This window comes from Myodes glareolus, chromosome 7 (genome assembly GCF_982192425.1).
Source record: "Myodes glareolus chromosome 7, mMyoGla1.1, whole genome shotgun sequence".
NCBI classification, from domain to species: domain Eukaryota; kingdom Metazoa; phylum Chordata; class Mammalia; order Rodentia; family Cricetidae; genus Myodes; species Myodes glareolus.
Window position 1 is genome coordinate 60272241 of NC_142032.1, and position 118415 is coordinate 60390655.

Consider the following 118415-nt stretch of genomic DNA (forward strand, 5'->3'; position numbering starts at 1 on the left):
TTCCAGAGGATCCTCACGTTCTTTTCCGGTCTCAGTGGGCACTGCATGCACATAGGGCATAGATAGATAAACATCCAGGCAAGCACTCATATGCAGAAAAATAAAAATAAATAAATATTTGAGAAGGAATTTCTGCATGAGTCACAGTAAAGTCAAGCTAATGAATTTATTGAATGTCTAGACAGAAAAAAACGATAGTGCATACACCCACATGGGTGCAGGCTTCTTGAAAGAACCCTGCTTAGTGTGATTACAAAGGCTATTCTAGGTGTTCCTATGTCTTTCTGTGTCTTATCCCTCTAAGGATGCAATTTACAAGGTTTAAAGATTAAGATAAGCTTAAAGTAAAATTTTAATATTAAGTAAAAACATATGCACTGGCCTTTTTATTTTTCCTAAAGATTCATAAATGGGATTGCAAGCATCAAACTAAAGGTTAGAAGTATCCTGGCTGGAGGCAAGCATCTGTTGTTTTGAGCACCCTTGTCGGAGTTGGTTTTAGGAAAACATACATTATTCTGCAGGCAGTTTTGCCTTGGTCAGCTGGGTTCTCATGCCATGACTCAAGCAGCAGGAAAGGCAGGCTGGTCCTGGAACGAAGGGCTTCCTCCCTTCCCATGTCTTCTCCACTTCTATCCTGCCTCAGCTCCAGGAAAGCAGCTAGCTACCCAGACAGCAGCATGGCAGGTGGTGGGATCCACTGCAGGGTTAAAGACAAGGACAGATGGGAGGTCTCTGCGGTAAGGGCCCCTAAAGTCATAGCTGTCCTGTGACCTTTCACCGGGCATGCAGTTAGTTCATGGACCCTTGCTGAGACAAGCTATTGTCTTCTGCTGACTTCAGAGGGAGGACAAGGCATGGGGTGCCAGGATTGTGAAGTTGCTGAACCTAACTGTGTTCTTAGAATGTTCTCCTGCCCCAAAAAGTGTGATGAAGGCACCAGACGGCCCAGGCATCACCCCGCTGACACTATGCTTGTAGGTCATGCCTGTCTTTCTGCTTTGCTCTCTTTTTTCCCACCCTCCAACTTGCCCCCAACCCACCTCTAAGCAGTCGGTGGCATGAAGGCTCTTGAAAATACAGAGTGTGGTTGTTAATATTGTCAACTGGAAAAGATCTAGAACCCATGAAGACAAACCTCTGAGCATGTCCCCTGGGAAATTTTCTAGATTAGGTTAACTGAGGACTGGGGTGAGAAGACCCACATGGAATGTGAGCAGTACCATCCTTTGGGCTGCTGAAGAGAAAGGGCTCAAGTGATGGCTCAACAGGTAAGAATACTTGCTGCTCTTCCAGAGGACCCCGGTTCACTTCCTAGTAGGTAAATGGTAGATCACAACTGTTACTCCAGTTCCATGGGATTCAATGCCCTCTTCTGACCTCCTCAGGTACTGTATGCAGACATGGTGTATAACATGAAGAAAAACACCCATGCCCATAAAAAAAATGGTTTGTTGTGTCTATGTTGTGTTAGTTATGTGGGGTAAACAGATATGTTTATGCTTACATCTCGCCAGAAAAGAGCCACATACTAGAAGACCAGACCAATAGATGTCTGAGCAGCACCTAGGGAAGGGAGAAGAAGTCAGAGCCTGTGCCATGACCATGCTGACAGTGGCTGAAGAGTTGGGTCCTCAAAGTCCCAAGAGTCCACCTTGCAACTCTTAGGAGGGCACCAAGAGTCACTGCCTTCCCACAGCCACGTCCCTCCCACTTGGTCTCTAATGTCCCAAACGGCTTCCTGGTAAGACCTAAGAGGGGAGGGCTGGGATCTCCAGCTCCGGCATGATCAGAATGCTTCACACTTAGCGGGTGTGCAGTGAGGTTGATGTAAGGGTGCATACTACTGACTGAGGGGCAATTCCATAGGTTCTGCAGAGAACCCTAGTCTATCTAGCACACCCCAGTGTAATGGAGCTGCCTCTGCCTGAGGACACCTAATGTGATAATTGGTTCTGATTGTCACCTTGACAGTTTTACCTGGAAAGACAATCTCAGTGAGGGGTTGTCAAGATCAGGCTGGACTGTGGGCCTGTCTCTGGGAGACGGTCTTTGTTGTGTTAATTGACATGGGTTTGGGTCCTGAACTATGCAAAAGTGAGGGTGGTAACTGAGACTTATGCAGTTCTATTCCCACTCTTGGTGGATGTCATGTGACCAGCTGCTTTTAGGGCCAGCCACCTCGATTTTCCTGCAGTGATGGACTTTAACCCAGAGCTGTAAGTCAAACAAACCCTTCTCCATGTTGCTTTTGTCAGGGTACTTTATCACAGCAGCCTAGACCACCAAGGGCCCCACGACAATGGTAGGGTGCAAGCTTGGGCCTGGGATGGAATGGGATGGGATGAGGGCTCAGGTCCAGTTCTCAGCTTCCAGTATATCTTCCTTCATGTCCTTGAGTCTCTGACCTTGGACATTTGTCAAGGACAGGCTCTCTCCTAGCCCCATCCCTCTTTAAATGCCAAACCTGAGCCTTGCCCTCCTTATCTCCCTCTGCCCCTCCTTCAAGGCAGGCTTACCATCCAGGGGCATGGATTGGCAAGCTGAGAGGTGATCCCTGCCGTGCCCACCACGGTGCTTCTGAGACCTTCTTCAGCCTTGCCTTCAGGGCAGAGTAGTACCTGGCAACTAGTATTAGGGTGACATCTACTGGTCAGCTCTAGAATTGAGGTGTTCTAGCCCAAACTGGCAACTAGGATTTATAATCTAGGTTTTTCAAGGTGCAGAGGCTCTGGGAACTAAACTTTGGGGTCTTGGTTCCTCCCCAGAAGCACCGAATCAGGTCAAGGTATTTCTAACAAGTCCATGGGCGATCCGATGCTGCAAGTCTGAGAGCCCCAGTGGCACAGAGCCCATCTCTGCAGAGATGTAAATATTTATGGGGAGAACGAGGCGTAGGTCAGAACACCCAGAGTGTGGCAAGGGAGCACATAGACAGCGTCCTGCTTCTGGGACTCGGGGTTCAGTAGGAAGGTCTGCTGGTGTGTGTTGCCAGTGACGTTCCCCTAATGGGTGATGTCACAGTTCTGTCAGACAGCTCCCACCTGATGTTTGGCAGTGTTGGTCCTGAGCTCCACAGAAAGTGTAAGTTTGGGGCCCAGTCATTGAAATTTGTACTCTGTGGACCGTACCCAGACACCCAGAGCCAGGCAGAACCACTGTGGAGTGTGAACTCTCAAGGCAGGACTGTAGTCCCCCTTATGACTTTCAGAAACGGCTTGTGGAGGAACAAGCAACAAGGGGCTCCCTAACAGTACAATCAAGATTCAAGGGGCCTCTGTGTCAGTCAAAAGGGTGTGTGTTTATCTAGGTTAGGGGATGTCTGACTGTTGTCAAGGTTACAGGCATCTGATGAGCAGGTGTTATTAGTAGGTAGCTGTTTATTTGTTTACTGAAGACTCAGGAAGGCAGGTGTCCCTTTGATAACACAGCGCAGACAGACCAGTGGCCATCACCTCTTCAAGTCTCTAAACTGTCAGACTCACTGACGTCTACCAACAAGTCCGCCTTAGAAGCCCCTGCAGTCTCAAGTGGAATCACCACTGTGCAGGAGCTGCAATGGGGCCAAGTTTCCCATGGCCTCATGATACAACATGAGAGCCTCAGGCGGACTCAGCCACACTCTGGGCAGCCACTCTGTTGGCCCCTGTTTTAGAGATGCTTCTATGTCCTGGTGACCACCTTGTGGTCCCTGCTCTCAGATCCCACGGTGGATCACTTCACAGTAAGAAACTCAAGGACTCAGAGAGAGAGTGGAGAAGTCTATTTTTTATTTTTTATAACTTTCTTCTTATTCTTTGTGTCTTTCACATGACGCATCGTCATCCGTTCACTTCCTGCCCCTTCATATCCACCCTCTGCTCTTGCAACCTCTCCCCACAAAATAAAGTAAAATTTAAGAGAAAAAAAAGGAAAAGTTAATCTCGTCATGAAAGCTGTGATGCGTGTGACACAATGAGTCACGCAGTAAACCCTTGGTCTGACGCCTCTGGTTTCTGTTACACTCTCGATGCTGGGCGCTCACGGGAACTCCTCTTGGTTATCCTGCTGTTGCCGTGTCATGGAGGTCCTGCAGTTCTGGGTCTGCTGGACCAGTCCCTTCCCGTGCTCCAGCAGACCAAAGATGGGGTGGATGTTGGGGTGGATTAACTCATAATTCTGGTTTGGGGCCTAGGTAATTGCAGGGTTGGTCAGCCTGCCAGCTTTCCCTTGTCCTCACCACCAGGGTGCGCTCTCCTGTATTGCCCTAGCTAATTCACCGCTGGTGATCATGAGCAAGAGGCAGGGCAAGCTCTTCTGCTTTCAGTTTCTCAGGGTCGGCTCTCTCCCACACTTACAGCTCTACTGTGACTGTGTGCTCAGGCATGGTGCAGGGGCTGCTCTCCCGAGTGCTGCAGCTGGTGAGGGGCAGGGACAGCTCTCCTGCTCTTATGACCTCAGGGCCAGCTCGCCCACCTGCCTCAGGAGTTGATGGACAGGGGATTGGGGTGGTGGAGGGCATCTCTCCCCACCCATGCCACCACATGACAGATGAGTAATGAGGACAGCTTTCGCAGGCTCATTAACTTCCGTGCTAGCTCACCCACACCTCCACCAATAGAAATGGCTTTATTGTGCTGCCCAGGAGAGCTGCAGGGTCCACTTTCCTGAGTGCCGCAGCTGGTAAGGGGGAGAATTAGCTCCTTCACTCACCACAGGTGGCAGGGTCAGGTAGGGGGAACATCTTTCCCTCGTCCTCACCACCCATGGCAGACAAGGGGCAGGAGGGATGTGGCCGGCTACCCCACTCTGACACCCTCAGGGCAACTAGGCCAGCAGAGTCAGCTCTACTGTGCAGCCCAGGGAAAGGGTCTGCTTTCCTGAGAGCTGCAGTTGGTAAGCGGGAGGGATAGCTCCTTTATCTGTGGCAGGCAGTGGGGGGAGGGGTAAGAAGTCTCCCCACACACACACACCCGACCCACATAAGAAACAAGATACAGCATAGAGCAGTTTTTTTTTTTTTAGCCTTGCAGTATCAGCGTAGAGAAAAGGTACAAAAAGCTGGTGTGCTGCTGTTAGCACAAAATGGTTTTAAATTCCTAATCGCGCTTTTCTGCACCCTAAATTCCCCACTGGCTGAGTTTTTCAGGGAGTCACAGTCACCATCCTGTTGGTTCAGGACACAGAGTTTTTAGCTAAATTAAGTCCTGGGACTCAAGATTCTCCCCTTTTTTATCCGTGGATCCAGTCACACATCTCACAGTGAAACTGGACCGGAATGATTTGTGTCTTACAGCCTGGGGTTGCCTTCCTTTATGTATCTTCTTATGTATTCCGTTTTCAGTCCCCAGTGCTCCCACTCACTCATTCCAAGACCTCATGCTGACCTTAATGTTGACCTTTACGGCCTGATCTAGTCAACCTTGGCTGCAGTTCCTGCCTCTAAAGTGAGACCTGATGAAACAGACCTCACAGCAATCCCATGAAGACCACATCCCCGGAAGGACTGGGGCTCCTTGTGCAGTGTGCACTGTCCCTCCCAGCCCCTGTGCCACCTAACTCTGCTCCTTCCTGTCCTCTTGGGGCTGGGGTGGGGCTTCATGTGACTTGTGTCTATTAATATACACCCCCACATCCTCTGATTGCCAGGGAGACCCAGCAGACAACTCCTAAGTTCAGTCACTAGTATTTGGATGTCCCAAATCTATATGTTAATGGTATTTGGAGGCTTTGCAAGGTGACTGGGGTTAAATGAAGTCATAAGAATAGGACCTCTTGGTGGCATTAATGACTTTTTAAGAGGAAGAGATGCAAACTTGCATGTTGCTGTCTCCGCCCACAATGTTCTGCACTGTGTTTTAATGAGGCACAAGACCGTCATAGAGGCTGGTGTCATGTTCCTGAACCTGTGAGCTAAATAAACCCCTGTTGTTTATAAATTACCAGGTATCAGATATTTTGTTATAGCAATGGAAAATGTATTAAAAACTTGCAATGAGTGACAAGCTAAAAATGGTATCTGCTTTACCAGAAGGTCCCAAGTGAGGGTGATGACCCCTACTTTAGGATGCAGGCAGCAGGGTGATGGACAAACCACACTTTGTGGCATTGGGAGCTGGGGATGCCTATTATGCAGCATCACTGGGTTATCCTGACCAAAACACAGGAAGAACCAGCACCTGCTCCTATTACACCCCAATTCTGAAACCTGAATTACCACCATGAGACCAAAAACAAAGAGCCTTGTTTCACAAGTTGACTTGGGTCCCTCTATCCAAGCGGCGGCAGCTTCAGTAGCAGTAATGACCATCACAGCAGCAACAGGAACAGGGCAGGAGAGGCCCAGCGCAGCAGAAAACAGGGGTTTATAGAGGTGCAAAGGCTTGGGGAATTCCAAGCCTCAGGGCTTGTGATTGGCTGCCCCCTGGTGGCGTGAAGGGGAATTCTAGACTTCCAGACTTGGGATTGGCTGCCCTGTGATGAAGTAAGGGGCCTTTCCAGGCCTGAGGGTAATACCCATCTGCCAGTCACTGCCTGAGGCTCTGATTGGTCTGTTTTCCCTGCTCAGGGATTGGCTGGTTTTGAGTCAAGGGCAAGAATGGCTCTGTTTCTGGGACCAAACTGTGCTTTGTTTTGTTTTGTTTTGTTTTGTTTTGTTTTCTGGTTCTTTCTACGTTTTTAACTCCAGTTTGGGGGCCAAGGCAAATATCTTTGGTATGTCCTGAATCTAGGGACTTAGTGTGTTCTTTTGGTCCTAGTTTAGGGTCTGGGGGGGCTTTTCTCTGGCTCTAGGTTTGGAGACAAAATGTTTCTTCCCCTGGCTCTGGTCCTGTTTTCAGGTTGTTTATTTCCCTGGGTCAAGGCTTGGAGCCCAGCCATTCAGGGCCTGTGTGGGTGCTGCCGATCAGAGGTTTTTCTGGTGCTTGGGTCTCTCACTGCAGTGGGATTCTACAGGAGCCACCCAGGCACCAGGCAGAGTCAGCCCTGTTGCATGCTTTTATTGTCTTCCAGGAGAAAGGGGGCCTTGCTGTAAGCTTGTTCTAACTGTGGTCCGCTCAGGAAGGCCGAGGCTCAGCCTGGGCATGGTGATGTTGGTCCAGATGATTCAACCTGAAAGCCACTGGTCAGAGGTTTCTTCTACACATGATGGAAGGGCCAATTTCCCTATACTCATGACTTGTGACCCACATGTTCTTGAACATAGGGAGAGAGCACAAGATGGAGGCACCTACCCAGGCACCATACTTGGCATATGGAGAGGTGGCCACCTAGAGGGAGAAGAAGGAAATCCACATCCAACACCTCTCTAGACTGATCAGAACGCGATTCAGTAAACACACCTGCCCTAAGACTGACAATTTCAGTTCAATCCCTGGGACCTGCATGGTAGAAAACAGATTCCTTCGAGGGCACTCGGACCTCCACAAATGAGCTGTAGCATGTGCGCACACATATATGCACACACACGCACGCACACATAATAAATAAGGATAAAAAAACTACTCTTGGGCCTGGAGGATGGTTCAGTGGATAAAGATCATCCCACCAAGTCTGTACCTTGTTTCAGATCCTGGGATCCACACACTAGGAGAAAAAAAATGGCTTCCACCGGTAGTTCTCTGACCTCAGCAAACACTCTGTGACATGTGCGCACACAGAGACACAAGGAGACAATAAGAGCAATTAAAACTTCCTGTTTAGAAAACATTCCCTCGGAGGCTAGAACAATGGCTGAGTGGTTAAAAGCACCTGCCGCTTTTCCAGAGGCCCTGGTTCGGTTCCCAGCACCCACATGGCAACTCACAACCGTCTCCAACTCCAGGTCCAGGGATCCGACACCCTTTCCTGGCCTCCATGGGCATTGCATGCACACGGTGCACATACACACATGAAGGCAGACACTCCTACACATAAAATAAAAACAAACCTTTTAAAAAGATAGTCACCGAAAAAAAATTAACTGCTCTGATTGGGACCCATAATGTCCACAACTGGAAGAATCTTGTGGCAGTCCTCTCTCCCCAGTGAAAAGACAATTTTTTAATTGGGAGGTGTTGAAGTTTTGGTGGCACACCTTGCGATCCCAGCACTCAGGTGGCAGAGGCAGGAGGATCTAGAACAGGCTGGTCTACACAGCAAGTTCCAGGCCAGCCAGGACTGCACGGTGAGATCTGTTCCAGAAGAAAGACTGGGGGGATGGACTCAGGCATGAGAACCTGAGTTCAGATCTTCAGAACCCATGTATAGCGTGGACAAGGCCTCTGTGTCCTCATGCATACACACATGAATTCATATAAAAGACAAAAGGAAGCTACATGTTCTTCCTGGCTTCCTAGAGCGCCCCCAACCCCTCTGGAGTATCCACTCTGATGCCACCTTCTGAGAGATGACCTGTGTTCCACACCCCAGCCCTGTCACTCTCCACCCTACAGACTACAGCCCCTCCCCATCTGCCCCTCCTGCTGTACTAGCTTAGCTTGTTGTCATTGGCCCCCTACACACACAAGGATGCAAATCTAGGTTTTGCTATTGGTGCATCCTCAAATAGAGAGAACAGAACCTGGAGACTCTAGAACTGCGCATGGGTCAATCCCTGAGGCTGCTGGTGAGGTTTGGGCCAGTACCTTCACACACACGTCTGGAGAGACCAGCTTTGATATCTCTCTCTGCAGTCGGAGTCGTAGACCTGAGAAGGCACCAGTGCCACCAGACAGCATGATATGACCAAAAAGAGTCTTCCAGTGGGAGTGGTCGCAGGACGTGATGCTCTGCTGGGCCTGCATGTGAATGCCCGGGTTGTTTCTCCCTGGTGGACAATGCACAAGAGGGCTTTGGGATCAAAGGTTCCCATTTTTAGTATTGTGGGGAGGGATACTTCCCAGGTTCTGGATGGCTCCAAGTGCCACTGAGCACCTCAAGGACTTCAAGCAGGTCACAAACCTGGCCTGCCAGCATCATCATTGATAAGAGTTGACATCCCGTGCCTCAGATGAGGCTGGCATCACCTGTTTTGTGGGTGTCTGTGGGGCAGTGTCCCAACTCAGTTAGCCTTGGAAAGTGCCACCAAGTAATTGCTTTTACTTGTCATTTGTTGCAAAACCAAGTAACTAACACCAGCCTTGAATGATGGATGTGAAGAACTATCACAGTGGAGTGGCTCCGGTGTGCCTGGAAGAAGGCTCTGCTGCCATCAGGAGCCTGAGGCTGCATTCTGCCCTGGGACCCACCTGGCCTCTGTGGAGTACTTTAATGACTTCCCCACACTGGCATGTACTATGCCTTTCAGACTGTGTGCTCTACCATGCCTACAATCCCACATCTTGAGAAACCGAGGCAGGAGGGTTGCCGCACGTTTCAGACAAGCCTGGGCTACATAATGAGTTCTAGACTAGCCTGGACTACAGAGCAAAAAAAAATCTGTCTCAAAAAGCAAAAGCAGAGAAAGGCTGCATGTTTGCACTGTATGGCGGGGAAGAGAGAGCTAAGCTCTGCCGGTTACAGTGTGTGTCCTGTGGGGAAGGGGCAGATGAACTTAAGCCTTTATCTTAAGAAATGTTGACTTTCCATGTTGTCCCTGAACTCTCATTTTCCCTTTCCATGGAGATTTCATAGTCCATCACTTTCCTGTTTGTAGAAACTGACTCACTGTATGGCCCAGGCTGACTATGAACTCATGGCCATCTTCCTGCTTCTGCATCCCAGTGCTAGGTGACAAGTGTGTACCATGAGAGAGAAGGTGATACTGAGAGTTAATACTGAAGGACCTAGAACCCCCATGGAGACAGGCATCTGGGTGGGTCTGAGGGAGTTTCTAGATTGGGTTAACTGAGGTGGGAAGACCCACTCTGAATGTGGGCGGCACCATCCCATAGGCTGGGGTCCTGTGTGATAGAAAGAAGAAAGAGAGCTGAGCACCAGTGTTCTCTAAGTGGAGATTGCACGCTGGTTTCCCGGACACTCTGACCTGAATAATCACACAAAAACTATAATTACAACACTGTTTGGACAATGGCTCAGGCATATTCCTAGTTAGCTCTTACATCTTAAATAACCCATTTCTATGAAACCACGTGTCACCACGATGCTGTGGCCTACAGGTAAGTTTCCAGCATCTTTCTCCTTTGGCAGCTACATGGCATCTCTTTGATTCCACCTACTTTCTCTCTATATCTCTGTTCAGATTTCCCGTCTGGCTTTATTCTGCCCTGCTAAAGGCCAAAGCGGCTTCTTTATTGACCAATGGTAATGGCATACAGAGGGGAATCCCACATCAATGTTCCTCTTTCTACATCCTGTCTGTAGATGTAGTGTGACCAGCTGCTTCATGCTCCTGATAGACAGTAACCTTGAACTGTAGGAGTCAAAATTCTTTTCTTAAGCTGCTTTTGCCAGGAATATTTTTCACAGCAGCGAGAAAACCAACTTACACAGTAGTCAACCCAACACTCATTAAAAATCCTCTGGAGCCAGGTGGTGGTGGTGCACACCTTTAATCCCAGCACTCGGAAGACAGAGGCAGGTGGATCTCTGTGAGTTCCAGGCCAGCCTGGTCTACAGTGTGAATCTCAGAACAGCCAGGGCTACACAGTCTATGAATCATCATCATCATCATCATCATCATCATCATCAAAAACCCTCTGGCATTTAGATGTTTACAGCTCTCACAAACTGCGATTGCTTCTGCCTCTGCCTCCACTGTCTTCACCGTTCCGTTTCAAAGTTATAAGTAGCACGCTGCTGAAGAGAGTGGCTCTCTGCTGCTCTCCGGCTCATCTGCGATTGGGCTAGGAACTCTGGGTGGAGTCGAAGGGTCAGCAGAGTGACAGAAGCATAGGAGGCAGCTGAGTGAGTGGCAGCCAGGACCAGGGAAGCTTTCCAGCAGGAAGCATATTGCTCCTGAAGCAGAGTGTTCCGCCACCACCCTTCCCACGCCTTTCTTCCCTCGGCATTCTGTGTGAGTGTCCACTGGCCCGCTGCCCCCGATCCTGGACTCACCGATGAGGCTGGTGTTGAAGAGCGCCTCTGAGCACGTGAGTGCCTCCTGATCCAGGTTGACTTCCTTGCCATCGGGCAACTGGAATTTCTTCTGTTGGGAGGGTACTATGTTTTTTGACACTTCCAAGTCATAGTCCAGGGCCACATAGCAGTGTTTCTCTTTCAGGTCTCGGATGTACTCACGGTCGGCTGCAGGGTAAGGAGGACATATAGAGCACTACTCATGAGAGTGGGCATAGGAGGGTGGACTCACTCCTAGACGGCCACTGTGTTCATGCAACCCTGTGAGCAGGGTCTTGGCCAGGCTGTGGGCCAGGCTTTAAAGGGGCAGGCATGAGGAAGTAACCTTCCCTTCACAGGAGGCACTGAGCTGGGTCTCTTCAGCTACCATGTATGGTGTTTGTGGGGCCTAGAAAATCCAATTCACAGTTATTACCTGGGCATTTTGGACACCACCACCCTTCACACCTGCTGGGCATCTGGAGGGCTGGCCGTGACCGGTGAGGCCGCTTGCCTGGAAGACCTGGCAATGGATGCCCCTTTCCTTCCTAGGTTTCTGACAACAGGTTTGAAGCCCAGATATGCCTTTTGATTAGGCTTTTGTGTGTTATCTGCCATTGTCCTTGAGCTTTGACTAAAAGGGACTTCCCTCACTGCTTACCCAGAGAGCTCACCTGGTCTTCGGCTTGCAGACTGCCAGCTGCTGCTTCCGCCGGAATCACCCTCCACCATCTCCTTCTCCTCCAACTCTTCCTCCATCTCTTCCTCCAACTCACCCATCATCTTCCTCCTCTACTTCATCTTCTTCAGCTCCCCTTCCTCTTCCAACCCTCCTCCATCTTCTCCAAGTCTTCCAGCTCCTCCCTTTCTCCCTCCAGCTTCTCCGTGGTCTCCTCCTCTAACTCCTGCTCCAACTCTTCCTCCCCTCCTGATTTCATTCCTCCTTATTCCTTCTCCTCCTCCCTCCTCTTCCTCTTGCTCTTCTTCCCCTCCCCCCTTCTCCCTCCTCCTTTCATTCCAATTGTCCACTCCTCCTCTCCACTTCCTCCTTCTTCCTCTTCTTCTGAAACTGAATCTCATGGAGCCCAGGCTATCCTCTAACATACTTGTAGCCGAAGATGTCCTTAAACTCCTAATCCTCCTGTCTCTGCCTCCCAGCGCTATGATTACACGTGTGTGCTGCCACTCCTGGCCTAAGCCAGCCTCCTTGCCCATGTCTCCTCCACCCTCCTTCCAGAGCCTGGAGGCCCCTCTGCTCCTCCCCTCCAGCAAATGGTGCTGTCTGCTGCTCCCTTCTCTGTCCCTGGCTTCTGGGCTCTGCTGCATCCCAATGTTTCCCTCCTTTGCCTGATCTAGGTTTGGGTGAGACAACTGAGACAATTCTGGATCACATCCCACCTCTGTCATTTACTTGACTAGCTAATTAATTATACTTAGGCAAATTAATTATTCTTTTTTATTTTGTCTTTTTGTGTTTTTTCCTTTTATTTTTTTTTATTTTGTTGTCCTTTTTAAACTTCCACTCCCTTCATCTGCAAGGATGAGTATAATTCGCATGGAGTATGCTGGCAGGGCAGATGGACGGTGTACACATGGATCTTGCTAAGAGTGGGCAGCAGAAACATGGAAGGATTCCGGCCTGATCAGTTTAGCCATCCTTCTAACTCATGCTATCCTTTAGGGCTCCAGGGTTCAGCCTTCTACTCCTTGTCTAAGATCAGAAAGGCCAACGGCCTATTGGAAATGCATGCTGTATAAGCTAAAATTCTACCCCAGGAAGAGGGCACAAAGGGGGTCGAGCATTATCCTATCTAAGCCCTTAATCAAAGACCCAAGGTCCTTGCTGCTTACGGGGTACTGATCAACTCTCATCTGCAAATAGAATAATCATATGCACCCTCAAAGGAGAGCGCCAAGACAATGAGACCCTGTTTCAAAAGAGGTGGATGGCATTCATAAGGTTGCACCATGAGGCACACACACACACACACACACACACACACACACACTGACAATGAAGAACCTTATAAACAGAGCATTGGCTTACGCATCTGAGAGTAATTGTTTCCTACCTGTGCTCACCAACAAGCTCCCGCTGTCTGAGAGCAGCTTCAGGAGGTATGCGGTCAGGTCTTGACCAGCTATGTCCAGCTTGGTAGATGACAGTTGCAAAGGATAGCCATCGATGATAGGCACGAAGTATGTCATCCCTTCTCCAGATTCAATAGTTGTTCCTACTCAAGAGATCATTCTGCCATCAGGTGGGGTGCACAGCACCCCTTGTCAATTGTTAGTTCTGTAGGAAGGGATGGTAGAGGGAGCAATAGCAGAAGGGAGGGTGCCAAGGAGCCAGCATCTTCCTAAGGAACATTAACCAGAATGAAGGCTGACTGGCAGGTTTGAATGTAAGCCTGTAGGTTTTGTTGCTAATTGAAACATGCAATTTTACCAATAGCTGCCAAAGAGACAAGAGAGGAAGTGTTGCCTGGGCCTGGGCGGGTACTAGGACTCTCTGGGAGGTGCCCTGTGTTGGGAAAGCCTGAATACCATGCCAGAGGTGTGTGCTTTAGTTAGCAATGTCTCCAAGTGTGCTGGTTCAGAGAGGGTGTGACGTAGTAAGGTCTACTGCATGTGACACAGTAGCTTTTGGGGCAGACTGGGCTCTAGGAATTCTTGGTTCTCTCCTTTTCCTTGTTGAGCCTGAAGACCAAGAACGAACCACTTCAACTAAGCAGAGTTGTGTCCAGGGGACTTTCCCTTCCAGCTGTGACAGGGAACAGAGTTGGTCCTCTCTCGCCTGCAACAGCTGAAAATGACAGAATCTCTTCCCAAGACATCGGCCATCACACACCCACACACCATCCCCGGGAGACGGGAGAGGAACACAGTAGATCATTGTCACTCATGACCACAGACACAAGACTCCAAAGTGAAATTTGGGCAAATTTATTGCAAACCATGTGGGTTTTAAAAGAATTAAATGGCCTTTGTTCCACAGCTCAGGATCAATCCTAATTCACATGATTGCACAATAGGTACCTGCTCCAGCTTCATTTCTGTTGCTTTGATAAAAACACCCTGACAGAAACAGCTTAGGAGAAAAGGGGTTCATTTCAACTTATAATTCTAGGTAATAGTCCACCATATGAGGAAGTTAAGGCAGTGTATCCATGGTCAAAAACAGGGAAGCCAATGCTTGCATGCTGACTTCCTTGCTTGCTTGTTCTCAGTCCATTTCCCCTCTCATACTGTTCAGGATGCCCTGCCTGGAATGGTTCCGCCTGCAGTGGGCTGGGTCTTCCCACATCAGTGAACTTCTTTAAGATAATCCCCACAGACGTGGCCACAGGCAAAGCCAATGCAGACAATCCCCCTTTGGGGCTCTCTTCCCTGGCAATTCTAGGTCACAGCAAGTTATCAACTCTAACAACACTATGCACAAATTGCATTTTGACAAAATCCAGTATTGAGTCCTGATTAAAAGAAGACATTCTCAGTAAATAAGATACAAGAGAACTTACTTAAACTAGCGAAGAAAATGTGAACCCCACGGTTGATGCAGTTTAACACTGAGACTAACGATCTCGCCCTAACTGGGGGAAAGACAACGATTTGTGTCCTCACCGACTCCTCAGAACAGTGAAGCCTAGGCAGGCAGCAGAAAAGAATGAAACAAATTGAAAAACAAACAAACAAAAAAACCACCTGGCTTGGAAATAATAAAATAAATGTTATTTGTCAAAAACATATTTACTCGGCACTGGCCAGACGGCTTGGACAGGTTAAGGTACTTGCTACCAAGCCTCTACAGAATCTATGAAAAATGAGCTTAATTAGAGTATCAAGGTACAAAACCAGTGTATAAAAATCAACTGCTATCTGTGCAATAGCAATGAGCAATCACAAATGAAGAGATGACCTAGTTGGTCAGTGCCTGCAGCACATACATGAGGACCCGAGTTCAAATCCCCAGCATCCACATAAAGGTTGGGGATGGTGGCACATGGCTATAACCCTAGCTCTGGATAACTGAGGTTGGGGGATAGAGACAAGTTGGTCCCTGGGTGCAATGGCCAGTCAGTCGAGCCAATTGGGCGTCTCTAGCCTAGGTTCAGTGAGTCAAGACGCTGTTTTGTTTTTTTTAAAAAAAAAAAAGTAATAAAACGGACAGTTCTAAGGAAGGCTTTTGATGTCAACCTCTATCTTCCACATGCACATGGACAAGAACACAGACACACACTTGCATGTACGCACACAGAGCACACAGAAACATGCATGCACACACATTCACTGTGTTAGTCTTTTCATCCTTGTGATAATGACTGGAGAGAAGCCATTTAAAAGGAGGGAGGATTTTTGGCTGATGGTCTATGCATTTGGCCCCAGTGTTGAGAGACTGAACATCGTGGCAGGAGCATGGGCCAGAGGCAGATGCACTCAAGAATGGCAGACAGGAAACAGAGAAAACAAAGATGGGACAGACAGACACTGTAAGGGCCTGCTGCCACAACCTATTCTTACCAACGAGACCCTGTTCTCAGTTCCCATTGCCTCCCAATCACTGAGGAATTGTGAACCCATCAAAAGCAGAGCCCTTGGGATCAGTCACTGCCCGAAACCCACGAGCAACAGCCCCACAATAACTCAAGCCTGCAGGCAACATTTCACCCTCAAACCACAACAGATAAATCTATTTTCAACAGCATCAGAACCTGAGCGATGAAGGGCAGGCACAGTCTAGACACCGCGAGTCCTATCGCAGTGCCAAGAGGGACCGGAGACCTCTCAGACATGCCTTGGTTTCTAGATGCTGCTAAGATTCCGACTCTTTCAAAATCAATCCATGCTTTCAACACAGCCCCAAACAAAACCCAAGGACATGCGGTGCTGAGGGTTTTTTGCTTGGTTGGTTTTTGGTTTCCCTTGTTTTCAGAACTGACAACCTGATTCTAAAATCCTTGCAGGAATGCAGAAGACCTAGCAAAGACCACATCACAAATTTAAGACATTCATACAAATTACCTCATTTCAAGACTCAGTATAAACCACGGTCATCACGGCCATGTGGTATTGGCCTACATAAGGAGAAAAAAAGATGGATGGGATAGGGCCATGAACTGAAAGTCAGCTGGGGTGTTCATGGGAAAGTCTTTTTCAAACACACAGAGGTGTTGTTTCAAGGAAGGAAAAGGAATCTTGTCTCTCTTTTAGTTTACAAAATGTGATTTTTATTACTATTTTCTTAGGGTTTAATAATGGCACAAAATAACAGGTTTCACTGGGACAGCTTCATACTTGCTAGTTTGGTCACGTGGTCCATTCTCTACTTCCTCGTGGCAGCATCCTGGTCCCAAATAGGCCCCTTCTATTTTCTTTTTTAAAAAACTTATTTTTATGTTATATGTATTGGTGTTTTTGCCTCCTCTCCTCTCTCTCCTCTCTCTCTCTCTCTCTCTCTCTCTCTCTCTCTCTCTCTCTCTGTGCGTGTGCATGTGTGTGTGTGTGTGTGTGTGTATGTGTGTGTGTGTGTATGTGTGTGTGTGTGTGTGTGTGTGTGTGTATACCACATTCCTACTTGGTGCCCTTTCTTGGAGGCCAGCAGAGGGTGCCAGATCCTTAGGAACTTAAGTTACAAATGGTTATGAGCATCCATGTGGGTGCTGGGAAATGAGCCTAGGTCCTTTGACAGAGCAGCCAGTGTTCTGAACTGTTGAGCCATCTCTCCAGCCCCTACTTTCTTTTCTTAATATTTTTTTCAACATTTGAAAATGTTGTATATTGTGCAATGCTTTTTGATCATGTCTCCCTCCAACTCCCTTACTGGATCATCCCCTCTTCCTCCAACCTCATGTCCTCCACATTTTTGTTGTTGTTATTGATGCTCCTGAGTCTGGGAGTGCTGCCTGTAGGCACGTGGGTGTATGCCTGCACTGAGAGACCAGGGGCCTACTAATATCCCTGCAAATGAGAACGTCTGGAAAGAAGCTGTGCTGAAGAGAATGACTGACTAGAACTTCATTACCAACAAGAGCTTAGAATGTTGCAGGTCCGGAGACTAATTATCTTATCTCAGGTTAGCCTCTGGAACAGCCTTTCCTAGCCTGCCACTGTGGTGAAATTAAGTCCTGTGACTAATAGTTAGGAATTTTTGGAATCTATTAACTTAGAAGACCCACTGGCTTCCACCAACCCAAAAGCTAAGAATGTCGTCAGAGAACGTCTTGGGCCTATAGAAAAGGTTCCTATATCTTGCAGTAACTGCCTCTCTGCTGTAGCCACCAATGTGTTTTAACCTTGCCTTGATCTGACTTTCATTGTTCTAGAAAACAATAAAACATCATGAAGCTGCTTCCACACTGGGAGATGGAATTTGGGGCAACTTAAATCTGTGCTCCTGGGCCATTGTCACTTAAAATGGCTCCATAATAAACTACCTCTTATTCCTTTAAGGTGAGAGCTGTGGTGTATGTGTGTGTGTGTGTGTGCTGTGTGTGTGCTGTGTGTGTATGTGTGTGTGGTGTGTGGTGGTGTGTGTATGTGTGTGTGGTGAGTGGTGGTGTGTGTATGTGTGTATGTGGTGTGTGTGTATGTGTGTGTGTGTGTGTGGTGTGTGGTGGTGTGTGTATGTGTGTGTGGTGTGTGGTGGTGTGTGTATGTGTGTATGTGGTGTGTGTGTGTGTGTGTGTGTGGTGTGTGTGGTGTGTATATATATGTGTGGTGTGTGTATGTGTGTGTGTGGTGTGTGTGGTATGTGTATGTGTGTATGTGGGGGGTGTGTGTGTGTGTGTGTGTGTGTGTACACCCCAAAGGAGAGTGACCCTCCCTGCCTCAGTGCTCATCCATTGTCCACAGCTAAGAGGAATCTTTTTAACAAACCCCACAGGAGTAACAACACATTTCATTCCTATCTTACACGATACATTAAAAATCCATATTCAAAATGGACCATAGAACAGAATGTTAAACTAAAATCTATGAATGTCTAGAAGAAAGCAGAAAGCCTTTGGGTCCAGCAAATGATTTTGGGTGTGGCACCAAACATGAAAACACTGATAAACGGGACTCTCTTGAAAAGACTGTAGGAAGGTAAGTGGAACCACAAACACAGGACGGACGCTCAGGGCCCCTGCCACGGAAGTAGGAGCACACAAGGGTGTGCTTAGAGCCACCCTGTCACTGAAGGACAATGGATAGTCGACACACACAAACACAGGAGAGTATGCTCAGGGTCCTTGCTCTGAGGGGAGCATATATTAATATCAGGAGGGAACACCACAACACTTCTATGAGAATGCCCACAATAAGAAGACTGGTCATTCCAAGAGCAGGCAGGCAGGATGGTTAGTATCACCAACTTGATAGGATCTAGAATCACCAAGAAGGAGATTCCAGGTTGTATTAACTGGAGAGGGAGGACCCACCCTGAATGCTGGTGGCACCATGCCATGGGCTGGGGTCCTGGGAGGAATACAAAGAGCAATAGCTTTCTCTCTCTGTTTCTTGACTGTGGCTGCAAGGTGGCCAACTGCCTCACGCTCCTGACGCCACGCCTTCCCTGCCATGGCAGACTGTGTCCTCAAACTGTGAGACGAACCATCCCTCCCTTCCTTCAGCTGCTCTGTCAGGAACTTTGTCACTGAGGTGAGAGGGGCAGCTCAGCAGAGCCAGGGGAGAACACAAGAGTCACTATTGCTCCACACGCTGCAGGGAGATCCACTCAAAGCCGTGCAAATATTAGAGGAGTTTCACCAGAACCCCCAAACCAGAAACACCCCAAACTTCCCTCCACAGATACGTAGACAAAAGCTTGGCGCAGTCCCGATGTGGCACCACACTATCGTGGCTCAGCAAGAAGGGAAAGTGAACTATTGAGGCCAGCGAGAGCGTGAAAGAACCTCCACATAGTGAATGGAGAGAAACGGCGACTGACGGCCGCATGCTGGCTGCACAGTGCCATTCACAAAACCCAGAAAATGCAGGCGTCGTCTCAATGGGTGGGAGGGGCAGAATAGCACAATGGCATCCTTGGGTGTGGTTGCAGTGGTTTGCAAGCATACGTGTGCGTTAGAGTTCCTTAATGCTGTTAATTTTGTTTAGTAACGCCTTAGCAAATGGGTTAAGAAAAGAAAATGAGTCAGTATTCTAGAGGTGTTCTGGGGCACCAGGAGAAAGAAGGGAAGGGGTGAGAACAGGAGCCAGGTGTGCGTAAGAAATAATTTATGATGGTCCAATTTCAGAATATGATGTGTTCAGAGCTCACCAGAGGACCACAGGTAAGGATGCTTTAGGTCCCTGTTCTCCCCAGCTAGCAACTGGCAACTGCTCTTTTTTAGTTTATCTTAGGTTGAAAAGTAATAGTCTGACAGGTGACTGAGCTGAGTATCTGGGGCGGGGGGAATCTGGAGTCCCAGGAGGACAGGGATTTGGAGGAAAGGACTAGGCTGGACAAGAGGAAGACTTAATTCCCTGGAGAACCAGCTTTTGGGAAACAAGGGGCAGGGGTGCTTTTGCAATCAGGGACCATAGAGCCACTGTTTGGGGACCAGAGCTGAGATTCATCAGGTGATCCACTACTTCCTGTAGCTCCAGCTCCAGGGGCTCTGCTTCCAGTTTCTGAGGGCACGGGACACACAGACACACACACAGAGAGACACACAGACACACACACACACATTTAAAAAGTAATTCTGAAGAAATAAAAACAAAGACCAGTTTTGCACCAAATCATACCTGCAATTTTGCATTTACTCCAGGCTGATACCCAGCTGTACAAGGTCAGAAAATAAACTGCCTCGCTGTTCACTCCTCTGAGTCTCTGGTGCTCTTATTAAGAAGTGAGGGTCATTGTGAGCTTTGAAGAATGTCCTTCGCTATTTTTAATGAACACTTGTGTGTGCACCTGCACACACGTGTGTGTGTGTGTTTCCTCACATGCATGTATGTATGTGGGGGTCAGAGGACAATCCTCAGGAGTCAGTTCTCTCCTTCTACCATGATTGAACTTGGGTCATTAGGCTTGGCATCTTCACCTACTGACCCATCTTGCCAGCCTCCTCCTACCCTTTTATTTGTCTGGCAGAGGCTGTATGTTGTGGTGAGAATTCCCAGCCTCAAGAACTAGACAGTGTGTCTGGGAAGGATGGGGATCCCACAGGGTCACTCACCAGAGGTTCTGCCAGCAGCGTACATGGAGAGGACCCCTTGATTAGCCATGTACAGAGCGGGGACGTTGAAGGTTTCAAATAGGATCTGGGGAGGAAGATTGGCATGCTGGCTGACCAGGTGGCACACACTGCCCGGGTGCTCATGAGTGCCTCTTGCAACAAGCTGTGAATCCAGGAAAAACTAACCCCAGGATGGCCAACACCTACCTCCAGCTAACTCTGCTGTGAAGTGGCTGTTCTAGTTTCATTCTGCGGCTTAGATAAAAACACTCTGGTCTAAAGCAACTTAGGGGAGGAAGGGGTTTATTTGGTGAATACTTGCTGGTCATGGATCATCACTGAGGGAAGTCAATGATGCATCAGGGAAGGAACACAGGGCAGGAACCACAGAGGAACAATGCTTGCTGGCTCATTCAAAGGCTTACGCTCAAGCTAGCTTTCATATACAGCCCAGGACCACCTGCAGGAACGATGCTGTCCGTAGTGGGCTGGACTCTCCTACATCAGTTAACAATCAAGACAATCTCCCACATACATGCGCAAAGGCTAATCTGATAATGACAACTAATTGAGACTGTATTTCAGGTGGCTCTAGGCTGTGTCAAGCTGACAGTTTTAGACACTTTTTATAATGTAAAGTGAGAAGACTGGTTGGATCAGGACATAGTGGCGAGACCCACCGGGGGTCCCACCTGGCCACTGGACAGTGCCAGCATTGTGAAATGGTTAGTGTAAGATGAGGCCTATGAGTTCAGAGTGTAAGCAGGCTTTGTGGTAAATCTTCCTGTCACTGGGCACTGCAGTCTGACTCCCTAATGAGCGGCTCTTGGACATGCTCTTCCTGCTTGTGCTTGACTGCCAGTCAAATGTCTAGTCTGACTAAGCCCTTGCCTTGTACCAGCATCTGTATCTTGCAACAATTGTACAGAAGATCACTGCTGATCACCTTCATGCCAGCAGGTGCGGTCCTAGAAAGGGCTGCTTGAAACTGGTTCATGGAGCCACTTTGCTGTGACTACACCTGCAAGTATCTGTCTAGGCGAGTGCTATTGAGTCAGGGGCTGCGGAGGGCAGGTGGTTTGTCCAAGGTGGAGGAGAACCCAGGAGGGAATAGCCCCAGCCATGACAGCCAATCATCTGCTTTTCTCATCAGACTAGACTTGAACCTTCATCTCTGTGTGTCTTTGTCCTGCTGGGCTCTGCAGGGAGCACACCCACAGCTCCAGGCAGTAGAGACTGAGCTCCATTACTCAGCCCTGCCTTGGTAGTTCCTCATAGGCCTCCATCTTGGTGCACACACACACACTCTCGCTCCGTGGTCTACTATAGTTGAGGAGTGGACAGGCAGTTGGGTTGGGTCAGTCTCATCCCTCTCTTGTCCCACTCTAGTTTGCTGAAACCCTCATGGCCTTTAGATGCTTTTGGGGGGGGGAAGCTAATTACACCCAGTCCTCAGGGGGCGTCAGCTGTGGCCATTTCCATGATCTGACTGTCCACACTGGGGTGGGGGTCAGTGACCAGTTTGGGGCTTGTTGGATATGAGCTCACACATGGGTCTAGGTAGCCTCTGAGATATGCACACGATGCCTTGGCCTTGGGCCTGCATATGGGGGCCTACTCACTGCAGGAGATCCCACTGAGCTCCAGGGATGCCAGCCAGATGCTTGGCCGCCTGTTTAATTAGCTTTCCTGTGTTCTCTATAGAAGCTGAGCCTTAGGAGGAGAACTCTGGCAGCTGGGGAGGGGGACAACTTCCTGCCGTGACTGCACCTAGCCCCACTGCAGCCTGAGGAGGACTCCGCCGTCCATGCTTGGCTGGAGCACTCACAGACAGTGATCCACCCTTAAACTCCATCAGTCCACCACTAACTCCATCATGGCAGGAAGGACCAGGACGAGGCCAGAGGCAGGGAACTTTTAAGTCAGGACAGAACAGCAGCCTCCCTTCCTGCCTCACCTGGCCCCAGACCCCATTACCTGAGTCATTCTACATTTAACGTCTGTGCTGTTTAGCGGTGGCTCTGTTATCATTATAGGGTGCTGCTCGGGGGCGACGTGGAGCACCTGGTAGAAGGAGTGATGCCAAATCTGCAGAGAGAGGACAGAAGGCGGGTTGTTTGCTGTCCAGAAACACGCTGGCTGTTATCTATCATTCATATATTGATCTATGTATCAGATAAATCTATTACCTATCTAAATCATCTTTCTGTCTTCTGTTTACCAACTAGTCTCTCTATAGATATTGTCTACTATCGGCAAATCAATCCCACACCAGTTATGTTTTAAGGGGTTATTTATTTTGGGGGGTAAAACTTACATACACCATAAACCGTCAGGAAGGGAGCCTAGTCGCTGGAGCAGGAGCCGGGAGCAGGAGCCTGGAGCAGGAGCCGGGAGCAAGCACCGGAACCAAGAGAGCCTGATCCGGATCTGCTTCTCTTTTTAAAAGAGAAATATACCACGCCCCAGTGGACTGGTATTTCAGCAGCTATTGGCTGACGGAGCGGAAGTCGCTCCCCGCTGCACTGTGGGCTCATATTTCAGCGACTATTGGTTGAGGCAGCGGAAGTTACTCCCACAACAGTCTACACCTATCTGTTCATCTCACTACCTGTTCATTGTCTATTATCTGTGTGTACCTTCTCTGTCTATTCTGCATCTGCCTGTGTCTGTGTCTGATGTGGGATTCCCCTCTGCATGCTATGAATATGTTTTATTGCCATTGGTTAATAAAGAAGCTGCTTTCAGTCAGTGGCTTAACAGATTATAGCAAGGTTGGAAGAGAGAGAGAGAGAGAGAGAGAGAGAGTAGGTAGAGTCAGAGAGAAGTCATGTAGTCAGAAACAGACGCCGGACACTGGATGGAACCTTACCAGTAGGTCACAACCACACGGCGATACACAGATTAGTAGATATGGATCTGGGGGCCAGGAAATGAACGAGCAGTCTCCGACTACATGTGTCCATCATCAGTCTATCGATCTACCCTCTCTGTCATCTATCATCTATCTACCTACCAATCACTTATCTAACACAGTGGTTATCAACTTTCCTAATGCTGCAACCCTTTACTATAATACCTCATATTCCAGTGACCACCCAACCACAAAATTACTTGGCTGATACATTATAAATGCAATTCTGTTACTATTATGAATCCTAATGTAAATATATGATAGGCAGGATATCTGATATGTAACTCCAAAGGGGTCATGACCCACGGGTTGAGAACCGCTGGCCTAACATCCATCTATCCATGCCTACCATTTACTACTTAGCTACCATCCATCATCCCTATTATCTATCTATTCTATTCCTGCATCCTTCTGACAAATCAGTACAGCTGAGATCCAGATCTGTAGATTTCAAATCTAAAGATTTAGTAAACTAAGAATCAAAAATGTTTGGGGAAAAACGGGGGGCATGGACTGTACCTCAGTTGGGAGAATGTTTCCCTAGCGTTCATAAGGCCCTGGGTTCCATCCCCAGCACTACTTAAACCAGGTGTGGTGGTGCACACCTGAAATCCCAGCACTCAATAGGTGGAGGCAGGAGAGTCAAAAGTTCAAGGCCATCTTCAACTGTATAACAAGTTAGAGGCCACCCTGGGCTATATGAGACCTTATCTAAAAAAAAAGAAAAAGAAAAGAAAAGAAAAGAAAAGAAAAGAAAAGAAAAGAAAAAAAGAAAAAAAAAGCTGTTACTTCCTTGTCACTGTTCTGATATTTTTGGTTGTGAGCCTAGCCTCTAACAGCTGAGCCATCTCTCCAACCCTTTGTCACTTGTTCTTTAAGCAATTCAGTGCCCGGTAATTTGTGTGGTGACACTGAGGTTTTGTAGCCCATCTAGAGATGACAGGGAGCATATGAAAGGAATGGCTGGTACCCTGCAAGTACTGCCACTGCACACAGAAATCCAGGGATCTGGGTGTCTAAAACGCTCCTGGACCAGACCCCATAATTCCAAAGGATGGTTGAATTGTAGACAGCACCATCAAAACAAGAAGAAGCAGTGTGATCCAGCCTCCAATGATACACCAGGCCTAAAGTTATGGGATGGGGTTGGCAGGGGCTGGCAGGCCCAGCACTGTCTAAGGGTCTCTTGGGTCTGATGGGTGACAGATACATTAACCAAAACTCAGGGATGAGGTGGAAGCACAGGTGGCTTGGCTGTCACAGAGCAAGCCCAGCAATGATGGAAGTTTGCTACATAAAGTGTAGCGTGTAAGCGAGTGTGAGTGTTACAGCTCTGGTGTTGCAAAGACATCCTCACTTATTGGGAAGCCAGGCTACCTAGAGCTGCAATAGGACAGCTCTGGAGGCTGGAGTCCCAGTAGGACAGCTTATTTAGCCCTGGAGGGAAAGGTGTCCTGACTTGCCGGGAAGCCAGGCTACCTGAAGTTGGTGTGCAGTGGGGGATGGTCTCCCAGCAGAATATAGCAACCCTGCTTCTCTCCTAGAGAGCCTCTACAGCTGAATTCTTCCCTGTTTCCCTAAGGGAACGTCCTAGCAGAGCTGTCTGCTTCTTCTTATTCTGTGATCCAAGATGTTACCTCTTCTGCTACACTCTGCTAAAGGCAAGCCCCTGAAGAAGTGTAGCAATTTCCTCTGGCCACAGCGAAAAGTTGTTACTTTTTTTGCCCAGCCCTTCTCAGCCCCCGCAAGGAAACTTATCAGCAAGTTTTTCTGCTCAGTCCCCTAAGAGCTATTCAAGCAACGTTCTTCTATTCTGCAACAGCAAATGAAGATCTTCCCTCAACACTCTTTTGAGAAAGAGATATATTTGGGAAGGAGGAGTCCAAGAGAGCGACTTCCCCTGCCAGAGTGGTGAAGGACAGCAGCCAACTGATCAGGCAGAGGGGCTTATTATATAGGGCTTCTTAGGGATGGAGTTTTCCCAGGGAAAAGTTTTTCTGTACAGAGATTGGTTAGTTTTCCTTGCTCAGGGATTGGTTAGTTTAGTTGGTCGGACGCAGAGACGGCTCTATTTCAGGGTCAAACTGTGTTTTCTCACTGATCCCTTTTAGCCTGTTGGCTCTAATTCTAAGGCCAGGGCGTTATTTCTTTCACTGACTTTGATTCTAGGGAAAAAATGTGTTTCTTTGGCACTGGTTTCAGAGTCAGAGCATGTTTCTTTGGTCCTGGGTTCAGGGATAAAGTGTTCCTTTCCCTGGCTCAGGTTTCAGTTTCTTTCACTGGCTCCTGGGCTTAGAGTCAGGGTGCTCAGGGATTGGTTGGTTTAACTGACTGGTTTCATATTTCAGTTGGTCAAGGGCAGGGTTGCCTTAGGTTTCAGATCCTAGGTGTGTTTCTTCCACTGTCTCTGGGTTCAGAGCCAGAGTGGGTTTCTTTTACCCTGCGACTACAGGTGCCTGCCCAGGACCATGAAGGTGACCTTAGTTAGCTCCATTGTCATCTATAAAATGGAAGAGACCACCCACCACCTCAGGGAGTGTGGGCCTCAGATGACAGCGTTGCCAGAGAGGATGGCCATTCCTTCCTGTAGTAAGGTTCTGCCCTCTGAGTCAAACTGCCACCAGCTTCATTAGATCAGCTGTGCCTGCTTGTAAAAGTCCGTCAGGTGAATCTCAAAAGGCTAAAAGACACTTAAAGAAATGCTCAACTTCCTTAGCCATCAGAGAAATGCAAATCAAAACAACTCTTGAGATTCCATCTTACACTTGTCAGAATGACCTAGGTCAAAAATACTGATGACAGTTTTTACTGGAGAGAATGTGAGGTAAGGGGAACACTCCTCCACAGCTGGTGGGAGTGCAAGCTGGTACAGCCAGCCGCTTTAGAAATCAGTGTGGCAATTTCTCAGAAAATCAGGAAACAACCTTCCTCAAGACCCGGCAATACCACTTTTGGATATATACCCAAAGGATGATCAAACATACCACAAGGACATATGCTCAACTATGTTCATAGCAGCATTGTTCATAATAGCCAGAACTTGGAAGCAACCTAGATGACTCTCAACTGAAAAATGGATAAAGAAAATGTGGTACATTTACATAATGGCATACTACACAGCAGTAAAAAAATAATGACATCTTGAAATTTGCAGGGAAATGGATAGCTTTAGAAATAATCATATTGAGGTTATGTACTTACTCATAAGTGGTTTTTAGACATAAAGCAAGGAAAAACCATCCTACAGTTCACAACCCCAGAGAACCTAGACAACAAAGAGGACCCAAAGAGAGGCGCATGGTTCTATATAGAAAGGAGAAAAAGGCAAGATCTCCTGAGTAAATTGGGAGTGTGAGGATCATGGGAGATGGTAGAAGGTAAGAGAGAAGGAAAAGAGGAGAGTGGAGAAAAATGTATAGCTCAATAAAAACAATAGAAATAAACTCTGAGCTGGGCTGTGGCAACACACACCTTTAAACCCAGCACTCGGGAGGCAGAGGCAGGTTGATCTCTGTGAGTTTGAGGCCAGTCTGGTCTACAAGAGCTAGTTCCAGGACAAAATCCAAAGCTACAGAGTGGTGTAGGAGTTCCTTCTGTCCATGTGTTGCTTTCATTGCTTAATGAATAAAGAAACTGCTTTGGGCCTGATAGGGCAGAACTTAGGTAGGCGGAGAAGACAGAACTGAATTCTGGGAGGAAGAAAGCAGAGTCAGAGGAGACGCTATGGATCCTCTGCCTGTGATGGACGCTGGTTAGAATCTTTCCCAGTAAGCCACTGCCATGTGGCGATATACAGATTACTAGAAATGGGTTAAATCAGGATGTGAGAGTTAGCCAATAAGAGGCTAGAGCAAATGGGCCAAGCAGTGTTTTAATTAATACAATTTCTGTGTGGTTATTTGGGGTCTAAGCTAGCCGGACAGTTGGGATGAACAAGTGGGCCCTCTCCTTTACAACAACAGAGAAACCCCATCTCAGAAAAAAAAAAAAAAAAAAAGTCCGTCAGAACCAGTCTGTGCACTGTTGATGCTCCCTCCTAGGAGAGGATGGGAAAGGTTATTGGATTCTCACCCAGGTATCCAGCCACTCCTTCTACCCATTTATACAACATTCTGCCCTAATTGTCTGTGATCTTGGCTAGGATGGTTTAGGGGCTCCATCCACTCAGCCATCGGTGTAATGGTTATTCTTGGTTGTCAACTTGACTATATCCGGAATTAGCTAAAACCCCAAAATGGCTGGGCACAACTGTGAGGGATTTTTGCTTAGTTATATTTGAAGTAGGAATATATATTTCTGTTCCAGATCTTTTGAGGTGGGAAAACACAGCTCTAATCTGGGTCACACCTTCTGCTGGCAGCCTACAAAAGGATGTGGAAGAAAGCAGCTTAGAGTCAGACTTTCTTTGGACTACCAGCTCCCAAATAATGACATGGAGACATTTTAATTAAAAACAAAGTTGGTCTTAGCTTGTGCTTGTTCCAAATTAGATCTTATAACTTAAATTAACCTGTCTATATTCACCTACATCCTGCCATGTGGCTAGTTACCGCTCCTCAGTATTGTATGACCAGCTTCCTCTGTGTCCTGCTGGCGAATTCTCCATTCCAGATTCTAACCCAAAGTACCTATTCTGCCTGAAAGACCTACCTATTGTCTTCCTGTCTAGCTAACAGCCATTCCTCTCTTTATTAAACTAATCAGAAGGTGCCTAGGCAGGTGAAGTAAGACAGTAATACCTCTTCACAGTCTGATCAAATGTCCTATGACAGAAGCTTTTGTACTTCCTGCTTGCCCTTGCTCTCACTGGCAATAGAGCCTACTTCAGGATTCCAGCATCGACTGAAGACCAACGGAGACATCCAACCTCAGGGACTGAACAACTCCTGGACTCTTGGACCAGTCTGTTCATGGACAGCCATGTTGGATTATCTGGACCACAGCCTTTAAGTCATTCTAATAAATCCCCTTTCTATATATATAGAGAGATTAATTGTCTAATATCTGTTACTCTAGAGAACCCTGACTAATACAGTGGGGAAGCCATCATCCATGACTGAAGACATTAAGTGTGGCTGTTTTGGGTCCCCTATATTCCTTTTAATACCCCTTCCCCTGTGTTATATAAATCAGGCCAGTAAACTCATTGGTTCCCCAGGGTGAACTTTTGTTTGTCCTTCCTTAGAACTTCGAGAGGGGTTGGGCATTCCCACCTAGGCTGCAGGTCTGAGATTGGCTGTGTCACCACTGGCGGCTCTGGAGGCTTGTCTCTTTGGCTTGCTGATGTCATCTTCTCCATCTTCTCACGTGGTCATGCTCTGTAGATCCGTGTTCTGATGTCTTCTTAGACCACAGTCACATGAATTAGGATTCACTGTAGAGGCCTCATTTTAATTTGATTACCATTTTGTTTTTATTTTGAGACAGGGCCTTGCTGTGGGATAATGCTCTTGCATGCTGTAAAAATTTGTTACTAGTATTGTTTTGATAAAATGCTGATTGGCCAGTAGCCAGGCAGGAAGTATAAGCAGGGCAACCAGACTAGAAGAATTCTGGGAAGAGGAAAGTCAGAGACACAGTCACAAGTCAGACTCAGAGGAAGCAAGATGAGAATGCCTTACTGAGAAAAGGTATCAAGCCACATGGCTAAACATAGATATGAATTATTGGTTAATTTAAGTTGTAAGAACTAGTCAGTAATAAGCCTGAGCAATAGACTAAAGAGTTTATAATTACTATAAGCCTCTGTGTGTTTATTTGGGACTGTATGGCTGCGGGATGTAGCAGGATAGAAACTTCCATTTACAGAACCTAGTAGCCTAGGCTGGTCTTGAACCCCCAACTCTCCTGCTTCTGCCACCCTGGATCTGGAATGGTAGATGAGTTCCTCCACACAGTCTAGCTTTAATGGCCTCTGTAAGGCCCTGTCTTGTGCTGGATAGCTCAGTGGGTAAGAACACTTTTGCTCTTGGAGAGAACCTGGATTCAATCCCCAGTAGCTATGTGGTGGCTCACGACCATCTATAACTCCATTTCTAGAGAATTTGATAACCTCTGCTGACCGCCACAGCCATCAGGCATAGCTGGTGCATACACAGACAAGCAAACAAAATAGTCATAAACAAAACAAATAAATGTTAAAAAATTTAAGCCTGATACTAGCTAGTTCTTTGTCAACTTGACACAAGCTAGAGTCATTAGAGGAGAGAACCTCAATTGATAGTCAATTGATAAAATGTCTGCATAAGGTCCAGCTATAGCTGAGTATTGGTGATGCACTCCTTTAATCTCAGCATTTAGGAGGCAGAGGTGGGCGGATCTCTGTGATGCTTTTCTGATAAAGTTGGAATGTAGTAACCACAGCAAGGACCCAAGAAATAGCAACCTCCCTGCGGCAGCTGTAAACTAACCAATTAACTAAAGACTGGTGCCCCCAGCTTGGAAGTACACCAATCCTGAGTCTGTTTCTATGTAGTCTATAGACCCCTAGGCCTCCCTTACTTAACCCCCAATATATACCCTGCCCCACTGCTACTGGGGGTCTCTCCTACTCCATCACTGCATCGAATGCACAAAAGACCCAGGTTTAGTTAGTTAAAAAGCTCGTTGCTTTTGCATTGGATCTTGTTTCTTGGTGATCTTTGGGTGTCCAGACTCCGGGTATAACAGTTTGAAACCAACATCAAGAGCTGTCCACCATGCTGTGTGTGCCTCCTGGCCTGGTAGAGTCAGTCACTATGCTTCATGTACCTTCAGACAGCCCAAGAGATGCTGCACAAGGGTTCCTTCTTGGACATGTCCTGCTGCTGATGGCATGGCCCTTTCTAGTGTGTGTTAGTCTCAGGCCCTCCAGATGTCTAGAAAGGAGTTCAAGCTGGATTATAGAAGGATTTCCAGCAGTTAGACTAAAACCCAGCATGCCTTGGGAACTTGTGAAACTATTCCCGTGTCATTTCCCTTGCCTCATGGCTCTCTAGTGACATGGACATATGGTGGCATACCAAAGCCCCTGCTGGCCTCCAGGTTCCCTCAGTCCCTCCTCACAAATCCTTGTTGGACATTTCAAAGCCTCCAGGATAGCATCCTGGCCCTCCTCACCTCCCAAGGCTTCCCTCCTCCCAGATACCTGTTTGTTCTCTACATAATGGCAATGTTTTTCCCCTTGCCTCTGCTCCTTCTGCTCCCTCTTGCTGTCTCACTATCTCCACTAGCTATTTGCCTCTCTCTTGTGACAGCCCTGTTGTGGAATATTATTTTAAGATGTGTTACATTTGTTTACGCTGTGGAACATTTGTTTAGTAATACAAAGATGTGTTGCATTTGTTTAACTCTGTGGAGCTCTGTTACTTTGTCTGTCTAAAGCACCTGATAAAGAGTTGAACAGTCAATAGTGAGGCAGGAGAAAGGACAGGTGGGCTGGCAGGCAGAGAGAATAAACAGAAGGAGAAATCTGGGAAGAAAGATGAAGGAATGAGAAAAGAAGGGGCCAGCCACCCAGCCAGACAAAGAATAAAAAGGAAAGAAAAGATATACAGAAATAGAGAAAGGTAAAAACCCAGAGGCAAAAGGTTATTTAAGAAAAGATAATTTAAGAAAAGTTGATTAGAAATAAGCCAAGCTAAGGCTGGGCATTTATAAGAAAGACTAAGCCTCCAGGTGCAATTTATTTGGGAGCTGGGTGGTGGACCCACAAAAGAGTGAAAACGAACAGCAACAGCCTTGGCCGTGTCCAGTGTCTCTTTCTGTCTGTTCTGGAGTCTTCCAGATGCCTCTGCACAGCTTCTCTCACTGACTCACAACAAAAGTCCTTCCCCATAACCATACCATGGAGCAGCCATTTTGGCGGTTTCTTTACTACACTGCCATCTGCTCCTTCAGGACCCAAGCTGTGCCCAGATTCCTGATCCACAGAAGCTGTGGTGGTGGAACAAGGCATCATTGTTTCAAATCTCTGGACTTGGAATGACTGGTTATGCTGGGTTCGTGCATTGCTTTATCTGAATTAGGATCCCCCAAATCCCTGTGTGGAAGCCCCGAGACCTCTGAGTGTCACCATCTCTGGAATGTTCTGCAGCGGGTGTCACTGGAGACACTGAGAGGAGCTTATACTGGAACGGTGTGTCCCTGGTCTAATTCAGGTACTACACTAATAAAATGAGGAATTCTGAACCGAACACACACAGGAGGATGCGCTGCGGAGATGGGAGCAATGGCTGAGGTAACACTCTACCAGCGAAGGAGCCCCCAAACATTGTCAGTAAGCCTTCCAGAAACCATGGAGCAGCCTGGGGCAGGCTCTCCCTCACAGCCCTCAGCCCCAGTCCTGTACCAACACTCGGACCTTGATGGTTGTGAGATTTCATTACAGCTGCCTCAAGTGTTCAGATCGTAAACGACACACCCTCAAGCGTAGGTGTCGTGGACAGCTTGTTAGGCCATTCACTGTGTGCTACTACCCTCTGAGGCTAAGGACTTCTCCATCATTCCCTACCAGCCGTGATGGCATAGGAGCAATCATATCATCTTATAGACAAGGAATCTGAGGGCCAAGAGGCCATACCACATGTCCTGGTGGCATGGGCAGTAGGCCGAGGAGGTAGTTCTGGAACAGAAGTCTCCTGACTAGGACTCCTGAGGCGTGACTGTGGAGGACTGAGAGTCTTGATCCTTCCCTCAGGGCTAAGGCAGTGGCTGGGGTTTGATGGCCCCTCCTCTAGCGGCTGTCGCTCACCTTCTCCACATTGTCCCAGTTGGTGATGGCTCCCCGGGTGATGGGGTAGTGCAGGTTCAGCTTTTCTAGGTTATTCCGGGCCTCAGCTCCAATGAACCAGTCTTTTTCTTCCACCCCTACCAGTAGGTTCTGAAAAACACAGGTGGGACAGGACAGCCCTTGGGAGTGGCAGGCTGGAGCTGGACCCACTGTACCAGGCTTTCGTTTGCGGACATGAGCCAGTGCCATGAGGCTGCTAGAAACTGGCACCAATCACTAGTCCAGATGTCAAGGAGGCTCTTCAACCAGGCACGCTTTCCAAAGGGGGCCATTTCCTGCAAGGTCCAGGGCTGCTGAGGGCCACTGTGAGGACACTCACACTGCAGGTGTGGGAACTGAGCCCAGCAGAGAAAAACTGTTGGAGAGAAGGCCTGAGGGCATAGTCTGCGCACTTGGTCTGGAAGGCCTGCGAGAAAAGGGCCTGCAGCATGAGCTGCCCCCTGGGGTTCAGGCAGACGGCCTACTTTCAAGGTGGATTGAATTTACTGTGCTGTCAGAGGAGCCGGGGCATCTACCTCAGTCCACCAAGAAAACGGACATTAGGATTAGAGCCGTGAAGATTTAGTAGGAAAATTGCCTGGTTGAATGAGAAGGGTGAGCAAGGGCAAAGATGGTGAGCCATCAAGCTAGGCTCACATCTGAGTTGGGGCACAGAAAAGAAGCAAACGGAAGGTGGGTGTTTTGGTGTACCTGGAAGGCTGGCTCAGCGAGGTCACGGAGGAATCCCCAAGCCACACTCACTCATCAGAGGAGTCCAGGGTCTTCAGGATAAGCTCAGGCTTAAGCTAGATTGGAGCAATGTACACGAGGCAGTAGTGCGACAGGGAAGAGGGACGAGCGGGTTGGGGGATATGGTACAAGTGTGACAGGACAGTCATAGACCTGGGTAGTGTTGCAAGGCTGACATGCTGCAATGCCCACGTGGGTGCATGGTGTCATCTGCTATCATGCAGCTATGTGGTGATACCACCCTGCAGTGCTATAGTGGTGCATGGTACATGATACAATGGTACCTTGCTGCAGTGGAGCAGCAGAGATGCTATAGGGCTGCATGAGTGTGCATCGTGCCAAGGTGCAACCATGCAGCTGTGTGGCCATACTATGTAGATATATAACTCACATGCTACATAGGTCTGAGTACGACCGAGCATGAAGATTCTGGACTCTCCAGAGTCCCAGGCATCCACTGGGGTTTTCAGAACACACGCACAAATGAGAGGCTCAACTGCACTGTAAATGTGTTTCCCCTCCCCCAGGGGCTGTGGGATGACTTCAGGCACAACCCACATCAAGACCTTCCACTACAAAGGGACACTGCACTTCAGCGGACAGCTGGTGGCTATCAGAATGACAGAGAAGGAGGGATCCACTACCTGTGGGGAGGGGTGTTGCCAATCAAGCTCAGAGGAGGGGTTCCTGAAGTGGGAGGAAAAGGCTGCCAGTGGACCCAGTTGGAACTAGGGGTACTAGAGATGAAGAGAAGCTTCACCCTGAGGCAGCTGCCCGTTAGGAAGGGTGTGGAAGAGTCTGTAACAGGAACGGAAGCTGCTTGTTCGTGTTCTGTAATCTGTCCCTAAGGCCACCTTCTTGAGACATCTAACACAAAGCAGTGAGTATGGAAACCAGGGCATTGGGATCTATGACGTCACGGTAACCAGAGCAGCACTAGAGGCTGGAGGATGAAGCCAGGGTGTCACTCACGTTATGTTTCAGGTTCCCGAGGATGGTGGGAAAGACAGCCCTAGGGGCCTCGGTTCCTGCAAAGCCCACCTTGCTGAAGCCAGAACCGTAGTCACAGATGAGGGGTGTGTGGTCCATCGTGCTGTGGTGACCTGGACACGCCTGCAGGGAGAGACCACATCATCCCTTGTCCCTACGGGTACTGTGCCAACAGCGAGACATGGGCTTCATGTGCCTACAACAAGGTTGGCCTGAGCAGGAGCCTCTCTGCAGGGGCTGGGGTAATTTAGGAACAGAGAGCTGGAATCAGCTGTGCAGCTATCCTGCAGACCTGCAGCCTGGAGCCAGGTTCAGATGCTCCCTCCAGAAAAATGAAGCATTCACAGAAAACTATGTTTGGAGTGCTTAGGGCACAAATCAGTCACAAGAAAACCTGGGCCTGTCTGAATGTGAATCTCTGGGTGGGTCCAGTCTGGTTTGTTCTTGTTTCAACACTAAAGAATAATCTCTAAAACCTCTACTGTGGACAAACTGGAACAGACAAACTGGACAAGGCCAGGCCTCCCTGAGCAGATCACTGTGCATTTGGGTGGGGATGGGGCAACTGGCTTCCTTCCAGCAAGGAAGGATACCACAGGAATTGCTGGGCTACAAAGCCAGGCAGACTCAGGGCTCTGAAGCTGTATATGGCGGATGTTAACAGAGATTCTATGGCAAAAGCCCGGGCCCTGGAAGCCTCAAGAAGCTGGGTTCAGCCACTTGTTTCCAGAACATCATTGTGAAAAGCAGAGAAAGATTTATTCAATGTGGCCATGTTGAGAAGAGAAACAAAGTGACCCAATTGCCCCCAAGTCCCTCTTCTGAGGCCCAGATATGTGGTTCAGGGTTAAGCAGAGGGCAGGAGGTGTGCATTCCTAATCAGTCCTGGTCAGGGTGTGGTCATGCCCGTCACTGACCCATCACTGTCAGCTCCAGGCTCTCCTGCAAGGCGGTCTGACAAGTTCTCAGAACTCTGAGATCTTTCTGGGAGACAGGTTCCCTCTCTGGCTGGCACCAGGCTTCAGTCTTTCCCTACCTCAGCATGAGACCCTTGTGGCAATTCCAATGCCTTGGTCCATTGTTTCAGGAGTCTCACAGCACAACTGATTCTAAAATATCTCCTCCTTGGGCTGAAGAGATTTCTCAGCAATTAAGAGGCTCCAAGCACCTGTACTGACAGCTCACAACCACCTGTAACTTCAGGGGGTCTGGTGCCCTCTTCTGGCCTCCACAGGTATATATGTACATGTGGTACACAGAAATTCATACAGGTGCACATACACATAAATAACCTTTAAAATAACTTCTCTCCTATCCCGAAGGCTACAAGTGGGCAAGGAATGAGGCTGCATTCCCATGTATGTAATTCCCACCTCACCCTGAACCCCAGGAGCTGGAGGGCCCACAGAAGCATCTTGGTCAGCACTGCTGGGCCTCACACAGAATCAAACCAGCTCTGTTTGAGGCTGCTGCACACTGGGTCAGTGTCTCTGTCCCCACAATAGCTGCATACCTCTTCTCTTCTCAGACACCAGGCCACCCAGAGATCCTGTGAGTCTCTAGCTCAGATTCTCACATGGGGGAGTAAAAGTTACATCAACAGGGGTCTGGAGGGATATCACGGCTACCCTTCTGCCTTCTATTTGGAAACCAGAGAACCTGCAGGCTCCCGCTGTGGAAACTCCCTCTTCCTCAGAGAGCAGTAAAAAGAGCGTTACCTGTAGGTCCTAATTTATCTCTCTCTTTAGAGTACACTGCTCTGTCTACTCACATCCTTAACGACTCTTCCAATAAATTCCTTACCCTTCGGTCCAGTTCAGTGTTCCCTGTGAGCCCACATCTGAGACTGTTCAGTCATTTGCTTATTCCCCTTCTGGAGGCCCTGCCACACAGGTGGGAGTAGCTGTATATCATTTTTCACCTTTGGATAGTATTTGTGCTCCACTGTTTAGATACAAGGACATCTCAAAGACACTAAGTTCCTCTCAAAGATATAACAGTAAATCAGAGAAAAGACAGTAATTGGCACTTTGTGGTTTTCCAGGGCTTTAGTGAACCTTTCTTTTTGCTGGTGGGGATCCTGCCTCTCGGCTGACAGTGATAACTGAGCAGGCAGCTGCTGCTGGAGGTTGGAGTGATGGTGGCAATTTCTTAAAAATAAAGACCCCACGCTGCCCAGTTCTTCCTCCATGAGCAATCTCTCCCTAGTGTGTGGCGCCGTGTGATTGCATCTTACCAAAATCAGAACATGGGCTCACTCTGTAGCCCAGGCTAGACTCAAACGAAGAGCAATCCTGACTCTGCCTCCTCCTGAGTGCTGGGATTGCAGGTATGAGCCACTATACCTGGCTAGACTCTCTTTTAAAATTCCCATGTATACCTGTGAAGCCACTGGTCTCAACAGTGTGCTGACAAGACTCAGCAGGGCATTCACAGGGCAACTGCCCCAGGCCACCTTCTCTTCTTATAAGCGCAGACAATCAGCATCATCTTCCAGGCATGCTGGGAGTCTTCTAAAAGAAAGACTACAGTATCCACTCCCACATAACTGCCACCAGCTGCGTCTGCCCTCCCTGGAGAGGCAGAGTGGACTTCAAAGCCAGACACGGCCTCTGCTCTCCATGGTGAACTGAAGTTCCCGGGGTGGGAGGAGAGAAAAAAAAGCCCACACTTGTGTTCAAGATTACACAACACTGTGTTTCTCCATATTCCAAATGCTGTGACCCTTTAATAGAGTTCCTCATGTGGTGACCCCCCAACCATAAAATTATTTTCATTGCTACTTCATCACTGTAATTTTGCTAATGTTATGAATCCTAATTTAAATATCTGCTTTGTAGGCAATCCAATGTGTAGGCCCTGTGGGGTCATGACCTCCAGGCTGAGAACCACTGGAGCAGAACTTCATGACTGTGGAAATTTAGATTGCTACAGACTCAGAGTCAAATTATCCTGGGCTATTGCGAGTCCCATAAGTAGTCATTAATAGAATAGTTATTAATGTCTGTCCTAACTTCCTCGTGACTACAAAGTGAAGGAAACCTTTGAAATACACTAACTTAGCAGATTACCACTTCCACCAACCCCCAAATTAGAATGCAGCCAGGCAGCTTTCAAGGCCTAGAGCAGAGAGTTCTCCACACTCTGTGGCAGAGCCCTTTGCCGAAGTTGCCCACTCCTGGCAGAATGAGCCAGTGAGACCCCATGACAGGAGTTAGGAGTTCCTGTCAGCCTAGGAGGAGGCTTGACTTGGTTTTCAATCATTCACTCATTTCAAATAAACGTTTGTGGCTACGTATGGAGACTCATGCCTTTAAACACCAGCACCAAGGAGGTAGAGACAAGATCTGAATTCAAGCCCAGCCTGGGCTACATAGTGAGTCATCCAGGGCTACATAGAGAGACCCTACCCTAAAATCAAACAAACGAATAAAGTCAAAAAACGAAACAAAACAAAAAGCAACCTGCTCAGGCCGGAGTCACAGGGCTTCCTGCTCTCCGACAAGAAACAAAGTCACAGAGATGATCTGCTTCCATTTCCACCCAGAAAGAAATCTTTCTTTCCCCCAGAGCAGGGTGACGCAAGTAGACAACACAAAACCAGTGACTTTCACTCAGAAAAATCCAGAAACTCGTCAGACCTGGTTCAGGATTCTGGAAACAGCAGACTGGAGGCTAAGGTCTCTTCAAGGTCTGCTTGTTCCCTGGGGATAGCCTGGGCATTTGTGGCCGATCCCAAGTGTGTTTATTCAGGATCGGCTGATCTTGCTTGCTTTCCTAATAAAAAGAAAAAAGATTCCAAGATGCTTAAGAAGTAGAGACATCCAAGCCAACCTGAGAGCCCGACACAGTGACGTAGCCATAGGCACAACCTGCCCTCCATCGGAGAGAGGTCCCACCCCTTGAACCAAACCATGAATTTAGTAGAAAATGGAACTCACCGGGAGACCACAGACTTTCCCCCCCTCCACCCTCCCTCCTGTAAGGACAAGGTCCCTAGGTATTGCAGGCCTTTCCTTGTTGCTGGAACATTTGGACATTGTGACCCAGCTGTGACCTCAGGGCCTCACCCAGGAGGGGACATCAGTCCCTGTTTGAAATGATCTTGCGAGAGAAGCTTTGCAGTTTTACACACCTGTTCCTCACTGTCTGAGTTCGTTCTTGTTTGGGGGTTGTGTGGTCCTCTAGATGTTTGTCTTGCTATAGGACCTCAGGATAAATAAACCAAGGCCTCCATCTGTGATGGCAAGGGATCCAAAAGTCAGAGAGAGACCTGAACTCCTGTAGAGGCGCTGCCCTCAGTCCTGGGCCCCAGGTTGGTGATCCAGGGCATGATGGGAGATCAAAAGGGATACTCTGCTTACAGGGGCAAAGAAGGAATGCAGGGCTTTGACAGGTCCAAGGCAATGTCGGGGAAAGGACCTGGTACATTTGTCATGTGGGGGTGCATCCCAGTATCTCATCTGGAACCACAGTAAAGAGTCCATACTCCACACACAGCATTGCCTAGCATGCTGAGGCCCTGGGTTTCACCATCAGTACCACATACTCCAGCATGGTGGTGAGTACCTGTACCCTCATTCCAGTACTTGGAAGGTAGAGGCAGGAGCTACATAGCAAGTTGGAGGCCAGCCTGGGTTATGTGATATCTCGCAAAATAACAAAAATGATGAATGCTGGGACTCGAAATTGAGCTTCCTCAGGGGCCCTTTGGTGTTGCTTTGACGAGTCAGAACATAGACACACGGGGCCACAATGGACTAGCTTTGGGGTCCAGAGATTTTATTCATGTTTAACTGGACCTGAGATGGCTCAAGGCACTTTGGAAAACACCATTATTTCTTATAGTCCCGTATGACAACGCCTGCAGCGCATCCTGTCCAAGGTTCCGGTTGAGAGAAGCCATAGACACACAGCCAGGATGTCTTGGTTGAGTAGACACCGTTGCTGGAAAACCAGAAGCCAAAGCATGGAAACAGATTGGGACAAACAGAAGGTTTTCCAACAGAACTTTCCAGACTCTGGTTCACGAGTCCCAGAGCCATTGCTAGAAGGACAGGTTATGTCTCACCTCCCCCTGCCTTTGAATCACCCTCCAGTGTAGCAAACCAAACCAACCCACAATAACCTCACCATGTATCAAATCATCTCTGAGGTGTGGGAGCCCAGAAACACTGAGCTGGGTGGTCCCAGTCTGAGCTGTCTTGTGAGGTTATGGAAGGTGGCCCTTGGAGGCTGCCATCTCATCTGAAAACAACAGGGCCAGGGAACCTGCCTCCAAGGCAGTGTTTGGCCCATTGGTGTGGCTGTGGGTGGGAGGCCTCTGCCCATCTGTTGAATGTTCTTGGGATATGATGGTGGCTCCAAGGCCACAGGCTGAAGTATCTTGACCTCCATGCAGATCTGAAAGACGGCTTCCATCTGGTGCTACTGCGGTCTACTGATTACAGGGGTCAGTGCTATTCTGGGGCAGGGGAGCCCTTTGGATCACAGGGTTGCCTCCAAGGGGGTCTTGAGGTGCCATTTTGGAGGCTGATGCAGAAGAGTCCAGAGCAAGGAGACTTAGGAAGGCCCACTGAGAGGAGAGGCTTGCCATCAGGACTGGAGTTCTAGGAACTGCAATCTGGTTACCTTCCACTGCCTGAGAGAGTAGGATAGAGATCAGGGCCTCCCACTTTCTCAAAGTTCCTTCCTGGCTGACTCCTGGCCTAGCAAGACCCTGGGAGAATTCTCAGCCAAGGTGCTGGAGCCAGGCAGCATGGTTGCAAAACAGAACTACGGCAAGAACAGCTGATGCAGGGGAGTTGGAAGGCATCAGAAACAGATATCTCAGTGCCCTAGATGTGGTATCTGTGACCTCTGGCTCACAACCTGCCTGTCTGCCAGACTGCCAGGGAAGGCAGAAGTCTGGGCTTCTCAGAAAACAAAATTATTCAAGACAAAGCCAGGAGCAAGACAGCTTCCCATTAACAAACACCTGCGGTTTGTGGAGACTGAGGGGGAAACTGGATGGAAGCTGCCATCCCTGAGCCTCTAAGGGCAAGAACAAGGGGCCTCTGTGTATGGCTTAAATCATCCTTTTTTTATGTGTGTGTGGAGGGGGCGACCACTTCAGGTATTGATCCTCACCTTCATCTTGTTTGAGACAGGGTTCCCTACTGTCTGCCCCATGCTTCTGGCTCCCATTTTGACATGAACCTAGGATTATAAATGCTCAAATTGGCTTTTTATTAATGAGGATTCAGGTCCTCAAGTTTACACAGCAAGCAGTTTGCCCACCGAACCTGGAGTTCGCCAGTTCAGCTAGGCTGGCCCGCCAGGGAGCCTCAGAACCCACTCGTCTCTCATCTTCCTGGTGGATTACCAGCTCACATTACCACACTCGGCTTTTTTAGGAGGGTTCTAAAAACCAAACTCAGTCCTCACGGCTGTATAACGAGCACTTTACCTACTGAGCCATTTCCCCAATCCTTAAATGCAATTCTTTTAAAAATATTTTAGGCCAGGGGCTGAAGAAACAGCTCAATGGTTAAGAGCACTGGCCCCTCTTTGAGAGGGCTGGAGTTCAGTTCCCAGAACCTATGTGGCAGCTCACAACTGTCTCCAGTTTCAGTGGTGGATGGATCCAGTTTCCTCTTCTGGACTCTGGGCACCATCCACTCAGTGCTCTTATGTACTGTGGTAGTAATTGGCCCCCATAATCTCATAGGGAGTGGCACCATTAGGCAGTGTGGCTTTGGTGGAATAGGTATAACCTTGCTGGAGGAAGTGTGTCACTGTGGGGGCAGGCTTTGAGGTTTCCTGTGCTCAGGATACTGCCCAGTGTCTCAGTTGATTTCCTGTTTCCCCGCACAATGTTAGCACTCTCAGCTCCAGTGCGTCTGCCTTCATGCCACCCTGCTCTCCAGCATGATGATAAGGGACTGAACCTCTGAAAATGTGAGCCACCCCAATTAAATGTTTTCTTTGTAAGAGTTGCTGTGGCCATGGTGTCTCTTCACAGCAATAAAAATCCTAAGACACATATCATGTATTGGCAAAACACTCACACACATAAAAATAATAAACCTAAAAAACACTTTTAAAAGCATTTCTAATCCAGAAGCTAGGCAAGCATGAGAGTATACACCTGTGATTTTGTGCACTCTGCCCCAAGTCTCCGGGCCCATCCCTTGCAGTGGGGCTGGAATGAAAACACCTACCGTTAAACCTGGTCTCAGCTACCAGCCAGGAACATTTTTCAGGGCAAGCTGCTTCAATCCCCTTATCCTATAGACTCATTTGAGTAACCCAATGTTGTCACAGGTCTGTGTAACCAAGAGCTCACCCAGTAACACGGGTGTGTTACTCTGCTGTGAAATTGTGTTCTGAGGGTCTGTTAGAAACAAGTCTGGAGGTGTCCTCACCCCGTCACTGGAGACAGCAGAGTAGACCCTGCTTTTATCTCAAGGGACACAGGACAAACGACCACTCCAGCCACTGTGATCAGGCTCATGGCTTTTAACACTCAACGTGTCTGGGTCTGTCGGATGCCTGATGGGGTGTGAGGAGACTGTCGGGGGGTTCCGTCCAGAGCACAGTTCAGCTGGTCCCACATTGGACGTACCATGAAAAGCCTGGTTTGAGGCCCTGCTGAGAACTGTAGCTGAGGAGTGGCAGGGGCTGACACGGCTTAGGTCCTGGGCTCTGTGGCTTCCTTGTCTTCATTTCAGAGAGGAAAGTGTGGGCTTCATCTGCTGACAGCAGGATAGGCAGGACAGACAGGTCCACAGCGGACAGTGCTCTGGGAGCAGCAGCCCACGGCCCAGCAGTCTTTAAGCACCAGATGTGAAGGCACCACGCACCAAAGCCCCAAACCACAGCTGGGCTCCCTGTACAACTAGAACCATAGTCAACTGACAAGCACTACCGACATTCGAACCCAGGCCTCCTGTCATAACAGCTTGAAACCTTTCTCCGGCAATAAGGAAGACTGAACTCTGACCTTTAGCCCACACAAATGAGGATGTTGAGGCTGCGAGAGGGTGGGTTACCTACTCAAGGCTTTAAAGCCTTCAGAAGGCAGAGCCGGAGTTCCCATGTGAACAGTGGGACCTGGTATCTAAGTTTACAGCCACCACACCCCAGCCTCCAGTTAGGACTTTGTTCAAGGGACAAATGAGAGTGCCAATGTGTGGCCAATAGAGATGCCTGAAACCCCTGTGTCCACATTCTCAGACAGGCCAGGAGAGCACCAAGTCAGCCTGGTGGGATCTCCAGCTCTCTCTCCAGGAACAGCTGCCAACGTTCAACCAGCTCTAACCGGAAGCAGACCCACTGTGCCCGGGCTGTGGGCACTACTCATCTCTACTTCTCCAGAAACAAAGGTGCAGGCTCAGCTGTGTGGCTCCCCCACTTGTTTGGAGCAGGTAACCATGCTGGCATCCTGTCACTGGCAAATGGAATGGATTCCTCACCCCAACAAGCAAATGATTCAGCAAAGTTCTGGATTGATGAGGGATTAGAGAGTATTGGGGCACAGTTCACCCCAATGTCAATGAAGCTTTGATAGTACTCTATGCACCAGCTCTAATATTTCCTGGGGTTCCATCCTATATCATATAACACCCGTACCCCCACCCCTGAACTGGTCAGACTCATTCAGGAGACAGCACAGTGTGACACATTTAAAAAGGCAGATTTAATACAAAGAATTATCCGCAAGGCAAAGAGGATCCTATCTAGTTTTACAGAATGCCCTGAGTTTGGGGGGCCAGTGTCCCTAATGAGAAAGGGTGCCCTTCCCAACACTGGAACTCCTGTTGGGGAAGGTGTGGCTGAGGCCACTGGCTGGTGATACATTCTGGGTTGTCTAATCCAAATCTGTTTACCCCTGAACCAAGTGTCTTGGGTTGAACAGAAGAACCTTCTGGAAGATGGCAGGGGGCTGAGTTGCTAGGAGGGTGGGTACTCAGGGAGTCCTGTACTAGAAACCCTGTCTTATGTCACAAAGACTTTAACAAATTAGCCAGGGACTGTGAAGTGGGCAGTGCCCCTGGATATCCCAGTCCACTGCCTGGCATTCCTGGGGTTAGGAATCAGGAACAAGAACCCAAACAGAAAGCCTTCCTCCTACAATGGCCTCTGAGCCCTCTGCTGATCAAGACTACACACGCCTACAGACAAAAATGGTCCAGGGGCCCAGCCCAGCATGGCAGAATAGAAGGGGAAGGTGGCATTATCAAAATCCTTAGATCCCACATTGTCTCCAGTTTAATAGGTCGGCCCACTCCTAGGAGACACATGGGAAGCCTAAGCCATCTGGGCAGCATAGATTGTGGGCTCCCAACATAAAGACAGACAAGAAAGGGCCACGGCTGTCTGCTGTCAAAATACTAAATAGAGAAAACAGTCAGTCTGCTGGGGGATCAGTGTGAACCCCGCTTCCTAGCTGCCACCAGACACTGCTGGGCAACAGACTCTCCATTCTCCAGATGAGCTAACTGATGCCCCTGCAGGGGAAGCCAGGATGCCAGCCCCCATGTATCCAACTCCGCACTCAATAAAACCTCCCTATGCATCCCAGGATGGTCCTCAAAAGATTCCAGGCAGCAGGCGGTAGGGCACCGCGGCCGTGTAGCGCTCCCAGTCGCGGCCATACTTGTTGGCACAGCGGTGTTCATCACGGAGGCAGCGGTGGGTGAGCAGGATCGTCATGTAGATGATGTAGAAGTAGGGGAGGAGGTGGCCGCCACCACAGGCCAGGCAGTAGGCTAGGCTGCCCATCAGGTCACCGGTATAGTTGAAGTGGCGGGCCACACCCCAGAAGCCCGACACCAACAGCTTGGTGCGGTGTTTCTGCCCATCGGCTGACGTGTAGGAGCACTCGATGGCCTTTGGCTTCTTGCCCCAGATGAGGCAGCGCCCATCTGTCCTGCGGAACAGGTCCTTCTGATGGTTGGTCATTCGGAAGATATAGTAACCCACCAGGCCGAGCAGCAGGACGCCCACAGCGTTGGGAGTGGAGAGCTGAACAGGGTGGTACACCAAGTACAGGCCCTGTGGGGAGAGAGGGTAGGAGGGGAGAGGTGAAGGAGAGTGGGCAGCAGTGGGGCCTGAGGAGGGTAGACCCCGGCCCTGCCCTAGATATGTCACACCAATTTTCTTTTAATTTAGACACACAGAGACACACAGGCATAGTGGCACACACCTGGAGTCCCAGGACTTGGGGGAGATGAGGCAGGAGGACCGCAGTTCAAGACCTGCTTGGATGGTTTACTGAAACAGCATCAGACCTTGTTTCAAAATGTGTAAAGGGAGGGCAGAAGATGTGGCAGTTGCTTAGCATGCACAAGGTCCAGGGTTCAACTCCAAGGACTGACAAGCAGAGTGAGAAAGGGGGAGGGGAAGGGAAGGGAGGAGGAAAACAGGTTGAACACACCCAGCCTCCAAACACCCTTCCTGGTTACAGGGTGTACTGCTTTCTCATCACCTGACTGACTGGGTTCTGCAGCTGCTGCATCCTGTGCCATGAAGACAACCGTGTTTGTATCATTGTAAGGGCTAAAAACTGTCTTTGGATCATCACTAGATGGAGTTGGTAAATCACATACTACTGTACAAAGGAAAACTACACAACACGTACGATAATCTGAATATATCGCGACGACAACTGATTCTATTTATCAACTCAGGTAAGACCACTGTACACATATTTATTTGATCAACCGTAAGTTGGAGGCGCCTAACATTGACTTATTTATTTGTATGTGTATGCATATGGGTCTGAGCACACATGAAGCAACCAGACAGAAGAAAGCGTCTGGTGTCCTCCTCTGACACACTCCACCTCCTTTGAGGCTGGGTCACTCCCTGAAACTGGGGCTCAAGTTTCCTTGGCTAGGCTAGGGGTTGAAAAGGCTCAGTCATCCTTTTGTCTCTGCTCTACGGTTACAAGCATGCACGGAACTCCCAGTTTGTTCTCTGGGTGCTGGGATCTGAACTCTGGTCCTCCTGATGGCGCAGTATACACTTTGAAGCCCTGAGGTTCTCTCTCCAGCTGAGATCAACATTTAAACAAGCACTGAGCAAAGCAGATGAACACCCACAATGTGGAGGGACTTCATTCAATACATTCAAACCAGCCCCCCTTGGGAAAAGGCAGGGGGTGGGTGGCTGCCAGTATGCAGCCTCTTCTTTGACCTGCAACAACAGCCCTCTCCTGGCTTCCAGACCCCCACTGAAAAGTTTGGGACCTCCCAGGTCCCATGCTCCTCAAGAGACCCCAAATACAAATACAGAATAAGAGTACATCTGTATATACACATCTCAAAGCTATATGCCTACGCCTTAGAACACAAAAGCCAGGTTCCAGTATGTCCCCATGGACACCCAAACTCCATGGTGCTCAATCCCTTCATATGAGACAGGTATATAGACAGATGTGGTGTCCCAGTACTCAGGCTGTGGCAGGAGGATCGTAGCTGAAGGCCAGCTTCAATTCATGGTAAGTCTAGCCAGCCTTGGCTGCAGGGCAAGACTACCTCAAAGTAACAAAAACAGGTCTGGGGAGATGGCTCGGCAGTTACAGAGGACCAGATTTGGTTCCTGTCATCCATGTGGGGCAGCTCACAACTGCCTGGAACTCCATTGCCAGAGGTTCTAGCGCCCCCTTCTGGATTCTGGGGGCACCTGTACTCATAGGCATAAACATACACAAACACACTGACAATGAAAAAGAAATCTAAAGTAACAAAAGAACAAGAGACAATGTAGTACTCATCTACACTACACAGGTTTGTGCACATTCTCCTATAAACGTTAAGTCACCTCTAGATTAAGGAGATGCCTCATTATCTACAATATACTAAATAACAGAAATGTAACTGCGGATGTGAAGCCTATTAAAATGTAAACGCTAGCCAGGTGGTGGAAGAGCAGGACCATGCCTTTAATCTCAGCACTGGGAGGCAGAGACAGGAGGATCTCTGTGAGTTTAAGACCAACCTGGTCTACAGAGTAAGTTACAGAACAGCCAAGGCTACACAGAGAAACCCTGTCTTGAAAACAAAATGTAAACACTCAGCAAATGATTGCTGGACCACACTATTTAGGGAATACTGACATAGAAAAAACTCCGTATTTGTTCAGCACACAGTTTTCTGTTTATGTTTTGATATAGTCTCATGTAGCCCAAGCTGGCCTTGAGCTCATTACGTAGCTAAGGGTGACTTTGAACTCCTGATCCTCCTACCTCAACCTCCCAAGAGCTGGGATCAATGGGTGTCCAAGAAGGCCCAGCAGCAAGTTTTTTTAAAAAAAAAAATACTTTCGATGCATGTTTGTCTAAATCTATGGACCCTTCAACACAGAAGCCACTGTATCCTGAGGCTGAAACAAGGCCTGCTAGATAGAAAGACTTGTGTAAGTGCCGTCTCTGCCACCAGTTCACACACCGGCACTGCAGACACAAAGGTGTGACCCACGAGCGGGTGCCCAATCAGTGGAAACCCTGACTGCGTGAGCTGCGTACGGCTGGTGAGGACCAGAAGTCAGTGTAAGTCTGGGGCTGGCACCTGTCCAAGCCCTTCCCTCCAACCCTCCCCTCTGCTGGGCACAACTGCTTTCCCAGCACCCCTGCACTGGTAGCCAGGCCACTTCCAGAGCCCATGTCACCATCAGCTATGCCACCAGCTGCCAGAGGCCCACCTCACCAATGGCCGCCTGGGAAGACCAACAACAGCCTTCTGTGCTGGTCTGGACTCCTTCCGACCTCTGAGGAGCAGTTGCATGCACTACTACCACGGTGCCAACATAGCCAAAGGGCGGGGATTAAGACACACAGCCCAGCTAGAGCCACTGCTGGCCACCCTGATGGCTCCATCTTGTCTGGTTGCTTGGGGGTTCTGCCCTGACTGCAGGGATGACTAAGGACATGCTCACATGGGTGCAATCCCAGGTCATCCCAGGCCAACTACAGGTGGCTACAATGGATCAGCCTAAGATGGTTCCAAAGCCATTCCACACCCTCTGCTGCTCAATTTCTGGACAGTTCTCAGCAGCTCTCCAAGCCTTACATGGGATAACTGTCTAGCTGTGACCATGTGTGCATTAAGGAAGGCAAGGCTGAGCTACAGCTGGTAGGCCAGGTGTGTTAAACACACTTTTAAAAAAATGTACTGTGTTCTTGAAACACCACTGAGTACATTTTTTTCTAAGATTTATTTACTCATATATTTTATGTATATGAGCGTTCTGTCTTCGTGCACACCAGAAGATGAAATCTGATCCCATTACAGATGGTTGTGAGCCACCACATGGTTGCTGAGAAGTGAACTCAGGACCTCTGGAAGAGCAGTCAACTGCTCTTAACCTCTGAGCCATCTCTCCAGCCCCCTAAGCACACTTTGTACTTTTGGTACTTCCAGTGGAGAGTGGGTGAAGTGGGAACCAGATCCCATGTTGGGTCAAGCATATCTGTGACACAAGGAACGTCCCCCTCATGGGAGACGACACTGGTCCAGGGAGCCCCAGGGACTAACACCCTGGCAAGCTCGGCACGTGTGTCTGCTCTAGGTCAGCCAGGAGCAACTGAAGACCACACAGGCAGGGCCCACGAGGCTGGTTGCCCTGTCCCAACACCCTGGCTCCTCACCTGCAGTGTGTAGAGGTACGGCAGCCATACGCAGTCACCCCAGCCCAGGTACCACCCAAAGTGGTCATGGCAGATATCGATGGTCTTCAGGTACCAGGTTTCATTCCAGAAGAAGTCTAACACGTAGATGGCCTGCGAGACAGGGCCACCACTGTTACCACCACAGCCCCATGCAAGGGAGGGATGGGGGATGGGCAGTCGGGATACTGCTAAGCAGCTTGATTAAGTTACTGTGGGGTTGGGAGCAATCAATGGGGTGGATATAGCTCCCATAGGTGACATGAGATGTGGCGTTCAGAGCAGAGGTGACGCAGGATGGAAGGACATTCGGGGACCGTCCCTGAATGGTAGACACCACCAAAGACATCCATGGGGTGAGTATCCCAGAACTATGATACCCCTAAGGTGTCCAAGGAGACTGAGGTCCATTCACAGAGATAGGCAAACAGCAAAGAGCCTGCTTGTCACTCAAGGGCACATGAGGTCATGGGCCTGAGACCCGGAGAGTCTTCCAGAGACTCGACTCATGGCTAAGGTGGTAGCCACAGCTGCATAAGCAACAGTGTCAGAGCACCCTGCCCTAGCCGATCCCTTATGAACGGGGAGTGGCACCCCACACAGGCATGCTGGGATTTGCCCACAACATTTGCCTAGCATAGCATCCGGAGCCTTGGCTGTGACAGGAAGCTGGCCTGAGGTGCCTAGACCCCAGTGCTCTGTGGAAAAGTGGGTCTCTTCTGCGTCCAACTCAAGGCCCCAGCACAGGAGGAGCTTCATGGAGGACCACAGAGAAGACCCCTCCCTGAGGCTATGGTCCTGGCCACATCACCCACTCCTCGGGTCCACAAGTGCAAATGACCAGAGCCCACCGGTGGGAGGAGGGACCTACCCCATCCAGTCTGGTCCCACCCCAGCACATTCAGCCAGCCTGAGCTGTGCCCATGGCTTCCTGCTGGCCTCTTCCTCCTCTGCAGTCACTCCCACCTGGCACCCTGTAGCCCTGCTGGACATACCGGATCCAGGCCACATCCCAACACCACTGGGCATTTTTTCTCACTGCTTTTTTTTTTAATTATTTTTTTCTCTTTGCACATATTTTTGTGTGGTACACGTGTGGGCACATACATATGCGGGTGCATGTGCCTGGTCTGTGATTGTGTGCAAGCACAAGTGTGTGTGTGTGTGTGTGTGTGTGTGTGTGTGTGTGTCCAAACGTTGAAGTCTTCCACCTTATTCATTGAGGCAAGGTCTCGCTGCCAAATCCAGAGCTTACTGATATGGTTAATCTCATTAGTAAGTCTGCTCTGGTGATCCCCTCCCTCTGCCTTCTGAGGCTGGATTACAGGTGGGGCCACCAGATCCACCCAGCATTGACTTGGCTTCTGGGGACCCTAACCCTGGCCTTAATGATTTTAGGCAAGCGCTTCAACCACAGAGTCATCTCCTAAGTCTTGTTGCTGTTCTTAAAATAGGATCTCACCTCCTGGTCCAGGCAGCTCTCCAAATTAAATATGTAGCACCCAGGCAGTCTTTAACTCACAACAATCCTCCTGCTGCAGCCTCCTGAGTGGTAACTACTTAGAAGTGGATGGAAATCCCCAAAAGGGCCTATGTTGGTCCCACCTGGCCACAAACTCCCCAGTTCTCGATGCTCCGGACAGAGGCCTTTCCTCGGTGTCTTAACCCCTCCCACTACGCGGACTACACAGGCCACTGTTTGTGCCTGGAGCATGCCTATGGTCCCTTCTCTAGCAGGTTAACAAAGCCCCCGCACTCCCAGATCCTATCTGAGTGCAGTCCCAAAGGGAGCCCGACTGCATGCCAGACTTTATGGTGTCTACCCTCTCCCTCCTGGGGCTACCACAGGGGCACAGGCATCTATGTAATGGTAGATTCTCAGCATGTGCTCACTGTTGCCCGGAACCAGCTCAGAACAGATGGCATGCTGGGAACTCTCCCAGAGCCCAGCAGGTGCAACGCCCCACCCTCCCTGGCTGTAAGCACACTAAGTTACCTGTAGGATATTGACCAAAATCATAGAGTTGGTCACATGGCCATAGAGCTCCTGTTGCTTGGCAGCAAAAGACAGGTTGATAAGGGTCCAGGCCACGATCCCCGGGCGTCCATTGAAGAACAGCTTGAAGTCAAACCACTTCCCAATGCGGGGATTGAACTCAATGCCCATCATAAAGTTGTAGAAGAAATTGCCTGTGAATTTGCTTAAAAACATCAACAAAAGACATATTAAAACTTATTCTATATGTATGAGTGTTTTACCCGCAGGCTTGTCTGTACAGTTATGTGTACAGGGTCCTCAGAGGCCAGAAGAGGGCATGGGATGCCATGGAACTGGAGTTACAGACAGTTGTGAGCTGCCATATGAGGGCTGGGAAATCAAACCCAGGTCTTCTGCAAGAGCAGTCAGTGCTCTTGACCACTGAGCCATATCCCCCTGCCCTCCAAAGACACATTTAGTCTTGCAACATGTGGCTCATCCAGCTTTGGGGATACCAGTGTTCAGGAGCTGGCAAGTGAAGGAGGCAGCATGGTTGCAGTTGTGATCAAAGTGCTCACACAGGGAGAACATGGCAGCCCTGCCCTCAGCCCCACACCTGCATTTGTTCTCACGCACAGTGCACCACGCTCAGCAGAGACACAGGATACAGGCTTGAGAGGCAAGTGTCCCGTGCTCCCAGCCTAAGCTCCAGGGTCCACGTTTCTAACTGCTCCACAAGTTCAGTGACCCCTCTCAGTCTTGGTCACCTGGCCCCACAGCAGCCCCCTTATTCCAGACTGGGGCAGAGAATTAGCTGAGATAATCTGGATGGAGGCCCTTCCTAGGTATAGCCTACTGTGCATGCACAGGCATTATTGCTAGCAAGGATAGCAGGTTCCCAAGTCTACTTCCCACAGTCGGGCTAAGCAGAAAGAACTAAAACATCACATCTGCCAAAGCAGCGACAGTTCTGGGAGCCACAAAAGGCAGTACAGCAGTAGCCTGCAGGGCAGGGAAACATAAGTCACACCGCATTCTCATCTGAGGCTGGTTCCCCAAAGTCAAACCAACAGCTAAGGAGGAGATGCACTGTTCCCATCTGGATCCCCAGATAAAATTAAAAACTCCAGAAGACCTCACTGAATATCTGTCGATGGGTGAATGGATGGGTGGGTGGGTGAGTGGGTGGAAAGATGGGTGGAAGGGTAGACAGATAGATGGATAAGTAGATGGGTGGGTATATGGGTAGACAGGAGGGTAGGCAGATGGATAAACAGATACATGAATGAGTGTACGATAGGTGGATGAATGGATGGGTTGGCAGGTAGGTAGATGAATGCATAGATGGATGGATGGATACGTGGGTGTATGAGTAAACAGGTGGGTAGATGGACAGATAAATGGTTGTGTGGGTAGATGGACGAGTACATAGAGGATAGGTGGGCGGGTGGGTGGATAGACAGATGAACAGATGATAAATGGATGGGTAGGTAGATAAATGGATGGGTAGGTAGACGGAATCGAACCGCATGGTTGGCCTCTAACTCAGTTTCCCTGAGAATGCTTCGAGCAAGCAGGGCTCTCCTGGGAAGCAGCTACAGTAAAAATAACAAGGCTAAGGCTGTTTCACAAGAGATAATCCAAAGAAGGAGATAATGATCTACCTCTGCCTCAGTCAGAAGTTGTCCTTCTGGTTTAACTGCTCCCATGGTAGCCTTGGTTACCTCTAAAGCAAGAAAATCCAGACTTCCAAATGACTGATCCAAGATCTCCCATCTCAGGGCTTTTCCACTTTTCTGCAGAGGAGCAGACAACCCCGGGTGGAGGATCCACCATCCATCCTAGGCTTGACCAGCCGCTGAGGAACTTACCAGTCTTCAGCACTGGTGGGAAACAGGTAGCCCTTGATCATTGCAAACGTGGACACGGCATAGCCCAGAATATTGGCACACCACAGCAGTGGGATCCAGTTGTCAAAGATGATGGTGGGGGAGAACCAGGTTAGGAGGTAGGCGTTCAAAAACCAGAGGAGGTGAGTGATGAGCCAGGCTTGCAGCCCGTTCACTTCATACTTGTTTACAACCCCTGCAGGAGAATCACACAGAGCATCCTCAGTAGACCACACGGCCTGGCTGTATACATGCCTCACACCCTACCTGCTCCTTGGCCTCTGCTGCTGTAGACCCCTGACTGGAGCCCCTAGGTATCATTCCAGAAGGGGCATCTTCTGTAGAATACCCAGGCTTTCAAGTCAGTGGCACCCCTCACACGGTGAGAAAGTGGCTGTTCCTACTATAGCCAGAGTGGGGGAACCTCTACGAGTTTCTTCTCACACTCTTTAGGTCTGTAAGGTGTTGGGAAGGTCAACCAAGTGGTAGGTAAGGCAAGGCCAACCCTATGTCCTCCCAGGCTCCACTTGTGCTTGCTGCAGTACCTCTCTGAGACCACTTGGCTAGAGAAATAGGTAGGATTTCAACCCATGACATTAGCGTATGAAACTGGGCTCCTTGAGGGTTTTTAGAGACGACCCATGGGTTAGTGGTAAGGCTGGGTTTGCCATATCATTATGAAGTAGTGAAGTAGTGAGAGCAGAGTTAGGGACGGCACTCCTGAGTGAGGAAGGTGCCATGTCTATAATGGCATGGATGCCTAGTGGACCACATCCAAACTAAATTAGTTCTTGTCTAGGGCGTAGGATGGGAGAACTCCGGGGGCCAGGGTCACGGGGTGCCTAGGGCAAGACAGCTACCAGCTCAGGGGCAAAGGTTACCTGCTGGAGTTATGGCGCCTTCTTGGACACCTCCCACATAGCCTGGCAGAAATCTGTGGCAGAAGTCAGGAAGCCAGGAGTAAAGAAGCACCTAGAATAGAATTGTAGTTGGAAAGATTGGCAGCCTGCAGGGGATAGCTGTGTGGTTTGACCTGGTCTGGTTTTATTGGATAGATATGAACACAAGACACAGAGCTTAGTGCTCCGGGAGCTAGGCAGGCTTCCCGCCGAATGTGTAAAATCCTACCCCTGGCTGTAGCCTTGTAACCTTCCAAGTCGAACACATGGGTCCTCCCAACCCCTTTTTAAGGCCATTTAAAAGCACTGAGATTCCATCCATACCTCCATGAGACCCCTCTTTCAACATCAAGGTTCAGATCATGTAATATGTTCATAAGCCCTGGCAACCATTACCACACTTTGATCTTAGAATTCTACCAAAGAGAACCCTAGGATGGGGGGAAAACAACTTGGCTGTTAAGAGCACTGGTTGCTCCCCCAGAGGACATGATTCGATTCCCAGCACCAGCACGGCAGCTAACAACTATCTGTAATCCACGTCCCAGGGATCCTCTGCCATGCTCTTCTGTTTTCCACTGGGTACTACATACATATAGGAAAAACACCCACACACATAAAATAAGTAAATCTTTTTGTGTGTGTGGGGGGGGGGGCAGACATTAAGACAGGCTTTCTCTTTGTAGCCCTGGCTGTCCTGGAACTTACTCTATAGACCAGGCTGGCCTTAAACTCAAGAGATACACCTGCCTCTGCCTCCCAAGTGCTGAGGTTAAAGGCATTTACCACCACCACCCAGCAAAATAAATAAATATTTATTAAAAAAATGTTTATAATTTTAAAGAAGGGGACACCCTGTTCCCCTTGTCAACTGCCGCCAGCATACCCTGGTAACCATCAATCCTTCCAGGCTGTGAGAATGAAACATTCTGGATGTTTCACATCAACGCAAATACTCGGTCTGGTCTTAGCGTCTGGCAGCTGTTTCCAACACTGGTCCAAAGAGTAGCCTGTACCAGAGCTCATTCCTTTCCATAGTCCAATAGTATCCGACTTATGGAAAGACCACGTTATTTATCCTGTCCTCTATTGGACAGTTGGGCTCTTTCTATGCTTTGGCTCCCATGACTCATGCTATCCTTCTCACCCAGAGGACCAGGGGAATGAAAAGGAGGGGGACCCTGGAGCGAGAGACAAGTAGTCTCCACACAAAATTCTGCCTGGGAAAAATCAAGTTGCCCCGCGGTTCCTTAACAACGTTGTCCTGGGTGTAGACTTAACAACACATCCTGCCCAACACCCAACCTGTGAAGGCTGCTCCTGCTTAGTGACCTAGTTTAGGTCAAAGAGGCTGCATCACAGACAAAGACACCATTGACCAGGACTCTCTGGCAACCTGTGGAAGCAGCAGCTTGGGTCTCCTTCACTGCCTGGTAGGGCATGCTGTTCATCGACAGCCAGGGGCTAGAAACCATGATGGATACAAGGTGACACACAGATGTTTCCTGCTGTGTGTAACTGCTTCTAGGCAACGGCTGCATCCTGAGAATGGGAGCATCACTGGGTTAGAAGTCTGCTTCTCTGACAAGACCCAAGTAGCAGAACACATTCCCCATCCACTGCACCCAGCCCCAAGGCAGAGGACCGACCTGGAAGCTGACCCACAAGGTGTACAGTTGGACAGCTTTAGCTGTCACAGGTGGTGTCTTGGCCCAGATGTCTGCCAGACTAGCACGACCAGTGGCTATGTCCAGTGCGGGGGTGGTCAACGAGCAGCTGTACTGGTCACATGCCATGATGAAGTAGTACACGATGAACGGCGCGAAGAGCAGCAGGAAAATGATGCTGGCCAGGGAGAACCAATCCACTTCCCTGAGAGAAGGACAAAGGGTGGTCACCATCAGGCCTCCTGTTCCCAAGCCTCCCCAGGGGACATACAAACTTCTTTCTGTCCTTGGGAGCCCATGATGGAGGTTTCTAAGATATCCTCCCAGCCCTTGAACCTCACAGGGGTCTCTGAAATGTCCTTTTCATTCTGTGGGCCCTGTGGAGAACTCTGAGATTCCCCTTTGTCCCCCAGACCCCATGGCGGGGTACCTAAGACACCCTTCCATCCCTTTGAGACTCTCCCTGTCCCTGGAGTCCTACAGGGGTCTCTGACATGCCCTCCAATCTCCTTGGGCCACATGGGGGTCTCCAAGGTGTCCTTGTATGTGTGGGACTCTCCTTCACACCACTCAGAACCTGATGGGCAAGGGTATCCATTCAGCAAACTCTCCAGCCAAGGCAGGTCACTCATGCTGCTTCTGCGTCATCACCAGAAGGTGTCCTATCTGTGGCCACCAATAAAAAGCCCGGACATGAGGGCAGGAGGCTCTTCATGACCCTCAAGGTCAGTAGCTTTCCTGGTTCTTAGTCAGGGAAGATTCTTAACACCCAGGTACTCACATGGCTCAATGGCATGACACCAACACAGGGCCCCTAGGTTGGTGGCAGGGCTCCAGATGACCCTTAGACCATCTGAAATATCTAGAACCCGGGCAGGGCAAGGCAGAGGAAAGTCGCATTCCTGACCTCAGGTGACAAGTTGCATTTAAAACATAGCATGCTGAAAAGATCTCAGCAAGTTACCTTAAGGCCATGAGGATGAGGTGCTTACAAGTCCTTCCCTAAGATAGCTTAGGATATACACCCGGATATCTCAATATACAAGGGGAAAAAAGTCAGACATGAGACTATTTCCAGCCCCAAACACTCCAGACAAGGGATAGTCTACCCAAAATGGTTTCAGGGTCTTTGTTCCAATACTTTACTTTGTAGAATAGGAAACAGCTTATCTTTCATTTGTCTTTAAATAAAACAATGATTTTTTTTGTTCTTGTTCTAGGTTCATAACATCCCTGAGGTTGAAACCCTTGAGATCACAGTTCACCCTCTAGCTAGTATAACATGTGAGCCCTTACCAGGCACGGCCCCATTGTCCTTGAGATTCAGCCTTGCCATTCAGACTCTTGGTTTTGGGGGCGTTGTGCTGTGATTTGGAAGCCATCAGGTCCTGAAAGAAGAAAAGGGTCTCAGATTGTTCCAGAAAGCCAGACCCCCACCAGGACTTGAACAGGCACCCTTTACAGATTCTCAGCACCTGCTCATCCACACCAGATTCGAGGGGGTGGGGGGAATAAGGTGCTTTAGGCTCCTCCCTGAGCCTACACCTCCCTAAGACTGCACTCCCTCCAACCAGGCCTTCCCACCTCTGACCTTGCCCATTAATTCCTTTCCTAGCTGCGGCAGATGTCCTTCTTAAGCAAAGACTTGCTCTGCCTGCCACAACCCGGCTCCGCCAGACTCCACAAGAAATCTTTACCAACTTTGAATATGACTCTCGGCTCTCCTTGTAGTGCCCACTATGTCCTCTGCTCTGAGCATGCTCAAAGGGTTCTTGCTCAGCACTAGTATGATAGGCCCCCTTCTCAGTAGACTGTTACCATCTAATGGCAAGTGGCTTCCCTCCTAGGTAACTTGTTCCTTTAATTTCTGACTAACTCTGCTCACAGTGCAGGCATGTTTTATTTGAGTTCATGTGCACTGTCCGCCTCCCTCTAGTAGAAGGCACCTCCCTACTCATCCCTCCGCCACCAGGGCCTAGAATGGTAAGTACCTTGGGGAGACACATAGATAAGGTCTCCAGGTATCTCCCCCACTCAGCACTTCTCCGTCACCTCTAAAGCAAGTCTAGTTTGTAAAGTTTTTTAAAGCCAGGGATTTAAAATGGTATCTTAAAGCTCACAGAGGGACTTTAAGTGGAGAGCGCCCAGTCAGTAAAGTATCTACTGTGCAATCATAAGGGCCTGAGTTCAGTACTCAGCATGCACATGAACAAAAGTTCAGGCTTGCCAGCAGAGGCCCTGCAGTCCCAGTGCTGGGAAGGAAGCAAAGACAGGAGGAACCTGGGGTTCTCTGGCAGGCAGTCTAGCCAAATCAGCCAGCTGCTAGTTCAGTAAGAGATGCTATCTCAAAAGCTAAGGTGGGAGAGCCAGGAAGAACACCCAACATTGACCTCCAGTGACCTCCACATGCACACATGTGCACGCATATCTGCACACGTGCAAATACACATGCATAAAAGTCATCAGAGAAAAAAAGATAAGAGCTGGGGCTGGAGAGATGGCTCAGTGGTTAAGAGCACTGGCTGCTCTTCCAAAGGTCCTGAGTTCAATTCCCAGCAACCACATGGTGGCTCACAACCATCTGTAGTGAGATCTGGTGCCCTCTTCTGGCCAGCAGGCAGAATACTGAGAATACTGAATATATAATAAATAAATCTTTAAAAAAAAAAAAAAAGATAAGAGCCATAACAGGGCTGGCAGGATGGTTCAGCAGATTAGGATGCTTGTCACCAAATCTGACAACCTGAGTCTGATCAACAGGATACATGGCCAAGGAAAACCAGCTCCCAAACATTGTCTTCTAACCTCCACTCACACACTCCATACCACATATTCATATACACGCACACATGCACACACACAGACATACACACACACGATTTTTAAATGTAATAAAAATTTAAAGGGGAGAACAGTATGCTTAGATATCTCGAGAGTCAACTGAATGAGAGGTAGCAAATGGAAAATTCTAGAACAACTGTTTTTTCTTGATTAGAATTCTGTTCCTTCCTGGGCTTGGTGGCATAAATCTTTAATCCCACACCTTTAATTCCAGCACTCAGAAGGCAGAAGAGGGTAGATCTTTATGAGTCTGAGGCCAACCTAGCCAACACAGTGAGTCCTAGGCCAGCCAGCACTAAATAGTGAGACCCTGTCTCAAACATTTTTAAAAAAAAAAAAAGCTCATTATAGAACAAAACCAGCATAAGACCTAGAAATGGATCCAAAAGAGCTGCTAAAGGAGGTTGGAGACATGGCTCAGGTTAGGAGCATTGGCAGCCCCCACATGGCAGTTCACAACCATCTGAAACTCCAGTTCCAAGGGATCCAATGCCCTTTCCTGGCCTCCATGGATACTGCATGAATGTGGTAAACAAACATGTAGGCAGGTAAACACACATACACATAAAATACATAAAACAAAACCGCCAAGGGAATGTCTAGAGCAAGGGCAGATCCCAGGATGATGGCTACACGTCTACCCAGGCAGGAGCTGCTCCGCACTGCTATAAGGTACAGACAAGAACAAAAGCATAGCTAAGAGAATAAAAAGAATTTGCTTCGGTGTAGGATGCAGTAAGGGACTGGTGTGGCCAGAGAAAGTGAGGAGTCCTGTAGTGTTCTCTCCCAAGGCTTGCCATTTCAGTTTGGCTGGCTGGCCAGCAAGCTCCTGTGTCCACAAGTCTCCATCCCCAGTGATGGGATTACAGGCACCTCTGCTGTGGACTATTACTTTAACTATGTACAGGTGTGTTACATTTGTTCAATTATGTAAAGATGTGTTGCTGTTTCACCTTGCCTGCCTAAGGCACCTGACTGAGCTAAGCAGAGAAAGGCTAGGTGGGGCTGGAGGGCGGAGAGAAAAAACAGGAGGAAAACTCTAGGCTCGAGAAAAATGAGAGGAGGAGGAGAGAAGGAGGGAGAAAGAAAGGGAGACGCCCAGAGCCAGTCAGTCACCAGCCAAACCCGGAGTAGGATGGACAGAAAGAAAGATAAAAAGTCCAAAGGCAAAATGTAGATAAAGGGAAACAAGTTAAGTTATAAGAGCTAGTGGGACAAGCATAAGACAAGGCCGAGCATTCATAACATAATACGAAGTCTCCATTTCATAATTTGGGAGCTGGTTGGTGGCTTGAAAAGTCAGCCTGATACACGTGTGTCCATTCCAGGTTTTTCTGTGAGTGTCAGGGTTTTGAACCCTGTTTCTCACACTAACACAGCAGCAAGCAGTCTTACCCAGTGAGCTGTCTTCCTAGTTCCTAGGACTAACTTTCATAAACAAACAAAAACGTTCTGACATCTTGATTTGTTTAGTGAGAGAATAAATCACTGGTCTCAAAATTTACATTCTCCATGGTGAAAGGTACTCTGTCACATAATTGGAGGGAGAGCTGCAGTGGCAGGGACAGCTTCTGCAGCAAGAGTGAAGCACGAAACAGCCAGGCCCCTCGGTGCAGCCCTAATACATTTCAGGGAGGCTCTCCAGGTACCTCTCCAGGTACTCCCAGCTTCTATCTGTAGAATGGATGTAGGGAAAGAGACTTGCCCCAGACAGAGGAGAGGACTCAGGTTCGAGCACTTGCCTGCTCGAAAGCCTAAGGATCCCTGTGACCCACACAAATGTCAGACAAGCATGGCAGTTCATCTGTAATTCTAGCCCCAGAAAGCAGAGACAGGATTCCCACAGCAAGCTGCCTAGTGACACTAGCTGTATAAGAGCTCCAGGTTTAACAGAAAGACTGCCTCCTGCCTCAAAGAAAGCAGAGAGCCACTGACAAACTCCAAAAGCATGTGGTGTATGCATGTGTGTACACGCACATAAAGTACACTCAGAAAAGGAAAAGCGGGCTTGGGAGAGACCTGCCTATAAGAAGTCCTTGCTCTCCGGCAATTCTTGCCTCAGAACCCGTGCTGCCTGGACGTATCAGCCTGCTCTTGACAGCCCAGCCCCGGCAGCTGTCGTATTTTTTCTTGCCCAACAGCACCACAGTGCACATAATGTATGACTCCATCTGCAGTCCCAGGCAGCAGCCGACAGTGCCCCTATCTCCTCTATCTCTGGTGCCTACATTAACCACAGCAAACCCAGGGCCACGTGCCCACATGCCTTCTGGGAGGCTCAACGGAGGAGAGTAGCATTCTTCTGGCCCTGACTCACAGATAAGCCCCGAGGATATAAAGCTTGGCACCAACATTACTCTCTGATAATCTAACATGCTAGAAAATTGCGAAAGTCAATGAGGAAAGAACTTCAGACCTTGATACTGATGACACTAAACAATGTTGCCCACAGAGTGCATCATCTTTCTGGATTTTGGGAGACAGGGTCTTCCTCCGTTACCTAGACGGGCCTAGAACTCACAACAATCTTTCTGTCTCAGCCTTCCTGTCACTGTGCTCCACCACACCTAGCAATAACATGTATCTTCTAGGATGAAAAAAAGGAGCTGACAAGATGGTTCAGTGGGTAAAGGGGCTGACTGCTGAGGCTGACAGCCCAAAGTCAATCCTGGGACCCCGGTGGTAGAGGGAGAACCAACTCCTAATGGTTGTTTTCTGACCTCAATGCACTATGGCATACCTCCTCCCTCCAAAAAAAAAAAAAAGTAAATAAAGTGTAATTAAAATGCTGCGGCTCAGTTGGTAGAGTTGGTATATGTACACAGTCTTGGGTTCCATCCCCAACAGTACATAAACTGGGCATGGTAGTGCACACCTATAATCCCAGCACTCAGGAGACAGAGACAGGATGATCAGGAGTTCAAGACCAGCTTGGTCTACATGAGACTCTGAAAAAATATAAAAGTAAGTATTTTGAATTTATTTGGAGGGCATGTCTCTGGCCACACCTCTGTTGCAGGCACCAAGTTCTGTGGAAAAGTACAGCCTGTGCAGAGCAGCTGGGTAGAGGGGACCAAGGGTCCTGAGCCTCGCAGAACAACTGACATGTGACTGGTGCACTGATGTCTTCATTTGGAGGCTGCTTTGTAGAGACTGTATTTTTATCTTATGTGTGTGTGGTTTTGCTTGCATATATGTCTGTGCACCATATGCATGTGGTACTCATGGAGGGCAGAAGAGAATGTCAGGTCCCCTGGACCTGCAGGAATTACAGTGAGCCACCACATGGGTGCTGGGCATCAAACCCAGGTCCTCTGGGAGAGCAGTCAGTAATCTTTGCCACCTCTCCAGACCATTCTTCAGCTTTTAAAGCAGTGCCTCACTGGCGCTGCCCATGCTCACAAGCACAGTGAGCGACATAATCACCTTTGACCTCTGGGCCAGAGGTTTCACAACAAGAATGAAGTTGTTTTTCTTAGAAGTGGCTCTTGATATACCCAGGCTCAGAAGTCCCCCAAGGTCTGCTCAATCCTCAATTGCATACAGAGATAGACCTTCGACAGAGTCCACCAAGTCACCAGGGAGCAGAAATGTCAAGTCAAAGGCAGGTAAGGACCCACACTGCACGGATCAAGTCCACTGCTAATATCAAGCAGAGGACAGGCTCAGGGCTTGTCACTCAACATGCAACAGAGTCCATCTGAGCACTGGGGTACGGGTGGGTGGAGATTTTCATAGAGGCTCAAAAGCACAGGCAGGCCACAGACGTTAACAGATTCCCCTAGGATGCTAACAGCCGCACTTGCACATGTAAAACCATCCTGGCACTCCTGGGAGTTGTCCATCCCTTACCCTGAAGCTGGCACATTCCCATGGAACATACTAGAAACCACTGAGATGCCAAAACACAGAGTAGCTCAGAAAACAACCTCTACTGGGAACCAATCTCTACAGGAATGCGAGAGAATCGGGGACAGATTAAATGTCCCATGGCACGTAAGTCTATGGCCCCGAGGATTTGTGTTGATCATTACTATAAAAGACAGATGAAGAAGGTTCCCTGGTGTCCCACATGAAACCAATGGACCAGGCATGGTGATGCTCGTCTTTAATCCCAGCACTTAGGAGGCAGAAGCAGACAGATCTCTGTAAGTTTGAGGCCTTACTGGTCTACATAGTGAGTTCCAGGTCAGCACAACAACAATAGCAAAGCAAAACAACAACAACAAAACAAACAAACAACAACAAAAACCCAAAAAACAAAAAGAAAAAAGAAAATAATATGACCCAGGTCAAGAAAGCCAAAGGCAGGAGACAGTCAAGGGACACACTAAGCTACTATCCATAGCCACACAGCAACTGGAAAAACATCCATCACATCTAAGGCAGTGGGATGATTTCAATGACACTTCATAAGACAAAAGCAAAAAGTGTTCACCATGAACCTCCACAAAAGTAGATCTGGGGGCTGGAGAGATGGCTCAGTGGTTAAGAGCACTGCCTGCTCTTCCAAAGGTCCTGAGTTCAATTTCCAGCAACCACATGGTGGCTCACAACCATCTGTAATGAGGTTTGGTGCCCTCTTCTGGCCTGCAGACATTCACACAGAATATTGTATACATAATAAATAAATAAATATCTAAAAAAAAAAAAGTAGATCTGAGGGGAGGGGCCTCGCAGGGGGCCAACATCTGAGATAGAAACAACCTGTAGAGAAAACTACTGCTCCCAGGATGGCTGGTTCTAAAAGCAGAATGCATGTGGCCTTGAGAGGTGACATCCAGTACAGAGGAAGGTGGCAGATCTGTCCTTCTGGATGGTCATGTAGCCTTGAACTTGTTATGTGGCTGAGAATGACCTTGCATTTCTGACTCTAACGTTCACTTCCTAAGGACTAGGGTTATAGGTGTGTCACTACAGCTTTTAATTATTATTATTTAGTTATCCTGTGGAAGGGAGCATGTGTGGAGGTCAGCAGCCAGCTACCAAATCAGCAAAAAGCACAAACCTGTGATGCTGACCCATACAAACGAACTATCCAGTTACGGGGCCATGGCAAACCAAAACAAACTTTTTGGTATCTCTCATGGTTTCTGCAGGTTGGAAATTATGGGAGGATGGGCTGCAGGGGAGTGTCATGGGAGTAGCCGGCTGTACATTAGAGCCTTAGGTGTCCAGACTCCCCGCCTGCAGTGGCCTACCTCATGGGTGGCCTTGAGGCAGTGAGCACACTCCCAAGAGCAGTGCTGGGGGAAGGGGAGCATTTCAGACCTCGCCTTGATGGTATGAGACATCACCAGACCTTAGTGGCCACAGTTCGGTCATTCCACATCCTGAAGGTGCAGCAGGAAGGTAGGGCTAGAGGAGCAGGAAGGTAGAGCTGTCACAGGCGACACACCCTGTCACCAGCAGCTACCAAGAGCCGGGTGCCCAGCCTACCTGAAGAAGGAGCAATGTCACACCCGCCTACTTCACAGACGAGACAGACACTGGGGAAGGGAAAAGCAGGGCAATATGCTGACGGCTAACACGGCCTAGGAGGCAAGGCTGGGTCTGAGGCTCCACTTCTGGCACACTGGGACGCAGTGGAGTAATGATGACATGGCTAACTTTGCATATCAGATTCCAGGGACCTTCCATGTCACTGGAATCTTCCAGAAGCAATCTTCTATCCGGAGATTTGTGAGCCTGGGTATTGTGCTGGATTTTAAGACGAAAAGGCAGTGAATCCCGGAAATGGGTGAGTGGTGAGAAGTGTGTCCACCTGCATGTACTGAGAGGAAATTATCCTGGGAAATACGCAGGGCGGTGCCAGCAGGCAGATGCAAGGACTTCTTGCAGGGCCTTGTATGGACACAAAAACTTACGTCACACCCACTGACAATCACCAGAGAAATCACATGCTCTGGCACCCAATGCCACAAAGAGCTGGCTCTGCAGGTGTCAGTGGAGGCCAGCTCCTCCCTTATCATGGAAGGACTCAGAAGAGGAGGGGTTCCACTTGGATACTCCAGGAGCATTACAAATGGGGGCGTGTTGAGCTTTCCTCTCTTTTTCCAACAGACGAGTTTCTGTAGTTAATCGGCATCTGTGAGTCCACTGTGCCCCACCGCTTTTCCCAGGTCAAGTGAGGCTAGCTTCTGGAGTGACCCAAGACTGCAGAACTCTGACCTGACTTGTCTTGAAAGCTTGGGGTCCTGTGGAGGAATGGCAGTTCCTGAAGCCCCCAGAAATAAGCATAAGCCCAAGGAGGGAGGAAATGACCTGCTCCCGCATCTCTGATTCTTTGGAATTTCTGGTTCTAAACAAAGCTACAGGCTCTCTGCTTTACAGAAGTTTCAAAATAAACGTCAGATGTGAAAGAAAGTGTTTTCTCTTCCCAAATCCATCCCAGGCCTCATTCCCCCCTCCCAGATTGTTCCACAGATTATCCTGCCGATAATTGTATCCACAGATTTACACACCCCTACTGGACCACCTTTCTGTTTTTTCCCAAATTTTCTGGCAGCATGGCTTTACTGTACCCTGCCCGGTGCACCTCTTCCTGGCATGCAGACCCACTATGTCCATCGGCTACTTTCAGGAAGATTCTATCAGAAGCTCAAAAAATTGAAGATGTCCTGTTGTTTGAATTCTTCCTCTAAAAACCATCTTAATCTTTAGGGGGAAGGGGAACTCTCCACAACCTGGGGAGGCCAGATATGCCTAAAGCTTCCCAGAACCCTCATGCCAGCAGGCATCTGTTCATCTATCTCCTGGGAGAATAACTGGAATCATTCAGATTCTACTGAAGAGATTCACTAAGCTGTATGTACCCTGGGGTAGGAGCGTGGGCCAGGGGGTGTGTCTACATTTGCCCCTATTACACCGGAGCATTCGCAGGTTCCCCAGGGAGCTGGGTCCTCATCCCACAGGATATGGCAGCCTCTCCTACCCACAGGCCCCAGCTAAGCAAAGTAAAGCAAGGTCCACCGCCATACCTGCTCTCAGGCACACCTACCTATCTGAGCAAGCACCCCCGCGTCCACTCCCCCCGCTCCCCCCTCCGCCACCGGGCCCACAGTCCTCTTCCCCAAGTACACATCTCTCCAAACTCGAGCACGAGCCCCCTCTCCTGTGCACATGCCCCCGACCTGCACACTAGTCTCCTAACTTGCGCACACGCCCCCAAATCTGCACACCTGTTCCCCAATCTCCCCCAAACGCGCATGCCCCAATCGACATACACATTCAGCTCACAAGCACATCCTCCCATCTCACACACCGCTTCCTTTCCTGAATACTTACCCCCCCCCCAATCTGTATATACGGCCCCTTCTCCTGCGCTCTCAACGCCCCCCATATCCCCGTCTGTGCACACGGTCCCACTGGCGGACTCTGTCCTGGTCAGTGTACGCAGAATCTCACCTGTTTGCGTAGTCCAGCAAGTGGACCCGCGCTCTCCAGCCGTGTCCCAAGAGTCTGCCTGAAGCTCTGCCCCCAAGGTGACGTAGTGTCACGGAAGGCCAATTGAGAGTGAATTTCGCGAGCCGCGCCCGGCGATTGGTGAAGACAGTGAGCTGACTCGGAGCCCACCAGGCCCGCCAGTCGGCGGCGGCGGGCTTGAGATTGACAGCAGGGCCAGCCCCGCCCCGCCCACGCCCTACCCCCCCCCCCCCGCACACACACACCCCTCCCCGAGGTACGCTTGGTGGCAGAAAAGATGCAAATATGGACTCCACCGTTCAGGCTCGGAGTCCGCCCGCCCCAATACCTCAGTTTACCCTGCTGCAAAGCTCCTACCTAAAGGAACACTTGGTGCACAGTGGTGGGACCAGGAGACAAGACCAGCCCCGCAAGGAGGGACAGCTAACGGAGGCGTGCAGAAGGCTGAGGCCCTAGCCTGACAGCCCAACAGGCTCCCTGGCAGGCAGGATTCAGTCACACCTTGGTCCCCAGGGAGGTTTTTGGGGAAAGCCCAACCTGCATTCAAGGCCCCTGAGCCTTAAAACAGCAACTGTGAAGAGCTGCCTAGGTTTCCTTCTTTCCTTTCATCTCTTTCCTCCCCGCCACCTGACATTAGTTAGTTGTAGTACCCCCACCCCGCCACCCCCACTCCCTCGCCCCCACCCTCATCTCCACCCCCAGCCAGGGACAGTTTCCTCTGCTGCCACAACAAAACAAACGGAAAACATAAATGACTTCAGCACTGCTAAACACTGTCTGCCTGCTGGTGCCCCAGCTGCCCAACAATGTCCTTTATAGCTCTTTTCTCAAACCCCGGGATCCAGTCAGGGTACACATTTTATAGAATAATAGGTTATGCAGAATATGGGGTGGGAGCTGGAGAGATGGCTCAGCAATTAAGAGTACTCGCTGATTTTCCAGAGGACTAGGGTTACAATCCCCAGCACCTACCTGGTAGCATATCCATCAGTAACTTCAGTTCCAAGGTACCTCGCAGCCTTTGCATGCATACATACACACATACATGAATGCATGCATACATACATGGTCACCCCTGGAATTGGAGTTGTTCCAGCCAACCTATGGGTGCTGGGAATCGAACCTGAATTCTCTGCAAGCACAGCCAGTGCTCTTAATCTCTGAATCATCTCTCCCACCCACACCCCTTTCTCTTGATTAATAAGTAAATAAGTGGATTGATACTTTGAGACTGGTAAATACAACATTCCCAAGCATCCTTTGACCCTGGTGACATAGCATTCATTGCGGACACTTGGGGCATCGGTTACTTTTTGGTACAAAAAGTTGACTTGATTTCATCATTCCTTCAACCTTATTATTAAACTATTATTTATTATTTGATAGTTTTCTATCAAGAATTCAACTCTTTAACTTTTGAAATTTTTTAAGAATTAAATGGTGGCGTATGCCTTTAATCCCAGCACTAGGGAGGCACAGGCAGGCTGATCTCTGTGAGTTTGAAACCAGCGTGGTCTACAGAATAAGTAACAAGACAGCCAGAGCTACAGAGAGAAACCCTATGTCAAAAAGACAGAAAAATATATTTCTTATTTATTACTTTAGTGCAGTGGTCCTCTACCTTCCTAAAGCTATGATCCTTTAATACACCTCATGTCGTGGTGACCCCAACCATAAAATTATTTTATTGCTACTTAGTTACTGTAATTTTGCTATTGTTATGAATCATAATATAAATATCTGATATGTAGGAGATCTGGTTGAGAACCACTATTTGTGTGTTCATTTGGGGGGCACATACTGTGACCCCTGTGAGGAGGTCAGAGGACAATTCTGTGGAGCCAGTTCTCTCTTTCTACCTTTATGTGAGTTTCAGGGATTGAACCCAGGTAGCCAGGCTTGCGCAGCAAACACTTTCCCTGCTGCCCCATCTTGCCAACTGAAGCCATTAACTTACTTTTATCGGGATGGACCAGTGGGTTTTGTTTTGTTTTTTTACTTACTGACACTGTGTTGTATTATCTCATATTTGACTAGTGCAACCCTTTCAAATTGGATCGTGTGTGTGAGTGCGCGCGCGCGCACACATGCGCACCTGTGGAAATGAGAGGCCTATATCAAGGGTATTCCCTTATCTCTCTTCATCTTGTCCTTTGAGATAGGGTCTCTCATTGAACCTGGGTCTCACTGATTGACTATACTAACTGGCCAGTGTGACTGTTTTTGAATGGTATGTCTTAGCTTTCCTTGAGAGCAGTACCAAACTAGGTCCTAATTGTCTGCCACACAATGTGCCAATCACTGAAAGGAGTTTCGCAAGGCAGCCACGGGTAGAGCTGGGCAACCGAATCTTCTGTCTACTCCTGCAATGTAGGATTAATGGAGCAGGGAACAGGGCACCGAATGGCATTCAGAAAGGATGGAGGTGAAATGGAGTGTAGTCTGTGTGTTCATTGTAAAAGCATGGTTTTAATGAGAGCGTATGCTCAGAATGGTTGTAGTTTGATCTAAGATTGGAGTTTTCAGCCTTCTAATAGCAAAAGATCACCCATCAGTCACCCAGTGGGCCCATGTCAAGAGGTTGTGTGTGTGTGTGTGTGTGTGTGTGTGTGTGTGTGTGTGTATAAGCCAGAAGGCAACTTGGGTGTCATTTCCCAGCACCTGTGGGGTTTTGTTTTGTTTTGTGCCGAGCTCTTACCAGTATGGACCTTGTGCTAAGTTGACTAAGCTGGCAGGTTGGAAGACACCAGAGACCTGTGGTCTCTGACTCCCCACAGCTAGGATTATGAGCAGTTGCCACCATGACAGCTTTGTTTTGAAACTTGTGTTCTAGCAGTCAAACTCCTGCTTGCAAGGCAATCACTTGACCAACTGAGCCACCTCCCCAGTCCAAGAGTTAAGTGGTTTTGATAAAACAACAACAACAAACCACCTTGAAGTTCTTGGAAATTAATGTAGCAGGCACTGGCCTCATACCGCACATCTCAGAGAGGCAAAACGAGCGGATACAGTGCAGCTGTGTGACCTCCAGAATCAGTCACGTTTAAAGTCTGATTCAAGAAAGCCACACAGAAGGATTTTAGGGGAGGGGTGTCTCAGGGGTTAGAGAAGTAGTAAGAACAGGTTCTCAGAACACTTCCCTAATACAAGTGTTACAACTGAGGGGCAAGGCTTCCCCAATGGAGGCTGTCTTAGGTAGGGTTTTTATTGCTGTGAAGAGACACCATGACCATGGCAACTCTTATAAACAAAATGTTTAATTGTTGGGGGAGGGCTTCCTTACAGTTTCAGAGGTTCAGTCCATTATCATCATGGTGAGGAACATGGTGGCGTGCAGGCAGTCATGGTGCTGGATGAATAGCTGGGAATCCTACATCTTGCAGGCAACAGGAAGTCAACTGATTGATTGTCACACTTAGTGAAGCTTAAGAAAAGAGACCTCAAAGCAAACCCCCACAGTGACAAGTGACACACTTCCTCCAACAAAGCCACACTTCCTCCAACAAGGCCTACCTCCTAATAGTGCCACCCCCTTTGGTGGCCCATTTTCTTTCAAACCACCACAGAGGTGTTGCTTCTCTGAGGGGGAATGTTTCCTCAATGGAAGTGTTCCAGCTCTGCTCTGAGGGGAAAAGTTTCCCTAATGCAGATGTTACAACCCTGAAGGGAAAGGTATCCTGGCTGTCAGGAGCCACAGAATACCATAAAGTCACACTGAACAATAACCTCACACAAGAGACTTATGGGAAGAAACACATGAGGGTTGCTGTCTCTCCTTGAGTGAGAAGCAGCAGGGAACTGAGCAGGAGATTTCCAGGGTGGGGATTGGTGACATGCCAAGCCAAGCCAAGAACTGATGGCATTTTATACTCAGAGATTGGTGGGGTTTGGTAGCTTTTCAAAGTGGACTTAGACCTTTTACCCTACAAGTTCAGTTTGCCTCAGTCCAGGCCAGTAGAGTCTGTTGTCTGATGGTGGAGACAGACCTTCCCTGAAAATGGTTCCCAGGCTCCTGAGAGTTGCTTCTAACTCTAGAAGTTAGTTGCTTCTAACTAAAGACTGACGTGTGCAATCACAGGGTATAGTAAAAAGTCCAACCCCACTTCTGGATTTTGAAAACCTACTAATCCCTGAGCTTGAAAATCCACCAATCCCTGGGCTCATCCCAAACTCAGGACTTGAAATCCCACCAAATGTCACCCTGGAAATCTCCAATCTGGAAAGCTCCGCCCCCAAGAAACCCTATATAAAGCCGGCCTCCCCACTCAGTTCTCCGCTTCTTATCTGAGCAGAGGCAGTCACCCTCTTATGTCTTTCCCAAGAAATCTCTTATGTGAGGTTTGTTGCTCGGTGGGACTTCGTGGTATTCCTCGGCTCCCGACTTGCCAGGATACTTTTGCCTTCAGAGCCGCAACACCTGTCCTGGGGATCCCTTTCCCCTCAGAGCTGTAACTCCTAACACACAGGGCCTCCCTTTCACAGGTGTCCAGCCAAGGCTACACCCCATCCAGCAAGGCTCTGTTCTAAGAACTTTCTTGAACAGCCTGAAGGGTTTGAATTGGCTTTTGTCTGAGGGAAAAGGGCTGAGGAGGAGGGACCTGACCTGAAGAAGCATCTACCTTGCTTGCGTGCAAGAAGTTTAGGGATGAGAAAGGGCTCCCTCGGGTGACTCACGTGTAAATATGGGAGTGTTTACCCAACTGTGCTGCCTTGTTTTTGTTTACATGACACAAACTAAAAACGCCTGGGAAGAGGGAACTTCACTTGAGGAACTGTCTCCATTAGATTGGCCTGTGCAGAAGATTGAGGCAGGTTTTGTTTGTTTTTTTCCGAGACAGGGTTTCTCTATGTAACAGTCCTAGCTCTCCTGGAACTCGCTTAGTAGACTAGGCTGGCCTCGAACTCACTGAGATCTGCCTACCTCTGCCTCCCTAGTTCTGGGATTAAAGGCAAGCACCACCACTGCACAGCAGGAGGCATTTTCTTAACTGTTTATAGATGTGGGAGGGCCTGGCCCACAGTGGGTGGTGCTACCCCTGGGCTGATGATCCTGAATGGTGTTAAAAAAGCAGGCTGAGCAACCTTTGAAGCAAGCCTCTGTGCTGTGGTCAACAGTCTTTGGACTCTGCTTCAGTCTCTGCCTCAACTTCTCTACATAACAGACTATATGGCCTATAAGGTGAAGTGAACCCTTTCCTCCCAGCTGCTTTCGGTCGCGTGTTTACCACAGCAACAGAAAGCAAACCAGACGCCACCTTTGGTAGCAGGAATGAGTCTTTCATGATATAACAAAATCAAACCTGGCTAAAGCGTCCATGGAGGAGGTCCAGAAAAAACCGGTGGGAGCGTGGGTCTGCGCTCTGACTTAAGGCACAGGCAGGGCTTCGAGACAACCTCGCTGCGCACGCGCGCTTCTCTGGCGCTACCTGGCTGTCCCAGAGGCTGGGCCTTCCCGAAGGATGCTTTGCTTAGGTGTCCAGAAGAAAGAGGCGGGGTGTGGCTGAGGAGGGCGGAGGGGCGAGGCTTCCGGGTAAAAGGCGCGTTTCTCGAGGAGCCGGGAAGAAGTCGGGCAATGACGAGCGTAGGGGAGGGGCTATGGCGGTCCAAGGGGCGGTGCCTCTAGGAAGGACACGCTGCGCAGGCGCAGCCCGGGCAGAATCGCTGTAGGTTTTTGAGCAGTGTCTGTTCTGCGTCCCTGCCGGGAGCCTGCAAACCAGAATGGGCCGGAAGGTGACCGTAGCCACCTGTGCACTCAACCAGTGGGCCCTGGATTTTGAGGGCAATTTCCAGAGGATTTTAAAGAGTGAGTCTAGGGGTGACGGGGGACCGGAAGGACCCAAAGTCCACAAAGATCAGGGTATGGCACTCAAGACCAGTGCACAACTTTGCCCAGGAGAGACTCACAGCGCAGAGTGTGGGAACAGATAAAAGGGTAATGACTTGGCGCTAGTGAGCTTTCAGGGGGACTTCCCAGTTTGGGGGACACGTGGAGTAGTAAGGCAGGAATGGAGATGGGGGCATCCTGCCTGGCTGGGTAGATAGACATTGCCCTCAGCCATCTTCTAGGATCAGGTGGGTTTCTAGTGTCTCCTAGGGCAGAGTTGTCCGTCCTTGGAGCTGTTTCCGTGGGATCTGTGGTGTAGGGTCTCTGAGGACATTCCTGGTAGATGGGCATTGGAAAAATGCATACTGAACCAGGAAAGCAGATAAACGGTGAGCTCTCAGCTCAGAGGAGAGTGTCGCTGCAGATTTCCCACTTCATGTTTTCCGTGCTGAGCTGCCTCTGTAAGAAGACTAAACTGCAAGAGTCAGCTTTAAAAGCCAGCAGAACCCCACGTTTATCATTATTTATTGCATGTACGCATGCTTGTCATCGTGTGCGTATGGTCAGAGGACTGCTTGCAGGAGTCGGGTGTCTCCTTCCACCATGTAGGTCTACGTCAGCAGTTCTCAACCTATCCGTTGCAAGCCCTTTGGGGTTGAATGACTCACAGGGGTCACATATCACATATCCTGCATGGTTGATATTTACATTGTGATTCATAGCAGTAGCAAAATTACAGTTAGGAAGTAGCAATGAAAATAATGTTATGGTTAGGGGTCATAACAGCATGACAAATTGTATTAAAGCCAAGCAGCATTAGGAAAGTTGAGGACCACTGTTCTATGTAAACTTGAGTTATCAGGCTTGGCTGCAAGCGCCTTTACCTCTGAGCTATCTGGCCAGTCCAGGTGTTTTTATTTTTTGTAGTATATAGTGACCTGCTTTTCTTGTCAGAGTCTATGTCTTGACAGAGTATATGGGGTGAAGATGGGGTACCTCGCCTGCATGTTGGCAGCAACTGTCAACTTGGTGTGAGTGCTGGCTGCTGGCACCATACTGAAGTTGGAAACCTTCACCATCTGTCTACCGCTTTTTCCTAAAGCTGGTCTTGGTGTCTGCGAATTGATTACCTACCACGGTGTGACTTAGCCCTCCCCAGTGCTAAGGCCACCTTACCCTGATGCAGAATACTTGTTTATACTGTGTGAAGATGTGTCACTGTGAGGGATTTAATCAAGAGCTGAATGGCCAAGAGCTAGGCAGGAGAGGAGAGGTGGGATTTCCAGGAAGAGCGAGAACTCCGGGATGAAGAGAGACAGGCAGACACAAGTTGGATGTACTATACAGAGGAGAAGTAACCGAGCCACTTGGCAGAATGTAGAATAGAAGCAGGTTAATTTAAGTTATAAGAGCTAGTTTGGAAGCCTAAACTAAGGTGAAGCTTTCATAATTAATAAGTCTCTATGTTATTATTTGTGGACTGGTGGTCCAAGAAAGTCTGACTACCCTCCCTGTTTCTCGTCTCCTACAAGTGTCTATAGGTGAGTTCAGGGGCCTGCTCTCCTCTGCTGTTAATAGACCTGGCTCCAGTGGGCTGTGCACACCAGTGAGCCTGGCTCTTGCTGTATTGCTGCAGCACGCTGCTTTTCTTGCCTTCGAATGTGTCCTAACTGCTGAATTCTTTCTCCCTACCTCTCTCTCCATATAGGTATTCAAATTGCCAAAGCCAGAGGTGCCAGATACAGGCTTGGACCAGAACTGGAAATATGGTATGGCTAAGCACACTGGCATCCCACCGCTGGGAGGGGAGGTAGTGGTATCAAAAGATGGGAAGAAGAGGGGCAGTACTAAGAGCAGAGGAAATGCAAACCATTTAGGATGTCAGCAACTTGAGAGTGGGACTGGACCAGGGCAGGTGGTGAAGGCTGGATGACTCCAGGCTTCTAGTGGGCAAATAGAGGGACGAGGTTGGACCAGGCTGGGGCTGCATTCAAAGCCAGGCTGTTTCACCTTCGCCGATGCTGTGGTTTCAATGTCTCTCCAACACTCTTCTGTAGAAAGCTGGTCCCGGGGTGGTGGTGTTGAGAGGCAGGGCTTGGGAGAGGGGATTAAATCACCATGAATGGCATTTTATATCAAGGCCCCAGGAAGCCTGTTTGCCTCCCCCATATAAGGCCACCTGCAAGGTGCCCTCTTTGCAACTGCTCTGAGCCAAAATGCTGAGGAGCGATGCAGGTACCATATTTGAAGCAGGGAGCAGTCTGTAGCAGACACTAGTTCTATAGACGCCATGATTTTTGCAGCTGCAGCCCCACGGCTGTTTGCAGTGGGATCCCGTGGTATCTTACATGGCACTGAGACACCTCCCTCGGTTTTTGTTTTCTTTCTTTTTTAATTAAAAAGAAAAATTTTAAATTTATTTGTTTTGTGTGTATGGGTCTTTTGCTTGCACATCTCTCTGTGCAGCAACTTCATGACGAGTGCCCACAGAGGCAGGAAGAGCATGTTGGATCCCCTGAAATCGGTTGTTGTGAGCCAGGCGATTGTGAGCCACCGTGTGGCTGCAGGAATTGAATCCAGGTCCTTTGCAAGAGCAAGTGAGCTATCTCTCTAATCCCTTAAAAAAAAAGTTATGGCATTTATTTGGGAACATGTGCATTTTGTGTGTGTGTAGGGGTGTGCGGGTCTGGGGCATCAAACCCAGGCCATCAGTCATGGTGGGAAATGCCTTGACCCACTGAGCCAAGATCTCACTAACCCCATGTTTTCATTTACCTATTTGGCCATAAAGAGGTTTCATCCCAGCATTTTTTAATGGTCCGAGAAACTGATGATTTGATTTCTTCTGTCCCCTTGCTAGGCCACTCCCTTGTGTGGCCATTACCAGCTACAGCTCCTCTCTGGTTTGGGGTACCTGTCTGTCTTTGAGGCTCCTGACCAGCCGTGTGTTCCAGATTGTCCTCTCCTCTTTGTCCCCCTCCCTACTTTACTCTAATGCAGCAGTTCTCAACCTGTGGGCTGAGACCTCTTTGCTAGGGGTGGGGATACATACAGATATTTACATTATAATTTATAACATAATAAAATTATAGTCATGAAATAGCAACAAAATAATTTTATGGTTGGGGGTCACTGCAACATGAGGAACTGTATTCAAGGGTCGTAGTGTTAGAAAGGTTGAGAACTGCTGCACTAATGTCTGGATATAAGGGAAGCAGACATACTTCTCTCCCACACTTTATATCAGCCCCAAGGCATCCTCCTCTATCCTCCTGGGTTAACCTGTTCTCTAGTCTGATGTCTCTCCATAGAATCCTGACTCTCTCCCATTCTATCTGTGCCCCTCATTGAATTTGTTCTTAACAACTCACTCACCTGGAAAGCTCTGGAAAACCTGGTGCTTGACCCAACCGTCATGGTATCCCTGGGCCCCTCCTGGCCACTCCTGGCCCTTCACTGGCCTGCTCCCTCTCTCCTCAGTGGCTATGGATGCTGGGACCATTATCACGAGTCAGACACACTCCTGCATTCGCTCCAAGTCCTGGCTGCCCTTCTGGATTCTTCCATCACTCAGGACATCATCTGTGATGTGGGCATGTAAGTGCCAGTGTGCGGGTGTGGAAGGGGACGCTCGGAAGAAAGGCAAGTTCAAGACACCCAGCGCCCCTTTATCAGAGTCATGGGGTCTGAGTGGGACATTAAAACCTCCATGTTGAATGTCAGTTTTGCTCAGCTCTGTAGCCGCTTAACCTCCCCAAGGCAACAACTCTTGGAAGCAGTTTCTGAGTTCTTCCAGGGGTTTCTGGGCACCCACAAGCACACTCTACACAAATGCAAGCTAAATGTTCATCCTGCCACAGTTTTCTTCATCGTGACTTTGTGGGAGCTGCTCCTGGGGACATACCATCCATGAAGCCTTGAGTGGCCTGGCTTTCTCAAGTATGGCTTCACCCAGCACAATGGCCTAGAACCTTCTAGTGTGTGTGTCTGACCATAGTGGTCTGACCTCTTTGCATAGTGGTCCCTGTCATTGGGCCTCTGCGAGAGCAACAAGTGCTATGCACCGTGGAGCCTCTGCCCCAGCCCTGATTTGCTCTATTACCCAAGGAGTTCAGCATTTTCCTAGTTGGTGGTCGTTGTGTGCCATTGTAGAGTTGCCTATTTTGGAGCTCTGAATACAGCTGTCTTATTTGTTTAGAAAGTTCTTTTTTTTTCTTTTTCTTTCTTTTTTTTCTTATTTCTTTTTTTTTTCTTTTGACAAGGTTTCTCTGTAGCTTTGGTGCCTCTCCTGGAACTAACTCTTGTAGACCAGGCTGGCCTCAAACTCACAGAGATCCGCCTGCCTCTGCCTCCCAAGTGCTGGGATTAAAGCCGTGCGCCACCACCACCCGGCTGGAGAGTTCTTTGTATATGGAAGACCACAACATACTCTCACATGAAGTGTTTCCTGTGTTCCGCCTTCTGGCTAAACTTGAAAATGTCTGTGTGGTGACAGTTCTGATCATTATCTGGTGATGTCTGTTCTTCTTTAAATGCCTCTTCTAGCTAGAAAACCCTGTTACATTTTTTTGTTGTTCATTTTTGTTGTTGTTGTGTTTAGTTTAGTTCTGGATTTTAGTTTGGTTTTCTAATTTTTTGTTGTATTTATTTATTTTGTGTGTGCTTATATACCACAGCATGTGTGTGGGAGTCGGTCTCTCCTTCCACCACGTGGGTCCCAGGGCTGGAACTCAGGTGGTCTGCCCTGGCAGCAAGTCCCTTACCTCTTGGAGCCATTTTACCACCAACCAGGTTTGGTTTCTTTGAGTCAGGCTCTTACATAACCCAGGTTACCCCTGAACTACGTGTAGCTGAGTTTGACATCAAGCATCTGATCCTCCTGCCTCCACCTCCAGAGGGCTGGGCTGAAGCATGTTGTCTGAGGCCCTGCCTTATGTAATCATCTAGTATTCTGCATCCATTGCACAAATGGAAGCACATCATTCCCATCCTTGAATGCACTTTACTTGGCTTAAGAGAGGACTAGAAGCCGTGATGATCCAAACTGCTTATAGTGGCTGTGCATGAGCCATGGCTAGGGCTAGGGGAGTTGACAGATGAAAGACAGGGTACCCCTGCTTATATCCTACCTCTGATCCTGTTTGGAAGGAAGCATTAGGGCAGGTGAGCCTCTGGCTAGGGGAGGAGGCAGCAGAGGCAAGCAGTGATGGAAGCAGTCACCCTAAGCTCTGGGACATTTTAAAAGAGGGAGCCTTGTTTCAGAACATCTGTTGAATTTGAAAGCTACAGAAGAACGCTGAGGGTTTCTCTAAAGATCTAAGGGAACCTCATACCAATACAAAGCACCCAAGGGCTGGGGGAATTCTCTGAGCATAAAGGACTGTAGGTGTGAGGACCTGAGTTGGGCTCCAGGACCCATGTGAAAAATCATGCGCATCAGAATGCCTTTGAAAGCCCAGTGCTGGGAGGTAGGATAGAAGGGTCTCTGGGGTTGCTTTTGTGAGCCTTCAGGATAAGTGAGACCCTGTCTCAAAAAATAAAGTGAGAGATGGCTTAATGGTTACGAGCACATGCTGTGTACACTCCGAGTTCAGTTCCATGTACTTGTATGTCCCAACCACCTGTAACTGCAGCTCTAGGAGATCTGTACACACATGCACAAGTGCATGTGGACATACATACACATGTGCATGTGGACATACATACACATATGCACACAGATTGGTGTATGTATGTATGTAGATGTGTGTGTATAGATATATACGTGCGTACCTATGTGTGCACATACACACATGCATGCATGAATGTACACACACAAAATCTAAAGTAAAAGTTAATACTAAAAAACAAGGTGGAGCTGGATAAGGAGGACCTTCGGTGTCCACCTGTGTGTGCATGGGAGTGCACCTGTATACACACAGCAAAGAACACCTAACTCTGTAGTTAGCGCCACTGCCTCTTCTTGCTGTGCTCCTGTGCAGCGAGATTTGCAGACACGCCTCCTCCCTCCTGTTTGCAGGCCTGTGATGCACCGGAATGTTCGCTACAACTGCAGAGTCATCTTTCTCAACCGGTAAGTGAGGTTGTGGGAGGCGGGTGGCTGGCATGCCTGTGCCTGGCTCAGGTGGGGGATATCTTGAGGGGTGTCCTGCGTGAGCACAGTACACTGTCCCAGCAACTGCTATGAATCTCCATCTCTGGGCCTCAGCCACCCTCGCTCAGGCTAGAGGAAGAGACCCAAGGTTGGGTTTGTTTGGGCTTTTTATCCTTGTCACCTAGACAATAAAGGTGAGGGAAGTCTTCTGGCCACCCCTCACCCAACACATACAAACCCACGCGTGTGCCAGCTTCCAGCAAAGTACACTTGTTGGCTAATGGAGTCATAGAGACCTTTTATTTTCCCAAGCAGAAAGCTTAAGCCTAGAGAAAAAACACAACAGGTTTTCTCAGGGCCCTGGTCTTGAACCAGCTCAGTGACCTCACCCTATCCTACTTGTCCCAGGAGGTTGGTATGATCAGTCCTTTCACCCACTGTAGGAAGATCCTCCTCATCAGGCCCAAGATGGCCTTGGCCAATGAAGGCAACTACCGGGAGCTACGCTGGTTCACCCCCTGGTCCAGGAGCCGGTGAGTGTTGGGTGCTTCGGCTGCCATGCGTTGGGACCACACGCCAAGTGTTCACTAGACACTAGGCACAACAGCCTCAGCTGGGAGGTGAGCCACAGAACACTGTGGGGGTGGGAGGACTATTCCTGCCACTCAGACATGGCTGATTCCATGCTCTCTATTCACATCTGAGCCAGTAGACACCATAAGACCTCAGCCGTCAGTCAGTGGTCACTGGTCACTCTTAAGTGGAGGGACACTGTGTCTCAAGTTGTCCGTTAGAGCAAGGATTCTCACCGTAGCCATTTGACCTTTGGGAACAGTTCATTCTTTGAGTTGAGGGGTCTGTCCTGTGTGGTATATGGTGGACAGAGGCAGAGGCGCCCCAACCTGAGTAGAGTTCATTAGCCAAAATCCCCATAAACTAGGTAGACATAGTGGTGTCCACCCATCATCCTGGCACTTGGAAGTGAAGACTGAAGAATCAGGACTTCAAAGACACTCTGGCTACTTAGTAAGCTCCATGTCAGCCTGGGGAACACAAGACCCTATCACAAAGCAAAAACCCATCGTCCCAGGCTCTACCAAATATTTCCTAGGGTACAAAATCCCCCCAGTTGGGAAGCCCTGTTCTGTGCTTTAGGGTAGTCTTAGTGTTCTTTTGCTGTGAAGAGACACCATGCATGGTGGTTCATATGAAAAAAAGCATGTTGTTGGGACTTAGAGTTTCAGAGGTGGCACGCAGGCAGATATGCTGGGGAAGCAGTTGAGTTCTGCACTCGGATCCACAGGCTTCAAGAAGAGAGAGACTCTGGGCCTGGCTTGGGCTTTTGTAATCCCAAAACCCACCCGCAGTGACACACTTCCTCCACAAGGCCATACCTGCTAATCCTTTCAAATGGTACCACTCTCTAAGCATTCAAATATATGAGCCTATGGGGCCATTCTTACTCAAACCACCAGCTATCCCCATCTATAACTGGCAATTGCCCTTGTGAACAGGGTCGTAGCAGGATTCTTTAAGTGGCTGACAGATGATCTAGGAAAACCACTGGATTCTGAGGGTTGCTGTATATTGATGGCCTTGTGAATTCTGGTCCTGTCTTGTGATTGTGTTGACTTCCTTCTCTCCTCCGTCAAGTAGAACTTTAAGTAATGTGCACCTGATGCGACTTTTTTCCGTATTTATGTTTCTTAGCCCATCCTCTTCACTTTCGCCAGACAGCATTTCTACAACATTCTAGATTATTCCTAGGATAGAAGGCTTGGCTTTTTGCCTTCCTCCCAACTAACCAGAAATCTCCTTGAGTTTTTCCATTTGGCTTTAGACTTATGTCTCACCACCCTTTGTTTTTTACTGTGAATTTAAAAAAATGTATATTTTTAATTCTCTCTCTCTCTTTCTCTCTCTCTCTCTCTCTCTCTCTCTCTCTCTCTCTCTGTGTGTGTGTGTGTGTGTGTGTGTGTGTGTGTGTGTGTGTGTGTGTGTGTGTGCCTACAGAGGCCAAAAGAGGGCCACGGATCCTCTGGACCTGAGTTACAGCCAATTGTTAACTGCCATTCACAACTGCTGGGTGGGAAATCAGGTCTTCACTGCTGAGTCATCTCTCCGGCCCTGCCTTTTAAAAATGGAGAATAAATGTTGAATCCCAGTGTCTTTCCCATGTATGTCAGATGAACAGAGAGAGTAAACCTTTGTGCCCTTCTTTAAATTCAAGTGAATGTGGAATATTAAACTTGGATTCAGCCGATCAGTGATGACACACACCTTTAATCCCATCATTCACGAGGCAGAGACAGGTAGATCTCTGTGAGTTCAAGGCCAGTCTGGTCTACAGAGAGAGTTCCAGGACAACCAGGGCTACCCAGAGAAACCCTGTCTTGAAAAAACAAAACAACAAACAAACAAAAACTTGGATTGAATTTGTTAAAGTTTATTCAGAAATTAGCTCAGTTTCTAGACTTGTATGCCAGCATTGTGTTAGAGATTTCTTTTTTGTTTTATTAGGGGAGGGATGTGTCTCTTGTGTTTTGTTTTGGTGTTAATATTATAAAGTTGTTTTCTTTCTCTGTGCTCTGGATGTGTTATGAGAGTGCTATACTATCCAATTATAACATGGTTAAAAGTTCCCTCAACACAAGAATAAGTGACGCACACCTTTAATCTTAGCACACAGGAGGCAGGAGCAGGCTGTGCTCTGTGTATGCAAGTCCAACCTGTTCTGCATAGTTCCAGACCAACCAGGGCTACACAGTGAGACTCTGTCTAGAAAAATAATATAAATTAAGAGTGAGGGGCTGGGGGACGACTCAGGGATTAAGAGCATTGACTGTTCTTCCTGAGGACCTGGGTTCGTTTCCCAGCACCCACAAGCAGCTTGCAACTGTCTGTAACTTGAGTTCCAAGGGATTTGATGCCCTCTTCTTGTCTCTGTGAGCACCTGCCTCATATACACATTCCTACACACAGGCAGACACACACACACACCTGCACACATAAATATACATTTTTAAAAATATCCAGAAGAAACTGGTTCCTGAAAGTTGTCCTCTAATCTCTATACGAGCACTATGGCATGTGCACACCCATGTACTTTTGCACACAATGAATAAATTAATATAAAAATGAAGTAAAAGGAAATGGCCTTCCTAGCACCTTTCTGCCCTTCTGGGACATTGTTTGGGTCTGTCCTTAGGTGACCCATAAATATAGCAGAGTGCAAAGACCACATTTTCCTATAACGTACATTGGGCCATTCACCCAGTAGCTTTTTATTTCATGTAACAATGCGGGTATTTTGTTAGTGTTCTGTTTTGTGGTTTGTTGAAGTAGGAGCTGATCCTATAGTCCAGTGCTAGGGCAGTAGACCAGTACCAAGTGGGTCTTTGCATGAGTTGGTAAAGGTGAGGATGAATGTACTTACAGCTCAACAGCATTTTGGTTTAGCGACATTGCTGCTTCCTGACCTACAGATGGGGATAGAGGACTCCTCTAGGACGTGGTGACCGTGAGGAGGTCTGGGGCATCTTGTTTCTGTTCCCTGTGTTGATGGGCGGGAGAGGCCTTGTCCACTCAGCTCTATGACTTCCGGCATTGTGCTTAAATAGAAGAACCACTGGCAGTGTGCCCATGGGCCACCAGCTCTAAGAAAGCACAGAGCAGTCTGCATTTGGCATCTAAGCAGTGTACCGGGTAGTGGCTTGTTTGAGGGTGAGACCCTGTAGACCAAAGCCGTGTGCGGTAAATACTCTGCATGTTAAAGGCTGTGGAGTATGACCCTGTTGTCTCATTGGTAAGGTAGGTGTGGTTATGTCTGTAGGTAAACATTGCAGGACTTTCCCAGGCTTGGGAAGATCCCCAATTTCTCCCTTGGAACAATAGCCTGATTCCAGTCCCGCTCTCTCAAAGTCTCTCAGAAAACAGAGAGGCAGAGACACTCCAGTATGCATGAGTACTCCAGTGTCTGTCACAGGTCTCTATGCGAATGGGTGGCTTTGCCTCTGAGGACACAACTCTCTCAGGAGCCTGGCATGGTGAGATGGAGGGTCCATGCCTACACCATGCTTCCTGTGTCCCAGGACCTCATCTCAGCTTTGCCATGCTTTGATTCTTTCCTTCCAGGCAAACTGAGGAGTATGTCCTCCCTCGGATGTTACAGGACCTGACAAAGCAGGTGCATCCTTCCCAGGGCTTCCTGCCAGTGCAGGCTACGGGTGGGCAGAGTCAGAGCATAGCTGGGTAGATGGGAAGTTCAGAGTGGAATCCACGCTGAGTACTGGAGAGCTGACTGCAAGCCCGGCTGCAGGAGTCAGCCCTGAGTGGAGGTAGGCAGATTCAGGGACCGTTCTAGGAAGCCACAATCAGCCGGTGATGGGCATCTCTCTGAGCTTTGTCCCTCTTGCTGCACTGTGGGCCTGGGGTCCTCACTCTACTTGCAGCCTTTGTGAATGGTGACATTGTTGGTAGCAGGAGATGGAGTGGAGAAAAGGACCTGTTGCCGCCGCAGTAAAGCTGTGTGGCTTGTGGTTATGTGTAGGGAAATGGGAGAGCCTGGGGTCAGCAGGAGTCAAATATGCTGGAACTCAGCACACCCACGGTGAGGAAAGCCTTAGTGAGGGCTTGGCACAGTATGGTAGCCTTCAAGATGTCGGAGGCCAGTGTGTAGCCCAGTAAGCAGCCCTGAGGTCTAAAGTGGTCTTTTCTCTCCACTGCAGAAAACCGTTCCCTTCGGAGACGTGGTACTTGCCACCAGGGACACTTGTATTGGGAGTGAGGTCTGTGAAGAACTCTGGACACCGCACAGGTCAGCTGACTCTCTGCCATCCATTCCCCATCCAGGGCTGACCAGTGGGAGGACCCAGACTTTGCAGCCTCTTTGAGGTCATGGCCTTAACCATGGAGGTCCCCCTAAATAGCTGAGGGGCCACAGGAGCCCAGCTGTCATTCTGCCTGCCTCTTTCCACAGCCCTCACATCGACATGGGCCTGGATGGTGTGGAGATCATCACCAACGCCTCGGGCAGCCACCACGTGCTACGTAAAGCCCATACCAGGGTGGATCTGGTGACCATGGCGACCTCCAAGGTGGGCATTGGGCAGGATGAATGAGCAGTGTCACAAGTTAAGGTTCCATCAGAGGAACCTCCAAGAGCAGTGGCACCTGGGGCAGGGCTCAGCCACCTCTGGTGCATACTTCAGGCTGTGGTTTGAAGCTGTAGTCCATACACATGCTTGATCCCTCCCAGGTTTCTCTTCCTGTATCCCCAGGCCCTAACTGCCATCATACAAAACAGATTCTGTTGACACTGTTGTGAGGATGTGCTCCTGTCCATGGTTGTCATGGAAACACATGCCAACTTGCATGCACCTGACAGTACTGTTAGTTCTTGGAGCAGATAGACATGCCCCAGGTTGAAGATGGGCACAGACAGGAGATAACATCCGGGTCTCACAGAGGTCACCCAAGGTCACCAGTGCGTCTGGTGGCCCTGACACTCAATGCTGCCCCACCACATTGCTCTAGCTGCAGTGGCCCTGCCAGATAGGGACAACAGCACTGCACTAAGGGCTGAGGGACAGTAAAAGTGGATGTCCTATGGGGTACCTGACACCTGGTATCATGTGACATTATTCAGGGAAGACCTAACAGGTCCACTTACTCCAGGTAGGGAACCAATGATAGACCAAAGTAACAAGACCACCAGAGTTCACTGTGGTAAGCCAATGATAGACCAAAGTAACAAGACCACCAGAGTTCACTGTGGTAAGCCAATGATAGACCAAAGTAACAAGACCACCAGAGTTCACTGTGGTAAGCCAACGATAGACCAAAGTAACAAGACCACCAGCTCATAGGAACTGGAACCCTGGAGCTCCCTTCACAATTTGCAGGCAGTTTGACAGATCAGAGAGTCTCTGCTAGGCAGCTTGGCTGGTCTGAGAGCCTCTTAGCAGTTCTTACTGCTTATGTGACCTTGGAGATGAGAGGCCTCGTACATCTGCTAAGTTTCAGGAACTTCCTGAGACTTGTACATTATTGACTTTCTGACTTTTCGGTTTCGAGGAAATCACAGCACATCTGGCAAGGCCACATGAATTGGAGCTATAGGGCTTTGTGTCCCCACCTGCACCCGCTGTCCCTGTCAGAGACTAGATGCCGATGACAGCTTGGGAAGTCATTAGCGGCAGTCACAGGTTATATAAAGCACTGATAGCCCTACTGTCACCTCTGCTTCTTCTAGAATGGTGGCATCTACCTGCTAGCCAACCAGAAGGGCTGCGACGGTGACCGTCTCTACTACGATGGCTGTGCCATGATTGCCATGAACGGGAGTATCTTTGCCCAGGGCACTCAATTCTCATTGGATGATGTGGTAATGAGCCAAGCATGGGGATGGGGAGCTGCATTCACACTGTCCTGTCAGTTAACTGCTCATCTGTAGAGTTTCCCCTCCCCTGACTGTGAGGAGAGATCCCCGTAGGGCAGGTTTTGATGGAACCCAGAGCAGAGAAAAATGTCCACGCTGGGCATGAGCTAGGGAGGAGGACCCCAGGCTATTGTAAGCACACTGGGGCAGATACCATGGTGTCTGGAACACAGGGCCGCCTGACTTCATACAGGGGCTAGTGAGTGTATTTGACTCATTTTGGAGGCTGGCAGGATAAAGCCCCCCAATCAGGGATTAGAAGACACTAGGCCTAGTCCTGTTAAAAGGGATGGTGACCATCAGACTTAACTGGGGACATTATCCTCAGGGGCATCTGGCCTATTCAAGACCTATCAGTTTCTCCATGGCCTGGACAGCACATGTTAAAGGGGGATTGTACCCTGCATTAGTAACTGCTCACTCATGTGACAAATACCTGACAGAAGTTCTTTGGGGAGGAAGGGTTTACTTTGACTCACAGTTGGAGGCTACCAGTCCATCACGGTGGGAAGGCGTCGCTGCGGGAGTGTGAGCCAGCTGGTCACAGCACATCCATAGTGGAAAGCATAGAGATGAAGGCTGGTGCTCAGCTCACTTTCTACTTTCTATTCAGTCTGGGACCCCAGCCCACAGGCTGGTGCCACCCACATTCAGATTACATCTACATCAACAAACCCAATCTAGACACTCCCTCACAGACATACCCAGAGATTGGTTTCCATGGTGATTCTACATTGTATCGAGCTGACCATCAGCATTAACCATCACATCCCACATGGGTCCTGAGTGATGGGAAGCACAGAGGAGGGACAGGGTAGCAGTGTCGTCACAATCCTTTGGCAGGGTGCGTGAGGACATAGAGGACAGCCCTGCACAAATCCACCTCAGGGGCCACACGGTCCTCAGAGGGGCTGGCGAGCCGCATGCTCAGCTCCTGGAAGACTGGGCGTGCACTGCCATGCCACTCCCCGTGCTGTTCTCCCCTCCATCTTCCTCTGCGTTGACTTCATTTTCTGGTCATAGAATGGCTACAGTGGCTCCAGCCATTCCATCTATAAGTCACTATGTGCAGAGCTGGAGGAAGCGTTGCTTTCTGTGTGTCTTTTAAGTAAAAAAGAACATATTTCCTGAAGCTCCACCCTTACCCCAGTCACTGATAGAATTGTGTTGCCTGCTATAACTGGGGAGGGGGGTGTCACTGGGAGATTTCTAAGTGTAGTTGGGGTTATGGTGTCGGCCAGACAGAGATGCAGCTGGAGAGATAGTTCAGGTTGCAGTGTCACTACAGCACCAGGAATCCAGTGCCCTCTTCTGGCCTCTACAGAAACTGCACTTATGTGCACAGACACACACATACTCATAATTTAAAATACATTTTTTAAAAGGAGAAAAAATTCAGGAGGGTAGCAGTGCCTTTCACCTTGCTATGGGGCATTGGATGCCTAGCCCCTGCTGTGAAAGGTCTGACCCATTCATGTGGGACAGCAGTCCTGTGTTCTCCCTCTGCTTTCCCACCCAGGAGGTCCTCACTGCCACCCTGGACCTGGAGGATGTCCGGAGCTACAGGGCAGAGATCTCATCTCGAAACCTGGAGGTAAGCACCATGGGAGAAACACCAGCCTGAGTGCTCAACAGGGCCTTGCTGGTGGTCCAGTATGCTGTGGACTTCAGAGATGGTACTGAACTGAGGGTGTACCCGGTTCTTCTGACTACGTATAGCATCCTTGGGGTCCACCATGTGAAAGCGTAGTGGGGCTCTGCTGTTTTTCAGGGTACAGTAGTACTCTACCCAGTGGTTGTACACTGGGTGCCCACCCCTCCTCCTGAGTTTTGAATGAGCATGGGTTTGAATACCCTGGGTGTATCTGTCCAGGAGTGAGTCCTCTGGCTCACGTGAGGCTCTCATGTTCAGGCTGTTAAAGAACTATTAGACTGCTCTCCTGAGTGGCTGCCCCCAACCCCATTTCCGCAGCACCGGGAAAGGCCTGTAATGCCTCTGCCCTTGCAAGCCCTGGTTAGCACCTGTCAGGGTGCTTCGATCAGTCCATCCTAACTTCCCATGAGCTTGTCTGTGTCTCACATGACTGCTAGAGTCCCATCCCTCACCCGTGAAGGCTTCCGACTGCAGCTGTAACTGTGTCCTGATGTCCTCCCCCAACAGGCAAGCAGGGTGAGCCCGTATCCCAGGGTGAATGTGGATTTTGCCCTCTCGGTCAGTGAGGACTTGTTGGAACCGGTGTCAGAACCTGTGGAGTGGACATACCACAGTCCCGAGGAGGAGATAAGGTGGGTGCCCCCTGACTCTGGATCCTGTTGCTTTTTGGACACCACTGTCCCAGTGACTGCTAAGGTTTGTAAGGTGTGGGGGCTGCAAAGATTCCCAAAATCTGCCTAGGGTAGACCCTGTGCTTTGCTGGGGTTAAAGACACAGTGCTTGCCGCCTCATGAGTTCTAAGACAGCCATTGCTACACAGTGAGACTGACCCTGTCAAAAGTAAAAGACTCACTTTAGCTGTTGAGGCCGGGCTGCCTGGTTCTGCTCAGAGTAGTCTCCCTATACTACGTCCTTAAGCTCTGAGGCCCAGTGCCAGGCCTCTGTGTCCCCATCTCACGTGGGATATCTCTGGGGGTTTCCTAGACTGGTTTCAGAATTGAAATGCCCAGGTTGACACACAGTGCTTGTAGCAGATGGCCCGGCAAGAGCCCAGGCTCAGGGCTGCGTCTCTGTGCTGCTTTCTGGGATGCATTTTTAGAGATGCAGTGAGCCAGGCTTGTGCCTCCAGACTCAGCTCTAGTATTTCCTGCAGCCTCGGGCCTGCCTGCTGGCTCTGGGACTTCCTCCGAAGGAGCAAACAGGTAGGGTGTTTTGTTCCTACCCACCCCCGTGTGTCTCCTGGTTGGTGTGTGAAGCTAGGATGAGAGAGTGGTGTTCTTCTTTGGGAGAGTGTATCTCAACTGGCCAAAGGCCAGATGGGTGAAGCCCACTTTGAAGCTGTATGATGGTCTATGGAACTCTTGAAAGGCAGGGGAACTCTCAGATCCCCTGATGTACACTCATCTAGGGCCAGAAAGGCAGCCTGGGATCCAGTGGCATCTCTGCCCTTTAGGAAACCTGTCATACAAGTGGGTCATTTGCCCCCTTCCCCCGCAACCCCGAGAGATGGTGCTGGGCCGTGTGCTCCTGTAGGACTCTGGGACTCACAGGGTGGTGCTAGGCTGGAGATTGGCTGGGGCAGAGCCCCTCTGCAGCTTGGCTCACACAGTCCTTGGTTGGCCCCTTCCAGGCTGGGTTTTTCCTGCCCCTGAGTGGCGGTGTGGATAGTGCAGCCAGCGCCTGCATCGTCTACTCCATGTGCTGCCTGGTCTGCGAGGCTGTGAAGAGTGGAAGTAGGTGACATGGTGTCCCTTGGTATGAGGAGGGAGGCAGGTTGGGAACCAGGCACGGAGCAGAGGACAAACCCAGGTCATGGATACCATGGGTGAGGGAGGCTTAGTGGTAGGGCACAGATGTCTATCCTGTTTAAGTCCCAGAACTCAAGCCAGTAACAGCCTTTCCTGGGTAGTTAGCAGATGTAGTCTTGTCTGCCTGCCACTGCCTGTCAACAGTGCAGCCCTGAGGGGGGGTCATAGGCTTTGGGGTCTGGCGACCAACGTCAAGTCCTTATCTCACCATAGATGCAGTGACACTAAAAATACTCTGAGCAGTGCAGAAGCAGAGGCCAGCCAAACACAGACCACAGTTAGCCCAGCACAGAGCAGTGGGTTAGTACAGTGCAGCACAGTGGGTTATACAGTGCAGAGCAGTGGGTTAGTACAGTGCAGGCAGGGGCAGTGGGTTAGTACAGTGCAGAGCCATAGGTTAGTACAGTGCAGGCAGGGGCAGTGGGTTAGTACAGTGCAGAACAGTGGGTTAGTACAGTGCAGCGCTATAGGTTAGTACAGTGCAGAGCAGTGGGTTATACAGTGCAGAGCAGTGGGTTAGTACAGTGCAGAGCAGTGGGTTAGTACAGTGCAGGGACAGTGGGTTAGTACAGTGCAGGCAGGGGCAGTGGGTTATATAGTGCAGAGCAGTGGGTTAGTACAGTGCAGAGCCATGGGTTAGTACAGTGCAGGGACAGTGGGTTAGTACAGTGCAGGCAGGGGCAGTGGGTTAGTACAGTGCAGGGACAGTGGGTTAGTACAGTACAGGCAGGGACAGTGGGTTAGTACAGTGCAGAACAGTGGGTTAGTACAGTGCAGAGCAGTGGGTTAGTACAGTGCAGAGCGGTGGGTTAGTACAGTGCAGGGACAGTGGGTTAGTACAGTGCAGGCAGGGGCAGTGGGTTAATACAGTGCAGAGCAGTGGGTTATACAGGGCAGAGCCGTGGGTTACAACCATAGGTTGGCCTAGAACAGATTGGTGAGTTAGCACAGCAAGCCCTGCAGGTACAAGGGCCAGTGTGCAAGCACCTGGAAGAGAGACTTGCTCATTTTTTTAGGGCCCTGGGCAATGGACTGGGCTAGATTTGTGGTCTCTAGGGTGATCAATGGGAGCTAGACACAAGGAAATTTGGGAGATGGACTGTGGGAACTGGACATCAACTTGGGGGATAGCTAGATAGGCGCCAAAAATGGACTGGGGCTAATATGTGGGAGCTGAAGATCAGACCAGGGTACCTGGTACCTACATGGGCCCCAGGAAGTTGAACAGAGTCTGGCGCTTGGAAGATGTGGGCTGACTGCCTGGGCACTTGGGAGGGAGGCCAGGACTTTGTGCACAGACAGTGGCTCTCATCCTGCCATGGTGGCTCCAGATCAGCAGGTGCTGGCAGACATCCAAAGTCTGGTGAACGAGAGCAACTACACCCCACAAGATCCCCGGGAGCTCTGTGGACGCCTGCTCACCACTTGCTACATGGCCAGTGAGAACTCCTCCCAGGAGACCCGCAGCAGGGCCACAGAACTAGCCCGGCAGATTGGAAGGTAGGACTCTATCCTGTGCTGAGCTCAGGCTGGCACCGTGGCAGACGTCAGAGCTGGTGACAAGCCTGTGGCTGTAGTGTCCTTGTGTGTATCTGGCAGCTGAGTGAAATGCTGCTGCGGGTTTGAGCCCAAACTGTACAGTTCACATGCATGTATGCATGTACACACATAAACATCCGTCTCCCAGTCTTGCCCCTAGGTGCAGTTTCAGGGCATATATTCCCATCAGCGGGATACCGTCAAGCTGGTCCAGCCGGCTTTGGATGTAGCTCGCAGGCTTTGTGGGGAGGATCAAGACTTTTCCAGGAGGCATGACTCTTCTTCGTCTAGAATATTCTTTTATTCAGGCTCTTTGGCAAATCAAGAAACTGCCTGTCACATTCCTGTGTACATCCAAAAGCTTCCCTACCAGCAGGTTCCATACCTGGGCTTACACTCAAAGGAGTTACAAGCCCAAACAGTTACTTCTACAGGATGTTCCTGGTTGTCAGCTTTGTCACGGTGATGAGAGGAGGAAATGGGCCAAACGTCCGTTGACGGATGGATAGTTAAACACAGTGTCATGTGCCCACACTGGAGTATCGCTCTGGTGTGAAAAGGTGTGGAGTGCCTCGAAAGCATAAGTGATGCTTAGAACTGTTGTGCTGAGTCAAAGGCCATGACATGCACAACTCCATTTCTGTGTGTTGCCCAGCCTAGCCTACCCACAGTGGATTTATCAGTCCAGACAGTAGACTGGCAATTGTCAAGCTGGGGAGGATGGGAGTAGGGAGTGTTGGTTGCTGGGCAGGATTTCTTTCTGGCCTGGTGAGTTCTGGCACTAGATGGTGAATAGTCATGGTTTTATAGTGCCGTTACTATGCTGACCATGGTTGAGTCACATGCTGTAGGATGATAGTAGAGGACCAATAAGAGGGCTCAGCAGGGAAAGGTGCTTGCCTCCAAGTCTGATGACCTGAATTCAATCACTTTGATCCACATGCTGGAAGGAGAGACTGACTCCCAAAAGTTGTTCTCTGCCATGGAATGTGTGCCCCCCAATACACATGATAAGAAAATGTTTATCTTATTTTAATTATCTATGTAGTGTGGGCAGGTGCATATGAGTGGCAGAAGGGGCCTCAAATCCCCTGGAACTGAGGTTACAGGTGGCTGTGAGCCAACATGGGATGCTGGGAATCAAGTCTAGGTCTAGTCAGTTAATCGCTGAGCCTTCTTTCCAGTCTTTTTTTTTTTTTTTTTAGACAGGTCTCATTCTGTGGCTCTGGCTAACCTGGAGCTCATAGAAATCCACCTGCCTCTGTCTCCCAAGTACTGTGATTAAAGGTGTGCACCGCTATACCCAGACCCAAGCGATATTTTTCAAAGGTAATTAAGAACATGTCTTAGCACACCTGTGCTGACTCCTCTCACTCCTGCCCTTCCAGCCACCACATCAATCTGAACATTGACACCGCCGTGAAGGCTGTCCTGGGCATCTTCAGCCTGGTGACCGGGAAGTTCCCTCGGTTTTCAGTACACGGAGGGAGCAGCAGGGAGAACCTGGCCTTGCAGAATGTGCAGGTAGGTATTTGAGCCTGGCCCTCATCCTCACAAAGATGTGGAGGGGAAAGCAGTGAAAGACAGGGAGCCTGGGGATGGGGGCAGCGCTGTGTTAACTGCCTATACGTCTCACCAAAGACACTGGCCACACAGCCATACTTTGGGTTGCAGGTCTGTGAGTGTCAGTGCATGGGAAAGTGCATGTGGAGGGTGTGCCCATCTGAGCCTTGGTGAGGCTGTGTGGTGGAGCATGACCACACACGGGTGTATGTGGGGACCCATGCATTTCATCCAGCCCTGGCCTGCTGGTCCTGCCCCATCCTTGGACTATCTTGGTTAGCCTATAGGCCACGTGTCACCAGGGAGAGGAAAGGTCCCAAGGCTTGTCTGTTGTCAGCATGCCATCTCTGTTTGCCCCTTGTGTTCATGGCTACCTCTCAAATGGTAACTAGTGTGGAGGGCACTGCTGAGCCTCTTCCTGGCTACCCCCACTCAGTGTCTGTCTCCTGTTACTCTTGGCACTGTGATCCTGCTGTGGACTGGTGCAAGGAGGCGTGGGAGTCTTCTCCCCAGCACAGGACAGCTTGATTCAACCTGTGTGTGTTCTGACTTGAATGTTCCTGTGCTAGAATTGCATCATAGCACAGCTGCTTCCTGGGTCAGGCACAGGGTAACTGCCTTCTTCCCTCATCCAGGCTCGGATAAGGATGGTCCTCGCCTACCTGTTTGCTCAGCTGAGCCTCTGGTCCCGGGGTGTTCAAGGGGGCCTTCTTGTGCTTGGATCTGCCAATGTGGATGAGAGGTGAGTGTCGTTGGGAACTTGCCTTGATGACACCCTAGTCTCTCATGGAAGTTTGGTCTTTTCAAGACATGATCTCGCTGCAATATCAGGATATCCAGAGACTGCAGACCAGGAAACCTCTCTCTGCTCCCGCCCCAGCCTAGTCTCATCCAGCTCAGGCTGCTTCCGCTCCTGACCTGCCTCCAGCTCCTGTCACCTCCTCCTCCTTTCCTGTCCCATGTATAATAGGTCCTTTCATTCCAAACAGTTTTCCACTCCAAACAAGATGGCTCTTTTTCTATGGGAATTGAAGACAAATCCCTTTTTCTGTTGCTTAAAAACCATCCAGTGGTCCTCTGTTTCCAGGTAAAAGCCACCCGACCTCAGAGCCAGCAGTGGAGACTGGTAGATCCCTTCCCAGGCTTGGTGAGCCACCACACCTCCTGTCTCACATGCTCCTTATTAGCTGAGGAGTTTTTAAAGTGTCATGTATTCATCCACTGGCCTTTTTACCAGTCTTTCTATCCATAAGTTGAGTCATTCATCTGTCCATCCATTATTCTGACCACCCACTTATCTACCCATCCGCCTGCCACTCTACCTATCCATTCACCCACCCTTATATACATCCACCCACCTATCCATTCACACATACATCTGTATATTCACCGACGTATTCATCCATCTACCCACCCATACATATGTACATACACCCACCCCACCCTTCCATGCATCCACCCATGCATATATATATTCATTCCCATCCACCCACCCATACATACATGCATACACCACCATCCCACCTTGCATTCACTCATACATACATACATACATTGACCACCACTCATCCATCGACCCATATATGTATATATACATACATACATACATATATCCACCCACCTATTCATCCACTCAGCCACCCACATATACATACACCCATTCCCATCTGTACTTTCATTTGGTTTTATTTTGAGACAGCTTCTTACTATGAAACACAAGGTATCTTCAAACTTACTATGTAACCCAGGCTGCCCTAAAACTGAAAAGAATCCTCCTGTCTCTGCCTTCTGAGACTGGGAATATAGGATTGTGTCACCATATCTAGCAGGCTTTTTATTTGTATTTGTGTATGTGTGCATATGCCCTGGCATGTATGTAGAGGTCAGAGGACAGCTTCCAGGGTCAGTCCTCACCTTCTACTTGTTTGAAGCAGGCTGTCATTGCTCACTGCTGTGTATTCCAGGTTAGCTGCCCTGTAAGGTTCTGGGAATTCTGTTTATATCTGCGTAGGATAGCTGGTATCACACATGGTATTGCTGTGTCCAGCTTTGTGTGGATGCTGAGGGTTCTGAACTCAGGTCCTCATCTGTAAAGAATCCTTTTCTGTCCTGCCAGCCAACTCCCAATTAATGACATGGAGACTTCTTATGAAAGCTCGGCCTTAGCTTTAGGCTAGTCCCACTAGCTCTTACAACTCAAACTAACCTGCTTCTATTAATCGACATTTTACCATGTGGCTTTTTACCTTCGTTTCATTTTGCATGTCTGACTCCATGTCTCATTGTCATTTCCCGGCCGCCTCGATTGTCTCCTCCTACTTCCTCTCTCTGCCCCGAAGTCCTGCCTACACCTCCTGTCTAGCTGTTGGCCACTCAGCTCTTTATTAACAATCCTAGCAACGTATCTTCACACAGTGTACACGTGTCCCACAATACTGGTCTTTGTGTAGAAAATGCTTTACCTAGAGAGCCATCCCCTAGTGCCCAAGACTGGAATCACACTGGAGTCACCAGTGGGGGTAGGGTTGAGAGGATGAGACAGGAGCACAATGGGGTCACCGTCCCTCTTCAGCAGCACCCAGCTGCTGGTGCCCATGCAGTTGGGAAATGCTGGGTAAAGCAGCTGGTGGTTTTGCCAAGAGATGGTGCCAAGAGAAGCGGTGAGTTAAGAGCTTGAGAGATGATGAGGCCCAGCCATAAGGATGATAGGTGGGTGCCTGTGGCGTCTTGGGCCCAGGCAGTTGTGTGAGAGTGTGTTTGTTGACTTGCTAAGAGGGCTTGGGACTTGGTATCAGGTTGTTCTGGGGCCGTGGCCTGTATTGCAAACAGACTGGCAGTGAGGTTGGGTAGGGACAGAGCAGCCTGGCACAGTTTCCCAAGCCTGCTCCCAGTAATGTTACAAGGGAGACATTCGGTTCCACACCCTGCTAGCAGCTGGTATAAAGGGCCACTTCCTGGGCAGCTGGTCGTTCAGTGTTTTGGGTACAGATAAACCCAGGCTGGCAGGCACCTTCTGTTGACACCTGCCAGAAACGCCACCTCCCAGGAAGGATGCAGGGGTTCAGCACCAACCATGTCGTTTGTACACACAGCTTAGGCCCAGGGACCTCGGAAAGGGAGAGGGGAGCCTACAAGCCCAGGTTCCCTACATTAGTCAAACTACTTGGTGGCTGCCTTTTGAAGGAAGGCTATTGTCCCAGGCCTGTGGGTGACACACAGTGAGTGAGGGTGGAGCAGGGTGGAGCAGGGTGGAGCAGGGTGGAGTGTTCTTGCTAACAGTAGATCAGGGTGAGGCCAGAACAATGGACAGGAATGCACTGTAGGCCACCAGAGCTGCTGGTTGATGCCAGCTAGCAGGAGGTAGAGGAAAGGAGGCCAGAGTCCTGCCAGGGTCTATGATGCCGTGGATTAGTGGTGGCCTTTCCCATGGAAACAGCAGGAGAGCAGGATGTGTTGTGGGCGCCTCTCCAGGACCCGTGTCTCTGCTGGTGGCAATCTGAGTCCCACCAGCTTCATCCTCTCCTCTACCTGAAGACACTGACTGACGCTAGAATATTTGCCACTATTTGCCAGTTTAGCTTGGAGCCACTGGGTCAGCAAGAACTCGCGTGTGGCCAGGATGGGAACACAGTGGCCTGTGGCAGAGCTGTGGCGGGTGGGCGGGGTTGGAAGGTGTGTGTGCGCCCTAAGTTGTTCTCACGGTCACTGCAGGGCAGCTGCTCCAAGCTCTCAAAGTGCTGAAGCTGTTGGTCCTCCCCCAGGCCTCTGGGGGCTCTCCCCACACCCACCACCAGCCCAACCCTCCCTGTATCCTCACAGCCATCAGCATCTTGATGGCACCCCTTGGCCTTGACTCTAATTCTTATTTCCTTTGAGGAGACTTGGGGCTGTTTCTCAAACCTACCCTGTAGTCCTGGTCCATCTCTGTGTGGGGTCCTCAGTCCATCTTCAGGGTCTTTGTTGCCATGTGAGGTCTCAGATCTAATGCTGTATATCGGAGCTTTGTAGCAGACTGAGTATACACTTGTGCAAGTTCCTGCCTCCCCTTCCAAGCATCTGTCTCTCAGCTCCACCTAGATGACCCTGGCCTTCTAGACAAGCTCTTCCCAGTAGGCTGATGGTGGTACCCAAGCATTCTGAGCCAAGATAGATGTCCATGCAGTGTGCCCAATGTCCCCCTGCTGGCCTCCTCCAGGGCCAGGGTTATGCTAGGCCTCTGAATTCTGGGCCCCTGGAAGAAGGTAACCCTTGGCCAGCACTGGTAGACCCCAGATCCCTCAATACCCCAGAAACCATAGAAACACCATCCTTTCTCCCTGGCAGTCTCCTCGGCTACCTGACCAAGTATGACTGCTCCAGCGCGGACATCAACCCGATAGGCGGCATCAGCAAGACAGACCTGAGAGCCTTCGTCCAGTTCTGCACTGAGCGCTTCCAGCTTCCCGCTCTGCAGACGTGAGTGCTCCTGTGGGTCCTGGGCCCCCAGGGCCACCCTCGCCCTGCTTAGCCACCCTGTGCCCCACCTTTCATCTGGAGGCATGAGGTCATGACTTCACCCACTCCTGTTCCTGTACCCACAGTTCTAAGTGTCTTGAATGACAGTTCCTCCCAGACTGCCTTTTCTCTTGCCGCCATCTCAAGGCAGAGAGACTGGTGCTGGAACTTGACAAGCCTGATCCCTGGGGTGTCTGCTGAGGATACCCACAGCCTGTCAGGCCGCTACAGCGTCTCTGGTACCAGGAAAACTGTGTCCCTGTTCTCCTCACAGAGTCAGTCGTGTCCGCAGGGGACCTCGGATAATGTGTGGAGATCCCTGGGGTTGTCACAGAGTTTGTTCCTGGCAGCTTATAGGCACCCGCTGGGGATCCTCCCAACTAACCTGCAGCAAGTCAAACTACCCCCACCCTACCATCTCTGTCAAGTGTCCTGACCCCAACTACTAACAGTCCTGCAGTGGGCCCCTGCCCTGCACTCTTCACTTCCTTGCTTTCCTTGATCTACCGTCCTTTGGGTCATGAAGCCCCAGGACCATGAGCCCAGGCGTGGCCCTGCCAGGCATGGTCAGCCCCCAAATGCAGTTTGTCTAGGGACACATCCTGCCAGAGCTCACGAGCCCGTTAGCAGCCCTGGTGACTGACTCTGTGTGTCTTACTGCAGCATCCTGTCAGCACCAGCCACTGCAGAGCTGGAGCCCTTAGCCAACGGGCAGGTGTCTCAGACAGATGAGGTAATGATGGTGGCTCTGTCATGGTGGGTGTGTCTCCCCTTCTCGCTGGGTCCCTTCACAGCATCCTTTCTGCCACGAGACCCCGGCTCACTCTGATTTAGCTTTCTCACTGTGGATCGGGCTGACAAGGGGAGGACAGGGTGGGTCAGAGGCAGCATGAGGACGAGCTAGGAAACACAGCGGGTTCTCTACCTCAGAGAAGAGTCAGTCGCCTCCCATGCCTCGCAGGGTTTGGGCCATTTTTTTCAAACCTGCATCTCCTGGCACCCAGTGAGTTCTAAGAACCCTGGCTGGGCATCTGCTTGCCTCCCCAACTGTAAGAGACTGTGGGGTCCCCCCCAGCACCACCCCACTGTTCCCTGAACACACTTCTGTCCCCCCAGGAAGACATGGGGATGACATACTCAGAACTCTCCGTCTTCGGCAGACTTCGGAAGGTCGCCAAGGCTGGGCCCTACAGTATGTTCTGTAAACTGCTCAACATGTGGAAAGATAGCTGTACGCCAAGACAGGTAAAGCCGTGTATGACGTCAGGCTGCGCCACCTCTGGGTGACCCATTGCATACACAGTCACGTTTTACGCTGTCATCTTCACCAACTTGAGATTCCTGGCTGCCCTAAGTTAGCCTGAGTATGGGCCAGCCGCGTGGGTGTGCTGGTGCATTGCAGAGGCTTCAAAATGCATTAGGTCTCTGCTGGCCAGAGGACTTACTGGGCCCGTAGACCCACCTGGAGGCCTCCAGGAGCCCAGCACTGGGCTGTCAGAACCAGGACGCTATAGCTCAGTTAGTGTCAGCACAGCTGATATGTCTCCATGCTGCTGTCCGCAAAAGCCAGGGGCAGGGCTGGCACCTGCCAGCTGTTTATGTCCCCCCAAAAGCAGGACTCTTAGCCTCGAGTCTTTCCTGCCTTTCTCACTCGAAGCCCGTGTGTCCCTTGCCTACCAGGTGGCTGAGAAGGTGAAACGGTTTTTCTCGAAGTACTCCATGAACAGGCACAAGATGACAACCCTCACGCCAGCATATCATGCTGAAAGCTACAGTCCTGATGACAACAGGTTTGACCTGAGACCCTTTCTGTACAACACGGCTTGGCCCTGGCAGTTCCGCCACATTGATAACCAGGTGAGTCCTACCAGAGGGCTGCATGTGTCCTGCCTGGGAGGACATACAGGGGCTTCTCTTGAGGAAAAAAAACCCTTTTTATATGAAAAATGGCATGGCGTGGTGTGCTACTGTCCTTGCTTCCACAATTGGATTATTTTATTATATATATTGATTAAAACAATATATATGTATTTGATTTGATTTGGTTTTCAAGACAAGTTTCTCTGTGTAAACAGTCCTGGCTGTCCTGGAACTCACTATGTAGACCAGGAGAACTTTGCACTCACAGAGATCTGCCTGTTTCTGTCTCCTGAGTGCTGGGATTAAAGGTGTTCCCAACCACAGGCTTATTTATATATATATTTTTGAGACAATCTCTCTGTGTAGCCCTGGAGAACTCGCTGTGTAAGCCAACTGGCTTCAAACTCAGAGTCCCTCCCGCCCCTGCCTCTGAAGTGCTGGAGCTGAAGGCACCACACCTTTGATTAAAGCAAACTTAGCCCCGATCCGTATCCTCACCCCTGTCCTTTTCTGAAGACCACAGCAGAGACACCCACGGATGGCAGGTTAAACACAGCTTCTTCCCAGCTCTGCTCTGCTGAAGACAGGGACAGCTGCTCAGCACAGGGGCAACAGTTAAAGATGGCAAAGTATGGCCAGGGTCATGCTGAGCTGTGGAACCCAAGGGACCAGAGGAACTGTCAGGAACCGTGGCTGTGGCAAGGACACAGCTAGTGTGCACTTTGAGGGTGCAAGGTATACTTGCCACCTCCGCGTTGTTAGGTGCCCAGCAGGGTCTTCTTGGCTGAGCTGGAGTTAGTGCTTCTGACATCCAGAAGAGAAGGCAGGGATGCTGCCAGACGGTCCCCTGCCCCTAAGAGAGTCATCTGGCCCCTTTGGTCAGCAATGCCCAGGTCAAAGTTGGTGTGGGGATGGGAAACCCTCTGGGCTTCCGCTTGCAAGGAAGTGACTCTATCCAGCTGACTTTGGGAACCACCCCACCCCCAGTAACTCAGAAGACTCAGTGGAAGTCAGTAGGAGGTAGAGTAGCCCCTGGGAAGTAGGCAGTGACCACTTGGAAACTGAGATGTGGGTCAGGATGCTCTTGTCCCACGTCCGCACTGGCTAGGCTGAGCCTGCACCCTGTGTAACTGTTACCCACATGCTTTGTCCCTGAATCCTGCTGTCACTGAGTCACAGGAATGGAACAGTGTAGCCATCAAGGGCAGACGGTGGGAGCTGCATCAGCTCTGATGTTTAATTTATTGTTGTTCTTTGTAACTCTATGTGTGGGTGGGGGGATCTATATGTGTGGATATGTACACGTGAGTAAAGTGCCTATTGATCCCATTGTGATCCTCTTGACACCGGTCCTGGGAACTGAACTCAGGTCCCCGAGAAGAGCAGCAAGTGCTCTGGCTGCTGTTATTTTTCCTCACTGAGTTCTGGCTTCTTCAGTGGTAGTTAGGGCTTGGTCACTTACCTCCCACCAACACCCACCTGGCAGCAGTTCTGACAGATCAGCAAGGGATTCTGATGCTGTGTGTCCTCGTGGTGGGCAGAAATAGAAGCACCCGAAATCTCACCATCCGCGGGGACCACCAGGCACTCCCGGGCCGAGCCTTTCCCCGGCACCCTCTGCACTCAGTCCCTGGATAGTTTCAGCAGTAGGTTGTTTGAAGGGTGACGGAGATCATTCTGATGGGCTTTTCTCTCCAGGTTCTGCAGCTCGAGAGGAAAGAACAGCAGGGCCCGAAAGACTGCGTCTAGGAGCGGTTGGAAGAGCCATCACCTTTATGGAAGTGCCTCCTCCCTAGAGATCCCTACTGTGATTTCAAATCCTCAGTGATCAGGACCAGAGACCCTGCCACTGCCCTGCTGGAGCCAGGGTTTGTTTACTTTTCAGGAAGAGAGAGATGTTCATTCTAATGCCATAAAAATAAACAAAAATACTCTTTTTAAAATGTGTTTAGTTATTTTATGTGTATGAGCTCTTGCCTACATATATGTCTGCGTGCAACATGCATGCCTGATGTCCATGGAGGCCAGAAGAGAGCATCAGTCCATTGGGACTAGAGTTACAGATAGGTGTGAGCCACCATGTAGGTGCTGGCTGGGATTTAGACCTGGTTCCTCTCTGAGAACAGCCAGCGTGGTTCACAGACATGCATGCAGGCAAAAAAAAAGTCATACACATAAAAATAAAATGAGTAAAATTCTAAAGACAAGAAAATTTATTTTTGTGTATAAACGTGCGTCTATGTGTGTGTGCATGGGTGCCCACAGCGGCCAAAAAAGGGTATCAGAGAATCGGGAGCTGCAGTTACAGGCAGGTGTGAGCCACGTGGTACGGTAACAAGCACTCACCACTGAGCATCAAGTGTGCACTGACATGCTCGGTCATAGTGCTTTCCGCCATGGATATGGCCATCGTGGGTTAAAGGATGCCCTATGTGGGCGTAGGCTTGTGTAGGGAGAACTGTGATGTGGCTTCTGACCAAGATGGGTGTCTAGAGCAGGAAACACATGAGAGGCCATCCCCCTTTTACTTACATCTGTCTCCCCCTCCCGGGTTCTGGTGGGATCCTGGATGGTTCTGCCAAGTTTGCTTTTAAGGAGTCTGGGAGCCAGCCATCCTTACCTTGTCCTGTGGGGTCCTGCATGATCTGGGAGCAGGGCTGGTGTGGGATGGCATCTGGCCCCTTTCTCTGCCTAGATGACCCTTCCAGGGCTTCCCTCTCCCCTGCATCTATACTTCTGTCAAGGGCAGCCACATCTCCCTGGATCATGGACTTGCCTTCTTCCTGCCAGGCTGTGCTCTGGCTGACTGTCCAAGTGTAGAGTAAGGGCTGCTTACTATGTCAGAAACAAAGATGAACAGATTTGCCTTTCTACAATGTCAGAATTCATTGAAAACTGTTCACAAGGTACAGCTTTTTCCGTGGTAACAGAATTCATTGCGAACAGTTCACAAGGTACAGCTTTTTCCGTGGTAACAGAGTTCATTGAAAACAGTTCACAAGATACAGCGTTTTCAGTAACAATATGCCAGATAATCCCGCTTTCCTGATAGCACAGCCGAAGCAAACACAGTTTCTTTCATTCCAATCTTAATTACTAATGTTATCAGAATACACAGAACACATCACACAGCAAACGTGTGCGTGTGTAAGCCAGTGAGTAACCACAAAGGGCTAACAAGGAGTTACAAAGAGACCTGAGAAGTCAAAACTGGGAAGACAGCAGAAGGTGCAGGAGTCTCCATTGATAACAAAGCAGAAGCTGGGGACACCGTGGCAGCCACTGCAGGTGAAAGGACAGGACTGGGTCTAGGCAAGAGAACCAGCAGGTGGACAGGTCCAGACTAGAGTAAGGGACAGACAGACAGACAGCACTTCAAATAGGCTGCATGTAATGGGGGACAAGGCAAGCTGATTTGGCCCCTGGGAGAGTCAGGCGTTCTCTGCCTGACTGTCCTGATGGACACACGCTGATTGACCAGGTGACAGGTGGGTAAGGGCTCCACCATTAGAGCAGCTGGATTTTTGAAGACTGACGGAGGCAATTTTAATGAGCTTCTCTCCAGGCTTCTCTGTTGGAGAGGAAGCACCAGAGCCAGGAGGGCAGGGGAGGGGCTGGCTCGAGAGCTGTAGCCTACCGTGGACACGCTCCACCCCAGAGGGCCTTGGTGTGACTTTTTAAATTTAAGATTGGGGTTTGGGTTTTTTTTTTTTGGTTTTGGTTGTGTGTGTGTGTGTGTGTGTGTGTGTGTGTGTGTACACATGTGCATGTGCACATGTGCGCGTGCAGCTGGCTACAGAGATCAGAAGAGGGTAAAAGAGCTCCCGGAGCCAGGGTTGAATGCAGTTGTGAGCAGCCTGATTTGGTGTCGGGAGTTGAACTCAGGTCCTCTGGAAGAGCAGTAAACAATTGCTGATTCATCTCTCCACCTCCCTCTTTTTAATCACCAGTGACCAATGTCCTGAGTCCAACAGGACTTCCCATGGGGCAAACTGTGTCTGATCACTCAGATGGAAGGATCCTGGGGAGTCACAGTCTCTCATAGCAGACAGGCTGAAGTTGGGAGAAGTTTACTTCAGAGGGGACCGGTCAATGTTGTCCTCAGCTGTGGAGACATGGAAGACGGAAGAGGAGGCTGGGAAGAAACTGAGTGAGCCCTTTGCTGGACTCAGGACCTGGCCTTTATTTCTCAGGTAGACCTCACTAAGCAGGACGGAGGAGGAAGGCAGGAGCATAGCATAGATTTCCTGCTAGGATGGAGGCTTAAATGTTCAGCCTAGACAGTTAGACACCATCCCTCTGGGGGAAGCAGGAGGGGCAGGTGAGGCTTGGAGGTCTTTCAGGGAGGGTGGTGGAGTGAGATAGCTGAGGGTGAGATTCAAACCCAGCTACGTCCACTCGGGGTCCGACTTCCAGTGCAGAGGTTAAGGGAGTCTTGCTCTGACACCTTGACTTCATATGTGTGGCGTGTGCTCTGCTCCTCTTTGGCATGGTGTCCAGCCCCACTTCTAGCTCCTTTATCAATTGCCATTACCTACCTGTGCTCAGTCCCAGAGCTGAGTCCTGAGCTGCTGTGTACAAGAAGCGCCCTCTTGTGGCAGGTCTTGGGACTGCACATGTAGTCACATGTAGAATATCCAGCTGTTCTGTTTGGGGTTCTTTAACCTCTTCTGAGGCACAGGGATTGTTTCTCATCTTCTCACGCTTCTCTTTCTCTCTCTGGGTGATTTTCTTTTATAGTGAACTTTTGCAGAGACTTGTGTGGCAGGCTGGGGTTTCTTCTAATTTCTTGACTTGTTGACACCTTTTCAGACATCGGATGTGTGCACCATTGACCTGAATCTTCCCCCTCACCTCATCTCACATGCTTCTGGAAGGACAGTGAGGGAGGAGATAGAAGATCAGGGGTACAGGGTTAGAGCCAGGGGTTATTCCCAGCCACATCTAGATGTCTAGGCGGACACACTGGGCCAGGTGAGGTGAAGCATGGGGACACATGTGTGATAAACCCAGCTGCGATCTTCATGATACCCAGGGAAGCAGGCTGAGTGCAGTGGGTCCTGCAGGGAGAGGGTGAGTTGTCATAGAGACAAATTTAAAAGCTGGAGACCTGGAGTGGGGCCAGCGTGGGGCTCCATATTGAACAATGCCCAAAGTGTTCTCTCCAGCAAGGGAAGAAGAGGGAAGACCAGTACTACAGGCTGTAGTACAGGTGGCTCAGCCTCAGGGGTGTTCTGGGACGTTAAATTTAAAATCCGACCCCCGGGGGCTGGAGAAAAGGCTCAGCGGTTCATAACATTTGAGAGTGCATACTGCGCTTGCAGAAGACTTCAGTTCCCAGCACGCTTGCAAGGTAGCTCACAAAATCCTATAACTCCAGCTTCAGGAGATCCAACCTCCTCTCCTGGCCTTTAAGGACACCTGTATTCACATATACAGACATATGTATACACGTAATTAATAATTTTTTATTTGTTTGTTTGTTTCTTGAGACAGGATTTTTTTTTTGTCTGTATAACAGTCCTAGCTATCCTAGAAATTGCTTTGTAGACAAGGCTGGCCTTGAACTCACAGAGATCAGCCTGTCTCTGCCTCCCAAGTGCTAAAATTAAAAGTGTGCACCACCACTGCTCGACTTAATTAGTAATTTCTTGAAACAGGGTATTACTATGTAGCTCTGATTGACCTGGAACTAATTCAGTGTGTAAACCAGGGTAGCCTCAGCTCCCAAAGACTCGCCTGTTCCTGCCTCTCAAGTGCCGGGATTAAAGGTGTACTACCATGCCAAGCAATTTAAAAATTAAATATTTGGGGGCTGGAGAGTTGGCTCAGTGATTAAGACCACGTTCTGCTCCTGCAGAGGACCCACATTCAGTTCCCGTTACCTGTGCCAGGCAGCCCACAGTCACCTGTCAGTCCAGCTCCGTGTGACCCAGCGCCCTTTCCAGGCCTCCGTGGGCAGCCGCACTCAGTGCACATACCCCAACACAAATACATATGCATACATGTAATTTACTTATTTTGGTTTTTTTTTTTTTTTGAGACAGGGTTTCTCTGTGTAGCTCTAGCTTTCCTGGAACTCACTCTGTAGACAGGCTGGCCTCAAACTCAGAGCTCCACCTGTCTTTGCCTCCCAGGTGCTGGGATTAAAGGTCCACACTACCATTACCTGGTTTACATGTAATTTTTTAAAGAATTTTTTTTGTATTTTCATATTAAGAATTCAGTAAAAATGCTAGCCACCAAGCATGGCCACCTGAGTTCCATATGGTAGACAAAGAAAACTGACTCCCAAGAACTGTCCCCTGATCTCCAGGTGCACACCATGGCACAGGCCTGCCCTCACATACAAATAAATAAATGTTGAAAATTAAGATTAGGGACTGGAGAGATAGTTCAGTGGTTTAAAGTACTGACTGCTCTTCCAGAGGATCAGGGATCAATTCCCAGCACTCACATGGTGGATCGCAACCACCTGCAACGTTAGTCCCAGGAGACCCGACATCCTCTGCTAGCCTCCAAGGGCATTGTATGATGCAGATGAAACACCTATACACATTAAAAAAGAATGAAAACCTAATATCCTCCTGTGTGACAATGCCGTGACTGAGCGCCATGGGGGCAGAGGCATCCCAGTGCCCCTCCCTGCAACAACACGTGGGGCTCTTCGCTCCAGAGGGAAGCCAGCCACAGTCCTGGCTTCAGGTTGAGGTTCTGGAGCTCTCAGAGCAGCCTCCCTAGGGCCATGGATCTCTCGGGATTTCCCCCCACGTTGTGGGAAGCACAGCCAAGTACTTCAAAAGACGCTTGCTGTTTGTGCCAAGAATTTTCTGATATCTTAGAAGTACATCTGTCACAACATCTGCTGTACACGGTCTTCCAGAAGTAAAAACAAGGCCACCTCAGCATTTGGGGACGTTTCCAAAACGTTCCACGTGGAGCTGTCTGCAGCAAGTTCTCGCCTCCTGCTTGTGGCAGGTTCGTGGCACATGGCATTTTAGGTCCCAGCCACGAGCCAAGGTTTTCCTCACATTTCTTTGGCATGCTGAAGATAGGGCTGAGAGATGAGGGGAAACCAAGGTAAGCCACACTCAGAATTCCATGGATGCTATACTAGGAAACCTGTCATGCTGAGCCTCTTTAGGGGTCCCCACTACCGACCCCAGAAACAGCCGTGTGGGGGAACGCTGTCTCAGCCCAGGCACCTCCCAGAAGCAGACTGAAACAAGGATGTAAGGGGGAATGGTTGCCTAGAAGGTCATCTCGGGACTCAGAATGAAGGACCAGGAGGATCAAACTAAGTTGGCCACTCAAAAGAGAGTTGCCCAAGTTGCCCAGTCAGTCTCTGCAGTGGGAAATTGAACCTGAGTCTATCTAGAACCTTCTGAGGAGCCTCTGAACCATCCACCAGAGGATAATTAGAAATCTGTATTCATGGGCTCCAGTCACCCATTGCTGTAGGGCCCGAGGGTGCACTGACGCCTCCATAGCACCTTAGAACACGCACTCCCACAGTCTCTTCAGTATCCAGGGCTTCAGATCAGAGGCACCTCCCCAGGCAGAGCGCCCCCTCTGCTGGACACAGACCTCCAGCCTTCCACTCTTGGCCTCTCCACCGCGTCCCCTGCTGGATGTGGTGGGCTGGTCTCTCCCTCCATCTTCCTTAGCAATCTCACCCTGTTTCCTGCCCCCCCCCCAAGAAGTCTGCCCTACTCCAATCTCTGGTCTCATCTAAGACAGACCTGCCCCGGGCCAGGCTTACGAAACTGTGTCCATGTTGTGTGTCTATAGCGCTCTCCATGGCCGGGTCCCACTCCTTTACCTGTATCTTTCCCTGCCATACTCCAAATCCCTGTCATCCAGGCTAAGCTCAAATCTGATGATGACCTCTAACTTGGGGCTCAGACCATGGGGTCCTATACAGAAGCTCATATTCTCTGGTTCTTCCTTCCAGAGGACTCTGGAACCAGGGAGAGTGATCCTCTAAACTAGAACCTCAGGTAGAGTAAGTAGCTGAGCTTCCAGGCCTGGCCATGACTTCCCAGCCTACGCCACACCTCTTCTCCCACTAGCCCACCTGGACCTTATCTTCTGACTCTAGAGCCACTAGACCCCCACCAAGAGACCCCCTATCCCCAGCAGTCAGCCTTGGTGACAGCCCTTCCCCTCTACGTCCCTGAGGCCAACTTTCCTCTTCTCAGTCCTTCAGGCAAAGCCAAACCTGTGAAAACACAGATCTTGGGACGATGTGTCCACCCTGACCTGCTCACTTACGACCTGGGATCATTTCACAGTTGGGGTAGCCAGCATTCTGGGGATGCTGGAAGTCTGGTCCTGCCCAGGGCCTACAGGCAGCACTATAGCACCCATCCTGTTTGGGCTGGATGACACCCCCCCACACTGCCATCTACTCCACCTGGCTCCATGCCTGTGTGGAAACTGTGCCTCTCCTGAGACCTGGGGAGGCTTCGCTTGCTCCTCGGCTGCTCCCTTACCTCTCTGATTGGAAAAGTACAGCCAAACCCCAGCCCTTGTTTCCAGGGTGGTATCTTTTACAGCCTATCTCCCTGCCAATCTGACCATGGTCTCAGTGTCCCAACCCCAACGGGGTCAGCCCCAGAGAAGCTGGTGGGCAGCAGTGATGGGGGTGCATAGTAAGAGGATGTGGGTCCAAAGTTTTCTGTGTTCTTAATGTGTGCAAGCAGCTTAGCTATCAGAACACTACTGCCTCTAAAAATGGATGGAAATGTTTCTTTCAACTATGTTCTAAAGAGTTTTGCAAGGTTTAAATAGTCCCCCTCCTTTTCTTTCTGTGTGTGAGTGTGTGCGCATGTGCGTGCAAGTTCCTGTGTGTATGTATGTCTGTGTAGGTACAAGTGTGTGGAGAACAAAAGTCTAGCATTAAGTGTTTTCCATGGTTTCTCTCCATCTTATTTTTTGAGATGGAGTCCCTCAAAGAACCTCTAGCTCAACAATTGTCCGGACTGGCCAGCCAGCAAGCCCCAGAACCTGCCTCCTCCCCCAGCACTGGGGTGACAGACAACAAACTCAGGGTCTCGGGCCTGCACAGCAACACTTACAGATGAGAGATCTCCCCAGCCCAGGATGACTCATTTCTTAAATGCCTTAAAGATCCATGGACTTATCAGCTGTACCATTGGAATGGAGAATTATTTAAGGAAAAAGTATTCAATTAGAATCCTAATTTCTAGCTGGACAGTGGTGGCATACACCTGTAATCCCAGCACTTAAGAGGCAGAAGCAGGTGCATCTCTGAGTTCCAGAGCTCTTCCTATCATCATTTGCATCTTTGAAGGAGTGATACCATGTCCCCAACCCTGTCACATGTGTCTGAGCCCAGCTTGTGTTAGATGTTCCCCACAGCTTCTGAGTAGCTGGGCTCTGTGACAACTGCCTCCGGCCATGACATGGGGAAGGGCAAGGCACGCAGTTGAGTAGTAGAGCAAGTACAAGGCCCAGGGTCCAGCCCCGACACTCTTGAAGCCAGACACAGTGAAGCACTTCTGAAATATCAGGACTGGGAGGGTGAGACAAGAGGATCACTTTGTGTTCAATGCCAGCTTTAACTACATAGCAAGTACCAGAACTGGATTACAAGCCTGTTTCTAAGAGAAACGGGAGAGGCTCCCCATTTGGTAATTTGTATGTTCTGTTTTCTAAGTCAATCTACATGAAGTTCTCAATTCTATTGTTTTGTTTTGTTTTTGAAGACAAGGTTTCTCTGTGTAGCCCTAGCTGTCCTAGAACTCACTCTGTAAACTAGGCTGGCCCTGAACTCACAGAGATCTACCTGCCTCTGCTTCCTGAGTGCTGGGATTAAAGTCTTACAACACCACCATGCCTGGCTAGAAGTCTATCAGTCTCTTAATACTGTTTTTTATTTTATTGATTTTTGAAAAATATCATGTCCATTTTCTGGGGTTCTTAAGTTACCTTTCTGTCTTTACAATTTCCTGAGGTTTCCTTACTGGGGTTCCCCTGGTAAACTCCTGTATTGACTCCTCCCACGCCACAGTTGGAGATTCTTCCAGACAGTACTGTGAGCAAACCCAACCAGACGCATTCTCCCGGGGAAACCTACCCTTCACTGCCTGGTGCCGAAGTCCTCAAGAGCACTACTTTCTGGTTTTATGATGGGGTAGCAATTCCATCTGGTACTCCTCCCTCATAAGTGGGAGTGGAAGCCACTATCCTTCCCAGGCCCTCAGAAGACATCACCCCATGCTGTGGTCTTTGCAGTATTCATGGCTGCCACTGGGCACTCCCACACTTTTGTTTCATCCACAGCCCATCACAGGGCTCCTCTGATTAACCCTGAGGCCACACATACCCTGGACTGCTAGCATTCCTCTTAACCGCCACCAACCACACTGCCAGAGCCAGCCAATGGTATGCTTGTGGTGGAACTCCTGGGACAATTGCAACACAAGCAGGGACAGTCGGGAGGCAAGAACTGCATGTCACTAAAGAGTACAGCTGTGCAGAGGGAACCCTAGGACAGCGCAGACATAGGGACTGCAGGACGTTACTGAAGAAGGCAGCAGCTGCTAGAATCTTCCACACATCCCCACACTCCTCCCCAGGCCTGGAGTCTCTAAGGAGCTGCCATAGTTAACATTCATTCAAAACCTTGAGGCCACAGTCACAGCTCAGACTTCAGAGGAGAGCAGGCACCCAGCTGGTGGCGGGTGTCTCTCAAATGTCAGACAAGAGTGGCTTTTCAAATTTTACAAAGGTCACAAACTGGAATCAGTGGCTTCCACCAGGTTGAGAAAATCGCTGAGCAGTGTGGACTATAACAAAAACAGAAGCAAGAGAGGGTTCAACGCATGGGCACTTCCTAAATATAACCCCAGCAGCACAGACACTGAGAGAAACAATAAGTGGGACCTCCTGAAACTGAAAAGCTTCTGTAAAGCAAAGAACACAGTCAACAAGACAAAACGACAGCCTACAGAATGGGAAAAGATCTTCACCAACCAAACCCACATCATACGAAGAACTCAAGAAATTGATTATCAAAAGAACAAATAATCCAATTTAAAAAATGAAATACAGACCTAAACAGAGAACTCTCAACAGAGGAATCTAAAATGGCTAAAAGACACTTAAGGAAATGCTCAACATCCTTAGTCATCAGAGAAATGCAAATCAAAACAACTATGAGATTCCATCTTACACCTGTAAAAATGGCCAAGATCAAAAACACTGATGACAACTTATGCTGGAGAGGTTGTGGGGAAAAGGGAACACTCCTGCATTGCTGGTGGGAGTGCAAGCTGGTACAGCCCCTTTGGATGTCAGTGTGGCGATTTCTCAGAAAATTAGGAAACAACTTTCCTCAAGACCCAGCAATAGTACTTTTGGGTATGTATCCAAAGGATGCTCAATCGTGCCACAAGGATGTGTGCTCAACTAAGTTCATAGCAGCATTGTTTGTCATAGCCAGAACCTAGAAACAACCTAAATGCCCCTTGACCAAAGAATGGATAAGGAAAATGTGGTACATTTACACAATGGAGTACTACACAGCAGAAAAAAATAACGACATCTTGAAATTTGCAGGTAAATGTATAGAGCTAGAAAACATCATATTGAGTGAGGTAACCCAGACCCAAAAAGACAATTATCACATGTACTCACTCATAGGTGGTTTTTAAACATAAGCCAAAGAAAATGAGCCTACAATTCACAAACCCAGAGAACCTAGACAACAATGAGAACCCTAAGAGAGACATACATGGATCTAACCGACATGGGAAGTAAAAAAAGACAAGCTCTTCTGAGTAAATTGGGAGTATGGGGACCATGGAAGAGGGTTGAAGGGGAGCAGAGGGGGAGGAGCAGAGAAAAATGTATAACTCAATAAAATCAATAAAAATAAGAGAAAAAAAGGGTTCAAAACGTGAGGTGGGGCTGGGATGGAGCTCAGGTGGCAGAGCATCAGCCTAGCAGGACCAAAGCCCTGATTCCATCCCCAGAACCATGTGAGCAGGGTGTGATGGCACAGACCTCTAACCTTGGTTTGTAATCTCAGCACTCGGGAGATGGAGTCAGGAAGATCAGAGTTTGCAGGTCATTCTCAGCCACATAAAAGAGTTGGAGGCTAAGTTGGACTAAATGAGAGTTTCAAACAAACAAACAAACAAAAGATGTGCACTCACAAAGCCGGATAGAACCTTTCTCCTCTCCTGTCCTGAACCTCTCTAGCGCTCCCTGTTTGCACGGCCTCCCAGGGATTGTCCAGCAAAGCCAGAGGCAGTTTGCAGAGATGTGGTACAGCATCCCAGCACCAGGGAAGCAGGTGGGAATGGAGCCTGGAGACATCCCAATAGGTGGTGCCCTTGGGACTCCGATGCTAACAGTCAGCAGACACCATGATTTCCTAAATGTGACTGTCACCCTGGGATCATGAAGGGTGATGCCAGGGTTTCAGGTGCAGTCCAGGTTTCTGAAGAGACACTATCACAGTCAGAAACTTGTCTTGTCTTGGCTCCACAAAGGATAGGAACACAAGTGTCATTGCCATGTGAACCGTTTATACTTGGTGAATTTGGGGGTTCCTCTTGAGACTCTCCCACAAGTCTAAGGCTTTTCCCCCAATACTAAGGTGAGAAAGAGTCACTGGGGCCTGTACTTCTAGAGATCCTGGAACTAAAACATGCACCTGCTCTTCCTCTTTGAATGAACACCAGCTGTGACCAGTGACCTGTGGTTTTAATATAATCATTGAGCCCTGAATTATTAAAGTTCACCCTTATGAAGCTGTGTCTGGTACACTCTTTGCTGGAGACTGTACCCTAGCTCAACATTTCTGCCTCTGCCACGACCTGGACTGCCACAGCCCTGATGCCTGGAGTTGCCGGGGCCAGCAGCCTCCATGTTCTGCTTGTTAGAGACAAGCTCGTTAGACCTTGTCTGGCACATGGTGGTCCTTCTGTGCCATCAGTAGAGCGAAGTGGTCTCTAAAAGGCCCCTGGGTGTCTGAGTCTAGACAGGAGAGCCTGTGAGGTCATTGCTGGGCGTGTCGATGCTCAGCAGGCTCCCCTGAGCTATCCTGATTTCCTCTGAGCGCCAGGCTTGCCAGGAAGGCTGCAGGGAGGAGCTGGCTTTCTCTTGCTGTCCATACCTGGCCAGTAACTGAGCTCAGCTTAAGAGCAAGGTCCCCAGAGAGGATCTTTCCTGACCTACCCTATCCCCTCCAACACCATGTGACACTGAGGAGCCAGCCGGCTGACGCTGAGTCGGAGCGCCCGCCTGCAGCTTGGTAGCTCCAGCAGCGGCCAGAGCCTTGGTCTGGCCAGGACAGTTCCCTCCAAGGTACAGGGTGGAGCAGGGAGGACCAGAACGGTGAGCAGCCAGGGGACAAGGAAGAGCTCTGCGGCAGCCCAGGAGCTGGGTGTCCTCTGGGCAGTGGGGGAGGCGGCTGGGCGGGTGGGGGAGGGGCAGCTCCATCCTCTGACTTGGGCTGGGTCATCTGCCTTGCAGGCAGCCCTGGGCCACTCCAGAAGGGCAGCTGAGTTAAACAGCACTTCCTCCACCTGTGGTGAGGCTCCTGTCCTATCAGGTCCTTATATGTGCCATTGTGCCCCATGAGGATGGATCTTACTCCATGGAGAGTACAGAAGACTCAGGAGACAGTCACCTGGGCACTGTTCCTCCATCCTCACTGTCCCCAGCCAGAGCAGAGCCCGGGCAAGGAGGACTCGATGCCAATCTGTAGAAGCAGGGCCACACCTATGTCCTATGCCAACCTTCTGTGTTTCCAGGGGGAACCTCCCCATTTCTCCTCCATTGTTGTCTTCCCTTCCTCCCTCTTCATCCCCTCCCTTCTACCCACAGAGCTTGTAATCTCGTTCTTCCTCCCACCCAACCCTGAGACTCCCACCCCAACCTCCAGATGGACAAGTGACCCCATACACAGCCCCCACACAGGGTTCTAGTGGAAGAGGGACACTGGCCAGGCCTGGCTAAGCCTTGCCCTGCCTATCACCCCTAAATTGTTACTGTTGTTATCTTCCCCCTGGTGTGGCTACAGCTTTTGTTCTCAGTTCACCTCCCCACTTCCCTCCCTCTCCTCTTCCTCTCCCTTGCCAAGTGCTCTCTCCTCTTCCTTCCTTTCCAGGCTTTCCCTGGGGTCAGCAGGGCTGTGCCCTTCCTAGCCCCTGTCCCTAGCTGGCATTGAGGCCCTTGGTACACAGACAGGCCCCTTCAAGTACAGGCATAGGAACGCAACCCAGAAAAGGAGAGGAGAGCGCTTGCAGAGCCGTGGTGAGAATCTCAAGGTTAGCAAAGACCACCTGGTCCTTCAGAGTCCGAGCCTCCCCGGGGTCCTGGAACCAACTCAGTGCATGGCTGTGTGGAACTGAGTAGTTGAGAGGGGTCTTGTGTCAGGGGTCTCACCTCTGAATGTTCCCCCTTTTCCATGGCAACCCATTCAGGCTGCCTAGGTGTGGAAACACTGGCTAGCCCCATCAGTAAGAGCAGGTCCCTGGGCCTTTCACAGTGCCCCCCTCTGTGGAGCATGGGTTCAGGGGCTACCCAGCTGGTTGTCATGGGATGATAATACTTTAGAGAACCCAGCACCACTACCTAGACTCCACCCACCCCCACAGCACCACCAATACTCCCTCCCATTGCCCCACAGGTATCGCAATGCCTTGGGAGCTAGGATGGAACACATAGCTAGAAGTGGAGTCCTGATTCTCCACCTAGGGATTGACACGCTCTTGCCAAAGGAGACAAGAGGGCTAGCCACACAAAGACAGGAAGAAGACTCCAGCCAGTCTCCGGGGAGAGGCAAGGCCCTGCCTTAGCTCTCCAAAGCACAAGGAAAGGCTGAAGATAGTGTTGGGGACAGATGGCCACAGGTGGAAGGGTGGGACAGATGGCCATAGGTGCTGGGGTAGGACAGGGAACCGCTGGTGATGGGAGGGACGGCTAACCATGCTGGCAGGACGTGTGTTTTGCTGAGGTCTGGAGTTTGGCGGCCTCAGTGTCACAGACACAGCTGTGTTGGGTCAGGGTTGTGATCCTCTCCGGCCCCGCCCTCCAGCATGCAGTGAGCCACTGTCTCAGGCACAGAAGGCAGATGAGAACCCTGTCTAGCATCACCCTCAAACAAGTACCTCTTCCCCCTCAGGAAGGACGGGAGTACTGTCACAGGCTGCAGGCACGTGGCCAAGGGACGGTTGCTGGGTCTCCCTTGCCTACATGGGATGGCAGTCAGCAAGGGGGTCCAGAGCCCACAGGCAACACACCCTCATGGAATGCTCCAGAAAAGCCTAGAAGACTAAAGGTCTTTTCATGCTGATGACAAACACAAGGGGGCCTCCAGGTCCTCAGAGTTATGCCTCCAGCTCCCCTTCTCTCTGTACAAAGGGAGCCATCAAATCTGGGCTTCTCTTCCTCTCCCTGTGTTCCAGCCCCTCCAGGGGAAGCACAGAGCGAACAGTATTAGTAGACTCCTGGAACAGGGCTCTGGAAGACGGGCATTTCCACTTCATGCCTCAGACAGAGAGGGGGGTGATAAACAGAAATGGGCACCTCCTCCAGTGGGTGTCATCATTTCTGTCACCTGTGATTCCCTGGCTACTTGAGTCCTCAGACGTGGGCAGGGACAGGCTCAGATTCCTAAGTTAGTGTCCTTACGGTTGGTTGCAGGTGTGTCCGGAGAGAGAAAACGCAACACAGACTTCTGCAGCCTCTGCTGTGGTCACCTTCGCTCCACAATGTCACTGAGAGTGCACACACAGGCTCCCAGAACCCAGGAGGACCTGGCATTCAACCTGACCATCCTGGCCCTCACCGAGCTCCTAAGTCTGGGTGGGCTGCTGGGCAACGGGGTGGCCCTTTGGCTGCTCAACCAGAATGTCTACAGGAATCCCTTCTCCATCTATCTCTTGGATGTGGCCTGTGCTGACCTCATCTTCCTCTGTTGCCACATGGTCACCATCATCCCCGAGCTGCTGCCGGACCAGCTGAACTTCCCGGAATTCGTCCACATCAGCCTCCTCATGCTGCGATTCTTCTGCTACATCGTGGGCCTGAGCCTCCTGGCGGCCATCAGCACCGAGCAGTGCCTGGCCACTCTCTTCCCCGCCTGGTACCTGTGCCGCCGCCCACGGTACCTGACCACCTGTGTGTGCGCGCTCATCTGGGTGCTCTGCCTGCTGCTGGACCTGCTGCTGAGCGGGGCCTGCACCCAGTTCTTTGGCGCACCCAGCTACCACCTGTGCGGGATGCTGTGGCTGGTGGTGGCCGTTCTCCTGACTGCCCTGTGCTGCGCCATGTGTGTGACCAGCCTGATCCTGTTGCTGCGCGTGGAGTGTGGTCCAGAGAGGCACCAGCCCCGGGGCTTCCCCACCCTGGTCTTGCTAGCCATCCTCCTTTTCCTCTTCTGCGGCCTGCCCTTTGGCATTTTCTGGTTTTCCAAGAACCTGTCCTGGCACATTCCCCTCTACTTCTACCACTTCAGCTTCTTCATGGCGAGTGTGCACAGTGCGGCCAAGCCTGCTATCTACTTTTTCTTGGGCAGCACACCTGGCCAAAGGCTGCAGGAACCCCTCCGGCTAGTGCTCCAGCGGGCACTGGGGGATGAGGCTGAGCTGGGGGCTGGGAGAGAGGCTTCCCAAGGGGGACTTGTGGACATGACTGTCTAAGCCCGGTGGGTCACAACTGTAGCTCCAGCCCATGGGGGCCAGGGGAACTGCCTGGTATAGGTAAGAGCTGGGATCAGAACTCCATCAGTCAGATCTTGGAGGAACATCTTTGCTGATGACCCAGTCATGTGTGCCCTGGGAGGATGCTGGGAAGGGGCAGACAGAGGGTGATGTTTTGGCGGAGGGTCTGGGATTGTGCATATTAGGCAGAGCTCCAGGACCACCTCATGACAGCTGCTTCCACAGCCACCCTTCCCCCATGGCTACAGCAAGAAGAGATAGGCCAGTCATAGTGGTGGGTGCCTGTTCCTCCACTATCAGCATCCTCTTAGCTATAGAGTGTGGAATAAATGATGCTGAAATTGGATGATTGGTTAGGTATGAGGGAATAAGTGGCTCTGGAGTCCTCCATGGTTGAACTACAGCAAAAGACATCCTCCTGGCCCCATACCATAGCCAGAGATCAAAGCCTGTCAGGGACCAAGCAGAACTGGCACAGGCCTGCTAGCTCAGCTGTCTGACAAGCTGCAGTGGGGGGAGCAGGGTTGTAAAACCAAGGCCTGCCTGAGCTACATCTAGTTTCAGGGGAATCTGTCTCTCCCTCTTTTGGCTTCTGCAGTCAATTCATGGATGTGGTACACATACACATACACACACACACGTGCACACATGGGCATGTGCAATGAAAACAGAGTTCAAGCTTGTCTTAAGCTAAAGGGGACCCATCTCAGAAAGCAAAGCACAGAGGGGGATGTGTAGGAGAGAGAGCACTGGATGATGCCAACCTCACCCAAAACTTCAGACAAGTTGGTGGTCCTGGGTCTCAATCTCAAAGAGAAGCTCTCTGTGGGCAACAAGGCCCCTCTCAGCTCTGGCCACACCCAAAGCACCTTTGCCTAGCAGGACAGAGCTTCAGCATCCAGACTGCTCCTGCCTCCTTTCCTGCCCCCACATGCTACCTCCTCATTCCTACCCCATCCTGGACAGGATCTACTTAGCAGGGTTCCTCTGAGGAAGCAGCCTGGCTGCACCCCACAACAGATGGTTGAACTCCTGCCTGGCCAGGGGCACAGAGATGAATGGAAGCCCACCAATCCAGGGACAGGTGGCTGGGAGCCAGAGCTTGCCACCACCCATGTCACTGCACTAACGCCACCCTTACATTTCTGCTCCCTCACGGAACCTAGTCAGTTGATTTACACACACACAGTGTTTGGAGTTGTGTCCAGGATGTCCCAAGAGGATTTTATTACATCATCAACACTTCAGGCCCACCTCCAAGATGTGCTGGCCTCCTTTGACATCTGAGTGGGTGTAATTCTGACTTGGACCAGGCCCACAGATTGAGGGACATTTGGTCTCTGTCATGATTAAACTTGTACCCAAGTCTGGACAAGGATAGCAGAACCCTGCCTGGCATCCTGGAATTGACGACTCACCCCATTCAACTTGCGTTGGGATGCATCCTGCGTCATGATGTCTTCACCTCAGATGCTCTGGCAAGTCTAGATGAAGGGATTCCCAGAAGGCCAGGAGCTTTCAGGGGCTGGTCCTCCTCTTCCAAAGAAGTCCCTTCCATCCCCCATGAGGTCCTTCCCTGTCCACCTCCAGGACAGAATTCTCAACCTCGGTTCTTCAGCTTGGGGAACAGAGAGCGTGAAGGGAAGTAGCCTCTCCACAAACCCAGTTTTCGGCCTCTGGACTCCCACTTCTCCCCGGGGGAAAGTCCAAGCCAGCCTTCCAGGTGTCTCCCCAGCTATGCATTAGCCCAGAGCCTGTCCATGATGCTGGAAGGCCCTTCTGCGGCCCTGAAGTCCAGAGAGGCCCATGTCTGCTTAGGACAATCCTGAACATGGAACAGACTCTTTGTTGATCTCCGAGTTAGCTTCAGCTGTCAACTTGATGTAGTATGGAGTTATCTGAGGGAGTCTCAGGGAAATGTTTTGGTCAGGTTGGCCTGTGAGCATTTTCTTGATTGCTAATAGATGCGGCAGGGCTCAGCCCACTGTGAGCAGTACCACCCCTAGGCAAGTGGGTCTGGGTTATATAAAAAGCTAGCTAAACATGAGCCTGGGGGCACGTTGGTTCGTTAAGCTCCATGCTTCCTACCTCAGCACCTGCTTGAGTTCCTGCCCTGACCACCATCACCGTCACAGTGATGGACTGTGACCTGGAAGTCTAAGCTGAATAAACCTTTTCCTCCCCAAATTGTTTTTAGTCATGGTATTTATCAGAGCAACAAAAAGCAAACTAGTACATACATTTTCCGTCTTGTTGGACCAGAGCTGGCTGGAGTGTCATAGCCCACCCTAGGTGCCCATGTCTCTTACACACTCAGATCCCGTAGCCACCCCGGAGTACAGACATATCAGGGACTCTCGGGATACACCCTTCCTCCCAGATTGGTTTGGAACACTTCAAAATTCTCCTCTGGACTTCATGTGTAGTGGGCTTTTCCCAAAGATCCCCAAATGCATATATGAAACAGTCCACTCTACCACCCCTACGGTGTGTGTGTGTGTGTGTGTGTGTGTGTGTGTGTGTGTGTGTGTGTGTGAATGGCCTGGGCTGGTTGGCTGTTCTCTGGGCTCAGGTCTCCCTGTTTGAACTTCTTCCAAGAGACCATCCTATCTTTGCAGTCAGCTCCCATCCTGACCAAATCTCCCCTTCTGCCCTCAGAGCAACAAAAGCCTCAAAAAAGACCCCCAGCCAATTTTGACACCACCCTCACCTAGTGTGACCCTGAAGCCAGATTACCCAAGTTACCCTTCCCTGGGCCTCTAGGCAAAGTCAGACCTTGAGAGGCCCAGGTCCTAGGAGAACTGGTCAGGGGACCAGGCTAGCATCCATCGTAGCCTACCCACCGCAGGATCCAGGAACACAGGAGCTGCTTTGGAATACAGATTTCTCAGAAACAAGATGTCATTGTGATGTCACCACTGGGTCAGCCAGATATTCTTGGTAGCTATTGTAAGTCTGGTCTCTCCCACGGCCCATAGGGAGCACGGAGGAGCCCAGCCTATGTTTATAAGAACATAGCTTGATGAGCAGGGACAGCAATCTAGTGGTCAGTGGCCTGAGATAACACCCTAGTGCCCACTCCACCCTGCTGCATACTAATAGTGTTTCTCAGAAGACCTGTGAGGGTCTTGCTAGCCCACACCTCACCTATCTCTCATCTCAGAGGTCAGAAGGTGCTGCCAGACCACAGCCTTCTCTTCTGTCTCCTGTTGTTTCTAGGGTTGTGCATTTCACAGTTCCTTACTGCTCTGATCCTAGGTTCTAGTGCCCAGCCCCTCTGGTGCCTGCAGGGCCAGTCCCCAGAGAGGTCATGTGAGTCTCGGAGGTAGTGGGGTTCCACTTGCTTTCATGTTTCCACAACACTTGATGTGTGGTCACTAAGACGTATCAGGCCTGGCTCTTTCAATGAGTTAATGTTAAAATTTGGGGCCCATTAGTGATATCCTCAGGTATGGAGTCTGTGTGGGACTAGGGATCACACCGTGACAGGTGTGATGTTACATAACCTTCATCAGATGCCAGAGATGGAGAGGACCAAATAGAAGCCGCAGACCAGGGGATCATGCACCTATTGGTGAGAAGAAGTGGGTCCCTCTCAGCGTGCCACGTAGGGCCCCACCCAGGGAAAGAAGGACAGGAAGATCTCAGGTGGCCCCAGGCATCCCTTCACTTTAGCACCTCAGCTGTCCCTGTGTCCCTGGTCCTGTTTTGTTTCCATGCTGTCCTGGTATCTAGGGCTTCTCTGATGCTGAAAGACCCCTCCCAGAGCAAGCTAACTTCTAGAGACTCTCATGTACTGGTTCATGGTTACAAGGACAGGCCTGGATGCAGAGCCCATACTCCTCCTTCTTTATAGGGTTCTTATCCTCCTGTGGCCACTTCTTCCCTCAGCCAGGTCCTTAGATATTAGGATCAGGCTGGTCCACAAAAAAAAAAAAAAAAAAAAAAAAAAAAAAAAAAAAAAAAAAAAAAAATGGAGAACCAGCAAGGAGTAGCCAGGGAGTGGAAACAGAGTGGGCAAAGCCCCCAGTAGGTTATCTAACCTCAAGCAGAGAAAGCAGGGCTGCATGCTAAATGCTTCCAGTCTGCTGTATGGATGCCCTGAAATTAACAGGTATGGGCGGTTATTTGAATGCCACTCACCCCATGGCAGTAAGGAACGCAAGAAGCCTCAGAAGTGGGGTAATCATTGTTTGGCCATTGTTAGCAGCAGTTCAGCTGGCCATTGATGCCCAGCTGTCTAAGGATGAGGGTGAAGAACTAAAGGAGTTGTAGCTTGAAACATATAAGCATATTTACGTCCTTCTTATCCCCGAGACTTCCTGAGGGGAAACCACAGCTCCAAGTTAACAGCCCGAGTTTGCAGCTTTGGAGGTGGAGGATGGGCAGATAAGGCAGGCGCCAACTGTCAGCTCGGACTGAGTGGGATGCAGTGATCTGGAAACCTGGGAAGAGGGTAGAAAGGCGACCTAGAGACTGAAGGCACAGAAGGGCAGCAGCCTGTGAGCCGCACTCCTCTCTCCATGGTTACACCATGGGAAGCAGACTGGGGGGCACTCTGAAAGGAGGCTGCTCAGGACCCCAGTGCTGTCAAGTGGTTCAAGATAATAATCAAGGGGCAAGCTCCATGAATGTGAGGGCCAGGGAGTAAAGTGAGTGGCATTTCTCTGGCGGGACACAGAGCACCAGGGAATGAGTAAAGTCACTGGCCCCTGGGGATTTGTGCTTTGTTTGGTTTTGGTTATTATTATTATTATTATTGCATTCTTTAGTATCTCAGGTGAAGGATTCATGAACTTTTAGGAGGCAGCATCATGTTGCAGTGTCAAAAGGCTGGACCCATCTGATACATTCGACCCTTCAGATCTGAAGAATTCCGGCCCTTCTAGACTAGATCATCATGGCCTTGAGCGTGGCATCTGCCAGACAATCTAGCCAAAGCAGTGAACTCCAAATTCAGCCAGTGATCTCTCTAAAAAAAAGAATAAGGTGGGGTGATTGAGGAATACACCCAACATCGACCTCTGGCTTTCACATGCATGCCTATACACACACTCACATGGCACACATGCATGGTGCACATACACGACCCAGCAATAACAGGATTCTGCAGTAACCTACCGGCCTGGCATGGCACTTCTTCCCTGATCCTGTTCTGCTGGCTAGCACATGCAGCATGCTCCATCACGCTAGCCTAGCTGCAGTCATTCTGCTACCCGGCAGGGACACTGTCACCAGCGTCGTCTTCACATGGTGCTGGTTTGCCCTGACAAGTCTTGAGTGTGTCTTAACACCTGTACTTTGGCATTCCTGTAGGTCCTGTCTTCACAGAAGGCTGCCTATGGTGCCAGCATTTCCTGCGGTGCACACATCTCTGTGTACACTGAATGTGTACATGGTTTTTCCTTTCCAGATGTCTGAATCACCTTGTTGAATGTCTCCTCTCTGAGGACAAGATTGGAAAATTCTAGATAAAGAAATATGTCAGAAGCTCTGCATAAACAAACCACTCCGAGCATTAAGACTGATGTCAGTTGTTGGAATAAACGTTGAACAAATTCTTCAGACGCTGACCAAAGCCCTATGTTGAAACTCCAACTCCTTGCTGCTCATTGCCATTGCCAAACTCAGTCACTCACTATGACCCTCATCTTGATAGGCAGGACAAGGCGGCTTCCAAAATCAGACAGCCTTGTCTGGACAAACAGTTCCAGGAGGGAGAAACTGCAGGCTTGCACGTAGCCCTAGCCTTTGCATTCCCCAAACCTCCTATATGAATCCCAAGTTCCCCTTCTCCTTTGGGAAACACCCATTTCTAACTGTGTCTGCCCCATAATGTTTGAGATAAACTCTCCTGTCTGCTGAAGTCAAACTGGTCTCTTTGATTCTGCCTCATTAATCTAACATTTGGTGCTGAAACCAAGGAGAACACCGCCCCCAACCAGCCCTCTTTCTAGGACCTTTTGACTTTCTTACTGTCCTTGCCGACTCCAGGGAACTGTTATCTTGGGGGCACAGATGTCTGCCAGGCTCACTGTATAAGCTAAGCAGCCACCAGTCTACCTGGGACCTCTGGTCTTAGTGGCCTCTGCCTCCATGAGAAGTGAAAGTCCCATTGATGGGGCCTCTGGTTCTGGGGGTTTCATTGGTGTTCTATGTAAAGCTAGTTTGGGGCCTCAAGTAAACCTGGCAGGACCGCCCATCTCTTTCAGACAGTCATCTGTCAACTAACCTTTCTCCACCTTGTTCAGACCTGGGACTCTTTCCAGTGACCCTGAGTACCTGATGTCCACTGACAGCTCTGGCTCTGGTGACCGTGATCCTCTGGCACCTTTGCTGAGTCTGTTCAAGCCCACCTGACAGGTAGACCTGCCTGTCCATCACTCTCAGGAACTTCTCTCCTTCATCATCTCTCCTTCCCTCATAAAAATCAAACATTTCTCTCCTACCATGACTCTCTGTTTCGTTTTGACTTAGTGTGATCTCCAGATAAGAGGCAGTTCTCCATTTAACCAGACCACACACAGTCAAAACATTGGGACAAGG

General features: G+C 49.7%; 4 protein-coding genes across 6 annotated transcripts; 2 read left to right on the forward strand and 2 right to left on the reverse strand.

Moving 5' to 3' along the window:
- Window positions 1–6957: 6957 nt before the first annotated feature.
- LOC125415976 (actin, aortic smooth muscle) lies at window positions 6958–37307 on the reverse strand. 2 transcript variants are annotated; one of them, XM_087908257.1, is made up of 9 exons: window positions 37183–37307; window positions 33524–33664; window positions 31784–31912; window positions 22116–22226; window positions 20139–20223; window positions 13047–13208; window positions 10975–11163; window positions 8604–8785; window positions 6958–7247 (listed from the first exon to the last, which is right to left on the reverse strand). In XM_087908257.1, the coding sequence occupies exons 2-9, from the start codon at window positions 33638–33640 to the stop codon at window positions 7104–7106; spliced, it is 1119 nt and encodes a 372-aa protein (XP_087764383.1). In that variant the 5' UTR covers window positions 33641–33664; window positions 37183–37307; the 3' UTR covers window positions 6958–7103. The 2 variants fall into 2 exon arrangements, with proteins under 2 accessions (XP_087764383.1, XP_087764384.1); XM_087908258.1 differs by having other exon boundaries at window positions 37006–37307.
- Window positions 37308–42202: 4895 nt separating this feature from the next.
- On the reverse strand, window positions 42203–69318 carry Dhcr7 (7-dehydrocholesterol reductase). 2 transcript variants are annotated; one of them, XM_048458672.3, is made up of 8 exons: window positions 69192–69318; window positions 54922–55013; window positions 53608–53830; window positions 51941–52031; window positions 51042–51255; window positions 49189–49393; window positions 47175–47306; window positions 42203–43579 (listed from the first exon to the last, which is right to left on the reverse strand). In XM_048458672.3, the coding sequence occupies exons 2-8, from the start codon at window positions 55005–55007 to the stop codon at window positions 43115–43117; spliced, it is 1416 nt and encodes a 471-aa protein (XP_048314629.1). In that variant the 5' UTR covers window positions 55008–55013; window positions 69192–69318; the 3' UTR covers window positions 42203–43114. The 2 variants fall into 2 exon arrangements, with proteins under 2 accessions (XP_048314629.1, XP_087764386.1); XM_087908260.1 differs by lacking the exon at window positions 69192–69318 and adding an exon at window positions 63874–63979.
- A 209-nt stretch (window positions 69319–69527) lies between these two features.
- On the forward strand, window positions 69528–97109 carry Nadsyn1 (NAD synthetase 1). The gene is made up of 21 exons (XM_087908259.1): window positions 69528–69694; window positions 71424–71484; window positions 73196–73312; window positions 75735–75788; window positions 76253–76342; window positions 79944–79995; window positions 80537–80625; window positions 80788–80905; window positions 82063–82194; window positions 83768–83842; window positions 84410–84534; window positions 85056–85104; window positions 85533–85635; window positions 87042–87210; window positions 88638–88773; window positions 89448–89554; window positions 93136–93267; window positions 93970–94039; window positions 94423–94551; window positions 94987–95163; window positions 96865–97109. The coding sequence occupies exons 1-21, from the start codon at window positions 69610–69612 to the stop codon at window positions 96913–96915; spliced, it is 2121 nt and encodes a 706-aa protein (XP_087764385.1). The 5' UTR covers window positions 69528–69609; the 3' UTR covers window positions 96916–97109.
- Window positions 97110–108249: 11140 nt separating this feature from the next.
- On the forward strand, window positions 108250–114050 carry Mrgpre (MAS related GPR family member E). The gene is made up of 2 exons (XM_048458524.3): window positions 108250–108537; window positions 110851–114050. The coding sequence occupies exon 2, from the start codon at window positions 110919–110921 to the stop codon at window positions 111846–111848; it is 930 nt and encodes a 309-aa protein (XP_048314481.1). The 5' UTR covers window positions 108250–108537; window positions 110851–110918; the 3' UTR covers window positions 111849–114050.
- The last annotated feature ends 4365 nt before the right edge of the window (window positions 114051–118415 follow it).

Coding starts and splice junctions, on each gene's coding strand:
- Dhcr7 (XM_048458672.3), bottom strand. CDS start 55,007: ATGGCTTCCAAATCACAGCACAACGCCCCCAAAACCAAGAGTCTGAAT. Junction 51,256..51,940: donor AGGCGCCATAACTCCAGCAG/GTAACCTTTGCC, acceptor ATTCTCCTGCAG/GGGTTGTAAACAAGTATGAA. Junction 49,394..51,041: donor CCCACCAGTGCTGAAGACTG/GTAAGTTCCTCA, acceptor GATGTTTTTAAG/CAAATTCACAGGCAATTTCT.
- LOC125415976 (XM_087908257.1), bottom strand. CDS start 33,640: ATGGACCACACACCCCTCATCTGTGACTACGGTTCTGGCTTCAGCAAG. Junction 11,164..13,046: donor GAGCTTGTTGGTGAGCACAG/GTAGGAAACAAT, acceptor CTTACCCTGCAG/CCGACCGTGAGTACATCCGA. Junction 8,786..10,974: donor CTTCAACACCAGCCTCATCG/GTGAGTCCAGGA, acceptor ATTGTCCACCAG/GGAGAAACAACCCGGGCATT.
- Mrgpre (XM_048458524.3), top strand. CDS start 110,919: ATGTCACTGAGAGTGCACACACAGGCTCCCAGAACCCAGGAGGACCTG.
- Nadsyn1 (XM_087908259.1), top strand. CDS start 69,610: ATGGGCCGGAAGGTGACCGTAGCCACCTGTGCACTCAACCAGTGGGCC. Junction 71,485..73,195: donor GGACCAGAACTGGAAATATG/GTATGGCTAAGC, acceptor CTCTCTCCTCAG/TGGCTATGGATGCTGGGACC. Junction 83,843..84,409: donor TCTCATCTCGAAACCTGGAG/GTAAGCACCATG, acceptor CTCCCCCAACAG/GCAAGCAGGGTGAGCCCGTA.